General features: G+C 40.6%; 4 protein-coding genes across 7 annotated transcripts; 1 reads left to right on the forward strand and 3 right to left on the reverse strand.

The window, feature by feature from the left end:
* Positions 1–8,721: 8,721 nt before the first annotated feature.
* On the reverse strand, positions 8,722–10,467 carry NHLRC1 (NHL repeat containing E3 ubiquitin protein ligase 1). The gene has a single exon (XM_061194847.1). The coding sequence runs from the start codon at positions 10,381–10,383 to the stop codon at positions 9,028–9,030; it is 1,356 nt and encodes a 451-aa protein (XP_061050830.1). The 5' UTR covers positions 10,384–10,467; the 3' UTR covers positions 8,722–9,027.
* A 4,386-nt stretch (positions 10,468–14,853) lies between these two features.
* TPMT (thiopurine S-methyltransferase) lies at positions 14,854–37,899 on the reverse strand. Of its 2 annotated transcripts, XM_061194849.1 has the most exons (10): positions 37,818–37,899; positions 37,310–37,391; positions 32,497–32,680; positions 31,384–31,476; positions 27,190–27,322; positions 23,997–24,049; positions 23,275–23,349; positions 18,813–18,898; positions 15,678–15,722; positions 14,854–15,247 (listed from the first exon to the last, which is right to left on the reverse strand). In XM_061194849.1, exons 3-10 carry the CDS (start codon positions 32,634–32,636, stop codon positions 15,135–15,137), a joined length of 738 nt encoding a protein of 245 aa, XP_061050832.1. In that variant the 5' UTR covers positions 32,637–32,680; positions 37,310–37,391; positions 37,818–37,899; the 3' UTR covers positions 14,854–15,134. The 2 variants fall into 2 exon arrangements, with proteins under 2 accessions (XP_061050832.1, XP_061050831.1); XM_061194848.1 differs by lacking the exons at positions 14,854–15,247; positions 15,678–15,722 and adding an exon at positions 15,885–15,994.
* A 248-nt stretch (positions 37,900–38,147) lies between these two features.
* On the forward strand, positions 38,148–92,960 carry KDM1B (lysine demethylase 1B). Of its 2 annotated transcripts, XM_061194850.1 has the most exons (21): positions 38,148–38,258; positions 41,782–41,881; positions 42,732–42,859; positions 43,971–44,060; positions 44,603–44,714; positions 47,394–47,510; positions 56,813–56,851; positions 60,152–60,356; positions 62,111–62,295; positions 65,532–65,708; positions 66,082–66,156; positions 69,173–69,310; positions 70,207–70,378; positions 73,166–73,293; positions 74,310–74,441; positions 74,840–74,914; positions 84,358–84,474; positions 85,198–85,323; positions 86,233–86,355; positions 88,138–88,290; positions 92,529–92,960. In XM_061194850.1, the coding sequence occupies exons 2-21, from the start codon at positions 41,795–41,797 to the stop codon at positions 92,610–92,612; spliced, it is 2,463 nt and encodes an 820-aa protein (XP_061050833.1). In that variant the 5' UTR covers positions 38,148–38,258; positions 41,782–41,794; the 3' UTR covers positions 92,613–92,960. The 2 variants fall into 2 exon arrangements, with proteins under 2 accessions (XP_061050833.1, XP_061050834.1); XM_061194851.1 differs by lacking the exon at positions 43,971–44,060.
* A 1,911-nt stretch (positions 92,961–94,871) lies between these two features.
* DEK (DEK proto-oncogene) lies at positions 94,872–124,275 on the reverse strand. Of its 2 annotated transcripts, none has more exons than XM_061194852.1 (11): positions 124,112–124,275; positions 123,600–123,753; positions 120,211–120,312; positions 119,868–119,977; positions 118,419–118,513; positions 117,413–117,533; positions 112,951–113,139; positions 101,400–101,535; positions 100,974–101,122; positions 96,902–96,970; positions 94,872–96,432 (listed from the first exon to the last, which is right to left on the reverse strand). In XM_061194852.1, exons 2-11 carry the CDS (start codon positions 123,742–123,744, stop codon positions 96,421–96,423), a joined length of 1,128 nt encoding a protein of 375 aa, XP_061050835.1. In that variant the 5' UTR covers positions 123,745–123,753; positions 124,112–124,275; the 3' UTR covers positions 94,872–96,420. The 2 variants fall into 2 exon arrangements, with proteins under 2 accessions (XP_061050835.1, XP_061050836.1); XM_061194853.1 differs by lacking the exon at positions 124,112–124,275 and adding an exon at positions 123,856–124,003.
* Between the last annotated feature and the right edge of the window lie 19,904 nt (positions 124,276–144,179).

Genomic DNA, 144,179 nt, shown 5'->3' on the forward strand with positions numbered 1-144,179 from the left:
AAAGATGACACATGATCAGCTGCTAGCTGACAGCACTGTGTGACAAGAATCAGCCACAGGAAGGTCTGATTCAATATAAAACAGTAAAAAGGTATGTATGTCTCTAGGTAAGCCATTAAAGTAGAAAACACTAAAAGTACACTTACCATCAACATTTCAGAATCTATTTTCTGATTTACTCTTATAGATTGTATCAAAATTTGAAATGAACATTGATGAGTATAAAGTTTGTCCAAAGCTCCACCTGTCAATAATTCACACCTGGCCTTGGAAATGGACTGTTTGGCTTTGTGGTCTCCACAGTGAGGCCACAGACCTGAAACTCCTCAAAAGAGAGATTTGCATAGAATGCATCTCAGTTTCAGAATGAATGTGAAAAATGTTGGGGAAAAAACTGTGAGAAGGAGAAACGTCACGAGGTATTCATTGAATTGGATCAGCATGAATGTTGGTTCTGACATTGTTTATCCTACAGAAACTTCACGGTACTACTTGAAACTCTGCCGTGAGGTCTGTGAAGAACCTTGAAAATTAGGGGATTTTAAGTGTAAAAACTGTAAATGAAGAGAAATCATACCCATGTGTAAAATATGTTCAAAATTAATGCTAGAATTTTGTGGACACAACAAGGCAAATGTAGAAGACACAGAAGAACACTTGGGAAAGATAAAAGACAGCAACGTACTCAGTGATAATTGCTTCAGGTCTTAATCAGGGAGGCTGATTCTTCCCGTCAAAGTATAAATGCCATCCTGGACAGAGTGGTACCTTATCAGGAGAGAAAAAGCTAAATGCGGAGCTGTAACTGGCTGTTTGTGAGATATCTGATGTCTGGAGAGAGCGTCTGGATGGTTGGATAATTTGCAGAGACGTTCCGCTGCTGGCCTTGTGCCTGGAAAGACGAGGAGGATTCAGCAAGGGGGCCAGGGGCTCTCGCGGCACTTCTGGGCAAGCCCTTGAAGCTACCTGTACCAGCTGCTCCTTCCCACGAGCCCACCTGAGGGTGTGGGAATATTGAGATACAATTCAGTCAAGGCTGATCTGAGTGAGCCCAAGTTGGTCATTCTTCCTTAAACCTGCCAGAGACATTGTCTCATTATAGCTTTTTATCCCCCAGATAAAGGCCACACACAAAGAGACTGAGAAGGAGAATTAAAACCAGAAAAGCAACCAAATGTAGAAACTTGGGGGTACAGAAGGCTGGGAGGGAGCATTAGAATAGAAGGTAAGAATTAAAAACTGGAGACCCAGAAAGAAGAACAACAAAGAAAAGGGCAGAATGGATTATGGGAAAAGTCAGCTATTCAGCCTTGGAAAAAATGTGAAAATTCAGGCTTCTAATACAGCATTTCCCATAACAGCAGACCTGGGGTCAGATAAGTTTGGAAAACACTGTATCCTGTTTCTAACCATTCCCTATATTTTGCAATTTATAGCACAAAATAGCTTATTAATGGCTTTGAGATCTACTGCAATAAAGAAACCCATTTAACTCATAAATTTATTTAAATACAGAACCTCTTTTTCCATATTACCCCCATTCTAGTAACATCCTGTAGGGCTAGAATTCTACACTACATATTTGTCACATGCTTATATACATTATAGTATGATAAGTAAAAACGGTGGTTATGAGAAAAGTGTTTACTTATAGGAAGAAGCAAGATACAATGGGAAAACCAAACTAGGTTAGGAGTCAGGAGAGCTGACATCAGCTGCTGACTCTCTCCAATTCTGCATATCTCTGTAGAAAAAAATGCTGTGTGCAGCTTATGTTGCTGAAAATCCAAAATCAGAGAGAATTCAAACGGCAGCAAGGTTTAGAATTCTGGTTTTTCTCCTAAGAAGATTAATCACTTGTCCAAGTTACTTAACCTCTCCAGGCTTCAATTTACTCATTTAGAAAGTAAGGGACTTAGACATCAACATTGCTATGATCCTACCAAACTTTAAAATCTTATGTACCAAAGGAGCTCTGATAATTCAAAAAAATCCTTTCAATTGGTATCAGGCGACTCTCCTCCCACTTCTCAAAAAAATCAAACAATTTATTAGTAGTTTGACAACCCACTCAAAACTCAAGGGAGCCAAATCATTTTCTTCTATTGTGGATCTCTGAGCATAGACTGAAAACCAGCTTTGTGCTGACTTGACATAATGTGTAATGCAAAGTCCTTGTAATATGTGATGTTTTCTAGAGGCCTCTACCTTGGACTCTCTTGAGGCTCCTTTAGATGAAAGTCACAGACACCCAACTCAAACTTATTTCAGGAGAACAGGGAGCTTGTCAGCTCAGATAACCATGACATCCAGGGTTACGTCCAGCTTTGGGAACAGAAAAATTGGGGACTCAACAATGCTACATGGATGTCATCTTCCTCAGTCTCTCAGCTCTGCTTTCTTTTCTATGGGCTTCGTTGTCAGGCAGGCTCTCCCTATGTGGGAGCACAGATGGCTGCAGGTCTAAGCTTCATGATCATTAACTTCTATGCTTAAAAACAGAGGTATTGCCTTACCCCCAAATAGTTCAAGCAAAATAATGCTTCAAAATAATGCTTCAAAATAATGCTAAGAATTATTTGAATGCTTACCCTGTGTTCTGCTGCACACGTATAAACTTATGTAGGTCTCACAACTCTAGAAAGTTGGTACTATTAAAGTTGCATTCTACAGAAAGAAACTAAGGGTCAGAGAGATTAGTTTATCTACTCTCTGTGTGACCTTCAGCAAATTACTTAACCTCTCTGTGCCTCAGTTTCCTCATCTGTAAAAATGCCAACAACAACTATTTCCTAGGCTATAGTGAGAATAAGATAAGGCTACATAAGAACTGAAGGATGGTACCCAAAGTAGAGTTGCTGCATCCAGTGAGAAGCCAGTCATTCTCGGTACCATTTCCACTTGCTATTCTCTTATCCTCTGCCTCTTTCCCTGTAATGGTCCAAAAAACTTCAACCTCATACATTCCATGGTCGCTAACAGCATTAGGTAAGATAGAGAGTGTCCCAATAGGTCACAGCTAGAGATGGAGGGAAGGAAGCCTAAAACAGCAGAGCGAGGGCAAAGCTGGAACCAAGATGTAGTATCCAGGTTGGGATGATAGAGCTGAGGGTAAGAGCTAAGTCAAGGCCGCTGATTTAGCCTAGATGGGAGCCAGTAATGAGGCCTATACCCCGGATGGCAGACCCCAGGCACCAGCAGGATAACCTTTAACTAGAAGCTTCTAATACTGCTCCTGATGGGGTAGGAGCCAGCTTCAGAGTGTGCCAGCAGAAGAGCTGCAGGTGGGAGCCCGTTCTCCCCACGAGGGAGATGGTAATGATTTAACCTGGCTGGAAGAGAGAGCATGGAACCCAAATGAAGGTCACAATCTGACAGGAAGCCTTCACTGATGGTGATTACATGAAGAGATGGTGCTAAATACTATTCATAAATTATTTGGCAAGTTTCACAACAAAAATAGGATCTTATAGACAATTTAACACATGCCCTGGCAGAAAAAAAAATATTTCTGAATTCAGTTGTGAAATATCCCATCAAATCAATACATTATTTAGGGTGGTTTCCATCAGAACTGGAGAAGCTTTTCTGGATATCCTGACCAAGTGCTGGGTGCCTGGAGCCAAAACTATTCTAAGGCTCCCTATTTCTCCAACATTGTTCTCTGAAATTAGTCACTGTTTCTGATCTCTTTTAACAGACGGTTTCCGATTCATTAAAAATAGCTCCAGGTGAAAACTTGCAATGTCTTTATCTTGAATATTTTGCCTCTATCTGATCCTGTGGTTAGTGCATGGGAGCGATGCCCCCTGAGTTGCTGAAGCTGGGAGACGGGAGGACTCGAGTAATACCCTCATGCCAAGATGTCTGGCAAGGTCCTGATTTAACAACAAGCAGGTGCTGAGCATCGAGAGATGTCAAGAGCACAGGAGACAGGAGGATACCTCCAATGACAAGAATCTCTGAATTAGTGAAGTATTTGTTATGTCCATTTGACTCCTCCTCCCATAAAATCTGTGGCTGCCAGGATGATGGGAAAGGACTAAACGTGGGAGAGGATTATAAAATGTTTCACTGTGGGATGGATTTTATTGTAACAATAAATAGGCTTTGTTCAAATGGGGCACTTTTGACCCGGGCAGATATTACTAAATTTACTACTGTGGTGTTTAGCTAAATGTAAAAATATCAAAAAGTACTCCCAGATGCTCAGAAACACAGCTGTCATTTTGTCTTCTTTATATGGTCCCAGAATCCTGACTGGCTACATCTACAGAAAAGTAGACCATGATGTCGGGACCATGAAGAATCAACACAGGCTTAAATACAACTGTTTACTTTTAGTTTGTTTTGGATGAAGTGACCAGTATTTATGACATTAATCAGTCTGGAATTCTAGGGTGACATCATCTCTTCCAATATGCTGGCTCTGTTCTGGCCATCTGGGGTACTCTCCCACTTTTCCCAGGGCCTTGAGCATGTGCTTTCCAGAGCACTTACACTCTTGTGCCGTGTTCTTCTGATTAGCTTCTCCATCTCCACTCCAGACCATCTGTGCTTAGAAACCTTCATATCCTCACTGCTTCACACCTTGCTCAACACAAAATGAGCACACAGGAAATATTCAGTGAATAAATGCTTGCCAAAAAAAAATCAAAGAAATTTAAAAGTTATTTTTTAATTGATAAACTTCCTGTTCCAGTATGGCTGAGTAAACTCCAACTGGCCCGTCTTTCCACAGAAAACAACTGTAAACTCTGGACACACACACACACCCCCCTCCCAAGAAATCTCCTAGGCCACTAGATTTCACTGGTGAACTCTATCAAACATTTAAGAAGAAATGACATCAGTGTCATACAAATTCTTTCAGGAAATAAAGGAGGAAGGAACATTTCCCAACTCGTTTTACGAGGCCAGCACAACCTTAATGCTAAAACCTAAAGACATTACCAAAAAAGAAAAACAAACTCCATGAACTGATAAATCTCGTCCATGGTCAGAATGCATTTGGCTATCCTCACGTGTTTGACGTGTACAAATAGTGCTTCTAGCAAATTTATATAAAGTATTTCTTACTGATTTGTCAGAGAAGAAAAATTACTAATTTTAAGATTTGTATTTTAGGGCTTCCCTGGTGGCCCAGTGGTTAAGAATCCGCCTGCCAAAACAGGGCACACGGGTTCAAGCCCTGGTCCGGGAAGATCCCACATGCCGCAGAGCAACTAAGCCCGTGTGCCACAACTACTGAGCCTGCGCTCTAGAGCCCGTGCTCCGCAATGATAGAAGCCACCGCAATGAGAAGCCTGTGTACCTCAACGAAGAGTAGCCCCCGCTCACCGCAACTAGAGAAAGCCCGTGCACAGCAACGAAGACCCAATGGAGCCAAAAATAAATAAATAAATTTATTAAAAAAACAAAAAAAAAGATTTGTATTTTAGTGTCCACCAGACGGGCCTGTACAATTTTATGGAAATTAACTCCAAAATGTAATGGAATTGGCCTCCTGTATCACCAATTTCAGTCCATCCAGATTTATCCATCAGTGGTTTGAAAATGGAAATAGATTATATAGCACAGGGAACTATACTCAGTATTTTGTAATAACCTATAAGGGAAAAGAATCTAAAAAAGGATGTATGTATATCTGAATCACTTGGCTGTACACTTGAAACACAACAGTGTAAATCAACTGTACTTCAATTAAGAAAGAAACAGGCAACCCCCGCCTCAAAAAAAAGAATCTAATTGGATCTCCTTGCCCCTTTTTGGAAAAACATGTTCATCCCAGGCCAATTTGTAGGCCAGTTTCCTGGTCTAATTAATATATTTGATGGGACATTAATGGACAGGCTGTTCTTCAGTTGGGTGCGCACCCCTAATCCAATCAGCTATTGCTGGAGGGGGTCGGGTAGTAGGAAATATGGTGGCCGAGGGCTGGCTCATCAGCAGGGCCTGTGGGAGGGGAGGTTTTCCTTAGAAGGGGTCGTGGGCACAGCAGACAGCATCACTGCTCAGCACGGTAGCCGTGGTGAGTCGTGGCAGCCTCCTTATCGTATTTTCTACATATTCTTCAAGAAAACAGTTCATCTCCTTATTAATCATGGGACACCACCACAGTGGTCACTACTAGTGCAGCACTAGCCGCCAGTCTACATTTCTTCTTTCTGTGGCGGGTGTAGGATGATTAAATCGCTATCATCAGTGGTTCTTCCTCACTTTTCTGAGGTATATGGAATACTGCTTCTTCCTCAAAAGGCACATAATTCACTTTCAATGAGGTCTGCACTCCACTTAGCAGGAAAGGTCTAGACGAGGCACAAGCAAAATGGTGATGCTTTGGGTTCTGGGATCCGGAGTGTGTCTTGCTAAGGAAAGATTTATGACGCTGAACCAAAGTCCTTAGAAAATGCCAAGGAAAAAGACTGAGAAAATCAAGTCCAGGTGGCAAGTCCAGAGGGCAGAACAAGGTCAAAAACAGGAGACAATCCAAGGATCAGGTATCAAGCAAAACTAGAACAGACGGAAGGCGATGTGAGCACTGCTGAGTGTGCCTTTGCTTGCTTTTATGGATGCACCAGGTGGCGCAGGGTGGGTAATGCTGGCCTAAGGGCACATGATTGAGGGGGACATTCAGGAAAAGTCTGTTCCTTCTCCTTCTCCATTTACCCCTGGTTAAGTTGTTTTGTCTCCGGTCTCTGGAGAGTCATTCCAACTCTCCTCCATCACCTTGGAACGGTTTACTTTCTGCTGTGATTACTTCCTCCTGCCTACCTCAGACTCTCCAATTCCTCTAATAACCTGGAGTTCAGTGGGGCATGGTTTGAGCCCTTTAACCAGCTTGCTTTAAAGACCACAGCCCGGAAAAAAAAAAGAAAAAGAAAGAAAGAAAGAAATAAAGAACACAGCCCGGAAGGTGAATTTAGCATCTGCCTTGCGGGTTACTGAACCTGTTCCTTCAGCATGTGCATGCTTGGGGATCAAGAAGAGCGAGCTTTGTGTCCTCCCCAGGGACACCCTGCTCCTGCATCCCACTATTCCTGGACAGAGCTGCGTTCTCTGCCCACCCACTCCCGAGCCTGTTCATCTGCCAAGTAGAGGCAGCTGTTAACAAGGTCACTTGTTATCACCTCTCTGATTCGCTCCCACGTCATCTTAGGAACTCACGCCCCATTCTTCCGGTTGGGTAATCCACATGGTAACAAGTGATATCTCCACACGTGCTGCATATACCACACGTGGCCTGAAAAAGACATACGCACAGCTCTATAGGCAAATACGATGCCACTGGTAATTCCAAATAGGAGAAGGTGCCTTGATTGGCTCAACTGACCCCGAGGCCATTAAAATGTCCTTGTTCCCAAGGAAAACGTTTTTAAGGTAAATCCACGGTTGCCCTACTCACAAATGACCAAGTCTGAACCCGTATCTCCACCTGAGACAATTTTTCTTGTTACGCAACCCAGAATACCTGTGATGTCACTGACCCAAGGGCAATTTCTAAGGGTGGGGTGAGCGTGAGGGCTTGGGGCTGTTCCCAGAATCCCTATCTGGGATGCGTTTACAAATGGTGATCGGTCCAGGGTGCCTGAAATCTTATTAGCACTGCATGATGGGAGCATTGAAGCAAAATGGGCTTCTGTGGACTGGCACGGGAGCCAAGCTCACTCTTTTAGGACAAACTATAATCTTATTCATAATTTTGGGGCTATTCCTAGAATGTACATTCTATCTATTAAAATGCTTTGTAAAATAGAAGCCTATTGTTGATAAAGCATCAGCTATTACCTAAAACAAACTCTCACTTTTCAGAACCAATATTTTCTCCCTGAGAAAAAATTTTTTCTGCTGCTTCTGAGGTGTCCGTTATTTGATACTATTCCAACAGCCCTCAACTCTGAAATGTTTACACTAGCTAAACACACACAATTTACAAAGAACTGGCCACTTCACCGGGAATTTCCACCTATTCACTTAATCAATTGCAACATTGAAGCAGGCATTACCTTGGTCAAGGCTATACTTCAATTCAAGAAGTATTTAACTGTTTACCAGTGGCTAAATGCTGACTCAGGATCAAGGGAATTGTTTATTGAGTACACAGTGTTTGCAACACATGGGACAGATTTCAACTGGACAGAGAAAAACCCCATCACAAAAGTACTTCAGGTTACCACTGATCATAAAAAGGCAGGCAAAATCATTTCTGCCATGAACTGATTGTGGTGACTTCTCTCTTTATTAACATGAACAGAAATATCATCCAGCCCTCTAACACAGAGTATAGGGGTAGAGCATTCCACAGGAGTTTAGAACTTACGTCAACACAAGCCTTTCTCAACCAACCAAGTAGTATTTCCTGAGTACCTACAGCGGAGGAGATACAGGTACTAAGAGACGCATTGACCTTTTGAATAAGCAATTTCAATTGTTTTTCTTATTCAAGTAACTCAGGATCCACAGTAACTCCATCTAATGAGCCACCAAAGGAACTGCAAGTTGAACTAAACTGATGTCCACCACAAAATCCTTTTTCTCTTGAACTCTATAAAGTCTCCTTTCTCTGTGCATCTAACTAGCTTCCTGTAAATAGAGTACACATAGCAACAATATACACCCACATATATTTTTCCACATCTGTTATCTTATTTAAGAGCAAGGGGTTTTGGAGTCAGAACTGAGTTCCATTTGTGACTGTCATAGTAAGTAAATGTGACCTTGGGTAAATCACTTAAGCTCTCTGGGTCTCAGTTTTCTTATCTCTAAAATGGGATTCATAATAGAAATTGGGTAATTGTAAGGATTAAAGGAGCTAATATTAGCAAACTTCTTAGCACAGGGAGTACATAATCCATAAATCGTAGATTTAATTATTATTCTTTAATAATTGTCCCAACCTTTGTAAGTCTACCAGGCACTTATAATTATCTCTGTTGAACAGATGAGATTAAGTAATTTATCCAGGGTTCAACAATTCAGCAGTGGCAGCTCCAGGGCTTCTGATGCCAGGCCCCAAGACTCCCACCATCACCCCCACTCAACCTTATAGACTTTTATAGAATGGGCTGCACTGTCCAGCACAAGAAGAGAATTTTCCTTGGTGAAGGTCAGTGCCACAGGATGGGAAAGACCGTGGGTGATGATGGGCTTCAGTACTGGAAACTCCTCAGGTTTTCCTAAGCATAGGACAGCCTGACTAGAAGTATCGGCAACAATCACGTTCCCCTGGTGATCAAAGGTCACAGCGGAGGCGGTTATTTTGGAGGGGAAAAAGAGGCTCAGCCCAAAGGCATCCACCTGGCCAATGAGCTGCATACTTGCGCTGAACACCTTCACCGTGGTGCTGCAGGCCCCGGTCCCCACAGCCAGGGGGTGCTCTAGGACCGCAATGGCCCCGGTGAGCCAGGACACCGCCACCCCCCGGGGATGGCACAGGTGAGTTTGCAACCGTTCAGTTCTCCGGAAGACCCCTTCTGGAAAGTCGACTTCCAGGAGGTGCAGGGACCCCGCCTCCGCATCTGTTACCATGACCCCATTCTGAGGAGTGGTCTCCACACCCCAAGGCAAGGAGAACTGGCCTCCGATGACAAGCTTGATCTGGCCAAAGAAGTCAAACACTTTGATGGAGCGGTCGCCGGCGTCGGTGACAACCACATGGCAGTCGTTGGTGACGGTGACGTCAAGTGGGTACCTAATGTCCTGAGCAGCGTCCCCCTTCTCTCCAAACTGATGGGCACATCCTCCCCCAGCGTCAAAGATCTTGACACGCCTCCTGCCGTCGTGCACCACCACGACCCGCCCCGTCTTAGGACACAGCGCCAGCCCAGTGGGGTTGACCAGGGTCCCCCAGCCTCCGAAGGCGTGGTGGCAGGTGAGGACCCCGGGGGCGGAGGGGGCGGAGGGGGCGGCGCGGGGGGCGGCTGGGGCCGGGCGCAGCGCGGAGCCCAGGAGCTCCAGGAGGTGCAGCACCGGCAGGCAGTCGCTGGTGTCGCAGCCCCTGCAGGCTCGCCGGCAGAAGGGGCACTCGAGGGCCAGCGTCCGCGGGTGCGCCAGGGCGGCCACGCAGGCCAAGCAGACCACGTGGCCGCAGGGCAGGTTGCGCGGGCGCCGCTGCTGGCGGTGGCCGAACCGCTCAAAGCACACCTTGCACTCGAGCAGGCTGATCTCGGCCTCGCGCACCAGCTCCCGCAGCGCCGGTCCGCTCCCGGAGGCCTCGGCACCCATCGCGCGGCCTGAAGCGCTCACGCCGCGCCGGCAGCCTGCGGAGCTGTACGCTGTCCCCGCGCCGCCCAGGGTCACGGTCACGGGGCGGGGCGCTGGTCCTGACGTCGACGGCGGCCGGCCGCTCGGCCGAGACCTGCTGCCCCCTGGTGGGCACTGCATCCTGAGGGCCTGACAGTGGACATCGACAAGCTGTAACCACAGCGCGTGGTCAGACCTGTAATCTTCACAACAGTCATGGATGGATTATCTTCAATTTACACTTGAGGAAACATACATATTGAGGACAAGCGGGTTGCTCCCTGGTACCCAGCAGAGTGCCCTGCAGTTTCCCATCGGCAGCGATGGGTGCTGGGGCCTGGGGCTGGCCAGGCATGAAACCTGGTCTCAGAGCTCACGGTGCTTGTGATCTGACTGGGAAAACACAGACGTACAAGGGAAATTAAAATCCAAGGGGGTGAGGCAGGTGCACGTACTTCTTTTGGGTCTTCTATCACTCTCGGAGTACAGTAGATGCTTCACGACTACTTGTAAAATGAATTTATGTATGAATAAAGCAATGTTATAGGAAAATATATGCAATCCACTAGATGAATTTGTGTCAGAGGCGGGGACTGTGGCTGCGAATGTCTTCCAGAGAAATTAATATGAAAGAAGAAAGCTGTTAGTTAATAATAAACTTACTCCATGCCTGCCTTCTTTTAAGTGGTTTCCATAGGTTATCTTATTTAAACCACATGACAGTCCTACTAGGTGTGTTACTTTCATCACCCATTTTCTACCATGGTGTTTGTAGAGGTTAAGTTTCTTACCCAGGGTCACATGGCTAGGAAGTGGCCAGGCTGGGATTTGAAGCCAGGCAGTCTGACTGCAGAGCCCACACTCTTAACTATCCCAGTCTTTTCAAACTTGGTTGCACATGGTAAATACCTGGGTCTCATCCTCCAAAGATTAATTTGTCCAGGGTGTGGGCTGGGCAGCTGGGATTTTTCTAAAGCTCCCTAGGGGCTTATCATGTGCAGCCAAGTTTGAGAACCACTGTGATATGACAGTCCCACACATGACAGCAGGTTAAATTCTTTCCACCTCAATCAATATGGAAAGCACAGAGAATCTACAATATGTTCAAAGATCCTCAAACAGGAGACAGCACAATCTCTCTCAGGAATCGCTGTGGTACTACAAGCAGTCACTTTCAGGAGTCTCCCCTCAATGGATCACATGAACATTGTTTTTGGCAAAACCACTTATCAGATCACTTCTCCTCATTTAGAGATAATTACTGTGATCATTCACCCTCTTATTGGCTAGACTTCTGAGAAAACAAGGGATTTTTATCCCATTAAATCCCCTGGAGGAAGCTTTAATGTAAGACAAGAAAGAACATTTTCTTATGCAGTGTTACAAGATTCAAAGATTATATGTGTATTGGGACACAGTAACCAACTTAATATTATAATTTCAGACTACAACACATTTTCATTCCAAATAGAAATTACTTTCTGAAGTAATCCTTAAGTCAAGAAAAACATTCAGGAAATCTAAATTCCATCTAAAAATGGAATATTTTTAGAATTAGTACTAAAAGAGATATAATGAGAGCCATGTATAGAATATTAAATTTTCTAGTAGCCACATTTTAAAAAGGAAAAAGAGACTAGTAAAATGAATTTAATTGCATAATTTAATCCAAAATATCCCAAATGATATCCTTATGACATGTAATCACTGTAAAAACTATTAATGAGGGCTTCCCTGGTGGCGCAGTGGTTGAGAATCTGCCTGCCAATGCAGGGGACACGGGTTCGAGCCCTGGTCTGGGAAGATCCCACATGCCGCGGAGCGGCTGGGCCCGTGAGCCACAATTGCTGAGCCTGCGCGTCTGGAGCCTGTGCTCAGCAACAAGAGAGGCCACGACAGTGAGAGGCCCGCGCACCGCGATGAGGAGTGACCCCCGCTTGCCGCAACTAGAGAAAGTCCTCGCACAGAAACGAAGACCCAACACAGCCATGCATAGATAAATAAATAAATTTTAAAAAAATTATTAATGAGATATTTTACTTTTTTTTTTTTTTTTTAGTACTAAGTAAAGTCCAGTGTGTATTTCAAACTCACAGCACATCCTAATTCAGTTCAGTAACCACATGCAGCTGGCGGTTACTGCGGGGAACAGTTAGAGATCTAGACCAAGTCTGTGATTAATTACCTTCTCAAGATGCTTTTCATACTGATTTCACTGATGCTTGATGTGCTTCTAACTTGTCTCTGCTCCAACATTGTTTTAAAACGAATCCAAAGACCCCCAACTCATTGCTGTCACGGAGCTTCTACCCCACCCCTCAGCGACGTCTTGCCAGTGAGCGTGATTCTCAGTAGAGAGGAGCTCTGCTTGGTGAGTAGCCTGCCTTCTTCTTCTTGATCCTGTGCTGTCCCCGTGCGGCAACCAGTAGTACTGCACCAAGAGGCTGGCGGCGTTTAGCGAGGTAAACCAGACAAATCTGCAATAAATACGACTTACTTAAGAATGTTCACAGTCATCGCTCTGCCACTTGGTAGTTAGCACAGTGGTTCTGGAAAGCATTGTGGCACATACACCGACAATCCACCCTGACGATTGCTGTCAAGACTCTAATTGGTAAATTTAAAGTATGGAAATGTAACTTTGTTGGGAAAATAGCACTTGCTTATCTCTAGAGTCAATGTTGAAAGGTTTCTCAAATACCTTATATAGTGCAATTCTCGTCGCATATATACAGACACTGATTAATAAAAGAAATGCCCTGGGGACTTCACTGGTGGTCCAGTGGTAAAGAATCTGCCTTCCAATGCAGAGGACGTGGGTTCGATCCCTGGTCAGGTAACTAAGATCCCACATGCCACAGGGCAACTAAGCCCACGCGCCACAACTACTGAGCTTGTGCGCCTCAGCTGGAGAGCCCACGCGCCCTGGAGCCTGCACACCACAACTAGAGAAGAGAAAACCCGCACGCCACAACTAGAGAGAAGCCCATGCACCACAACGAAGATCCCACGTGCCGCAACTAAGACCCATCGCAGCCAAAAATAAATTAAAAAAAGAAGCGATGCCCTGAGTCTTAACTCTAACATTCTGAGTTTCCTATGAAGAATCGTCCCTCCTCCATGGCGAAGTCTCCATGGATTTCCTCTGTGCTTCCCTCCAATACTTCTTACTTAGAGGGTCCTGGAATAGCACGACCATCTCTTCCTCCTTCCACCTAGAACAAGCCCTGAGGTCTGTGGAGGCAAAGGATTTGAAGAATAGATCTTGCGGTCAGTGGCTGACTCCTGTGCAAAGGACCATGCCGCAGAGGGGGGGAAATGGAGACCCAGCTCAGGGTGGTTACAGCAGAGATGAGGGGGCGGAGGGCGACAGGCTGAGGAGTCTGGGGGAGGGAGTTAGTGCTTAGGCACATGGACTGCTGGTTTTGCCAGTGTGGGAAGACATGCCACATACATGCAGTTGAGAAGGAATCCCAGAACGAGTCCAACGACACAGTTACATCCCAGATTGTACCTGACAATGACGAGAGGAAGGAAGAGAGCAAGCCACATAGAATAGAAGCATCTCAGTCCGGGAGGAGAGGTGCAACCTTTGAACAGAGAAGGAGCAAAGACTGTAGGCGCTTTAGCATGGGCTTGTGAGCTCACAGGAGCAAAAGCTTGCTACCATTACAAACCTGAATCCCTCCTGGGTTGGTGAGTTTTGAGTTTCAGGCAGCCTCCGGGCACCTCCTTAACAGGCAGATCTCCATCACCTGTGTGGTTCCTTGGACCCAACCTGGGTTCTGGTCTCCAGCTTTGCTCTCCCCTAAGGGCACCTGGTCTTCCAGCACCCACTCTGACCACCTATCTAATTTCATAACTCGTGCCCCACGTGCTTGGCTTCAGGGGTGAGGGATTTGGTGGGGAGGGGAAAGTGGTGCAGGCTCGAAGGTTTTGAGCACACACAGAAAAATGAGCTGGAGGTGTATGGTTGAAAATGAGAAGCTGGAGATTTCAAAGTTTCTGAAATTTTCATAAACACACAATGAAATAATTTTTATAATACACGCCATCCTATTAACATGAGCTAAACAATTTAAATCATTTAAATATTAGGTAGTGCGGTAAGAGAGGAATGTCTGATTTAACAAAATGTGATTTTTAATGAAAAACTGAAAAGTTTTGAATCTAAACTTTCATAATGAACACACATGAATCCAGCCCCTAAGTACACTGCACTTCGTAAGACTTTATCATTTAAACAAGATTAAATTACGAGAAACAAAAAACTGCCAAACACAGAAAACAACTTTGAAAAATAATTTCTTTTTACAGTTTGGGAAAAATATTTTTTCCATATAGATTGGTTAATTTCATTAATTTAAAAATTTATTTCTTCATTCTGTCACATATAAAATTATGTAAGGAGAAAAAATGTGAAAAGGAGTGCTAGGATTGAGTACAGTATGAGGGTTTATAGTAAAAATTAATGTTTAATATAATGTCTTAGACCACTACCTTTTACCTTGGACCCCATTAAAGTGTTACATTTACCCAATGGTTCTAAATTTCATAAAGAATGCCAATGTTTCTGTCTATTGTATTTAAGTTATATGCATTATATTTCTCTTTTATTCTTTAATTATACAAGTAATACATGCTGATTGTAAAAAATTCTTGCAATCTGTAAGTAAGACACACAGGTATAATCTTTCGCCCCCAATCACACTCTCTTTTCCAAAGTACGTGGTTTTTTCCCTAAAAAGTTATAAGCATTTTTGAGCAAAGATCTGTGATGTGATTTGTGAAGAATTTTTTTCCAAAAGTCATCTATTATATTTTCATGCCTTAGCACAATTTTCAATTGCTCAAAAACATGTTGATATTACTTGCTTCTATTTACGTCTCATTTACTTTTCTATAAATAGATATAACTTTTCAATAAGGTAGTCAATTCCCCAACTTTTATGTCGTTCTTCAAAAGCATCAACCTTCTCCAGACAATGAATATCGCACACTGAACCTGAAACAAAAAGAAAGTGTGACAAGTTAAAACTTTATGAAGAATGCAACCAGTTCTAAAAACATATCAGATGATTTTAAAAAGAGTGTGTACTGAAGATCTTTTCTTTCTTTTTAACGAACACGGGGAAATAAATATTAAGGGTAAAATTTCTGAGCTCTGAATTGTTATTATCACTTATAACTCCTAAGAGCTAAAATAAACATACCATCTCTCTAGAAGAATTCAGATGTCTTTAACATAAGCATACCATTTAGCTAAAAAGTCCTATTACAGAGATGGGTTCCTTTTTTGGATATAATAGTCTCCAATTAAATGGCTTCTGACTTTTAAATTTTATATACTTCTAGATATTAATAGCTTGCTAATAGCTCAAAACAGTTAACTGTTGACTTTATTTCAAAAGTTACAGCACATGTCTGTAACTTACCAAACAATGTTTTAATTTCAGCATCCGGAACATAAAATGGTGGACCTAAGTAAAAGAGAAACATGGTGAAGAATAAATTCTAATAGATCTAATTGTAAAGAGAAATAAATTCTCAGGGCCCACTTCTCAGCTTATTTCCAATGACCTTGGTATACACATTCCATACATAACTCAATTATCCAAATAGGTGAGGATGTGACGGGTTCTTCTGCTTCTTCTTGTGCACATCTGATACCAAAGACTGGCTTACTGAGGGGACTGGTAATGTTAGATGCCCATCTCCAGCTTACATGAGATGGCTGAGTCAGCCTTGGAACCTGGGAACAGGAAAATCAGAGTGGAGTTCATGAACAAATTCCCTTGGGGCTTCCTGCTTCCAGGGTATAGATTTTCTACCACTCCTGTACTTACCCTCATCCTACAAACTCTGCCCACTTTGCTGTGGGCCATTTACTTTAGAAGAAACAGCTTCTGCCCCTTCCTAGAAGGGAATTCTTAGCCTCCACCCCAGACAAGGCCTGTTCTATCTTCCTCCTACAGGCCCTTCCTTAGGCCTACTGTTCAGGAAGGGAACTTACATCACATTCGCAGAGCTGACATCTGTTTCCCTTATTTTCTATTTCCATCTGATTGTCCCAGACTTAATTATGGACACTAGGTCTCATCTTTTAATGAGTTTTTAAGATCTGACTTATTCAAACAGAAAAAAATACTAACACAGATATTTATAAAACAAAGCACTTTTTTAAAAAGGCTCAATTAAAAATCAAATAGGGTATTTTTACAAATTAAAAGTCTATGTACTTGGTTTTCACTTCTTCCTGAAAAGCCACGACTTAAAGATCAGGCTTTGCAACAAAAAGAATAAAACACCTAGGATTAAACCAACCTAAGGAGACAAAAGACCTGTATGCAGAAAACTATAAGACACTGATGAAAGAAATTAAAGATGATACAAATAGATGGAGAGATATACCATGTTCTTGGATTGGAAGAATCAACATTGTGAAAATGACTCTACTACCCAAAGCAATCTACAGATTCAATGCAATCCCTATCAAACTACCACTGGCATTTTTCACAGAACTAGAACAAAAAATTTCACAATTTGTATGGAAACACAAAAGACCCCAAATAGCCAAAACAATCTTGAGAAAGAAAAACTGAGCTGGAGGAATCAGGCTCCCTGACTTCAGACTATATTACAAAGCTACAGTAATCAAGACAGTATGGTAATGGCACAAAAACAGAAATATAGATCAATGGAACAGGATAGAAAGCCCAGAGATAAACCCACGCACATATGGTCACCTTATTTTTGATAAAGGAGGCAAGAATATACAATGGAGAAAAGACAGCCTCTTCAATAAGTGGTGCTGGGAAAACTGGACAGCTACATGTAAAAGAATGAAATTAGAACACTCCCTAACACCATACACAAGAATAAACTCAAAATGGATTAAAGACCTAAATGTAAGGCCAGACACTATAAAACCCTGAGAGGAAAACATAGGCAGAACACTCTATGACATAAATCACAGCAAGATCCTTTTTGACCCACCTCCTAGAGAAATGGAAATAAAAACAAAAATCAACAAATGGGACCTAATGAAACTTAAAAGCTTTTGCACAGCAAAGGAAACCACAAACAAGACGAAAAGACAACCCTCAGTATGGGAGAAAATATTTGCAAATGAAGTAACTGACAAAGGATTAATCTCCAAAATTTACAAGCAGCTCAGGTAGCTCAATATCAAAAAAAACAAACAACTCAATCCAAAAATGGGCAGAAGACCTAAGCAGACATTTCTCCAAAGAAGATATACAGATTGCCAACAAACACATGAAAGAATGCTCCATATCATTAATCATTAGAGAACTGCAAATCAAAACCACAATGAGATATCATCTCACACCAGTCAGAATGAATGGCCATCATCAAAAAATCTACAAACAATAAATGCTGGAGAGGGTGTGGAGAAAAGGGAACCCTCTTGTACTGTTGGTGGGAATGTAAATTGATACAGCCACTATGGAGAACAGTATGGAGGTTCCTTAAAAACCTAAAAATAGAACTACCATACGATCCAGCAATCCCACTACTGGGCCTATACCCTGAGAAAACCATAATTCAAAAAGAGTCATGTACCACAATGTTCATTGCAGCTCTATTTACAATAGCTAGGACATGGAAGCAACCTAAGTGTCCATTGACAGATGAATGGATAAAGAAGATGTGGCACATATATACAATGGAATATTACTCAGCCATAAAAAGAAACGAAATTGAGTTATTTGTAGTGAGATGGATGGACCTAGAGACTGTCATACAGAGTGAAGTAAGTCAGAAAGAGAAAAACAAATACCGTGTGCTAACACATATATATGGAATATTAAAAAAAAATGGTTCTGAAGAACCTAGGGGCAGGACAGGAATAAAGACGCAGACATAGAGAATGGACTTGAGGACACAGCGAGGGGGAAGGGTAAGCTGGGACGAGGTGAGAGAGTGGCATGGACACATATACACTACCAAATGTAAAATAGATAGCTAGTGGGAAGCAGCCACATAGCACAGGGAGATCAGCTCGGTGCTTTGTGTCCACCTAGAGGGGTGGGATAGGGAGGGTGGGAGGGAGATACAAGAGGGAGGAGATATGGGGATATATGTATATGTATAGCTGATTCACTTTGTTATACAGCAGAAACTAACACACCATTGTAAAGCAATTATACTCCAATAAAGATGTTAAAAAAAAAAAAGGTCAGGCTTTAATGTTCAAACACATTTAAATGAATCCAGAAGAAAACATCCCTTTTACACATTCAAAACAAATACAGTTATTTTTAAAATGCAATAAATTATAAAGTTCCAGAAATTAAAAGCAGCAATAGTTTAGAGATTTTCCTGCACACCCCTACCTCCCCACATCCACATCTCACCCCATCCTCCTATGAGGATGTATTTGTAGGCATCAGCCCAATACATCCCATCCCCACCACCATGGATGACACAGACTGCATGTATATCAGCAGTATGCCTCACATGAGATAAATTAGGAGAAAACAATGCTATCCAAGTCATAGAATTAAATCAGAAAACAAGGCAACTGGAAAAAGAACAAGAAACTTTACCTGCATGTTTAGTTGGATCGTAAGAAAAAACAGACAAGAGGTACTGAAACCCAGTTCTTGTCAGGGACAACATTATATCTGCATAGCTGAAAAGAACATAAAAAGGCATGTGTTACATTTCTTTACAAAGAACGAGAGGCAGGGAGGGAAGCCAGCTTTTCCTTTCATCTCTATTACTGAGTTTAACTCTCCTAAAAAATCACATGAAGTAGATTCTCATTCTAAAAAGCTAGAAATGGGCTCAGCTAATGATGTTACCTGCCTAAGCTGGGAAATAGCGAAGGATGGGAATCCAAAGGAGGCCTGGTTCTGGAGCCCATCAGACCAGAAGATGTCAAATTAAGCAGAACAGAGGCTCCTTCCAATGTGATGTGGTCCCCGGAGGCCCATCAGCTTTGAACGTATATTTCCCGAAGCACTGCCAGCTTTGGGGCAGTGGTTCCCAGACCCGGCTGGTATCGAGATTACCTGGGCACCTGCTGGAAGAAGAGATGCCCGAGCTTCATTCATCCCAAGACTGAGTCAGCAGGTTTGCTGTGGGGCCTGGGATGCTGCAGTTTAACAAATATCCTGGGTGATGGGGTCGTCACCGGGGGCACGGGTAAGAGGTACAAAACACAATCCCTTTCCTCTCTTTAGTTGGAGAGAGATAAGACTAATAAACAGGCCAAAATTCAAGGTACTATGACATTACAGTTCTGCAAGGGTGGCATAAACCCTGAGTGCTACGGCAACTATCCTTTGGAGTAAGTGTTCTGAGGAGCAGGTGACGCCACTTCCCAGCCGTGTCTGATGGGTTCAAAGTGGGGACCTGCCCTAACAGGGCCCATCAGCAGACAGACCAGGAGCCAGGCCTGGGTCTGGTACAGAATGATGAGTTGGACCAATCAGATGACTCCGCTGGGAAACTGAGTTAAGAGATCCAAAGAGGAGCTGCTAGTTCGCTGTGGTCATTGGACCAAATGCTGGAGTTTCTGTGCTGGGTGGAGGCTGGAGCTGAGGAGGCTGAGGGCTGTGAGTCAGATGTCTGGGAGCAGGAGTGGGTAAGCAGAGGAAGCTGAGTGCTGATGTAGGAGGGCAGAGGAGACACGCACAGGGAGGTAAGAGGCCATGAGAGACAGACAGGCAGACAGAGGTGGACGAGCTGCACAGCTCTGAGTGAGGAGCCTTGGCTCTTTCCACAGGGCCCGGCTGTGCTGCCATCCCTGTCCAGAGCCCTGGGAGAAATCAGGGAGGCTGTCCTGCATGGGGATTAGGAGTACGGACTCTGCAAGGTCCCCGAGCTCAAAGTCCAGCCCCTCTGCTTACAGGCTATGTAAGCTTGACAAAGTCTTAACCCCTCTGTGCCTCAGTTTCCTCATCTGTAAAATGGGGATAAGACTAGTAACCAGCTCACAGGTGGTTGTGAGAATTCAATGAGTGCACACACATAAAGTGCTTAGAACACTGGTACGTGGTAAATGCTCGGGTCAGTAGCTTATTCCGTTAGCATCCTCAACATAAACTCCCTTAAAACTTGAGCTGGCTTGAGCCGGTCACTCTTCCTTGCAAGTGAAAGAACCAGACCTAAGCAAACTTCTGAGCAGAAACCTTTACTTTTTAACTTTGGATTCTTGTTCTTAAGAAAGGAGGGACTTGCTGTCCTGATGAAGCGATCAGTCAGACAGGTTTGGCAGGGTTTCAGAGGACTCACAGGCATCCTTCCTCTTGGAATGCGGACTTTCTCTCTCAACCAGTCTCAAAAAATTCAGAAAAATGAGAGGTATGATTGATGGTAGGCAAGAAACCTGAGAGTCACAGCAGAGACCACATCATTTTTCGCCCATGTGTAATCTCAGCAGGAAGACACCCTGTACTGATGGCAGGACTGGGAAAAAGCACTAAGTACCTTAAATGCTAAGATAAAGTCATTTATCTTCCTAATGGCTCAAAATAAGCAGTTATTCTGGAAACAAAGGTCAGTGTTCTCTGGCATTCTTGGGGCTGTGACAAGACACACACACACACACACACACACACACACACACGGGCCTGGAAGGGGAGGAAAGAGAATAGGGGGATCAGGAAGACAGAGTCTGTGACCAAACTAGAACTAGAGTCTCCAAGAGCTCTGGAGGGGCCTCAAGACTCTTTCTTACCATGAACTAAACAGTTCAGAGGCCACTTAGATGGCCTTTATTTCTAGGACAGAGGAGGCGATGGTGGCTGGTGGGAAACAGTGTATTTTCCTTGCTTTGAGTCAGGTTTGTTTTCACTCATTTACTCAACAAATATTTATTAAGCTCCTACTATGTGCTAAAATTTTATATACATATATATTTATATTTATAATTATGTCAGATTATATCATTATCTATAAAAATTAAGCCAGATGGTGGAGAAATAACTGAACACAAGGTGCACGGTCTGTAGAGTGAGCTTTGTGATTTCGGGTTTGCTCCCCACCGCCTTGTGGATCTGAGCGACGCAACCAAAGCCTGCAGAGAGACTAACCTCGAGGAAGAGGGAGCGGGGAACACCTACAATCTTAGACAGTCAGCAGAACTGAGTTGAGTGTATAAATGTGGTGTTTTATGGAGACGCAGAAGTCACAGGTGATACTTTTGAGTTGAAGACGGACACTGATGTCACACGGGAAATGCCGAGCAGACACCGGATATGGGATGTGGGTGTTTGGGAGAAAGAACAGAGCTGGAAATACAGAAACAATAAGGGCCAATACCATGTGCGACTTGTTCAGTTATTTCCCCAACATCATGTGTGTTTAGACATAGTAGGAACTTAATGTGTATTTGTTGAATACCAGAACGAAAGTAATAGAAGAACTGAAGCAATCTTTGAAGGAGCAAGTACAGGAGAGAGGACGGCACAGCCTCGCTGAGGATGGTCCCTCTGGGAATGATGACTTCTAGGCATGTGAGGAAGGTGAGGGTCCCAGAGAAGAGAGAAAGGAGGAATGGTGTCAGAAAGAAAAGGGGAAAAGGAGTGTGAATTATCACCAGAGGAAAATATATATTAAGAGGATGTGGGACTTCCCTGGTGGTGCACTGGTTAAGAATCCACCTGCCAATGCAGGGGACACGGGTTCGAGCCCTGGTCCAGGAAGATCCCACATGCCGGGGAGCAACTAAGCCCATGCGCCACAACTACTGAGCCCACGTGCCATAACTACTGAAGCCCGCACGTCTAGAGCCCGTGCTCCGCAACAAGAGAAGCCACCACAAGGAGAAGCCCGTGCACCACAAGGAAGAGTAGCCTCCGCTCACCGCAACTAGAGAAAGCCCTTGCGCAGCAACGAAGACCCAGTGCAGCCAAAAATATATAAAATTAAATCTTTTTCAAAAAAAAAAAAAGAGGATGTGGCAATGTCTAATTAAAATAAGATTAGGTTTGGCAACAAGCCTTACTCACCAAACAATTCTTTTTTTTTTGGCCCGCGTGCAGCATGCGGGATCGTAGTTCCCCAACCAGGTATTGAACCCCCTGCGCCCCCTGCCGTGGAAGCTCGGAGTCTTAACCACCGAACTGCCAGGGAAGTCCCAAGCAATTCATTTTTAAAAAGGGAAATTTCATTTCACTGATGTGTTGAGTCTGCCTCCATACAACTAAGTAGTTCAGTATTTATGTGTTACACCCAAGTAAGTCTGTGAATGATATTTGGGTTGGAAAGTACGCAGGAGGGGTCACATTTTACTCAGTATACTTTCTCATATTTTAATTTTATTTTCTAATAAGACCAGGTACAAAAGAATGGTCACCCAAAATATCTAGATCAAAAGCTCTAATACAATAGCAGCTAATATTTAAACAGTCATTTAGGGTCAACATGGTACTTGTTACACGTGTCATTTCTTTTCATTCCCACAACAACCGTGTGAGGGGGCCTAGTCATGGGCGTGACTTTAAAGCCAAAGTCCGTGGGTCTGAATCTCAATTCTGTCACGTACTTGCTGCCGCTCTGCTGCCACTTAACCTCTTTGACCTTAGTTTCCTCATCTGTAAAATGGGAATAATGATAGCCTAATACCTCACAGGGTTGCTTGGTGGATAAACTGTGTTCTTTCACATAAGGTATTTTAAGAAAGCCTGGCACATGGCAAGAGCTGAACAGGTATTACCTGGTACTCTCAATGGAGGTGGTGAGGGTGGTATTAGTAGAAAAATTACAGTTTTGCAGAGGAGTAAACTAAGGCGTAGAGAAGCTGAATTCTTTGACCAGGGCCACACAGCTTAGAAGTGACAGAACCACAAGCCTTGCACCCATGTCCCCGTGGCCAAATCCTATACTTTTTAGACCAAGATGCTATTGGATATAGGTCTTCTAATTCCAAATACAATAAGCTATTTCAAACTAGTAGAAGTCTAGTAATCTTCTGGAAACCAGAAAAAGTACAATATACTAAATTAAGGAGGCTAAAAAAGGGGAAAAAAACAACATAATTAAAGGAGCCAAATCACTAACCGTTTGCGATCACCTGGATTAACAGCGACTAATGCTCCTCTATCCCAAATTCTGTCAAATTTGCCAATATTTGCTCTACCAGAAAGAAAAAGATAAAAAAATTTATGTAAGAAAAATAAAATCTTTAACAAGACAGTGTTCCCCATGGCACATGTCAGAACCTCACCAGCTGTTAAGGAACTGGGATCTCACATCTGCTTTCCCTCAGAGTCTCTAGGGATGTGCTGGTGTGTGTGTGTGTGTGTGTGTGTGTGTAGCTGTCCATCTCCTCCTAGTTCTAGGAGCTGGTGGCAGCAGCTTGGACTTGGGGGCACAAAGGAGGAACAAGGGACAGTTTGAGACAACTCTCCTCCCAGCCCCTGGAACAGGTATCAGGGACTTTTAGGAGATGAGCTCTCACCTCCGTCCACACCCTGAAATGCATTTCTGTTACAGACACAGGTGTGAAGTGGAAGACACTTTCTTGCTCTCCCCTCCTTTTCCCTACCTTCCTAGGGTCATAATAATTTTTCCAGAGCTTAGCAGCTACCCAAGGGCAAAGATATCAACTGGGCAGACATATAGGCTGCAGTTAAAAATAACTGCAGAACAGAGACTCAAATCAGTGCTTCATGGGTGCTACTGCAAGGGGATGAGAGTGATAAAAAGACCCTCAGCCCACCCCAGCATTGCCTAGCAAACACTCAAGTTTTTAAAAGTGCAGAGGTAGACATCAGTCCTACCTGGGAAGATCAAAAAGACTGCAACAGTACAACGAGATGTTCCCTGAAGAACTCTGCAATGAAAAAGTCAAGAAAAAAAAAATTCCACTTCATTAGGAGGTACTTGAATGGTCAAGGGAAAAAAAAGAGGGGCAAAGCAGCGCATGGGTGGTAGAGAAAGAATGTGTAATTAAACATAAAGAACATAATTTCACAGCAAATAATTTTTTTAGACATCTTACTTTAAATTTTTATTTTTTGGGGACTTCCCTGGTGGTCCAGTGGCTAAGACTCCGCACTCCCAGTGCAGGGGGCCCGGGTTCGATCCCTGGTCAGGGAACTAGATCCCACATGCTGCAACTAAGAGTTCACATGCTGCAACTAAAGATCCTGCATGCCGCAACTAAGACCCGATGCAGCCAAATAAATAAATAACATATTTTAAAAAAACACTAATCTATAAAAAAAAATTTTTTTATTTTTTTAATTTTGAAATAAATATGGACCATGCTGCAGAGAATGTATAGAATAAAGAAAAAACCTGCATGCCACCCTCTGAACACAGTGATTTTAATCATTTTGGTGAATTCCTCTCCATCTTTCCCCCCTCACTTCCTGCACCTTGCAACCTATGCAAATATTTTTTTAACTGAAAATAAAATACAATTTTACTGAAAATAATTTTTAATGGGACTTTTTAAAATTAAAAACCTGTATGGGGTTCTTTTGGATCAACTCAAAAAGGAAAATCAGATTGGTTAATCCTGAATATCAGTTAACTATTACTCATTTTGGAGCTTGTTATATTTTAGCAATGTTTACTTTAGCAAAATCCTAATATTTTGACCCCCTAATGACAAGTATACACATCAATCAATTACCAGGCAGACTGAGAGAGAAAGGGCAGACATTTTAAGAGTTACTCATGAAAAGTGCAGTTGCATTGACTCCCCAATGTCCTCTCTTTCATCCACTGACTGATGAGCATTTATTTCCTGAGCACCTTGTAGACAGGACTAGCCCAAGTTCTAGATACTGCAGTGAATTTGACAGTCTCTGACCCCAGTGAGGACACCCCGGTGGAGCAGAGAGGTGTGGGAACAAAGAACCATCACGGTACAGAATGGTCTGTACTGTTCTGGTTGTGTGCCCAGGACTGTGGGAACAGAGCAGACAGAGCAGGGAACTCACTGCCCGAGCACCAGGAAAGGCGGGACAAAAGGTGGCCGAAGAACTGGCTGGATGCATCTGCTGACATCACGGGTGTGGGACGTGAGAAGTCTGGGAGGTGGGGGGAGGAGCAGGGTAGGAGATGTACTTCAGGATGTGAAAATGTTGGATTTTATTCTGAAATAAGGTGCAACAGAGGTGGGCGGGTCTTTGAAGACCAGTCTGGAAGCACAGTGGGGGTCAGCCCTGAGAGGAAGGGGCCTGGAGGCAGGGAGAACAGCCCGTGGAGCTTAACTTTGGCTGCAGATTGGAATCACCTAGGAGCTTTAAATAGACCTGATGCCAGGCCCCATCTCTAGAGGTTCTGACTGAATTAGCTGGAGGCAAGGCCTTGGCACTAGGAATTTTAAAAGATCCACAGATAATTTCAAATGTGCCACCAGGGCTGAGAATCACTGCTCCAAGGAGTCTGGAAGAGGACTAGCCTCTCCGGACTGAGCAAACAGGAATTCTTAGATGATCTAAGAATGGAGTGGGAGGAAGCTGTAAAATAAAGTCCTATCAAGTTTCCTAGTGACCTGAGCAATTAATTTCAATATTTAGAAAAGAGAGTGTTTTGCGAGAGACCAAATGTACAGACAGATGGTGGCCAGACCACATCTGGTAAGAGAGCTCGGACCCATAACCTCTGCAGCAACTAGCCAGGGAAGCCTAACCACAGCCTTGCAGGACGTGGTCAATGACTGCCAGTCTCCCTGATTTTTATGCCTCCCCTCCACCCCTACTCCTCTCTTCTAGCTCAAAATCAAATATGCTTCCCAAACCAATCACAAGGGATGCCTCTTCTAGTTAGCCAACAGCACCAGAAGCCTTCGCATTTCTCTCTAGAAAGCTTTCCCACCCCCCTGCCAGGCTTTGAGCCTCTGACAAATGCAATTGGCGACTCCCTCTGAATTGACAGGCCTCTGCTTGTTCTCATTTGGGTGGTTTCTGTTTATTTCCACATTATTACCCCAAGCTAGCGAAGCAGTTCCACTGGATCATTCTGGTCGCAGGAGGAGGACAACTCCCAAATCTATCATTTCCAGCCCAAATGCTTGGCGCATGCTTCAGAGACGTTTGCCAGTTACCCCTTTATCATGCCACAGGTCTCTTAAACTCATCTCCAGAACAAAACTCATTTTCTCTGCTCCTCAACTTGCTTCTCCTTTATTCTCTGCCATCCAACCAGTCATCTGAGCTGGAAATGTGAACTCACCACCCCCTGGATTCCCACTCAATTAATCACTAAATCCTCCCAGTTTGACACCCTAAACATCGTTTTAATCTATCTGTTTTTCTAAGTGCCCCATCACTCTCCTGGTGCAGCCCTTCAGGATCTCTTTCCTGGACCACTGCTCACAACCTCCTATCTGGTCTCTTTGTCAGGAGGCTACTGCCCTTCAAACTCACTTCCCTTGAGGCCACAAGGGTGGTTGGTCACAAAAGAAAATCTGGCTGTGTCACGTTCAGGTACCAGCTTTACAGGACATCTGGACTGGATGACCTGACTCTCTGCCTGTCCTAGCCCTGTCACCACACTTCAGGAAGCCCCCCCAGGCTGGGTTAGGAAACATTCCTCTCTGTTCCCTTAATACCCCGTGTCATTACACTTAGCTCCGTGTATGACAAATAGCCTCCTCTGTTTCTCTTCTCTCCTAAGCTAAGCGATTCTTTAGGGCAGGGACTGTGTTTTCATCTCTGCAGTGTCTTATGCTGGGTGTGGCACAAGACAGGTTCTCAGAAACACCTGTTTATAAATTAAAAATCAAACAAACCCAAACCAAAAACACGACAAATAAGCTTTGACCTTGGCTTTTATATATATTTGTTCACATCTAGCTACTGTCTATCTTTTTACGCTCCTTACACTATATAATATCGAGGTGAATCTGGTGATAAAGTGGGGTCATCTGACACTTGTATAGTATCCTCACTTACTCATGCTGAGAAAAACCTTCTTCTGGGGGTATGGAAATAACTATTTACCAAAATCAAAACACACCTTGAATACTTTGGCTCCAGGAATTTCCATAATTTGTTCTTCTGAGTAAGAAAGATTCTGCTCCGTAAAAAATTCCCGTATCCCAAGTTCACTGATTTCCACACCAACTACACTGTGTCCTCGGTCTGCAAACCTGCATAAAATCATATAATTACACTTAAATTTTTATTTCAAATACAGTACTAAGTAAAAGGATATATACCAATAAGCATACATTCTCCTGAATTTTAAGGGATTTATTTGAATTCAGACTCACAACGTTTCACAGAACATGTAGATACACAGAAAGTGGATCTATATATTCTCAAACCTTATGCTATGTGGAATTCTGAAAAAATGATTTATATGACCTTAGGAAAAATTTAAAAGTTTGGAAAATTATACCTTAACATGTTGATTTACTACAAATGGATTTGATTGGAAGAGTTTCTGATTTAAAAGCATCCTATGAATTAGATATGCTTTTCAAGTTCTCTAAATCAGCTATGTCCATTAAAACTTTCAGTGATGATGGAAAAGTCTATACCTGTGTTGTCCAATCCAGCAGCCACTAACCACATAGGCTATTGAGACGTGGCTCGTGTGACTTAGTTTAAACAGCCACATGGGGCTGGTAGATACCGTACTGGAGCACTTGGCTCTAGAACATTAGCATCCATTTCTATAATAATCTTATAATTTCCACTTACTTACACTAAACCCTATCCAGAAATTTATTTGATTACCATATGCAAAAGCTTACCAGTATTTTTCTGGTAAGCTTTATAATTACAGAATTCAGTCTTGGGATCTTGGACTTCAAAGGAAACAGCACTAGTGGCACAAATACCCAGGTACAGTATTGATTTTATGTTACATTAAGTAAACACATAAGTCAGTTATGCAACATGTGCATTTTTTAAAAATCACACACCATGCAAAATCATGCAGTAAAAATCATGAGGCTTATGGGGAAAATGGGGGTTGGAGTACACATTAAACAACTTTGTCCTAATGGAGTATATTCAGCCATAAACAATTGAAATCTTGCCATTTATGACAACATGGATGGACTGTGGGGGCATTATGCTAAGTGAAATGAGTCAGACACAGACAAACAGCTTATAATCTCACTTATATGTGGAATCAAAAGAAAACAAAAAACAGAAACAAGCTCATAGATACAGAGACCATATTGGTAGTTGCCAGAGGCTGTGGGTGAGCAATGGGTGAAATGGGTGAAGGAAGTCAAAAGGTACAAATTTTCAGTTATAAAATAAATAAGTCATGGGGATGTAATGTACAACATGGTGACTATAGTTAGTAGCATTGTACTGCATATTTGAAAGTTGCTAAGAGAGTAGATTTTAAAAGTTCTTATCGGGCTTCCCTGGTGGCAGAGTGGTTAGGAATCCACCTGCCAATGCAGGGGACACGGTTCGAGCCCTGGTCCCGGAAGATCCCACATGCCGCAGAGCAACTAAGTCCGTGCGCCACAACTACTGAGCCTGTGCTCTAGAGCCCGCGAGCCACAACTACTGAGCCCGTGTGCTGCAACTACTGAAGCCCGCGTGCCTAGAGCCCATGCTCCGCAACAAGAGAAGCCACTGCAATGAGAAGCCCGCACACCGCAACTAGGAGTGGCCCCCGCTCACTGCAACTAGAGAAAGCCCACATGCAGCAACAAAGACCCAACACAGCCCAAAAATAAATAAATTAAATAAATAAATTAAAAAAAAAAAAAAAGTTCTTATCACACACAACACTATGTAGTTCTGTAACTATGTATTGATTAACTAGATTCATTGGGGTGATCATTTCGCAATATATGTATATACAAATATCAAATCATTATGTTGTACACCTAAAACTAACATAATGTTGTATGTCAATTATACCTTAATTTTTAAAAAGGTTTTTTTTTGAGAAAAAGCTGCTGCACATTTGCCATAACTCATCTCTGTGAATCAGGATTTTCTCAATAATATGCAATTAAACAGTATTTAGAAATAAAATGGATTAAATAGTATTTAAGAAAAAAAAACTTAGTGCCACATTAAAAAGAAAAAAGACAAGGACCTAATAGACATGGTGGCACAGTTTTACATGTTAAATGGTTACAAAATATATAAATACTACAACATGGCACTTTACCTTGAAAGAGACCTGAAGTTTACTTGTAGACTTGTAGGCGTTGGAAGGGCTGCAGCTTTCAAGTTATTGTAAAGTAATGGAAGGGGGATTATTAGCAGTCATGGAAAGTTCCAACACTGGCTGTGGATGGGAGCAAGTGGTTCACAGCACATCGAGGTGAACTGAGGTATCTGGGAGATAGCTGAGGTTTGTGCATGGGTGCATTTTGTCTATTTATACACGGTTTAGTAGAGCTGGGTGTTGTTATCTGCTTTCACCTCATGTTTCTTGCAGACAAAATAATATAAGCACATGTGAAATTCAAACCATGCTCAAATTGTTCCTTAATGTATCAGTGGAGTTAGAATGCAATTAGCATTTTCAGAACAATTGAACAATAGCAGAACTGATGGTACCTATTCCCTACACAAGAGGACACACTTTCAATGTGGTCAGAACATGAACTGTTTATAGTTCTAAAACATACATATTAATAACTTGTCTTTCACATTTCCTGGGAAATTTGTAAGTTAACATACATGGAATATTTTTTTTTATTCTCCATACATTTGTTGAAGTTATAAAATATAATAAAAAAGTTACCCAGACCAGCTGCATGGATTTTTACTTCTACTCAACATATGGAAAAATGAACCATAGCCTACTATAGACTGGCATAGGCTGGATTATACTGGAATATATTGCCCTAAAAGAAAACCAAAACCTAAGGAAATGTCTTAAACATTTTATGTTAATGCTTTTGGGCTTCAGCTCATAGTTTATCTATTCACATCTGATATCTGTATAGACCTTAATACACAAATTTGTTACATAAGTGAAAAATCCTCTAATATAATAACTTTTATACAATTACAGTAGCTTAGTTCTGGCATTTTTATTACAAAGGACTGTAGACCCTAAATCTTCAACAATCACATTTAATTGGCTGTTTCATCATACCATTTTCTAACCTTGTCTCAAAGCCTCTGCTAGAACTAGGTTGTTATCACTTATGACACAGCAATAAGACAACCTGCTCATAGAGTTAATGTTTTTCTTGCAGGTAGTTTGCGAAGTAATTCTTTCTTCTGGTTCAGTGAGTTGGTTAAGATATAATGTTCTCAATTTCGTGGCCACCCTAGAATCTTTAGCCACAGCAGCCACTCACAAATGCTCTCAGCTACAAGTTGAGGGAGCAGGGGGCTGGCTGCAAAAATGCCACCGTCCCCGCTCAGAAATCCACTCCCAATGCACACATGTGCTGTAGTTTGCCCACCTGTATTTATGTAAGGAAGAGAGAATTTTTAAGTTACTATATTTTTCATTTACTAATCATTTTCATATATTTTATTTTTCTTTCCTGCTTGATGATCAAAGTTCTCAACATTCAAGTTTATACATTAATAGTATGTCTTGGCATGTACGATAGCGTCTGTACATTATCATTACAACAAATTCTGTATGGGAAACGATTGCCAGGTTTGTGACTTTAGAGTAACCCATAGTGGCAGTGGCTTGTGAATTAAAGTGAATTCTCTTCACAGAGAATTACTCACAAGAACTACTTCCTTTATCACTGGCTTTATTAGCAATGATTCATGAAAACAAAACCTCCTATGTGCTCGTAGAGGGACGGGAGAGTTGAGTTGAACTGTGGACTATACACGGTTTTGCCAAAAAGCTGTAATTCATTTTGAGCTTTTCTGTCCACCTCTATTTAAAATACCTAAAATTAACTTAGTTACATTCCAAAACCACCTACAAAAACTAAACCATGCACAAAGATGAAGGAAATTTAAGAGGGAAGGCTGGTCCCATCCTCCGCCTCCCCCACCACTTTGGTTGTAGACTAATTCTTTTGCTTAGAAACTCAATACAGAAAGACTAGTTCTCCCCTCTGTTTCTGCACTGTCTTCCTGTTTGAGAGCATTACCTCTACGAACCCATCAGTAACAGTCTACTAAAAATATAGAATCCCTGTGCGTTTCCTGAGAAAGGAATTTTTTAAACTTACATCCTATTATTCACCCAAAGTGTTTATCATCAAGACAAGAAAGTACGTTGATGCTTATCCGCTCATACCATTTCATCTCAACTGCTTTTCCACAAAGAGGAAAAAATACCCTCAGTTGTTTCTCGTCTTTAAGAAAAGTATCCAAATGCTTCTTTAATAGCCTGGGGAGAAAAAAAAATTGTTTTAATTAGCCCAAGACACAGAGGAAAGGACTACAATTTTACAATGCTAAGTACATTTCATGTATTACTCACTTATTATTTCCCAACAACTTTATGAAGTAGGTAACATTATTCATTAAAATCTCCAGTTTATACATGAAGAAACAGGAAGGTTAAGCAACTTGCTCAGTCAGGTAACTAGTGAGCAGTTAATGTGACTCAAACCTGGGGCTTTCCTGATTAGTAATTAAACATAAAAAATTATTTTTTCTTTGGTTGATATGTTTTGAAAATGTATACGTGTGTGTGTGTGTCTTCTAAGGCCAGCTACATGACAGAGAGAACTCATACAATGGTTCTAGGATGATACCCCAACTATTACTTAGTGTGCAAATGTAATAATAATAATGATGTCCCCTGGGCAGTCAGGGTGGCTGCCTGGAAGAAAGAACATCTGTCACGACCACTTTACTCAGCACTGACCCATCTTTATTGCTGCTGCTTCGAAGCCCACTACTACTACTACTATTACATTGCTTAGCATTCAGCTCACTTATTAATTTCTCTCAACTTCTCTTCTTCCACCATATAGCTAATACTTTAACATTTGAACACATGCTATTGGAAAGCAAAGTCAGAACACCACCACTTTTCAGTATAAAGAGATGCCAGCATTAATATAGCTTGAGCATCTGCATATGTATAAACATGTATGCCCAACAAATAAATGTTATAGGGGATTAAAAAAAAGACATATTTCATAAATCTAAGATGTCATCAACTGTAAGTCACGCCATTATTTATACTCCATGGGAAGAAATATCACTGCCAATTCAACTATGACATGCCACAGATGCATCCTGATTTCAGAGATGCTCCAATGTGAAAAACTAAAAATGTGCATCTTAAAATCAAATAATGGGTATCTATATTATTATTTCTATTTCAAAAGTCAGCTTCTGATAGAGCATTTCTGTTATAGACCAACATTTGATATAAAGAAATGTAAACATTTCTTACTGATGTCCTCGTTCTTGGTGAAATGCAATTTTGTGATTCACCCACTTTTCTTGCCATTCTTCCAGAGTTAGCACTCGGTTTTTCTGTACCTCAGTGTCGGGGTACTCTTCAACATCAAGTACTGTTCTTGTATTAGCCATGGTTTTGTAGATAGCTTTGACTCAGAAACAAATGTCTCCAATGCCTAAGTGGAAAATGTTTGCAAGGTTGTCACTTAAGTGCATTTCAATTCTATTGATGAATGAAGTAAAAACTTATTATTCTCAGCAGTACGGCTTTTATTTTATTTTTAATTAATTAATAAATTTATTTTTGGCTGTGTTGGTTCTTTGTTGCTGCTTGCGGGCTTTCTCTAGTTGCAGCAAGCGGGGGCTGCTCTTCGTTGCGGTGTGCGGGCTTCTCACTACAGTGGCTTCTCTTGTTGCGGAGCACGGGCTCTAGGCGCGAGGGCTTCAGTAGCTGTGGTTCACGGGCTCTAGAGCGCAGGCTCAGTAGTTGTGGCACACGGGCTTAGTTGCTCCGCGGCATGTGGGATCTTCCAGACCAGGGCTCGAACCCGTGTGCCCTGCATTGGCAGGCAGATTCTTAACCACCGTGCCACCCGGGAAGTCCCAGCAGTATGGCTTTTAAAAAATATTTCAATATTCACGGAAAAGCTATATAAAAAATTACTTTTCAGTGAGTCTGATGGTAGAGGCACACCTCATAATACACATTAGGAAAGATCTTTAAATAAATTGAATTACATCTTAGAGTAAAAGAATTTAAGTTTAAAAAAAAAAGAGAGAGGACAAAAAAAAAAACAGGCATTATAACTTTTGTAAGCTTAGAATCTTTCCTAGCATCTCACTCTTTAATTTTTAAAATTTCCTTTAATGTTTACTTCCTATTTTTTTAATCAATGTTATAATGCACACAATTCAAAGAGTCCAGCAGAGTGATGAAAGCAGCAGTCCCCATTTCCAATGAGAGACAAACATCTTTAACTCTTTTAGCTGAATCTTGAAATATAACTCAAATAGCATGCTTATTTTGTATCTTCTTAATTTTTTATTTCTAGGAAGCATCTAGAAAAGATAAGCATTTAGTCCTCTTTCAACTTCCCAACACACACACACACCACCTTCTCATTTTTCCTATCCTTTCCATATAGATATAGCATATTCGTGATTAAACATTTCAAGTTCACATTATTATGACTAGGTAAATACTATTCACAGGTAAGCCATATAGAATTCTATGATTACTTTTCCTTTTCTGTACAACTTTTTATTCTATAGTTAATAACTATCTGGCTTTTTCATTTATAAAATTTCCATATATTTATTACTAATTCAACTCTAAGTTCTCCCAATCTCCTGTCAATACACTCTCAATCTCTTCGGTTATCAGATATCCTATCAATGTCATTTCAGAGAAGAGCCTTCTGACCTGGATGCTGTCTTCTACTGGTACACAGCTAGCCTTCTGCGATCTTTCTTTATCACCATCCTGGAGCCTTCCTTCTTATCTTTTGATGAATCTCCTGTTTCCTTTATTGTCTATTTTCCTTTTTTTGGTTACCACCCTTATATTGGTAAAATACAACCTTCGGCAGCTTTCTGAGAAAGAGTGCGTGAGAGAAAGGGTTTTTGGCAATTTTGCGTGTATAAAATGTCTTCACACTATTATTCCCCATCCTCGATGTATAGTTTTGCTGGGTAAGAATTCTTAGTTAGAAAACATTTTCTCTCACAATTCTGAAGAAATCATTCCCTTGCCATCTAGCTTGTAGAGTTACTGCTTAAATTCAAAGACATTTGGATCTTGATATTTTCCATGTGGCCAATATTTTTCTCTCTCTCAAACCTTTTCTTTGCCCCTTAGTTTTTGCAATTTCATAATTCTATGCCTTATCTTGGGTCTACTTTCATCCATCTGGCTGACTTCTTTTAATCTGGAAGCTCATATCCTTCAATTATGGAAAAATTCTTGAATTATTCAGATGATGATTTTGGTCCTTTTTTTCTATTTCTCTTTCTTGGACCCCTTTTTATGTTTGTAGAACCTCCTGACCCAGTGCTCTAAATTTCTCATATTTTTTTCCATTTTCCAACTCTTCATCGTTTTGTCCTATTTTCTGAGAGCCCACCTTATTTTTATCTTTCTACCTTGCTATTTAGTTTTTCTTTTCTGCTCTCAAGTCTTTAATTCTCAAGAGCTCCTTTTTGTTTCTGATGTTCTCTTTTCATTTTATTTTGTTGTTATTTCATGTATAGAATGTATATAATATTTTCCCTTATTTATCTGCATGGTCTGTTACTGAGTCATTTTTTCTGTTGGTTTTGTCTTCTATCTTTCAAACTAGTGACTGTCCTCAAATTCCTAGCAATTCTTATTATCTACTCACATTTAAGAGTCAATACCAAAAAGCTGATTATAAGTTTAAGTTTGTGGATGGGGCTTATTGACTGTAAGTTCACTGTAGGATGATGTGAATAGATATTATTTGGAAACTTAGATGTCATTATCTTTATTTTCTTTGGACTCGTCAGACTTTCCATAGATGGACTTCCCAATTCCCATTGAAAGTTTGAGTCCTTGGGACCATGGTTCTATACTCACATGAGAAAAGGATAAAAGTGGGAAAGGGCCCCAGCATTCAGTTTGCCTGTGTTCAATTAATCCCCATATTTTCAGTATGGTACTCCCATCCCCAACTGTGAACTGTATCTTCCCAGTCCAAAGACTGTACCCTCTCCAGGGAATAAACCCCCCAAAGTCTGCTGGTGTGGTGAGGAAGAGATACTTGGTTGCAGGGAATTGGGAAAGGGATCTGGGGACTTAGCCTTTTAGGAACCAGAATTTCAAGCAATCCTCCTAATTTCAACCATACCCTTCCATCTCCCTGAGGTACCTGGTGCTGCTAATTCCTGAGCATTGGGGGATTCTATAGTGCAATTAGGATTGCTCATTGGCTTTCCCCATTGCTGGTTTAGAATTTAGCTTTCTTCAGTCTGCAAAATCCTTTATCACTCGTCCATCTGCTTTCTAGGTTTCAAATTTTTATTGCTTTTATCTTCTCTTCTGTCTTCCCTTTATGTCTTTAAAAATCCTGCTGTTGTTTTGGTAGAGTTTCAGGAGGAAGCAAAAGTAGATGCACGGATTCAATATCCCGTCTCTACCCCACAAGTTTGCATTTTTAAATAATTTTCTTATAGCTTTTTTTTTTTTGGTATGGGAAAATGCACACAAAGGTGTTGACCTACAGAAAAACACACAACATAAGAGTTGTGGGTTTCAATTTTATTCGGGGACCTTACTGAGGACGATAGCCTGGGAGAGAGCCTTTCAGATACCTCTGAGGAACTGCTCCAAATATATATGTTCCACATTTTTTTTTGACTAGGAAAAACATGTAGTCTAGCATACATCTTGGTAAAAGATTACTGCTAATCACAAAGAATAGATACCTCAAGTTAATGATTTTAGTGATTTCTATGTACAAGAAGATGCAAGAATCTGGGGCCATTGAAATTCTCCCTGAGGCACGCTATCTAGGGGCCATTTATCCAAAACACAGAATGCCTCACCCTTATTTTCCCTCCTGAAGTCCTAAATCGCCTGGGGTACATCACCCTCTGCAGGGGGTTGTGATTTAACCCTTTGTATAACTGGATGATGGGCAACACTCTTTGTTCCTTTTTCCCCCCCCTTTTACAAAGGGAACTGAGAAAAAAGGACATGTGAACATAACTGCAAATCTACCGGAAGGTATGAGGAAAATGTCTGTCCTTTCAACATGAAATTTGTCATGTAAGGACAATACAACACAATAGTTGTAACATATCCTTTGAGTCATGAGTGAAACTAATTTAGTTTGGACTACCAGGCTATTCTTGGTAGAGTTAATTTAAAGATTCATCCATGAATCATTATTCATGGAAAAGCAGTTATTCAAGGAAAAGTTCCCTTTATGGCAAAATTTGGCTTCAGTGTGCTTAGGATTTAAGGGGAAGGCACCTCTCTTGGAATTGGGAACACAAATTCACTTCCCAGCAAACATTTGTTAACAAATGGCTTTTGCAAGGCCCTGACGATGTCAAGAGGTGACGCTCAGGGTTTTCTGAGAGGTCAGAGGGAAGTATCTGATGTATTGGGTATAGAAAAGCAAAAGAGAGTTGCAGTTTTCCCATTTCCACTTTCAGCCAGAAACTTTGGAAGCTGAACTTGAGCCTTCAGAAACAGTTCTCTACTTAAAACAAAAGGGAAGCATAATTTTATCACTGAGCCAGGGCAGCCTGGAATTGTTCAACTCTACCCCTCTTACACAAACTTGAAATATAACTTAACATCATGCATATAACTTAATCACTTCTTAGGTGTTCTCATAGCTTCTCAACCTGTACTTAACTTGTCCACATCCTTTTCTGGAGAAATAAAAAGTTTCTTTATATGGGGGCTTCCGTGGTGGCGCAGTGGTTGAGAATCTGCCTGCCAATGCAGGGGACACGGGTTCGAGCCCTGGTCTGGGAAGATCCCACATGCCGCGGAGCAACTAGGCCCGTGAGCCACAACTACTGAGCCTGCGCGTCTGGAGCCTGTGCTCCACAACAAGAGAGGCCACGATAGTGAGAGGCCCGCGCACCGCGATGAAGAGTGGCCCCCGCTTGCTGCAACTAGAGAAAGCCCTCGCACAGAAACGAAGACCCAACACAGCCAAAAATAAATAAATAATAATAAAATTAAAAAAAAAAAAAGTTTCTTTCTATAAGCAAGATAAAAGTGCAAAATTATAAGAATCAGGAAAGGCAAATTTCACAATCATTCTTACCCATACACAGAAATAGCAGATGTGCTAGTTTGGTCGCCCCAGTTCTCCTTGGGTGGACTCCCAACACTGGTTTCCTCCTCACCTTTTCAAAAAAACATGTGTCTGCTTTAGATTTATTTTAAAATTTTGGTAAATTGAAGAATAACTTCCCTAAAGTGCACAAATTTTAAGAGTATGGCTCAGTGAATTTTTATACATGCATACACCTATGCAATTACCATGGAGCAAGACAATATTTACAGCACCCCAGTTCCCCTCACTGTCCCGGCAAGTATTTCTCTTTTCTTAAAATCAACAATACCCGACAATGCTTTGGGGTCACTTTAACCATGGACTCAGAAAAGTCATTCACTACTTGATCTCGTTATTCCCCGTTCTCACTCGGCTCCCTGAGCCCATTTCAGGGCGCGGATGGCTGGGACGCCCCGCTCCGGAACCCGATCACACACTCACACTTAGCAAACGTCCCATTGGTCATCGCACCCTCTCTGCACCCGGCGGAGCCTACCTTGTGCGCCGTTCGTCGCCTGCTGCTGGTTCTGGCGCTGCCGCGGGCCTCGCCGGCTGGGTTCCTAAGCCCCAGGCTCAGCCAGGCTATTGGGCCCGCCCCCGGACCCGCCCCTGGACCCGCCCCCGGACCCGCCCCTCCCGCGGCGCACAGGCCCCGCCCCCCTCCCCACGCTCCCCGGCTTGCTCAGCGGCGGAAATGGCCAGGGCGGGGCGAGTAGCGCGGCGAAGGCGAAGGCGGGGACCCTACTCCTCCCTCGTCCCGCCGGCTCCTCCCACCCCGGGTCACGTCGTGACAGGGGCGGAAGCAGCGGCGGCGGCGGCGGCCGAGCGGGGGCTGCGGCTCGCGGCGCGGATCCTGCTGTCTTGTGCGCTCGGCGCGCGGCTCCGGAGAGGCGCCCGCAGCCCCGGGCGGCGCGCGAGGTCTCGCCTGCGCTCTGAGGTGGGGGGCACGCGGCTTCGGGGGCGGGCGTGGGGGCGGCGGCGGATTTCGGGTGACAGCTCTGCACAAAGCAGCTTAGCCGGGGTGCAAGCTCTCCTGCCCCTGTGCAGCGCTCCTTGCCCGGGTGGGAGGCGGACCGGTGCCCTCGGGGCTATACCTCCTTCCCCGGATTGGTAGGGTGTGAGAGGTGGGGATCCCAGCCTGAGGAAAGGGAATTCCCGGGCTGGGGTGTTGCAGCGACCGGGTTCCCCGATTCATCGCGGTGCTGCGGGTTTCTCCTAACCCCCCCTCGCCGCAATATTTCCTTTCTGTACAGCGGTGCCTTCTCGCCGCGACTCCTTGCACGCCTCCAGCGCAAAGGTGAGCCCGGGGAGGCTGTTGCTTCTCCGACTTCGGAGAAGAGACGAGAAAGCTTTTCAGAAAGCGAGGCGGCTGCATCTGGCACAGGGAATGTTGGGGCTCCCTCCTGGGGGCTGTCAGTGCCCTGTCACCTGGGGAGTACCAGCTGCGGGGAATAGGGTGGGGGGACCCACAGTCCGGGAGTAGGAACTCCCTGGCCGTTCTTCCCAGCCGAGAGCGTGGCGGCGAGGAGCCGGCACGGCCTCGCAGGTGGTATTAGTTCGACTGCGGCGCCGCGACCACGCGTTGAGACGCGATCGGCATTGCCAGGTTGCTGGGGTAACTCCGCCGGGACCCGGGACCCCTAGGGGGCGGCCTGATTACGGTAGCTGTTAGTCAACAGCCTAGCAGCCGGCAGGTGAAAGAGGAAGGAATGGGCAGGCCCAGCTGTAATGAGTTGGGGTTCCGTGATCTGGAACCTAGCCAGCTGGAGGCCCAGCCCTCCTTCGGGAGAGCGTACGGGCGTCCACAGACCACTCCCTTTGGGGAGATCCGTCACTCCACCTGTGCACACACAACTCGAGGCTTTTACACTTTGGTTGGTTTTTTGGTTTGTTTTTTTTTTTTAAACCTATTTTAGTAGAAGGAAGGCGAGTGGGAGGGAAGGTTTCGTCAGGAGGTACAGGAGAAAATGACCATTAATAATTAATTATCTTCCACGCAGAGAAAGTGGTCAACAAAGCATTCGGGCAATTGAACTGGATCCATATTTCGGAAAATTTGATTATTGTGGGTAGAATTTCAGGTGGCCCAAAGGGAAACTTTTGCTCCTTTTGTCTCTGAAGAAGTTTCTAGTATTTTGTCCAGTTTTGAGAAATTATGCTAACACCACTATAAATTTTTATTCCAACCTGGAGTTCTTTAGATTCATATTTTTATGAATTCTGTGTCTTTTTAAAAAGTTTTTTTGAATAAGCTACTTCTGAAAAAATCCTGGGAATTATTAAAGTAGAAATCTAGACATTGATATATTCACTTATATATTTATGCCCCCCCAACCATTTTTTTCTTTTGTCATACTGAAAGAAAACAAAAGCTATGAATTTAAAATTAGGAAGAAACATGCCTATAAAGTCATATTGAACCTGAAACAAATTTATCATTCTTAACGTTAGGTGAGTTTATTAATTTGAAGAACCAGGTGGGAAAGCACTTCCAGTAAACTAATTTGTTTTAATGACACTTTTGATCATATTTCTAAGACTATACTTAAAAGCACAATTAACTGTAGTCCTTCCAACTTAAATTTTTTTCCTCAATTTTAAGCCCCAAGAACCCAGCAACAGTGAAAATACAGAGATTACAGTAAGTGTCAAAAAAAGGATGAATTTACATAACTGTTAATTGTATAATTAACTAAGACAAAATTACTGCCCTAAAAATCTTCAATCATATTTTTCCCAGATGACACAGATTTCTTAATGGCTTTTATAGCTAATGTTTTCATTTCCTCTTAACCATTTCTTGAATTACATCATTCTTCATTGCAATCAAATACATGTTTTTCAGTATACAGTTGGGTTAAAATGTTTGATGAAATTTCCAGAATCTATGCTTTCTTTTGGGAGAGCTTTCTTTTGAGAGTGCTTGCTTGCCCAGGTAACACTGTCAAATGTTGCATGAACCTGATTCTGTTTATGTTCCTAAACCCCACATTAGACTCAAATATTTTTGCTGCAATACTTAACGTATACTGTATACATGTTTACACATGCTTTATTCATGGTTCATTTTATGAATAATGTGGGATATATGTTTTACATAAAAAGATTGGTTAGATTGGACAAAATTTTGAAAATGTGATCCAGAAAGCCTTCTCTGGGTATAAGAATTATAGGTAGACAGTAGTACTTTTAAAATCATTAGTTCTTTATCCAACTGTATAATGAGTGCTGTGGCACTAATGGCAATTTTTTTAATGGTTAAAGAACTGTAATGCATTTCAGAATATGTATAAGGTATATTTGTTCACAACTAACATAATGGTTTTGAGAAAGTGAAGACTGAGTCAAAGAAAAACCATCCGTAACATCGGTGTCAAGATTTCTCAAAGTTGTTATAGATGGCAGACTGAAAGTCTTCACACGTGATGTTAATAATCCGTGAAAAATGCACTTATGAATGTTAGTGCAAACAATAGGATTACAGTTTATAGTGAAACAATAGGACTACAAGCCCTTTCAAGCTTTTCCCCAAGATTAAGATCATATATGTGGGATTTATATCTTAAGATAAAAACACTTTTCCACTTTCCATTTCCTTATCCATAGGTATGTCCTGTTTATTTCTCATGCTATCGTTTTGTGTGTGTATGTGTGTGTAGTAAATATGGATCAGGGAAGGAGATGTGTGATAATTGTAGGATCCATACACTATTGAGTACTTATGCTAAGCATTTTTCATTCCTTATCGAATTTAATTGAAAAAATACTAATATGATAACTTAATCATTCATGGTTTTATGCATTATTTTTCGTGTAGACTTTTGGTTCTTAATGTTTCTTTAACTGTGCTGTTATTAGACTAGTTTGAGAACTCATAACCCAGATTAGACTATCTAACCCAGATTCCTATATTCAGTAGTGCCTAGACAGTGTGCCTAAGATTTATTTGTTGGGTTTTATTGAGAAGGAATGAATGAGTGTTCTTTTTAAAGTATAATAAGAGAGCAAAATTCAGGAACTAAGAAGATGCAGTGAGATAGAGAGGAACATAACAAACAAAAATGAGATATTTTTACTCATTGAATTTTATAAACAGTAGTGTCAATTGTTTATTGGTCATTCGTGTGGTGTGTTTCTCATTTTTATATGTAAATGTACATACTACTAATGGATAACATTTGCTGAGTACTTACACCAGGCCTGGTGCTTTAAATTAGTTATTTTACTTAATCTTCACACCAATGCTAGGGTACACTCTGGCTGTGCCCATTTTATATATGAGAACACTGAGGCGTAGTCTTAGCGAGCTTAAGTAACTTGAAAGCAATAGCTTCACACTCAGGCCATCTGGCTGCGGAACATATACTCTTACCAACTAAATTACATAATAACTTGACTCCAGAGTGTTGAAAGTATTAGCAGATGCTAATATTTAATGTTTGTTTGTTTGTTTTTTGCAGATTTTCTGATACAATGGCAACCCCACGGGGGAGGACAAAGAAAAAAGCATCTTTTGATCATTCTCCAGATAGCCTTCCTTTGAGGAGCTCCGGTAGGCAGGTATCACTAATTTGTTCATTCAATGCACCTGTTTTGAACAACAGACTTACTGTGATTGGGACTGAAGAATTAGAGTTGGGGAGCCCTCAAGGGACTTGCAGTCTAGTGGAGAAATTCACCTTGGGACAATCAGTGTGATAAAGCGATAGAATGTAGGGAAAAAGTGTGTCTGGCAGCGGGAACTGCAGAGATAAAAGGTCTAGAGTGTGAATCAGCATGGGGTGTTCAGAGAATCACAGCTGTAGGGTTGCCTCCAGGATATGAGCTGGGGCCAGATCATGCTTTGCTTGGTGTCATTCATAGGAATTTGGACCTCAGCTTGTAGTTGGTTGGGTGCTGTTAGCAGGTTACTTGCTGCCGTCTTTCTTGTAGGACTTTTTTTTTTTTTTAAAGAAAAATATTGAATGATGTAATTCTTTTTCTAGAATTTGTCTAGTTTTTAAAATCTATAATACTGAGAGGATATAACTGCTCTAAGTAAAGAAAAAAATCTTAATTTGAGAGTGGCTTTTATTTTTGATGATACAGCTTTTAAAAATTTTTTTAATTTTTTAATTGAAGTATAGTTGAAACAGCTTTTTCCTAAGAGAAGCTCATATGCATTTTAGTTCTCTACTCAGAGAGCTGTTGTCAAAGTGCTAGTTCTAAATTTCTAGCAAATTAACGAGTTATTTGCACAGTGCAGTCTCAGGGAAATGGCTGTATCATCAACCCCTCCCCCACTGCCAGGATGCTGTTGATCTTCATGTTTAGAACTTCTAACATGGAAGTGATTTCAGTAGTAAACCTCCCACCGCCTTTACCTTTGGCCCTGCCGGTGTACTCTTAACCTCAGCTGGTTGTTTCTCAGGCGAAGAAAAAGGCCACAGAGACGACAGACGAGGATGAAGATGGTGGGTCAGAGAAGAAGTACAGGAAATGCGAAAAAGCCGGCTGTACAGCCGCGTGTCCCGTGTGCTTTGCAAGCGCTTCTGAAAGGTCTGTTTAGATGGCGGGTCTTGGCCTCACCTTCCTGCGGGTGAGAGCATTCATCCTCAAAGATAGTCTTCCTGAAGATACATAGAGATACTTGTTATCCAACAACAGAGACATTGCCTGTCCATTTTGTGCACAGCACGCCCAGCTCTGCCCAGAGCTCTGCTCTGCCAATCCGTGTCCTCAAGTCCCATCCACAATGGCCGTACCTCTGGTGGTAGAGGATGGCAGGGGGGACAGTTTGAGGATGGGTTGGGGGTAAGAGGTAGGGGCAGAGGAGAGAGAACCTTGACCTCCCTGGAGAGACAAGTATATGCTTATTTCCCTGTGCTGCTTTTCTCCCTCATATAACATACCTTCTCCTCCAACAGATGTATACAGGTCTCATTAAAACTGTGTAGCTAACTGTACTCTTGCCATTTTTATTAGGATGACCCAAGCATAACCTTTTACTTCCAGAGAAAAATCTTCAGTTAACATTCAGTAAAACTTGGAAAACATATCCTGGGTTTTGTTGTTGTTGTTGTTTTTGGTTTTTTGTTTTGTTTTTTAATCACAAAGAGGTGGTGGTGTTACTGTTCACAGTGGCATGATATTTAATTCTTTTACTACATGATTGGCTGTGTGGTAGGTTATATTTACTAGATTGCCTCCTGGATGGTCCCATTCCAGCTGGCCAGGTTCGTTCACTGTTCAGTATCGGGCCAGATGTTATTACTAAAGACCACACTTCGCTTCTTTGCCCACATGCAGCAAGGCCACTGGCATCCCTTCTTTCATGTCTAAAACCCTATCATCACTCCGTGGAGTCTTGATAAAACTGCTAAGTCCCAGGCCCTACCGATGGGTACCACTGATCTAAGTCCCTGTGTCCTCACCATGCATTGTTATGTATCAGTCGGCCTTTCCATTTCCCCTGTTGTAATCTGGTTGTTAGGATTCCCCTGTTATAATTCTGGTTGTTGTAATTCTGATTGTTGGAGGTAAGGCAAAATGGGCTCATAGGAGGTGCTTGATTAATTTTTTTTTTTAAAGCGATTTGATAAATGTTAAAAAAAAAAACGAGAAGAAATGTTTATTCATTACCAAAGCTACCCATTTTTGCTGTTTTCAGATGTGCCAAAAATGGCTACACATCCCGGTGGTATCACCTCTCCTGTGGGGAGCATTTCTGTAATGAATGCTTTGACCATTACTATAGAAGGTTTGTTCTGATAATTGTTTGAGGTTTCCGTGGTGGAAGGGATGGTGGCTTGGGTGGTGGAGGGGGTCAGATGGTTATGACTGAGCCCCCAGGCTTACTGAATTATTCCACTGTTTCAGCCACACCTGTGCTGACTACAGGTGGGCCAGGACTTTGATGCTGTAGTTTGCATGTGTGTACACTTACGTGTGTGCATACTCAGCACTCAAAAAGCATCTGCTGTGAGACAGTTATTCTCCTTAGTTTGCAACTTCTGAAAAATCTAGGAGCTGCTTCTTCTGTGCCAATGCATGGGGGGCAGAATGCAAAGGTTAGGGGGAGGATGCTGACAACTAGAGGGTGCTGGACAGACAGGTAACCATCCCTTCTTGATAGTTTTAAGTACTAAAACTGATAGGAATGCAACCTGTTTTATGGGTGCCATGATAACTACCCCCTCCTTATGATATGGCTGGTTAAGTCCTTTATGTAAGATTTCTGCCACCTGTTTTGAAAACCTGAATAACTTATAGCTTGATATATTTATTTTTATTCTTTTTCAGCCATAAGGATGGATATGACAAATATACTACATGGAAAAAAATATGGACTAGCAATGGAAAAACTGAACCTAGTCCCAAAGCTTTCATGGCAGACCAGCAGCTCCCCTACTGGGTAAAGAAGATAATGCTTTACTGTTCTGTAAAGGATTTGTAGAGTTAAATGCAAGAGGAATGGATGAAAATACCAATTTTTAGGAAAGTCTTCTTTAATTACATTTATTCTTTCTGTAACTATTAAAGCAAATCACATTTTTGATTTTTGTAGAAAAATCACATAATTCAACCTATAGTGTAAAGAAGAAACTAAAGACTCATTACCAGCTGGTGATAGTCAGTGCTAAGTTTGGTGCATATCTCTCTCATCTTTTTTTCTATTCATGTTTTTCTGTGTATGTTTAAACACAATTTCATGCTTTATATACAAATCCAAATTAGGTTTAAAATCATACTTTGCATGTAAGTTTTTGCTAACTGAGTTTTTTTATTAATTAACTTTATATCAATTTTCCATCTAGCCATTCTTTGAAAACATATTTTAGCAATTGCATATATAATATAAATATAGCATCATTTAATAAATGATTTGCTAATTTATTTAATATTACAGGTAATTTGAGCTCTCTGCATACTTAAACATTTTTTAATTGAAGTGAAACTCACATAACTTATTTTTTAAATTTATTTATTTTATTTATTTATTTTTGGCTGCATTGGGTCTTCGTTTCTGCAAGCGGGCTTTCTCTAGTTGCGGCGAGGGGGGGCTACTCTTCATTGCAGTGCGCATGCTTCTCGCTACGGTGGCTTCTCTTGTTGTGGAGCACGGGCTCTAGAGCGCAGGCTCAGTAGTTGTGGCACTTGGGCTCAGTAGTTGTGGCACACGGGCTTAGTTGCTCCGCGGCATGTGGGATCTTCCTGGACCAGGGCTCGAACCCGTGTCCCCTGCTTTGGCAGGCGGATTCTTAACCACTGCGCCACCAGGGAAGTCCCCGCATAACTTTCAATTCACAAAAAATTCACATAAAATTAACCATTTTAAAGTATACACCTCAGTGGCATTTAGTACATCCGCAATGTTGTGCAACCACCACCTCTGTCTAATTCCAAAACATTTTCAGCATCCACAAAGGAAACCTGTGCCCATTCAGCAGTCACCTCCCATTCCTCCCTGCCTCCAGCCCTTGGCAACCACTAATCTGCTTTCTGTCTTTATGGATTTACCATTTTGGATATTTTATATTAAGGAATCATGCAGTATGTGACCTTTCATATTTGACTTCTTTCACTTAACATAGTGCCTTTGAGAATCATCCTTGTTGTAACATGTATTAGGACCTCATTCCTTTTCATGGGGGAATAATATTCCACTCTATGGATTTGCCACATTTTACTTATCCCTTCATCTGTTGATGGACATTTGGGTCATCTCCACCTTTCAGTTACTGCAAACAGTGCTGCTGTGAATATTTGTATACAAATATTTTTGAACATCTGTTTTCAGTTCTTCTGGGTACATTCCTAGGAATGAAATTGCTGGATCATAGTAAATCTATGTTTAACTTTTCGAGGAACTGATAACTGTTTTCCATAGCTAACTGCTGCACCATCTCTCATTCCCACCAGCAATGTATGAGAGTTCAGATTTCTCCACATCCTCACCAACTCATGTTTACCATTTTTTTAAATTATAGCTGTCTTAGTGGGCGTGAAGTGGTATCTCATTGTGGTTTTAATTTCCATTTCCCTAATGACTATTAATGCATCTTTTCTTGTGCTTGCTGGCATTTGTATATCTTCTTTGGAGAAATGTCTATTCAAGTCTTTTGCCCATTTTTAAATTGGGTTTTTGTCTTTTTGTTGTTGAATTGTGAGTGTTCTTTATCTATTCTGGATACTGGGCCCTGATCAGATAAGTGATTTGCAAATATATTCTCCTAGTCTTTAGGTTGTCTTTTCACTTCTTGATAGTGTCTTGTAGTGTACAGAAGTTTTAAATTTTGATGAAGTTCAATTTATCTAGTTTTTCTTTTGATGCTTGTGCTTTTGGTGTCATATCTAAGAATCCACTGCCAAATCTGAGGTCATGAAGATTGACTGATATTTTCTTCTAAGAATTTGATCATTTTAGCTCTTTACATTAAGGTGTTTGATCCATTTTAAGTTTTGTATGTGTATTAAGTAGGGGCCCAACTTCATTCTTCTGCAGATGGATATCTGCATGCTTTTTTATTTTGGAATAATTTTAAATTTATAGAAAATTTGCAAGGATAGTACAGAGTTCCTGTATATCCTTCACCCAGTTTCTCCTACTGTTATCATCTAACACACCAGGATTATATTTTGAACTAAGAAATTAACATTGGTACAGTACTAATAAGTATATTACAGACTTATTTGGATTTCTTCAGTGTTTTCATTAGTGTCTTTTTACTGTTCCAGGATGCAATCCAGGATACCACATTGCATTTAGTGTGATACTTTTTGACTACCTGCAACTAAATTTAACTCTGTTTCCCTAGGTTAGAGCTAGAAAGCCATTCTGACAACAGTACTAAGATCCCCTTTGCACTTCTCGGGGCCTGAGCTAGTATTGAATCAGAAATTAGACTGATGGGGTAAAAGTGGATTTTATGGGTGGCGATGGCGCAAGGGGAAGAAAAGGTATTTACTTGGAAGTGCTGAACGGTTGTTGACCAAATCATGTGAAGAAGATGGCAAAGTGAGAGGTGGAAGATAGAAATGCTAGCTCAGGAGGTGCCAACTCATTGATCTTGACTTCTTACTTTCCATCTAGGTTCAATGTACAAAACCTGAGTGTAGAAAATGGAGGCAACTTACCAAGGAAATCCAGCTGACTCCACAGATAGCAAAGACGTACCGATGTGGTATGAAACCAAATACTGCTGTTAAGGTATGATCTCTGATGGTTTTCCTTTTGAATTAATTGATGTGTTAGTTTAGTTATCAGTAAATAATAATGGTGTATATTTTTCAATAACTCTGTTGATCATTGTATCAGGATTATATTGTCCTACGTATAACAGAATCTCAACTACAATGGCTTAACCAATTAAGGCTTTTATTTTTCTCTCATTATAAGCAGTTTAGAAACAGGCAGTCCAGAGTTGGTGTAGGTATCCAAGGAACTCTCCTTTTAGTTTCCAGTTCTGTCACAAGATCATTACTGCACTGTCAGCCATCATTCCAACTTCAAAGCAGAAAAGATGGGAATGGCTGGGGTATCCCAAGCCAAGTCTCTCCCTCTTTTATTGGGAAACCAGGAGCTTTCCTGGAAGTTCCAGCAGTAGATTTCTATTTATAGCTCATTGGCCAGAATAGGATCATGCAGCTACTCTGAACAGCAGTAGGGACCAAGGAAGAAAATATTTTATAACTGTTGTGTGTTTTATATTTTATAAAATATTTTATAACTGGAAGAAAATATTTTATAACAGGATCAAAATTAGGATCCTGTTAGTAAGGCGAAAAAGATATATATGTTTGGGCTGTTAGCAGTCTTCCATAGTTGGTATAGTGTGCCTGTTTTGAGATTTGATAATTACTTCGCGTTTAAAAATGTGTTAATTGCTTAAATGTGTTAAAGCATTCATCTACAAAATGTCTCTAGTTCCATCAGTACATTAAAGAATATTAGGAATCATTGTAATCTCAGAAGCAAGAGGCTTTCTTTTTTGAAAATTTTGATTTAATTCACATAGCATAAAATTCACCCTTTTAAAGTGTGTAATTCAGTGGTTTGCTGTATATTCACGAAGATATGCAGTTATCACGAGCAAAATATTTTCTTTTTAAAGAAATGATGAAAAGCTCTATAAAGTTTATGATCAAGTTTGTAAAAGCCTGGGATTTAAGATACAAATATTATTAAAGTGACTCATAATTATTGTAAATATATTTGGAAGATTTTGCAAAGTGAAATGGTGAGAAAAAGGGTATGAACATTTAGGAGTGCTGTGTTTTATTGTTTTAAATTTTACACAATTATTACATGAATATAATCTCGGGTTTAAAAAAAGTAAATTGAATATATGTATGTATGTGTAAATGTATACACACACATATAATATACAAATAAAAAATGAAAGCGCCCCTTAACCATCTCTTCCTTCCCACCCTAATAGATAAGCATTCTTAACGACTCATTTATCCTGCTAGAACTTTTTTTGTGCTTTGATTATGTATTTATGGTAGGCACTTTTTTTTTTGGCTGTGCCATGTGGCAGGTGGGATCTTAGTTCCCCCACCAGGGATCGAACCCGTGCCCCCTGCAGTGGAGGCGCGGAGCCCTAACCACTGGACCTCCAGGGTAAGCACGTTTTTTTAAGGCACTTGATGCAAACATCTAAAACTTTTTAAAGGTTTAAAGAACTATAGCTCAGAGTGATCATTTTATCAAAACCTTACCTACATTGAGTGGTGATATTTTTAATAGATGTAAAATTACGTCTTGAGGTATAATTACATATTGTAATTACATGCACAGATCTTAATTGAATTTCATTGAGTTTTGGATAATGTCCACACTATGTAGCCAGTACCCCAGTCAAGATACACGATGTTTCCACCACCCTAAAAAATTCCAGTCATTTCCTTCCCTCCCTTCAGAGGCAAACACTATTTAGATCGCCATACCCTAAACAGAGTTTTGCCTGCTCTTGAGCTTTGTAAAATGGAATCAGTCAGTATATACTTTTTAGCGTTTGGTTTCTTTCACTGAGTAAAACAGCTTTTGAGATTCATCCATGTTCTTGCATGGATCAGTAGTTTTTTCCTTTTCATTGCTGAGCAGTGTTCCATTGTATGGATGTATCACAATTTGTTTATTCTCCTGTTGAAGGGCATTTGTGTTGTTTAAAATTTTTTGCTGTTATGAGTAAAACTGTATGAACATTCTGTGCAAGTGTTTTTGTGGACTTAACGTTTTCATTTCTGAAGGGTAAATACATAGGAAATTGCTGAGTCATATGGTAAATTTATGTGTAAGAAACTACCAAATTGTTTTCCACAGTTGTTGTACCAGACTACAGCATTTGGTGGTGGTACTTTTTTTTTTTTTTTTTAATTTTAGCCATTCTAGTGGGTATGTATTGTTTTATCATTGTGGTTTTAAAATGCATTTCCCTGATGACTAGTGATGTTGAACATCTTTTCATATGCTTATTGGCCATTCATAGTTCCTCTTTGGAGAAATATCTGTCCAAGTCTCTTAAAAACTGGGTTTGTCTTGTCTTGTAGGAGTTCTTTATGTAATCTGGAAATGATATATGTTATCTTGAATATTTTTCCCTGTCTTTGTCTTGCCTTTTCATTTTCTTAATAGATCCTTTGATGAGCAGTTTTTAAATTTTGCAACCTAATTTATCCATGTTTTTTTAATGCTTAGAACTTTTTGTATCTTTTCTGCAAAATCATTGCAACTCTCAACTTGCACAGACAGTCTCCTATGTTTTCTTTGAGGAGGTTTATTATTTTAGCCTTTATATTTAGGACACTAGTCTATCTCAGGTTAATTTTTGGTTTTGATGTAAGATATAGGTCAAGATTCAATTTTTTTTCATATAAATATCTAGTTGTCCAAAAGACAATTTTTTTCCCCATTGAATTATTTTGGCAACATTATAAAAAAATCAGCTGCCCATACCTGTAGCCAATTTCTGGACTGTATTCCGTTGATCTCTTTGTTTTTCCTTAACCCAGTACCCTGCTGTCTTGATTATTGTATCTTTATAGTAAGTCAGGTAGTATAAATTCCTCCAACTTTTTTTTTTCCAAGATTGTTTAGGCTATTTTAGGTCCTTACATTTCTATAAAAATTTTGTTATCAACTTGTCAGTATTTACAAAAACTTTTGGGATTTTGATTGGAATGCATTGAATCTATAAATTATTTGAAGGAGAATTGACATCTTTACATTTTTTTGTCTTCTAATCCAGGGGTCAGCAAACTATGGCTTATGGGTCAAATCTGGCCCCCTCCACCTGTTTTTGTAAATAAAGTTTTATTGGAACACAGCCATGCTCATTCATCATGTATTGTGTATGACTGCTTTCATGCTACAATGGCAGAGTAGTTGCAACAGAGACCATGTGATCCACAGAGACTAAAATATCTACCATCTGGCCTTTTAAAGAAAAGGTTTCCCCAAATGTATGGACACAAAGCGGGGGGCGGGGGGGGGTGGTGGTGGTAGGATGAATTGGGAGATTGGGATTGACATATATACACTAATATGTATAAAATAGGTAACTAATAAGAACCTGCTGTATAAAAAAACAAAATAAAATTCAAAAAAGTAAATAAATAAAAGGTTTCTCGACCCCTGTTCTGACCCATGGGTGTGGTCTGTCTCTCCATCTTTTCAGGGTCTTTAATTTCTCCCAACAGTGTTTTCTAGTTTTCACCGAGAATGTATTCTGTTAAATTTATTTCTAGATACTTATTTTTTCTGTGATTGTAAGTAGAATTTATTTTTAACTTTTCAAGTTGTTTGTTGCAATTATATAGAAATACAATTTAATTTTGCATTATTGACTTTATACCCAGAGACTTTGTTGACTTTACTTTAAATTCCATTTATATTTTTGTAGATTTTTTTGGTGGGAGGAATTCTACAATATCAACTGTGAATAAAGACTGTTTTGCTTTTTTAAAAAACTATCCTTTTGCTCATTTTTTTCCCTTACCTTATTGCATTGGTCAGGACCACCAGTACGGTGCTGAATAGAAGTGGAAGAGCAGACCTCCTTGCCTTGTTCCTGACCTTAGGAGTGATGTGTTCAGTGTTTTATCATCATGTGTAATGTTGGCTGTGGCTTTTCACAAATGCCTTTTATCAGATTGAGGAAGTTCCTTTGTATTCCTAGTTTGCTGAGAACATTTTATTATGAAAGGATGTTAGATTTTATCAAATACTTTTTCTGTATCTTTTATGATGATCGTACAGTTTTTCTCCTTTGTTAATGTGGTGAATTACACTGATTCTGGAATGTTGCAACAACCTTGCATTCCTGGGGAAAAAAAATTCCACTTGTTCTCAATGTGTTGTCCTTTCATTGTATTTTTGGATTCAGTTTCCTAATATTTTGTTAAGGATTTTGTATCTGTGTTCATGAGGGATAGTCTCTGTCATTTTCTTTTCTTGTAATGTTCTTGTCAGGTTCTGCTGTCAGAGTTACACTGGCTTCATAAAATGAAATGAGGAGTATATCTTCCTTCTCTATTACTGAAAAGTTTGTGGATGGTTAATATTATTTCTTATTTCGTGTTTGGTACAATTCATTAGTGAAGCCATTTGGGCCAGTTTTCTTTGTGAGAAGTTTTGAAATTACAAATTCAGTTTCTATAACAGATACATAGCTACTTAGGTGGTTTATTCTATCCATTTTAGAACATTGTGTTTTTCAAGAAATTTGTCTGTTTCATCTACATTGTCAAGTTTGTTAGCTTAAAGCTGTTCGCAGTGTTCTCTTAATTCTCCTTTTAATGCCACTGGTATTTATGGTAGAATCCTTTTATTGTTGATATTGGTGATTTGGGAGTGAAGAGTGGAAAGAAAGCGTTGATCTTTCAGGGTCAGGGGTCAGGGTCCTGGAATTAACAAATCCTATTCTAAAACCTTTCAGTTTAGCCCTAAATTGATTCTTGAGCTCAACCTCCAGAGTAGAAGACCTCTCTGAGGCATAGAAGAGAAAAAAATGGGAGGGGGCTTACCCCGAGGGAATGGGTAATTGATTTTCCACACTGAGTGGGTATACCAAAGGAAACTGGGGTTTGAGTGATGAAGGTACCGTGAGCTTGTGTGGTGAAGGGGAGCATGTCCAGCTGGCAGGAACAATATGGTTGCATTGAACTTAACCAGCACCTGTGTTCCAGATTACTTCTCAAGGGAAAAGTAGACTCAGTGGCATATTATTATAATGTTTGAAGAAGAGTTCAGCCAAGGAGCAGTCAAAAATAGCGGACTGTTTTAATAGATACTAGCCTTTGGGTCATTTTCACTCAGCCTATTTCTGCGAAGTTTCTGAACAGTTCTAAAAATATATATATTGGAATATTTGCATACTAATGTTACCTTACTAAATATTAGGTGTGATTTTTATATTAACATTAAAATCATTTTGTACTGTGCTTTGACTAGCTTTGGTTTAACCACTGTTTAGAGTTATCCATAATCTCTCCTCTTTTTCACTTGCTGATAATTGAATCTAACTTTGACTTCATCTCTACTAATTGTTCAGATTATCCATGTCGCTTTTTTTGATTACGTGATTTTTCTTCAGGTATGTCATTTACAATTTCTTCAATTTATGTAGTTTTTGAAAAGTGTTTTCTTTAGAACGGGTTTGTTTTCAGGCAAATGATATTTGTTTATCATTGAAAAATTCAAGCAATATAGAAAAAAAGATGATTAAAAAAATTCATGCAGTCATCATCATGAAATAACCATTATTAAATGAGATTCATTCAAGAGAATTCATGCATGTATACAAGGAGAAGGCCTGGCAGATAGATAACTTCATATTAAGGAGGGGTACTGTATATGCTTGTTTTATGTAAAATGATTCAGTTCAATACAACATAATTTAAAGTAAGTAAAAGAAGCCAAAGTGAAATAAGAAATTGCTGGACATAGGACAGTTATTTCTTCATCTCAAGAAATAGTAGTTTCTAAAAACTCCCTAAAAGGTTAAGAAAATACATGATGAGGATAAGTTGGAATCGCTCTAGCTTTTTAACAAAATTGCATGTTTTAATTTTAGGTTGTATCAATTGACACCCTGCTAAGACAGAGGGAAAAGTAAATGACACCATACTTCAGCCCACCTCCCCTTTTTCTCTCTCCCATTTTTGTTAGGGTTTTGCTGTTTTGTGTTAGTTTAGTTTGCTCTGTTGGAATATCACTTTTTTTCTATGACCATATCCCATTCATTTTTTACTCTTGCACTTATGTGCAATTACTGCTCCCCACAATTTCTCTTACTACAGTTCCTTCTATCCCATTATTTTGATTCATCACCTGCTTGGATGTATTTTAACATCAAGTACTTTTTTCCAGGAGAGCTCTGAGGTATCAGAGTCCTTGTTTTTGAAAAACTTAAATGCCTTTCTCTTCTTCCATCCATCTTCAAGTTGAAGGCTTTATGATCTTCTTAAATCCCAGCCTCTAAGGATGGTATCACATCTTTTAAATGCCCCCCCCCGCCCAAGAAATCCTCCTTTGAGACTCTCCTGCTCCATTCCGATTGATTACCACCCATAGCCTGAACTTTTGAAATATTTATTTAAATGGTGTTTATTGACCCAGAGTCCTTTTGGTTTTCAGTTTGGTCTTCTGTCAAGGACAAAGTCTGGAAAGGTTTATTTGTAGAACAACATTAAAAAGAATTGTAGCAAACAACACACACTGTTTTGGAGCTTGCCTTTTGTCATTTAATATTTCTTAAAGATGCGTCTTAAAGATCTTTACGTATGCTTCAGTATGTAAAGATCTTTCTCTTTAAAGACTGTGTAATAAATAGTCCACTGAATGGATATGTCATGATGAATTTGGTGTGATTGAAGGGCATTTAGGTGACATTTAAACATTTACTGTTAGTGAGAGTGCTGTAATGAATAGCTTTGTATCTGTGCTATTTTTCAGTGTATTTGTAGGATCAGTTCCTAGAAATAAAATTACTGTGTCACAGTATATCCAGTTTTTTGTTTATTTGTTTTTTTTAAATATTATTTATTTATTTTTGGCTGCATTTGGGTCTTAGTTGTGGGCGCGCGGGATCTTTCATTGCAGCACGCAGGCTCTTCTTTGTGGCGTACGGGCTTCTCGGGCTTCTCTCTAGTTGTGGTGTGCGGGCTCCAGAGCGCGTGGGCTCTGTAGTTGTGGTGTGTGGGCTCAGTAGTTGCCCCACACAAGCTTAGCTGCCCTGCGGCATGTGGGATCTTGGTTCCCCGACTAGGGATCGAACCCGTGTCCCCTGAATTGGAAGGTGGATTCTTAACCACTGGACCACCAGGGAAGTCCCTATCCAGTTGTTTTTAATATGAAATAATTCTTAGACCCAAAAAAGTATTTATAACTTGTGTGTGAGGAATAAAGGATGAAGGTGAACACTCACTGTGTACCCCCCAACCTGGTTTTAGAAACAGAGCGTTACCAGTGCCTCTGCAACTCCCTGGGCTCCCCCCAGTAGTTTTCTTCCTCTGCCTCTCCTACAAGAGCAAACAGTGTTTCGAATTTTGTATTTATTTTTCCTCTGCTTTTTGTTACAGAGTTGATAAATATGTATGAAACCCTAAATAACGTGTACAGTTTTGCATATTTTTATATTGGTTGTAAATTGTATCCTATTGTGTGTATTCCTCTGCAGCTTTGTTCTCTTACTTAACGTTGAGGTTTTTCAGCTGCATCCATGTTGATGCCTGCAGGTCTGGTTCATTCATTTTCCCTGCTGTGTAGTTTTGCATTGTGTGAATCTACCCCAACATGTCTGTTCTCCTGTTCATAGGTGTGAGGGTTCTGGTTTTGGGCAGCTACACACAGTGCTCTGTGAGCGTTCTTGCACGTCTCTCCTAGTGCATGCACACATGCAAGAGTTTCTCTGGAATATATTCCAAGGGCCAGATTTCCCAGGCCATATGGTATGCCAGTCTTCAGTTTATTTAGGTAACTTTTTTTCATTGAAATATAACATAGAAGCAGAAAATGCACAACTCAAAATCCATAGCTCAGTGAACTTTCAGGGTCCCCATTTAGCCAGCTCCCAGTAAAGAAACTGAACATTTACCAACCCCTCAGAAGCCCCCTTGCACCCCCTTTCACTCACAGGGTCCATCCCTTGCCTCCCCAGAGTAACTACCTACTAACTCTTCTCCCCCATGCAAGTACTAACCAGGCCCACCTCTGCTTAGCTTCTGAGACCAGAGAGACTAGGCACATCCAGGGTGGTATGGCTGTGGATCTCTACTTACCCCTCTGACTTAACAACACTATGGCTGTTTTGCTTGCTTTTGAACTTCATGTAAATGGAGTCAGACAGTATGTATGCTCTTGGGTCTGGCTTCTTTCACTCACCATTATGTTTGTGAGGGGCATCCATGTTGTAACATGTAGCTGTAGTTTATTCTCTTGACTATAATACAGTTTACTTCTCCATTCTACTCTCGATGGACTTCTGGGTTGTGTTTAGCTTCTCTCTCTTACGAACAGTGCTCCTTTGACCATTTTCTAATCCTTCTCTTGGTGCACATGGATGAGGGTCTCTCTAGAAAATACAGGTGTGCCCTATTTTATTGTGCTTTGCTTTTTTGCGCTTCGCAGATATGCATTTTTTTAACAAATTGAAGGTTTGTGGCAACCCTGCATTGACGGTTAGCATTTTTAGCAATAAAGTATTTTTCAATTAAAGTATGTATGGTAATTTTTTTTGCTATTGCACACTTAGTAAACTACAGCATAGTGTAAACATAACTTTTATATGCACTGAGAAACCAAAAAATTCGTTTGAGTCACTTTTATTGCAATATTTGCTTTATTGCAATGGTTGATCTGGAGCTGAACCCACAATGTCTCTGAGGTATGTCTGTATAGCAAGGCTGGAATTGCTGGGCATATACAGTCATCTCTGCAGGGATGGGTTCCGGGACCCCGCAGGTACCAAAATCCAAAGATGCTCAAGTCCCTTATATAAAATGGCATAGTACTTGCATATAACCTATGCACATCCTCCCATATACTTTAATTCATCTCTAGATTATGTATAGTACCTCATACAGTGTAAATGCTATGTAAATAGTTGCTGGGGCATGGCAAATTCAGGTTTTATTTTTTGGAACTTTCTGCAATTTTTTTTGAATATTTTTAATCCAAGCCTGGCTGAATTTGTGGATGTGGAACCAATTATACTATGTACATCTTCAGTTATACAAGATAATGCCAAATTATCATGCATTTAAAAGTTTCGTATTTTGTCAAATTGTTCTCCAGAGTGGTTACATTCTTTTAGATTTCCACCCAGGACATCCTTACAAGAGAGGCTGTCTTCCCCACACCCTCACTCATGTGGTGTTTTATCACACTTTTTTTTTTTTACCAGTCTAATCAGTGAAAAGGGGTATCTTATTGAAGGTAATTGACACTTAAGACTATATTTTATAATTAAACCTAATTAATGCTTGTTTTTTGTATTGTTTTTGCAGCCTGAGACCTCAGATCATTGTTCGCTTCCAGAGGATCTAGTGAGTATTTCTGCATGTTCTAGACTAGAGTGCGTCAGGCCTTCAGTGATAAGTGCTATAAGTAAATGACAGTAACAGTTTTATGAGTATCTCTCTTTTTTTGCTTGCTGATCCAAGGGGTTTTATTCTAACAGGATAACATGATGAAAATGCTAGCAATAGTGGTATTGTGGGTGATCCTCTCCCAACTTAAAAAAAAAACAAAAAAAACTAAAATGTTATTGCTCTATGTTAAAAGGAAACAAAAAGGAAGAAACGGACACCTTGCCTTCCTGCAGGGACCAGACTTGTTATACTTGTTTTTCAAGGGCGACTTTATGACCTTCTCTCCACTTGAATCGTTCCAGGAAAAGAACAAGAGGCCCATAATTTGATGGTCTTGGCCCAGATTCAGCTGTGAGAGTGTTCTTGTGTATTGTGACCTCAGCATAACTGCTTTGTCCCATCCCTGCCCAGATGTGGAAGGGGAAGCAGCTGGCAGAGCCTCATCACATTTCATTTGTCTTAGGAAACTTTGCTACCTGAGCTGGCCAATTTTGCCACATGGCTAGATCCAATAGCTGTTTCAGAAAATGATTTTTTAAAATTCTGAGTTTCTGAGTTATTCTGCATTACAGCGATCCAAGGTAGTTTGTAGTTTTTCTAGGTGTCTGAAACCCAGGGACTGTGACTGATGTTTAGGCAAAGGGAGAATTGACACCTAGCATATCTGTTCTGTTACATAAAGGGCTGTGTGAGATGCCCGCGCGTGTGCGTGCGTGCGCGCACACACACACATTTAAAAAAAGAACAGTTGTACCGTCAAACATTTCCATAGTAAAGCAGTGGCCTAAATAATTTCTGGATCTAGGGTAGACAGGATGACATTACAGAAAGAAAGGAAAAAATAACTTTAAATACACTTACAAATACCTTAAAGAATATTTTCCCTAGTATTCAGACCATTTTGCGTGCAAGGAGTCTGAACTTTAGGACAGAGGCCATATTCTTGGGATATAAGCACTGTAAAAAGCTTGGAAGAGTCCCTGGATATTCATCTGCCCGTTATTTATTTTTGTCTTTGGTTAAGAAAGAGTCCGGAGCAGGTTTATAGCCATGTCACCGATACCTGCTACCCTTTTTCTATTCGTATGGATTCTGGGGTTACCTTTAAAGCAGTTTCTAAATTTTGAGTGCCTGTATTAGTTTCCTAGGGCTGCCGGGACAAATTGCCACCACCTGGGGGGCTTAAAGCAACAGAAGGTTATTGTCTCATAGTTCTAGAGGCTATAAATCTGAAATTAGGGTGTTAGCAGGGCCGTGTTCCCACTGAAGTCTCTAGGGGACGATTTTTCCTTGCCTTTTCCAGCTCTGGCGTTCCCAGCAATCCCTGGCATTCCTTGGCTTATAGCCACGTCACTCCAATCTCTGTTCCATCTTCACATGACCTTTTTCCTCTTGTGTGTCTCCCGGTCCCTGTGTCTCTTCTCTTCTTATAAGGACACATTAGAGTGAATTTAGGACTCACTCTACTACAGTGTGACAAATTACATCTGCAAAGACCTTGTTTCCAAATAAGGTCACATTCTGAGGTTCTGGGTAGATGTGAATTTGGGGAGACAACTTTTTAACTGAGTGTAGTGGGCATTTCATTAAATATGCTAATAGACTGACTATATCCAGCACAGTTTCTTCAGTGGTATGTGTATTAAAAGCGAGAGTGGAACATTTGATGGCATATCGACAGAATTATCGTCAGGTGTCCCGGAATGCTGAGTGTGCTAACGCCCTCGGAATAGCGAGACCACGTGTTTGTCTACTAGTCACTGAGTTTCTCCTACTCTAAGCCAGAGGCTGGTTGGCGCGCCCTCAGGTGGGCTTCCAAGGGGAAGAAAGCCTGGGGCAGGTAGCGATGGCAGGGTCTCTCTTGGGTCCTGACTTAATTTCCCAACACAGCTGCAAGGCCCAGGAAGTGGATTAGAATGGGAAGCGCTTGGGTGCGTGGTTTGTTTTTGTTTTTTCCTCTCTTTTTTCTCCCTTTTTTTTGGTTGGTTTATTTTATTTTATTTTGGGGGGTTCTTGTTTTTTTAAGGCATCTGCATTCTGCCCTCTACTTGGTCCATTTCGAGGGTCAGGATCTGAACACCCAGTTTTACTCTGTCTGAGCCAGGAAGGGGGTCCATAGAGGCAGCCCTGGTGCGTTGGAGAAGGAACTGAAGCTTTCCTTCTTTTTGGTCCAGCACAGGCTGCTCAAGGGTAGCCAAACCTAAAACAAGCCTTGAGAACAAAGATTGCAAACTGAAAAGCCTTCATGGGCCGGGCAAGTAAAATAAATGTGTGAAGCAGCTGGGAGTGACTTATGGGGGGTGTTAGGGTTTGTAGTAAGCTGAAAAATGCTTGCCCCAGATTTGGACTTTGAAGGGCAAATAAAATGCATCTTGAGTTCACAAACCCCTGCTTGATGGCAAGTGGCATTTGCGTGGAGCCTGGATAACTAACATCAGAGGGTCCCTGAGCCCAGAGTTCTCCTCTATCAGATTCCTAGAATTCCTGGAGCGTACATTCAAGATCATGTTTAGCAAAGGCTGCCTAACATAGGATATGTGGCAGTTTCACTATAGAAGCCAGGTAAATTTTATTTTTATTACAATAGTTAGTCATCACGGGGCTGCTTTGATCGAATGACTCAGTATGTTAAATCAGCTCTGGAATATGATCACATATTTTAAGACTGAAAATAGATTTTTCAATTCAGTTCTACATGGAACATTTTATTTTGATGATTGTCATGTACTTTTCCCCCTGAAGTTTTTTTAGTAGCCTCTGGCAAAAAGCAGTACTGTTTGGACTGGTACTCCAGAGAATTGTTTTTTCTGCTGAATTTTGTAATTTCAGTTATCTTTAGGTCCTCAGTTAAAAGGGGGAAGGGATGGGTGATAAATGATTACGGAACAGAAAGAAGTTTCTCATGTCGGACTTAAACAAACCTGGGCTTGCAGTATAGTCAGTGGGGGTAGCTTTAAGACTTACCTGGTGTTGGTGGGGTTTTTTGAGGGAGGGAAAGGGGGAGGCCATCGCTGAAGATCTGAAAAAACTCGGCCTAGGAAACATTCTCTCCAGGTCTCATCAGGCATTTTTTGTTTCTAAATATTCCTGTGCAGAACTCTGGCCTAGGACTATGGAGTGGGAGAAGGCAGAGTAGAAGGGTTAAGGATGAATGAGAATGAATGACACGACGAGAACCGTCTGTCCTTGGCTGACTCTGCATGTACATTTCTTGTTTGCCATTGTCCCTCTTCGTTTTGCTCTGCCCCCTTGCAGAGAGTGTCAGAAGTTTCCAACCATTGGTGGTACTCCATGCTCATCCTACCTCCTTTGCTGAAAGATAGCGTGGCAGCACCCCTGCTCTCTGCCTACTACCCCGACTGCGTTGGCATGAGCCCGTCCTGCACCAGCACACACCGCGCGGCCAGCGACACCAGTCCTGGGAAGCTGGAGCACTCCAAGGCAGTCCCCTCTGTGCTGGGTGAGAGCTGGTCCTGGCCCTCCCTGCTTTCCCTCCTCCCTCCGCCCTTGCCCTGGAAATATGTAGGTGAGCAGAACGGAAAAGATTTTTTTTTTAATGTGTGCAGCTTGCTACAAAGCACCTCATTATTTCATGGATCTGGTTTCACTGTGGATCGCTCATATCATTTGTATATATTGGACAGTTAATTTTTCCCTCAGTCAGTGGGAAAGCCTGTAACACTTGTCCAGGAATCATGCCTACGGAGTTTAATGAGCATTTCTTTGAAAGTTGGGTAGCTGCATAATTTGATGATAGTACCTACTCACTCTGACATGCTAGAAGAAAGTTTTGACTCTATGAGCCACCCTTCTTTTTTCTCCCTGAGCCTTTCTGCTTCTAATTATGCCATTGCTAATCTCAGCCAAACAACCCACTCTTGAAAAAACTTCAGGTTAAAGCAGGCAGACTGATAACCATTTACTTTAAAGGGATCTTTAAAATTCTCCATCAGAATTCTTGGCGTACAAGCAAGAATTGTAGATCATCTCCACGCTAACAAACTTCATCTTTGATGGTGCAAGTAGATTTTGACATTGTAGCCCTATCTTAAGGTTTTTAACTAATAACACTGGGCCCTCTAAAAATGCAGGTGCGGTCAAAATCAAAGCTGAAGTGATAAATCCCAGTGTTAATGAAGGAGGAATAAAACAGGCAACTCAGATACCATTAGTGTATACATTTATGAAGGACAATTTGGCAGCATGAATCAAAAACCTTAAAATAGATGTACTTTGGATGTAGGAATTTATCCTAAATAAATTATCAAAGATTATCAAAAGTGAGTCCAAAGATTTGTGTGGCATTGTTTATAATAGTGAAATAATTGGATGAAATTTAAATGCCCAGCAATAGGGGAGTGGTTAAATAATAAATAAGATAATATTATATGTCCATTGAAGTCATATTTAATGACATGGGACACTGTTCTTGAAAAGCAGGTAGGAAAAACAGCCTTTTCATTGCATTTTTTTCTGGCTTTGTAAGAAAAAATATCAGTTATATTTATATTCTCTATTCATAGAAACAGAACGAAGGTTAGACTATACTCCTAAATGTTAACACCGCTCAAGGATTATCAGTGGTTAGTGATTGTTATTTACTTCTGTGAACCTATTAATTTTATAATCAGAAAAATTCCAATGAAAGTTTCTTTTAAGATATATTTCCATGGGGACTTGGCATTCGGTTGGGTTTGGAATTTTGGTCTTGCAAGATGAAGATGTTCTGGAGCTCTGTTGGAAAACAATGTGAATATACTGAACACTACTGAATGGTAACACTCAAACATGATTAAGATGGTAAATTTTATGGCACGTGTTTTTTTTAACCACAATCAAAAATTAAAAAAAAAAAATTCCAGACTTTCCTGCTGGTCCAGTGGTTAAGACTCTGTCCTTCCATTGCAGGGGACACAGGTTTGATCCCTGGTCGGGGAACTAGATCCCACATGCTGTGTGGCGTGGCTGAAAAATTAAAAAAAAAAAAAAAATTTCCATGCCACAGAAATTGAATTTTTGAAGAAAGAATGGGAAAAACAAATTGTTTAATTCATGCCTATTTTGTCTAACTGGACAGAGGAAGTGGAAATATTTATGTAGGACAGACTGGGGAGCTTGTCTAGGCTCTCCTTTCTGGTTTCTTTTTGCTCTTCAATTTACCCAGATTTAGAATTTACAGCTTGTGAGGTTTGCCCATTCTGCGTCTTCTCTCAGTTCCAGGCATGAACCGGTACTTCCAGCCTTTCTACCAGCCCAACGAGTGCGGCAAAGCCTTGTGCGTGAGGCCAGACGTGATGGAGCTGGATGAGCTCTATGAGTTCCCAGAGTATTCCCGAGACCCCACCATGTACCTGGCTCTGAGGAACCTCATCCTCGCCCTGTGGTATACTAACTGCAAGGTGAGTGAAGGGTGCGTTAGCCAACAGCACATGGACACAGACTTCTGTTAAGGAGAGAAGTTGCTTTGTCTGTGGACAGAACCTTTGGATCCGGGTGTCTCCACCTCAGGACTCTTGACATTTGGGTGGATACTCTCTGTGTCGGGGCTGTCCTCTGCATCATAGGATGTTTAAGCAGCATCCCCGACCTCTACCCACCACATGCCATAGCACCCCCTTCCCCCAGTTGTGACAACCAAAAATGTCTCCAGATATTGCCAAATGGGGGCAAAGTCTCCCCTTCCTGAGAACCACCACTTTAGACCATATGTCTTCAGAATTCTTCACTCTCTAGTTATATGGTGCAAAATTTGGTTCAAGGAGTTCCAATGACAATACCAGGAGAAAAAAGAATAAAACATTAAAGATTGGATTATAAACCCCTCGAGGGCAGGGATTCTGACTCACCTGGTTATCCTCAAGCATCTGAGACCAGCGATTCGCTTTTTGCTGGGACTGAATAAATGTTAGGGCCCTCACACAGTGCCCACCTTGAAAGGGATGAAGGTAAATTAGAGGGTGGGCAGGGTGGGACCACGAGTTTTGTTTTTTTTTTAAAGCAGAGGCTTTCCTGACCCTAGTGTTTTTCCAGTTTATTAATTTCTTCTGCAATTATTTGAGTGACTGCTGAATGCAGAACATTTTGCAAAACTGCCAAAGAAATCTTGATTAAAGAAAGATATTCCAGTTCCACCCTGGTATTTCACTGAATTAGACTCCAGTCTGAGATGACTTGATTAAGTTATGGCTATAAATGCAGTTTATATGAATTACACCCAGGTGAGTGGGTTGGGCAAGGTAGAATTACTCATTTCCTCTCCAGCAGGCTTGAGGGAGGTATTCAATAAACATTTGCTGAACTAAACAAAACTGTGGTCAGAATTTCCTGTAAATAAGTTGTGAAGATGCACTTTTCAGAAACAGCCTTGGGTTCATTTTTCTTCCCATTTCTTTTTAGTTGACTTTGAAATTTGACTTATACAGGAGAAGAATCTTATAAAAAAAATAATCCGGGCTTCCCTGGTGGCGCAGTGGTTGAGAGTCTGCCTGCCAATGCAGGGGACACAGGTTCGAGCCCTGTTCTGGGAAGATCCCACATGCTGCAGAGCAGCTGGGCCCGTGAGCCGCAATTACTGAGCCTGCGCGTCTGGAGCCTGTGCTCGGCAACAAGAGAGGCCGCGATAGTGAGAGGCCCGCGCACCGTGATGAAGAGTGGCCCCCGCTTGCCACAACTAGAGAAAGCCCTCGCACAGAAATGAAGACCCAACACAGCCAAAAATAATTAATTAATTAATTAATTAATTAATTAAAAAAAATAATAATAATCCTCCACTTACCAGTGTGGATCTATTTTAATTTGTAATAAGAAGATAGCAAGTATCGTATTTATTTAATACTCTAGTGGGAAAACTCAAATATGGTTGCTTTAAAGGGGTCAAACTTTGAAATGATTTTTTAAATCTTTATTTATTTATTTTATTTTTATGGCTGCGTCAGGTCTTAGTTGTGGCACGCGGGATCTTTCTTTGCGGAGCGCGGGATCTTTCATCGTGATTTTTTTTTTTTTGACGTCATGAATACAAACACGTGTTTTAATCTTCTGCAGCAATCCAAGCCAATGTTGTACACGTTATTTCTTTCACATTTTGAGTATATAGTCATCTTCCTGTGTTCAGGTTCTGTTGGAGCTGGAGCTTGGGGACAAGTAGAGGAGAGGCCGGGGTAGGTGGGCCCCCTCCCCTCTCCCCCCTCCCCCCTCCGCCACCGCCCACATGGCCCAAGCCTGTTCTAACTTCATGACACTGGGCAGAGGCCACATTACTCTTGAATCTTTGAAACGGACCAAGGCCTTGCCAAAGCTGCTGGGGTGAAAAGAGAAAGGCAGTGTCTTTTTTTTTTTTTTTTTACAAGTTCCTAAGTCCATTCCCCCCATGTCTTTTTTTTTTTTTTTAATTAATTAATTAATTTATTTATTTATTTTTGGCTGTGTTGGGTCTTCGTTTCTGTGCGAGGGCTTTCTCCAGTTGTGGCGAGCGGGGGCCACTCTTCATCGCCGTGCGCAGGCCTCTCACTATCGTGGCCTCTCCCGTTGCCGAGCACAGGCTCCAGACGCGCAGGCTCAGTACTTGTGGCTCACGGGCTTAGTTGCTCCGCGGCATGTGGGATCTTCCCAGACCAGGGCTCGAACCCGTGTCCCCTGCATTGGCAGGCAGATTCTTAACCACTGCGCCACCAGGGAAGCCCCATTCCCCCCGTCTTATCAGTGATGAGTATCCAGCTTTTTCTGCTGCCAGTGCAAGCAGCATCCTGGGTTTCTGTAATGGCCTTTGTTGTGTGGCTTATTGAGTCAGTAATATATTTGTGGTATGGTCTGCCTCCCCACTCCCCGGGTCAGTCATTCTCTGTGAGGGGAAACTTAGGTGATAAAACGCAGAGTGCTGTGTGCTTCTTTTGTCCCTTTCTCCTTTTTTTCCTTCTCCAGGCAGACCTTCCTTTGGTCTTACTATATCTTAGTGGTAAATGATGGATTCCAATTACCTGGAGAAGTGATTTTTTTTTTTTAAATTGTAGTAAAACACACACAACATAAAATTTACCATTTTTACCCTTTTAACCATTGTAAAATGGATAATTCAGTGGCATTAAATACGTATACAGTATTGTGTAACCTTCAGTTCTATGTAGTTCTAGAACTTTTTCATTACCCCAAGAGGAAACTCCACACCCATTAAGCAGAGACTCCCCATTCCTCCCTTCCCCCAGCTTCTGACAACTACTAGCCTACTTTCTGTCTCTATAAGATTTGCCTGTTCTGGGTATTTCATAGAAACAGAATCATACAATACGTGGCCTTTTGTAACTAGCTTCTTCGCTTAGCATAATGTTTTCAAGGTTCATTCCTGTTGTAGCATGCATCAGCACTTCACTTCTTTTTATGACCAAATAATATTCCATGTATGGATAGACCACCTTTCCTTTATCCTTTCATCCACTGATGGACACTTGGTTGTTCTGGCAATTTGAATAGTGCTGCTGTGAATTTGTTTTGAACCTATGTTTTTAGTTCTTTCCAGTAAATACATAGGAGTGGAATTGCCGGGTCATATGGTAATTCTACGTTTCACTTTCTGAGGAACCAAGAGTTGTTTTTGGTTGGTTGGTTTGTTTTAACAGTTTGATTTTATTTCCAAACACAGGAAGCTCTTACTCCTCAGAAATGTATTCCTCACATCATCGTCCGGGGTCTCGTGCGCATCCGATGTGTTCAGGAAGTGGAGAGGATACTTTATTTTATGACGAGGAAAGGTCTCATCAACACAGGAGTTCTCACTGTCGGCACTGACCAGCATCTTCTTCCTAAAGATTATCACAACGTAGGTGACTGTAGCTCTAGCAATACTACCACCATCGGTCGTGATAAATGCTAGTACATTAATGTTCATAATACAAGTAAAACTCCCGTAAGCACTATAAAAGTTATAAGGCAAGACTTTTGTAGAATATGCATTTTTCCAAGGGAAGAGAATATCAATCACTGTTCCTCTAGACAGTAGAAAGGAGGAAGGGCTGACTCAGGACAAGTACTAATGTATTCCTTAGGGAAATAACTTGTACAGACAGGACATCAAGGAAATACAGATGAACGAACAGTTGCTTGGCAGTTAGTACCTTCTGTTATATTGTTTTCATTGCTCTAATTGGATTTTTGTTTCTTTTTCTTTTCTTTCTCTTTATTTTTTGGTAAAGAAATCAGTCATCATTATTGGGGCTGGTCCAGCAGGATTAGCAGCTGCTAGGCAACTGCATAACTTTGGAATTAAGGTAAGATTTGGGGGACATGGAGGTGGAAACGGATGGTTAACTGCTCCTTTGGTCCAAATGTTCTAAGACTTGGAAACTAGTTTCTGATTTTAGCAAAGCATGCTAAATACATTATATCTTTATATCTTTACAATAGATCCTAGAAAAGATACAAAATTTGAAATTGGTTTAATTAAAGAAAGGTAGAGGAAATAGAAACTCCAGCAGCTTTGGAGAGGATTTTAGACTATGATGGGCAAGACGCAAGAGACTCTAAGATGATATTAAAGCAGAAACTCTTGGGACTTCCCTGGCGGTCCAGTGGTTAAGACTCCGCACCCCCGCTGCAGGGGGCATGGGTTCGATCCCTGGTCAGGGAACGAAGATCCTGCATGCCACGTGGTGTGGCCAAAAAATAAAATAAAAAGTAAAATAAAAAAAGCAGAAATTCTTGACATGTCGTTATTGACACAGCAGCGAAGAAAAAGCCTTTGTTTCTGCAATAGTTTGAGACAACAAATAGCAGCTTGGAAATTCACCATTTCCTGCATAAAAGTTAATGAAATATCCAGTTACATTTTCTTATGCAAATCACACTTTGAACCTTACTCTGGAAAACAAAAATCTTTGCTTTTGGAAGCAGGATTGAATTAGTTAATCCAGGGTTAAGACAGAATTATGTGACTTTTAAAGTACTGTATATTTTTGAGGTAGCCTTCTTCCCCAAGGAGAAGGATATTATTTCATTTTATCTAGTATGTTGCCTTATTCTAGTTGTTCAAAATTAGCCAAAATAGAGACAATTACAAAAAAACAAAAATTGTGCAATTCAGTATCTAATTAAAATTAGCCAAAATAGAGACGATTACAAAAAAACAAAAATTGTGCAATTCAGTATCTAATTTCCGTTAGATTCATTCAAATCTTCCAAATTTCTGGGACTTCCTATGTCTGATTCATTTCTCCTTTTTAAAAAACTTGTTTTGCAAGGACTTTGGTTTTCCGTTAAACCAAACGTGAAAATCAATTTGGTAGAATTGAAATAGTCTTTTGCTGTACTCTCTCTGGCTGAAAGAAACAACTTCTTTTTCACAACGTTTTCCTCTGCTGGAGGAGTTTCGGCAATGAGAAAGTTTTCAATGGCTCTGCCTAAGAGGTTTTCCTTTTGGTGGAATGCAAGACTTACGTCTTGGATTCTATATATATTGCTGACAAAACAGAAGAATCTGAGTTGAATGTATAAGAAGTGTGTTTGCATTTCTAAATATTGTCTAAGTGGTATTAAGCTATGAGCTGTTTTAATTGGTCATTTATGTATTTCAGCATTAGATATTAGGGCCAAGGTTTCTTGTTCGTTTTTCACTTGGGAAACCCACTTCCTTATGTTACAAGGAAGGTTAGTCCTAGCCAAAGTCTAGGAGGGGTGCTGTCTTTAATGTTCAGCCTTCCTCTTATAGACTAAAAAGAAACTAGAAACGGATGGTTCTGAGTTCATCTGAAGTCAGAGAAAGAAGGTGGGGAGGGGAGAATCACAAGCTGTAGCCTTTCTAGTTGGATAAAATGAGAAATATAGGTCCAAGGAAGAAGAATATTCAGGGGACCTCTGTTATTCTCCCCTTTCTCTAAGGAGACCCTGGGGAGGCCACCCCTCTCCCTCGTGGTGAGGAAGTGGACTCCTCCTAACCTAAGAGATGGTTAGCTCGGGGAGCCTCCTGGAGCAATTTGAAGGAGTGCTTTTAGGGATCCAGAAATGAAAGGACTGGTTTTGCCCTGAAGAGGATTCACATTTTCAGTTACTACAACCAAGGGCAGTGAAGCTCTTTGAGCCACAGGGCTGTCCACCTGAGAGCAGCTCCCACCACCAACAGCATCAGAAATTTGGAGGAGATAAAACGGTCTGGGTGTGGGACCAACCCGCTTTGGCCAAGCCTGTGAGGCCATACTTAGATATAATGACATATGATTTTTTTTTTAATAATAGTCATAGGGAAGTTAAGGCCTGTTTACCAATGCTAAAGGAATTTTGCTACAGACATAGATATTTCATAGGACAAAACCACCTCTTTAACTTAGTTTTTAAGAGTGCCTTTTAATGTATGGAATACTATTTAATAAAAGCTTTCAATTTGCATTTCACATGCTAGTTCATCCAGTCTTATCATTTTGGGATTTGAGAGGAAACAGTTTGAGGGGCTTCTCCAGCAGACCACTCATTTACTCCTTGCTAGAGCCTGGGTTGTTTGTTTTTAACATCTACTTTGGCTACTATTCACACTGCCCTCTTTTTTTTTTAAATTTATTTTATTGAAGTAGAGTTGATTTACAGTTTGTTAATTTCTGCTGTACAGCAAAGTGATTCAGTTATACATATAGGTATGTATACATTCTTTTCCATTATGGTTTATCACAGGATATTGAATATAGTTTCCTGTGCTATACAGTAAGACCTTGTTGTTTATCCATTCTATATATAATAGTTTGCATCTGCTAATCCCAAACTCCCAATTCATCCCTCCCCCTTAGCAACCACAAGTCTGTTCTTTGTGTCTGTGAGTCTGTTTCTGTTTTGTAAATAAGTTCATTTGTGGCATATTTTAGATTCCACATATAAGTGATATCATATGGTAGTTGTCTTTCTCTTTCTGACTTACTTCGCTCAGTATGATCATCTCTGCGTCCATCCATGTTGCTGCAAATGGCATTATTTCATTCTTTTTTATGGCTAAGTAGTATTCCATTGTATATATGTACCACATCTTCTTTATCCATTCGTCGTTGGACATTTAGGTTGTTTTCATATCTAAGCTATTGTGAGTAGTGCTGCTATGAATATAGGGGTGCATGTATCTTTTTGAATTATAGTTTTGTCTGGATATATGCCCAGGAGTGGGATTGCTGGATCATATGCACACTGCCCTCTTTTTAAAGTTGTTTCTCTAATAATATACTAATACATTAACGAGATGTGAAACTCATTTAACAATGTCACTGTACATTTATACTGCATCCTATTCAGCTTCCCTGATTGTCTTTTTAGGTGACTGTCCTGGAGGCCAAAGACAGAATTGGAGGCCGAGTGTGGGATGATAAGTCTTTCACAGGCGTCACAGTGGGACGAGGAGCCCAGATTGTCAACGGCTGTATTAACAACCCAGTAGCACTCATGTGTGAACAAGTGGGTTTCTTTAAGATTTGTATTGTAGATAAAGAAAAGAAAAAATTGTCTCAGTTTGCTTGTGTGCAGTGTTAATATGCTTCTAAATAACATGTAACAACCCCAAAATGATTTCTTGCCCCCTCATGCCCTCTGAAAAGTAAACAAGAACAAGTATAGTTCTTCCTTTCTGCGAAGGTGGAACTAGAGGACTTAAAATATTCCCCCCCCCCCCCCCCGCCCCAAGGTCTTTAATTGTATTTGTGCGTTATTTGCAGGCCACTTGGTTAGGGTTGCCAGGTTAAGCAAACAAAATTACAGAATGCCCACCTAAATTTGACTTTCAGATAAACAACAATAATTTTTTTAGTATAAGTATGTCCCAAATATTACACGGGATATTTTGCATGCAATATTTGGGACATACTTATACTAAAAAAAAAGTATTCATTGTTTATCTGAGAATCAAATCTTTCATCAGGCAAACCTACCTAGTGTCTTTGAAGACCTATGGTAGGCCCAAGGATTCTTCTGAACTATTTATTGACAGTCAATTCAATTTCAACTTCTGTGAGTGTTTGTGTGTTTGTGTGCTCTTTCACATGAGATTCCCTAGAGGAAATAGGATGTCAGAGCAGGGAGAGGCGGTGCACAGCTATAGCATCCGAAACATTGATAAATATTGGCTGGAAAGCTGTGGAGGGCATGGCATAGAAGCTGTTGCTGGCACCCTTACATTCTCAGATTCCATGCTGGTTTTTCACTGCCTTACTTTGCTGCCATTCCCCAATCAGCATTTGTTTTTGAGAGGTCCTAGACCCTTTTCTCCATGAGAGCTCTGTCTGATTTCAGCTTAGAACCTGTACCTGTTTTTTCCAGGGAAAACTTTTCACCTTCTTATTCTTATTATTTTGAAGCTTGGCATCAGCATGCATAAATTTGGAGAAAGATGTGACTTAATTCAGGAAGGTGGAAGAATAACTGACCCCACTATTGACAAGCGCATGGATTTTCATTTTAATGCTCTCTTGGATGTGGTCTCTGAGTGGAGGAAGGATAAGACTCAGCTCCAAGATGTCCCTTTAGGAGGTATGGGGAGAATGGTGTTCTGATTGTTTCATCTGAGTCTCATTCTAACCTAAGCTTGATTAGCGGTAGCATCATTCATCCACAAGCCTGGATGGATGCTATAAGAATAGTCCTTAGGAGCGTTCCTTTTGAACTGACCGTTCCACAGAGGGTAGCAGAGCTGCCTCAGGGACCTTTAGATGCGTGTGTGTGTGTGTGCATGCACACACACACACACGTCTTTACACAATAGCCAATGTTTAAAAAAATTATTTAAATGTTTAATTTTCAATTTCCCAGAAGAGCTTACTTTTAAGGAAGCATGTGGTAAGCTCTATGTGAATAACAAGCCACCACATAATGACTCTTCTAGATAAGAGTTCCTGTGTGAAAGGATTTCTTTTCTTTTTTGGACAGTAGGTTAAGATTTTTTTCCAGTATATTTTGTTTAAGAATGCAAGACTCTGTAGTATGATTTAAGAATTTTAATTCAAAGTTTTTAGGCTTTGGTACTAAATGGACAATATTCACCACAACCCTTTAGAAAACCTGGCTGTAACAGCTCATTTCCCTGCGGGCGCCCGCTGAGATCTTACTATATTGCTTCTTAAATTGATATTTATTTAACCTACAATTTCATGACCTGAATGTATTCACTTGTAATTCTTGGAAGCATGTCAGAGTTTCTTACAGTATGAGCATTTGAATTCAGTTGGCAGGGTATTAATTTGCTTCAGCTATGTGTTTCTGTGCGAGGGGTCTCAAGTCTCCGTCCTGGCATACGCTCTGTCTCGGTTTGGGGTACATTTCTCAATAGCAGGGACTGTCTGTCTCCTCTTTTTATCCTCTCTCCCTGCCTGCCCCACTGCCCCACTGCCCCACGCTGCTAACCCCCCTCCCCCCCCAGCCCCGGAGGCCTCAATTCTTCGCCTCTGAGACCAACCCACATTCTAATCGCCCTTAGTAAGTGTTGACTGACAAACCATAACAGAACATTTTTAGAAACTTACTGGGGTTGACAGGGAACATTTAACCAAATGTGGTGTCCAGACCAAGTGGTGAGTTGTTGAATTTTCTGGAAATGAAGACAGCAACTAGGCGGAGTTGCAGGATGTTCTCAGAATCTGATTAGTGTTTTTGCACATGTGTGGTAGTCGCTGGGTGGGGGTTTTCTTTACGATTCTTTCAGGGCTACCAAATACAAAAGTTAATAATATTGCTTTGTCTTGGCTTTACTTAAAACAAGTTATTAAGGGGAGATCAGCAACACTTACTGTGTAAGTAGTTGTTTCATCTTATTAGTATATTTTTGGAAAAGCTTTAATAATAGTGCGCACATCTCTACATGAGGTTACAGTTAGAGCCTGCCTAGCGGTATCTCAGCTGTCTGAGCTCTCACCTTATTAGCATTTAGCTGAAAAGACAAAAATATAAATACTAAGAAGCTAGAGTGAATTTCACAAAGCAAATATACTAAAGCTTTTAAACGTTATTTACGTAGAAATCACACTAAGGCTTCTCTCAGTCTGTTTATACTGTTCTAGCAGTCTTGGTTCTTCCCACACCTCTACAAAACCTAAAGGAAAATAGAAACTACATAGCAGGAGGCAAGGGTGGGATTGCTACAAAAAGGTATTAAAAGTGGAAAAAAGCCCAGTGGTCTAGGGGCAAAAGCCTAGCACAGAGGTGCCACAGACATCCCCATACTACAGTCTAGCATAAGAATGGAACATTTTAATGAGAACCTTGAGTTGTCAAAAAAAAAAAAAGTTAACTGATACTCAGTTCTGTTTCTAGTCAAGCATGTGCACAATACTTTATAGAAGCTTTGAGACTGCAGTGTATCTGTTGGGTGGTTGTCATCACTGGGAAGGTTATAAAGAAGTAACCTGTGCTAAGATTCTTATAATTTGTCAGGCACAAGCCTTCCCCCGCCCCCCAAAAAAAGGAATCTAAGACAATCATTGGAACGATGTCACGGGGCGGTGTATATGTAGTTGAAAGTTCCAGGTGAATGGGATAGATAAGTGCTGGGGGTTGATAACCAAGGAGCGATTCCTGAGGCTGGTAGTGACCAGGTGATGCTGGTCTGTAAAGGATGGATGGGACCGGGGTGGGGAGGGCATTCCAGGGAGAGGCGTGGTAGTAGCAGACTTTGCAGGGTTGGCATTTACCAGGAAAAGACTGAGTAGCAGTGCAGCAGAGCCTGTGAGTGGACAGGTGGTGTTTGCCGTCTTTGGAAAGGCTAAAAATGTGCTAACACTGTCTGGCTGTGGGTTTTGGAATTTATTACATAGGCAATGGAGAACCATTAATTAAAGGTGTTGAGCCAGAGGGTTGGCATGATGAAAGTCCATGATGGAATATTTGGAATGTTTGGGAGAGAAGATAGCCAGTAGTCAGTCTATGATAGGTCTCTTAGTTGAAGTGAGCTGTTATAAGAACTTGACTTTAAGGTGATGGCAGTAGGACCAGAAAGGGAATGGGAATCCTCTCTCTGTCTTTATATGTGCAAGGGTTACTTTTCCTTTATCTTGAGCAAAAGAAGAAATAGTTTCTCAACTAAGCAGAAATGAAACATGGTTGAAGACATAGAACCTGCATAGTTTTGTTCCCCATTAAGATAAGCCTTTACTTCCTGAGAGAAACCAACCTTGTCAAGACAGATACTCTTTCCCCCTGAGTTTACCTGGGAAAGGTCTTCAGAAGTTTGGGGCCTTGCAGGTTGAAGGAGGTGGAACGCAAAAGATAAGGAATTCGAGAATAATGTTAAAGTTTTTTTTCTGCTTTGCTCCATTCCCATTGCAGAAAAGATAGAGGAGATCTACAAAGCTTTTATTAAGGAGTCTGGAATCCAATTCAGTGAGCTGGAGGAGCAGGTCCTTCAGTTCCATCTCAGTAACCTGGAATATGCCTGTGGCAACAACCTCCATCAGGTGGGCTTTGAAGACGCTTGTTTCTGTGTATGTGTGTGTTTTATATATTGAAATATTTAGCCTGGGATGGTCTGGATAAACGGGGAACAATGGATCTGCTGCTTAAAAGATCAAAAACCAGGACTTTAGAGTATATGAACCCCACAGTGGTTTTGAAAAAAAATTTTTTTTAAAGCAAGAGAAACCTGTCTTCAAATAATGCCTGTGAAGACACCCAGTCCGTAAACCTGAATACAGGAGGGCTGCTGGGCTGAGTCAGGGAGGAGGCAAGAGCCAGTGTCCACCGCCCTCCTTGCCTCTCCCTTGCCCTCCTTGGGGGCCCTCGAGCCATTTCTGTGCAACTGTGGGCTGAAAACACTGCTCCTAAGAAACCAGAATAGAGCATCTTCGCAATTAGGATCTGTTCATCTTGCTAAAATAAATTTAAACTTGCCTAATTCATGTCACCAACTGTGATCTCGATACTTGGATATGCTATACATTGAAGAGCGGTTCTGTGGATGACCCCTCACTTAATAATCCTCTTCGGTGGGGCGGGCAGGGACAACAATTCTTGTTTCCATTTGGTGATTCTTTGCAATTGGAATCACACTTTTCCAAAATCATGCTGCATTTCAACGTCTATGGAATTTCCACGTTGAAGACATCTAGGTGGCATATTTATATATGGAGTTGATTGAATGCAATTCTCCTCTCATGGAATTCTCCTTGTCCAGGGTTGTTGATGTATAATACACCTTCCTTTTTATGAGGGAGTGGTACCCATGCCCAAATCATGTCTACCTTTTGTTCTAAAATAAGCTTTCCTGTGCTTTATTGAGAGATCTCCTTTCCCTGGCAGCGGTATCCACCTGGGTTTATCTGTTCGCCCCCCCACCCCCACCTTTCTGTTTTGCCCTCTGCCCTCTGGCCTGAGGTGGCCTTTCCCACCCTGGGGCTCCTGTTTTTGTCCCTCAGGCGCAGGCTCCAGGGTTTACACCGCCTCTTGTTTCCCAACCTCTCCTGATGTTTCCCAGGTGTCTGCTCGCTCCTGGGACCACAATGAATTCTTTGCCCAGTTTGCCGGTGACCACACCCTCCTCACTCCCGGATACTCCGTCATCTTGGAAAAACTGGCAGAGGGACTGGACATTCGGCTCAGATCTCCAGTGAGTATCCACAGCGGTGGGAGGCTCTGGTTTGGTGGTGTTTGGAGAATGTGAAGTTTGGGGCATGTGGATTACACAGCAGACAGGTGCCTGCTTTGATGTTCAGCCAGTGTCTGCAAATACTTTTGATACAATGATCAGTCACATTATCCTTGTCGATTAGGTAGCTGCTGCTGTTTGGAAACAATAGTGGCTGAGATGCATTTTCATTAATAATCAAGGGGCTGAGTGAGAGTTCCCTGAAGTAGCAATAACTGTTGTTTAGTTCTCTGAATGCCAGGAAATGATTCCCCATAGCCTTGGAAATGTAAACTCCCATAATAAGAGAATTGGAAAGGATCCTGGATCATATGGTTCCATCCCTCATTATCTTTTTCATAACTGCTTTTCTTGAGCAGGTACAGAGTATTGATTATTCTGGAGATGAAGTGCAAGTTACCACTACAGATGGGACAGAGTGTACAGCACAAAAGGTAAGCACTGTGATTCCACTAGGTGCTGCTAGGGGCCTGGGAGTAAGGGAGACCAGTCTTTTCCACCAAGCAGTTTGCCTTTGGCAATCTGCCCAGAGCCTTGTTCGATCTCTGGAGAGCTCTGTATCTCTACTTGTTGTGTGTGGATATGCAAATCAGATTTAATTATTCAAACACTATATAGATTCATGGCAGATGGAATTCTGAATAGTGTTTCTCAGAGTGGGTTCTATGGTACATTAGTTCTGAGAGTTGACAAGAGAAGAAAACTTTGGCCAAATTAGTTTGTAAAGTATTATATACTACAATCTAAGTTTAGGGTTAAATAAGAGCACATTAAAGGCTCTGAGAAGTCCTGCATTTTAAAAACCTGTTTTACTTTGTGTAATTCAGTGGTTTCCAAGTTGGTGGTGTTTTTTGTCTTTGTACCATGGAAACTTTTTTTAAATCAGGTCAAGAACACTCTGCATTTTTATCTTGAAAGTGGCAGAAGTACTTTTATATCATTTGAATTTTTTGTAAACAGCTTTAGTAGGCGGACAGTGAAAGGTGCTGTAATGTAATATATGAAATCACACTGAGAGTTCTGTAGTGTTGGAAAATAAAGTGTTGGGGGTGGAGGGGGATTAATAAAGCCCATAGATTTTTTTTTTTTAATTTTATTTATTTATTTATTTATTTATTTATGGCTGTGTTAGGTCTTCGTTTCTGTGCGAGGGCTTTCTCTAGTTGCGGCAAGTGGGGGCCACTCTTCATCACGGTGCGTGGGCCTCTCTTGTTATGGAGCACAGGCTCCAGATGCGCAGGCTCAGTAATTGTGGCTCATGGGCCTAGGTGCTCCGCGGCATGTGGGATCTTCCCAGACCAGGGCTCGAACCCATGTCCCCTGCATTGGCAGGCAGATTCTCAACCACTGCGCCACCAGGGAAGCCCAAGCCCATAGATTTATTTAAATTTAGTTATGTCTGAAGTGATTACCAAAAAGTGTAATTGATGAACCATCATTAGTTCCTAAACTAGCTGTGTTTTATGCTTTTCAGCTAGCTAAAAAAATATTTCACAGTCCGTGATATTCATACAGAAATGAAGGATTGCATGTCAAATGGGAAAGACGGGGTAGAGTGTATGAGTCCAGGGGGATGGTTCCTCATATTATTCCTGCCATTTACTAGCTGGATAGTGAGTATTAGTCATATAGACTTTGGACTAGCAGTAGTTCTCCATCCTGGCTGCATCTTAGAATCACCTGGGAGGTGCTTAAAAAGAAAGGTTGCCAAGCCCCACCCTGCAGAGATTCTTGCTGAATCGGTCTGGTCGTGTTTTTAAAGCTTCCCAAGTGATTCCAGCATGCGCCCAGAGTTAAACCACTGGGCAACAGTGTTCTTATCTGTGAGTCCCCAGGTGAGAATCAGGCTAATATCTAATATTCTTCCTGGTGGTAAAAAAAATTTTTTAATATCACCTTATAAAATTGGAAGTCGGCTGATGGCTCAACCTCTGGTATTCTGTGACTTTGCCTCTTCTCATCTAAGACAACGTGCTAGGTGTGCTTACCCTGCTGGGTCACCCTCTGCCTGACCCTGACCAGGCATATTTGCTTTCTTTCTTTGTATTCTGGCTCTTTAGAATAACTAGAACATAGTTTCAGGCTGTGATTCAAAGCCTGCTCTGAAATGAGGAAAGCAAATATGTTTATTTTTAGTAGTCAGCACAGATCACAAAATTTCAATTGAAAGCTTCCCCAGCTTGTAAGTGAAAGATCTCCAACCCAACAGCATACACCGATAAACACTTAACAAACTGTAATTCAGTCTAGGCAGCTTCCACTGAGACCTAGCGTTAGTTCCTTACCAGGGTATGTTTATATCTTTTGCCTATTTGTTTACCTGAGTTTGTGTGTTTCTGAAAGCTTTTTTTTTTGTCATTAAGAAAACATCTAGATCTTATTTACTTACAGTCTTATATACCCAAGAGGGTAATTGTTCCTTTTTTTCTTTTTTTTTTTGTTGCATGGTAGCTATTATCTATAACCACATTGAGGAGAGAGAACATGTTTTATATTTTATAAAATTTTCACGTGGCAGAAAATAGGGACAAAATCACAGGAAGAGCTCTGAACTTCCTGTGATCCTGGAGTTGGGGTTTCAATAGACTACATCTTTGATGAAGGTAGCAATCGATATGGTCCTCGGTGTTCAGCTCCTTTCTCATCCAACTGTGTTATCCTGTACTACAGATGATGGAAAGTACACACATACACACACACATTTCCCAGGCTCCCTTGCAGCTGAGGGTCTAAATATGAATTGGGTCCAGCCAGTCAGATGTACTCGCATGAGATTTGGGAGGTGTGGTATGGCTTTTGCTTCACTTCTGCTGCCTTTGCTGCCAAGCAAAATGGTCTAGGTGTTGAGTTCTTCCACAGCCGGAACATTAGAGGTCCCAGGATCCACTCATTTACTACCTGGGAGTCAAGAGCCAGGGCATGAGGTATCCCTTTTGCTGGTGCAGCTTGTTCGATAAGTGGCATGTTTCTGGAGCTGGTAGCCGTAGTAATGGCTCCTGATTGTGACAGTGGTAACATGGTTCTGGAGCCAGAAATTTCTTTTTCTTTTTTTTTTTTCAAATTAGTTATCTGTTTTATACACATCAGTGTATACATGTCAATCCCAATCTCCCAATTCATCCCACCACCACCGCCACCCCCCGCCGCTTTCCCCCCTTGGTGTCCATACATTTGTTCTCTACATCTGTGTCTCTATTTCTGCCCTGCAAACCGGTTCATCTGTACCATTTTTCTATATTCCACATATATGCGTTACTATATGATATTTGTTTTTCTCTTTCTGACTTACTTCACTCTGTATGACAGTCTCTAGATCCATCCACATCTCTACAAATGCCCCAATGTCGTTCCTTTTTATGGCTGAGTAATATTCCATTGTATAGATGTACCACATCTTCTTTGTCCATTCGTCTGTCGATGGGCATTTAGGTTGCTTCCATGACCTGGCTATTGTAAATAGTGCTGCAATGAACATTGTGGTACATAACTCTTTTTGAATTATGGTTTTCTCAGGGTATATGCCCAGTAGTGGGATTGCTGGGTCATTTGGTAATTCTACTTTTAGTTTTTTAAGGAACCTCCATACTGTTCTCCATAGTGGCTGTATCAATTTACATTCCCACCAACGGTGCAAGAGGGTTCCCTTTTCTCCACACGCTCTCCAGCATTTGTTGTTTGTAGATTTTCTGATGATGCCCATACTAACTGGTGTGAGGTGATACCTCATTGTAGTTTTGATTTGCATGTCTCTAATAATTAATGATGTTGAGCAGCTTTTCATGTGCTTCTTTGCCATCTGTATGTGTTCTTTGGAGAAATGTCTATTTAGGTCTTCTGCCCATTTTCTGATTGGGTTGTTTGTTTTTTTAGTATTGAGCTGCATGAGCTGTTTATATATTTTGGAGATTAATCCTTTGTCTGTTAATTCGTTTGCAAACATTTTCTCCCATTTTGAGGGTTGTCTTTTCTTCTTGTTTACAGTTTCCTTTGCTGTGCAAAAGCTTTGAAGTTTCATTAGGTCCCATTTGTTTATTTTTGTTTTTATTTCCATTACTCTAGGAGGTGGATCAAAAAAGATCTTGCTGTGATTTATGTCAAAGAGTGTTCTTCCTATGTTTTCCTCTGAGAGTTTTATAGTGTCCGGTCTTACATTTAGGTCTTTAGTCCATTTTGAGTTTATTTTTATGTATGGTTTTAGGGAGTGTTCTAATTTCATTCTTTTACATGTAGCTGTCCAGTTTTCCCTGCACCACTTATTGAAGAGACTGTCTTTTCTCCACTGTATATCCTTGCCTCCTTTGTCATAGATTAGTTGACCATAGGTGTGTGGGTTTATCTCTGGGCTTTCTATCCTGTTCCATTCCATTCTATATTTCTGTTTTTGTGCCAGTACCATATTGTCTTGATTACTGTAGCTTTGTAGTATAGTCGGACGTCAAGGAGTCTGATTCCTCCAGCTGGTTTTTTTCCCTCAAGACGGCTTTGGCTATTCGGGATCTTTTGTGTCTCCTACAAATTTTAAGATTTTTTATTCTACCTCCGTAACAAATGCCATTGGTAATTTGATAGGGATTGCATTGAATCTGTAGATCGCTTTGGGTAGTATAGTCATTTTCACAATATTGATTCTTCCAATCCAAGAACATGGTATATCTCTCCATCTGTTTGTGTCATCGTTGATTTCTTTCATCAGTGTCTTATAGTTTTCTGTATACAGGTCTTTTACCTCCTTAGGTAGGTTTATTCCTAGGTATTTTATTCTTTTTGTTGCAATGGTGAATGGGATTCTATCCTTAATTTCTCTTTCTGATCTTTCATTGTTAGTGTATAGGAATGCAAGAGATTTCTGTGCATTAATTTTGCATCCTGCAACTTTACCAAATTCATTGATTAGCTCTGGTAGTTTTCTGGTAGCATCTTTAGGATTCTCTATGTATAGTATCATGTCATCTGCAAACAGTGACAGTTTTACTACTTCTTGTCCAATTTGTATTCCTTTTATTTCTTTTTCTTCTCTGATTGCCGTGGCTAGGACTTCCAAAACTATGTTGAATAGTAGTGGTGAGAGTGGACATCCTTGTCTTGTTCCTGATCTTAGAGGAAATGCTTTCAGTTTTTCACCATTGAGAATGATGTTTGCTGTGGGTTTGTCGTATATGGCCTTTATTATGTTGAGGTAGGTTCCCTCTGTGCCCACTTTCTGGAGAGTTTTTATCATAACTGGGTGTTGAATTTTGTCAAAAGCTTTTTCTGCAATCTATTGAGATGATCATATGGTTTTTATTCTTCAGTTTGTTAATATCGTGTATCACATTGATTGATTTGCGTATACTGAAGAATCCTTGCATCCTTGGGATAAATCCCACTTGATCATGGTGTATGATCCTTTTAATGTGTTGTTGGATTCTATTTGCTAGTATTTTGTTGAGGATTTTTCAATCTATATTCATCAGTGATATTGGTCTGTAATTTTCTTTTTTGGTAGTATCTTTGTCTGGTTTTGGTATCAGGGTGATGGTGGCCTCATAGAATGAGTTTGGGAGTGTTCCTTCCTCTGCAATTTTTTGGAAAGAGTTTGAGAAGGATGGGTGTTAGCTCTTCTCAGAATGTTTGATAGAATTCACCTTTGAAGCCATCTGGTCCTGGACTTTTGTTTGTTTGAAGATTTTTAATCACAGTTTCAGTTTCAGTGCTTGTGATTGGTCTGTTCATATTTTCTGTTCTTTCTGGTGCAGTCTTGGAAGGTTATACCTTCCTAAGAATTTGTCCATTTCTTCCGGGTTGTCCATTTTATTGGCATAGAGTTGCTTGTAGTAGTCTCTTATGATGCTTTGTATTTCTGCGGTGTCCGTTGTAACGTCTCCTTTTTCATTTCTAATTTTATTGATTTGAGTCCTCTCCCTCTTTTTCTCGATGAGTCTGGCTAAAGGTTTATCAATTTTGTTTATCTTCTCAAAGAACCAGCTTTTAGTTTTATTGATCTTTGCTATTGTTTTCTTTGTTTCTATTTCATTTATTTTTGATCTGATCTTTATGATTTCTTTCCTTCTACTAACTTTGGGCTTTGTTCTTCTTTCTCTAGTTCCTTTAGGTGTAAGGTTAGGTTGTTTATTTGAGATGTTTCTTGTTTCTTGAGGTAAGATTGTATTGCTATAAACTTCCCTCTTAGAACTGCTTTTGCTGCATCCCATAGGTTTTGGATCATCGTGTTTTCGTTGTCATTTGTCTCTAGGTATTTTTTGATTTCCTCTTTGATTTCTTCAGTGATCTCTTGGTTATTTAGTAACGTATTGTTTAACCTCCATGTGTTTGTGTTTTTTACATTTTTCTCCCTGTAATTGACTTCTAATCTCATAGCGTTGTGGTCAGAAAAGTTGCTTGATATGATTTCAATTTTCTTAAATTTACCGAGGCTTGATTTGTGACCCAGGATATGATCTATCCTGGAGAATGTTCTGTGTGCACTTGAGAAGAAAGTGTAATCTGCTGTTTTGGGGTGGAATGTCCTATAAATATCAATTAAATCTATCTGGTCTATTGTGTCATTTAAAGCTTGTGTTTCCTTATTAATTTTCTGTCTGGATGATCTGTGCATTGGTGTAAGTGAGGTGTTAAAGTCCCCCACTATTATTGTGTTACTGTCGATTTCCTCTCTTATAGCTGTTAGCAGTTGCCTTATGTATTGAGGTGCTCCTATGGTGGGTGCATAAATATTTACAGTTGTTATATCTTCTTCTTGGATTGATCCCTTGATCATTATGTAGTGTCCTTCTTTGTCTCTTGTAATAGTCTTTATTTTAAAGTCTATTTTGTCTGATATGAGAATTGCTACTCCAGCTTTCTTTTGATTTCCATTTGCATGGAATTCTTTTTGCGTCCTTTCACTTTCAGTCTGTATGTGTCCCTAGGTCTGAAGTGGGTCTCTTGTAGACAGCATACAGATGGGTCTTGTTTTTGTATCCATTCAGCAAACCTGTGTCTTTTGGTTGGAGCATTTAATCCATTCACATTTAAGGTAATTATCGGTATGTATGTTCCTATAACCATTTTCTTAATTGTTTTGGGTTTGTTTTTGTAGGTCCTTTTCTTCTCTTGTGTTTCCCACTTAGAGAAGTTCCTTTAGCATTTGTTGTACAGCTGGTTTGGTGGTGCTGAATTCTCTTAGCTTTTGCTTGTCTGTAAAGCTTTTGATTTCTCTGTCAAATCTGAATGAGATCCTTGCCAGGTAGAGTAATCTTGGTTGTAGGTTCTTCCCTTTCATCACTTTAAATATATCATGCCACTCTCTTCTGGCTTGTAGAGTTTCTGCTGAGAAATCAGCTGTTAACCTTATGGGAGTTCCCTTGTATGTTATTTGTCGTTTTTCCCTTGTTGCTTTCAATAATTTTTCTGTGTCTTTAATTTTTGTCTGTTTGATTACTATGTGTCTTGGCGTGTTTCTCCTTGGGTTTATCCTGCCTGGGACTCTCTGTGCTTCCTGGACTTGGGTGGCTATTTCCTTTCCCATGTTAGGGAAATTTTTGACTATAATCTCTTCAAATATTTTCTTGGGTCCTTTCTCTCTCTCTTCTCCTTCTGGGACCCCTATAATGTGAATGTTGTTGCATTTAATGTTGTCCCAGAGGCCTCTTAGGCTGTCTTCATTTCTTTTCATTCTTTTTTCTTTATTCTGTTCCATGGCTGTTTATTCCACCATTCTGTCTTCCAGGTCACTTATCCATTCTTCTGCCTCAGTTATACTGCTATTGATTCCTTCTAGTGTATTTTTCATTTCAGTTATTGTATTGTTCATCTCTGTTTGTTTGTTCTTTAATTCTTCTAGGTGTTTGTTTTTTAATTCTTCTAGGTCTTTGTTAAACATTTCTTGCATCTTCTCGATCTTTGCCTCCATTCTTTTTCCGAGGTCCTGGATCATCTTCACTGTCATTATTCTGAATTCTTTTTCTGGAAGGTTGCCTATCTCCACTTCATTTAGTTGTTTTTCTGGGGTTTTATCTTGTTCCTTCATCTGGTACATAGCCCTCTGCCTTTTCATCTTGTCTATCTTTCTGTGAATGTGGTTTTTGTTCCACAGGCTGCAGGATTGTAGTTCTTGCTTCTGCTGTCTGCCCTATGGTGGATTAGGCTATCTAAGAGGCTTGTGCAAGCTTCCTGATGGGAGGGACTGGGGGTGGGAAGAGCTGGGTGTTGCTCTGGTGAGCAGAGCTCAGTAAAACTTTAATCTGCTTGTCTGCTGATGGGTGGGGCTTGGTTCCCTCCCTGTTGGTTGTTTGGCCTGAGGCAACCTAGCACTGGAGCCTACCCGGCTCTTTGGTGGGGCTAATGGTGGACTCTGGGAGGACTCACGCCAAGGAGTACTTCCCAGAACTTCCGCTGCCAGTGTCCTTGTCCTCACAGTGAGCCACAGCCACCCCCCGTCTCTGCAGGAGACCCTCCAACACTAGCAGGTAGGTCTGGTGCAGTCTCCTATGGGGTCACTGCTCCTTCCCCTGGGTCCTGATGCACACACTACTTTGTGTGTGCCCTCCAGGAGTGGAGTCTCTGTTTCCCATAGTCCTGTTGAAGTCCTGCAGTCAAATCCCGCTACCCCTCAAAGTCTGATTCTCTAGAAATTCCTCCTCCCATTGCTGGACCCCCAGGTTGGGAAACCTGACATGGGGCTTAGAACCTTCACTCCAGTGGGTAGACTTCTGTGGTATAAGTGTTCTCCAGTTTGTGAGTCACCCACCCAGCAGTTATGGGATGTGATTTTATTGTGATTGCACCCCTCCTACCATCTCACTGCGACTTCTCCTCTGTCTTTGGGTATGGGGTATCTTTTTTGGTGAGTTCTAGTGTCTTCCTGTCGATGATTGTTCAGCATTTAGTTCACCAGAAATTTCTTGATTGTATGGAGAGACAGCAGCTCTCTTTGATGGTCTGGTTTTGTGAGTTGTTCTTGGAGGCTCTAAATGATTCTGTAAACTAGTTGAAAACCTGCCATAAATTGCTTCCTCCTTTTAAAAAATAGGTATGTGGCTTTACATGATTATAATAATCCCTAATGTTTGTGATGTGCTTTACCATTTATGAAGCATACTGATGTATATTGTAAGAGTTTTAGTTTTAAGCATTTCCCCAATCCTTTAAGGTTAGTAGGGCAGGTATTACCTTGGCCACACATTAGAAAGTGTCAAGAATGATACACAAAATCTAGTTCTCCTGCCTCTGTATTTAGGGCTATTTCCTCTTACAGCATTGCTTTTCAGGATTGAGATCTGCTGACTCTTCTTACCCAGGGTTATTAATGCATCAAAACCTTAATGCAGGGCTTCCCTGGTGGCGCAGTGGTTGAGAATCTGCCTGCCAATGCAGGGGACACGGGTTCGAGCCCTGGTCTGGGAAGATCCCACATGCCGCGGAGCAGCTAGGCCCGTGAGCCACAACTACTGAGCCTGCGCGTCTGGAGCCTGTGCTCTGCAACAAGAGAGGCCGCGATAGTGAGAGGCCCACGCACCGCGATGAAGAGTGGCCCCTGATTGCCGCAACTAGAGAAAGCCCTAGCACAGAAACGAAGACCCAACATAGCAATCAATCAATCAATCAATCAATCAATAAATCTTTAAAAAAAAAAACAAAAAAAACCTTAATGCAGATTCCTCCATATGAATGTTGCTTCTGCTCAGCCAGTCCACTCTTGTGCAGTGAACAGCCTGCACAACTGTACATGGCAGTTATTCTCCTTACCAGTGTAACAACATAAGATGTTGATAATCTCATAACTGGCAATAAAAAGGGGGGGGCAGTTCTTTAGGCATTAAGATTTTCCTGGAAATGAACCCACTGAGTATTAGATTCAGTTGCTGTTTGTATGTTAACTGTTCATTATTTCCCACAGGTGTTAGTGACTGTGCCCCTGGCCTTACTGCAGAAAGGTTCCCTTCAGTTTAATCCACCATTGTCAGACAAGAAGATGAAGGCTATCAACAGCTTAGGTGCAGGTATCATTGAAAAGGTAACTGAATTACTTAAGCCTCAGAACTAGAGAGATGAGTATCAGATGACAGGGGTTCCTTAACTTCTGATATTGGGAAGTAGCAGGTAATTTTTGAATCCAAATCAAATTCGAAGATTTCCTTTGAGTAATTGTTCATGAAGAATATAAAAGGATATTAACAAAACAAAAAGAGGAGAGCTGGCTAAGGTCTGTGAGTTTTGATTTTAGGAGAATGACTCTTGTTATTCAGAATTTGAACTGGGTATATAAATAAGCAATTCTTTTTTATTTTTCTGCTCTCCATGTCTACCCTGCACTAATTAGCCCCAGTGACGAGAGTGCTTTATACTTCCTTTGCCTTGAAAAGCTCCTTTAGCAGAATCTCTCAGTGCTACAGTAGATACCAGCAGACCTATGATTAGTAAGAATTTATCTCATGGACGGAAGGTTCAAGACCAGGTCTCGGGGATGCTCTGCGTCTTCAGATTAGCCTAGAGGTTGTCAGTGGTTCCCACCATTATCTGTGGGAGTACAGGACTGAATGGCATAAAAAGCCAGATGGTCACAAAGGGAACAAAGGAGGTAGGAGAATGGAAAGGGAGTATTTAGAAATGTTTGAGTTTTTTGAACATCTTTTTTTTTTTAATTGAAGTATTTAAGAGCTATAGGTGGCTTCTTAGAGATTGCTGTACTTTTGATTTCAAGAAGCTGTTAACCACCTTTCTCTTGCTCGCTTTCCAGATTGCCTTGCAATTTCCCTATAGATTTTGGGACAGTAAAGTTCAAGGGGCTGACTTTTTTGGTCACGTTCCTCCTAGTGCCAGCAAGCGAGGGCTTTTTGCCGTGTTCTATGACATGGATCCCCAGGTAAAATCATTGGTGGAATGTGGTTTGAATTCCGTTATTACAGTTTAGAATTTGGTTTGGTAACGACTCGTGTGTCAAGCCCAGGAACTAATGGACATTGTAGACACTCCAGATGTCTGTTTATATTCTGGGGGGACACTTGGATGGGACATTTTCCTGTAGGAAAGGAGCCCCAATATCTGCCATATTTTCTTAAAGTACTAATATTGCTCCCTGGGAAATGAATTTGTTGCTGTGGAAATGTGTTATTTCAGGCTGATGGAAGGATTCCTTTTAGGGAGAATTGGTGTCAGCACAGTAACGAGTGGTACTTGAAATGTACTCCCCAAGAGTCCGCCAGGGAGCCCTGGTGAGGGGTGGGATATGACTGGCGCAGGTGAGGGCGGGTCTGGGAGTCGGTAGATGTGATCGGTGGGGGAAGGAAGACAAGGAGAGGACATACCTGGGGCTTGCAAGTGACAGTTGTGGTGATGTCCTGCCAAAGAATCACAGTTGTTTTTCCTCCTGCCTCTTTGTTCCAAGACACTTTATCTTCAAAGGTTCCACGTGGGAGCCAAGGGCAAAATGTCCTTACTGTTTGAGGAGGTTTTTTCCCATTATTTGATCGGCAGACTTCCTTTCTCAATGTCATTCTACTTCTTCTAAAACAAGTTCTTAGAAGGAAAAAGCCAAGAGAACCCGGAATTTGATATTTACATGACTTCCGGAGTTTTTCCAGCAGGGAACAATAAAATGCGTAAATGAATAATGAGTATGTGTGGCCTGGGTGATGGAAAGGAGGCTACAGGACAGTAGGAAATGATGACATTTGATGTGAGAATGAGGTCCTTCTCTGTTTGGAACTGTGCGTCTAGAGACTTTGGTGCCCGAAGTGCAAAGTGTAAAGTGCTTTTCCCGTCACGTGTCCAGAAGCAGCACAGCGTGTTGATGTCGGTGATCGCGGGGGAGGCGGTGGCTGCCGTCAGGAGCCTGGAGGACAAGCAGGTGCTGCAACAGTGCATGGCCACCCTGCGCGAGCTCTTCAAGGAGCAGGTCAGACACCCCTCTTTGAAAAGAGAAAGACTAGCCACATAGCACAGGGAGATCAGCTCGGTGCTTTGTGACCACCTAGAGGGGTGGGATTGGGGGGTGGGAGGGAGACGCAAGAGGGAGGGGATATGGGGATATACGTATGCGTATAGCTGATTCACATTGTTATACAGCAGAAACTAACACACCATTGTAAAGCAATTATACTCCAATAAAGATGTTAAAAAAAAAAAAAAGAGAAAGACACGCTTGCTGCTAACTTCACTCTTCGGAGTGGTTTGAACCCAAAGCTAATCCATCAATACCAGAAATGAAGGGGCTTGAGGCAGTGGACCACATTCTTCTTATTTCTTTCAGTATCCAACTTTCCACTTAAGTACCTGGATTAGTTTGCTCAGGCCGCCATAACAAAATGCCACAAACTGGGTAGTTCAAGCAACAGAAATTTATTTTCTCACAATTCTGGAGGCTAGAAGTCCAAGATCAAGGTGTCGCCAGATCGAGGGGTTGGTTTCTCCTGAGGCCTCTCTCCTTGGCTCACAGATGGCTGCCTTCCCCCTGTGTCCTCACATGGGTGCAGCTCTGTCTCTTGTCTGTGTTCTAATCCTCTCTTCTTAGAAGGACACCTGTCACACTGGATTAAGGTCCACCCTAATGATCCCATTTTGACTTAATTACCTCTTCAAAGGCCCCATCTCAAATACAGTCACGTTCTGAGGTACTGGGGGTTAGGGTTTCATCATCTGAATTTGGGGGGGACACAGTGCAGCCCATAATAGTACCCCATTCCTCCTTTTACATGGTTGTCTTCCTTCCTTTTGTCTCACATCATGCACATCCCCATTCTTTCCTAAGGAGGTAAAAGCCTCAGCATTTTCCACAGATTCTGTATTTACCCAAACCCTAGCAAGCTTTGATGACAGTTTTCCAATCAAAGGGACATTGTCCAGAATTCTCTGTACCCCACAGCGAGTCTCTTCTCTCCCTTTATTCCAAGAAGCTCCAGGTACTTTCTATTTGCCAATTTACTAAATCTCACAATCTCTGGAGAGGTATAAATGGCGTGACATGTCACTTTTTCAAATAAAGGAGCAGAAGTACAAAGAAATGAAAATGCCTCAAATGTTACATACATTCAAGAGAGGGGGGCCCTCGCGGTATCGCTTATTTTACATGATGTGATTCTATCTCACAGTAGTTCTTATTAGCTTGGGGCTTTTGTTCAAAAATTTGTTTTCAAATCAGTTATTTGGAACTTAACACAGGTTCCGTAGAAATCTATTTCACAGTGGCACTTGGCAGAGGTCAGCCTAGAAAATTATTTGAAACGTAGAGTGAAACCTAACCTGTGTAGCTGTTTTGTGGAGAAGCCTGTTGAGAATTCCAGTTAGAGGCCCTAAGACCCTGCCCGTCCCTTTCCTCCCCTGGTCCAGCACGTTTCAGGCGATGGGAAGGGAAATGCCTGCACTCTTAGCCGTTGGTGATGGCCCCTGGTAGGTGGGAGAAAGCATCTCTGGCGGAAGGATAAAGTGTTAAAGTGAGGAGATGTGTGTATGCTGGGGAAGGTCAGAGAGATGGGGCAGCGATAGAGGAAAATGCACAGAGAGGGCGCCTGGGCACAGCAGCAAGGGGGCTGGAGGGTCATGCTGAGAACTGCTGGCTCAGAATGCTACAGGGATTAACTCACTTTCTAGATGGAGGAAGAACTGTAACTGTATACGTTGGGTTGCATCAAGTCTAAGTCCCTTCTTGATCCCGTTTTCCAATTCCTTTTACTTGACACAGGAAGTCCCAGATCCCACGAAGTGTTTTGTCACCCGGTGGAGCACAGACCCCTGGATCCAGATGGCATACAGCTTCGTGAAGACAGGGGGCAGTGGTGAGGCCTACGACATCCTTGCTGAGGAAATACAAGGAACCATTTTTTTTGCTGGCGAGGTGTGTACAGGGACGCCGACCCCGATTGCTTTCATTTTGATCACTTGCTTTTAATTAAAGTGATCTATGTCCAGAGTTTAAAAGCAACATCAAATACCGTCAAAAGTCTTACGGCAACAAGCAGCAGGTACCCTGACAGCATCCTCCTCAAACTCCCCGAGCAGCCATTTTTAACTCTTTCTCCTGTTTCTTCTGGAATTTACTTCATGCTTTAAGATTTTTATATTGTTGTCTTCTGATTTAAGAAGTTAGACATTATCTCTCGACTTCCTATCAGGTTAAAGGTTTAGCCCACCCTGGTTATTTCACACTTCTAACTAAATTGGTGTCAGTGCTTGTATGGTGTGGCTGCTTACTGCTGAGCCAGGAAGGAAGGCGTTCACTGATTCCTTTCTTACACAGCTGTTTTCTCTTCGGTCATAATGGCCTCTTTTTTCACTAGCTTAATTCTTTTTACACCACTCCTTAAGCCTCCCCACTCTTTTTTTTTTTTGGCCACGTTGTACACACGACTCTTAGTTCCCAGACCAGGGATGGAACCCGTGCCCCCTGCAGTGGAAGCACAGAGTCTTAACCATTGGACCGCCAGGAAATTCCAAAGCCTCCCCCCTTCTTGAGTCGTCTCTAATTCACAGTTGAATCCCTCTGGCCGGCATGTAGGTTCTGTTTCTCAAACCCCCCTTTCCTGGCATCTTCCCTCTGCTCCAGGCTGCACTGGTTGATCCCGGGGACTCCTGCAGAGCTATCCTCCCAGGACTCCTCCTTACCACTTTCCAGGGTTGGGGTTCTTATTTCCTAGATCCCTCTCTTTTTTCTTTTTTTCAATATTTATTTTTAAAATTGTGGCAAACAACACATAACAAAATTTACCACCTTAACTATCTTCAAGTGTCCAGTTAAGTGGCGTTAAATACATCCACACTGTTGCACAACCATTGCTACCATCCATCTCCAGGACATTTTTATACTGCAGAACCCAAACTGTGTACAACTCCCCCTCCCCCAGCTCCCAGCAAACACCATTCAACTTAGTGTCTCTCTCTCTGAATTTGTTCTAGGTACCTCATCATATAAGTGGAATCATAGAGTATTTGTCCTTTTGTGACTGGCTAATTTCGCTTAGCATAATGCCCTCAAGTTTCATCCATGTTGTGGCATGTGTCAGAATATCCTTCTTTTTTAAGACTAAATAATATTCCATTATATGCACCTATCACATTTAGCTTATCTGTTCATCTGTCATGGACACCTGAGTTGCTTCTGTCTTTTTTGGCTATTGTGAATAATGCTGCTATGAACCTGGGTGTACAAATATTTCTTCGAGAACCTGCTTTCAGTTATTTTGGGTGTATACCCAGAAGTGGAATTGCTGGCTCATATTTTAATTCTGTTTTTAGTTTTTTGAGGAACCACCACACTCTTTTCCACAGCAGCTGCACCACTTTACCTTCCCACCAACAGCACACAAGGGTTCCAGTTTCTCCACATCCTCATCAACACTATTTTCTATTTTTTTTATAATGGCCATCCTAATAGGTGTGAAGTCAGCCTTTCTTCTTTCTTGATTTACTTCTGTTGAGAAATGTTTTGCTGTTCTAATTCCTAATCCTTTCTGTGCCTTTTTTTTGCATTCCTTATAATCTTGGAGCTCATGTCCTTCGTCCTCTAGATTTTTTTTACTCTGCTCATTTCATTCCTACATTTTTTCTCTTATTTCTACATCTTCTATTTCATATATTGGAACTGTTGAATTGATTATCTAATCTTCTTTGCTGTTACTCTTTGCTGTTTTTTATATTCTAACCCTTGAGTCGATTTTTTTAAACTTTGGCTCCTTTACTTTATGAGCACTTTCTTGTTCTAAGATTATTCCTTTTTGGTAGCATTTTCTTCTTGCTTCGTAACTTGTTCCTTACATGGCTCCCGAGTTCCTATTTTGTTTACTTTAGCCTTTGCCTCCCATATGTCCGAATGTCCAGTCCTTGACTGTTCAGATTTGAGTGAGGCACTTTTTAAAAAGCCAACTGAAAGTTCCAGCAAGCTTGTCAACTGGAGGTTGGGGGCCCAAACATCGGGATCTATCTCTAGCTCTTTTCTCTTAGTTTCTCGTTTGCATGATAGAGGCTCACCTCCTGGCATTCTGGGAACTCGAAGCCTCACTCTTAGTTATACTTAATTGCATCTTGTTTGGCACCTCACCCCTGCCCTGTACCTCAGAACTCCTGGGGGTTGCAGTAGGGGGAGTGGGGAACCTGATGAGGGACCAAATTGCTCTTCAAAGTCTTTTTTTATTTTTTTTGGCCACGTTGCATCTTCGTTGCTGCGCATAGGCTTTCTCTAGTTGCGGCGAGCGGGGGGCTACTCTTCGTTGCAGTGCATGGGCTTCTCATTGCGGTGGCTTCTCTTGTTGTGGAGCACAGGCTCGAGAGCACAGGCTCAGTAGTTGTGGCTCAGTAGTTGTAGGCTCAGTAGTTGTTTCTTAGTTGCTCCGCAGCATGTGGGATCTTCTCGGACCAGGGATCGCACCTGTGTTCCCTGCATTGGCAGGCGGATTCTTAACCACTGCACCACCAGGGAAGTCCCACTCTTCATAGTCTTTTAAACCAATCCTCAGTTTTTCACCCTTGCCAAGCCTCTGCCTTCATGATGGCACCAATGGCTGAGATTTATAAAGGATTTTTCAGGGTGAATTGGTTTCCCTTTGCTATTTCCCATCCCCCCACACACATCCACCCAGTTTAGCAGAATAAAGTGAATTCTCAGCACTCTTTGATCTGCCTTCATACTTTGTATATTATAGTTTGGGGTTATACAGGCCTTCCTGGTTCATCTAAAATAGTGTTTTTAATTTTTTCGCTTCAGGGTTTTTGAATTTTTACAAAAGAATGTAATTTTAAAAACAGCTGTCTTTGATTCCTCCTTGGCCTGTGAAGAGCCAACTTGGTAGGAACAGAGCGTAATGGTTGCATTCCAGGCAACAGCTGTGAACTGCTTCCAAGAGATGGCCCTATTAGACTAATGGGCCAAAGGGTCATGAGCAGGGTTTGGAAGTTTTTGACTTTCCTTTGCTGCTTTGATACAGTTGTTACCTCATCTTCTTATAAAAGCCATTTCTTTGAAGTTTCTGTCACTCTGTGACTCTCTCCCCCTGTAATTGTATTCCTACTGGCCTCCTGGTCATTCCCCCATTTATTAAAGTCTTTGGCACCTGGATGTTTTCCATTCCATTCATCAGTTTAGGTGACATGGAACCTAAATTAGTTCACGTGGAACTTCATCTGTTTCTTATCCTCCCTTTTCTTTTTATTTATTTATTTATTTTTGGCTGCATTGGGTCTTCGTTGCTGTGCACGGGCTTTCTTTAGTTGCGTCGAGCGGGGGCTACTCTTCGTTGCGGTGCACGGGCATCTCATTGCGGTGGCTTCTCTTGTTGCGGAGCACGGGCTTTAGGCGCGCAGGCTTCAATAGTTGTGGCACGTGGGCTCAGTAGTTGTGGCGCACGGGCTTAGTTGCTCCGTGGCATGTGGGATCTTCCCAGACCAGGGCTCGAACCCGTATCCCCTGCATTGGCAGGCAGATTCTTAACCACTGCACCACAAGGGAAGCCCTATCCTTCCTTTTCTATGACCTACTCAACCCCCATTTCAGCTACTTTTCCCCATAACCACATCCCAGACCTTGTCTTTAATACCTAACGGTCATGAATTCAAGTTTCCTGTCCTCCTGGTTTGCTTATTCTGTTCCCACTATAACCTCCTTGAAAGTGAGTTTCTCCTGTTGACAGTCCTCACCTTTTGTCTTTTCCCTTCCTGTTGAACTGATCTATCCTTGGAGTAACCCAACTTTCTGTTATACCCATCTAGCAAAACTCCAGCCGTGGATGAACTGTGATTCACTTTTTGTGCTTGTTTTACTTATCACTGATTTTAACAACTAAGATTGTCTGATGGGACGGGACTGTGTCTTATTATCCTTAACTCCAGCACCTGGCATACATAGAAAATATCTTAATGAATGTCACACAGTACTTCACGGGAGCACTGACTATATTGTAGAATGAATTTGGTGAAACATGGTGCTATGGATGGGTGAGTAGTGTTCATGTGAGCACACAGGAGCGACAACAATCTTTATTTTAGGAGGATCAGAGAAAGTGTAAGTTTGTATTTACCTTTTGATTTTCATCTAAATTCTTTATACATGGTCTCAAATTATACAATTATTTTTTTTTTTTACAGGCAACAAACAGGCATTTTCCACAAACTGTTACAGGGGCATATTTGAGTGGTGTTCGAGAAGCAAGCAAGATTGCGGCATTTTAAACAATTTATCTGGACCCAGCTTTCTTCTCCCAAATGGGAGAGTCTGAAAAACATGTTAAACCTCACTTTGATAAAATCAAACAAACAAAAAATCCTCTCTGGGTAGCAAAACTGAAATGTTCTAAGGTGGCATGGTAATGTAAACCCATTTTACCACTCTGAAAGCACTAGCCCCAAGAATCCTTCTGTAAGCACTTATATTTAATGGCATTTTCCACAGGTCTGACTAGCGCTAAATCTTCCGGATCTCAGAATAAGGCAGAATATAACCTTAAATTAAGACCTTGGATATGATCCTTCCATGGTTGGAGATTCCCTTTAAATCTGACATTTTTTTGGCTGACCAATTTTCACACATTGAGAAACCAAGTCAATCAAGCAGGAATCATTAAAAAAAAAAAAAAAAGCCATGTACTTTTCCTCTATGACAATTTATCAGTATCTTTGCCAATGAGCCTTAAGATTTTTATATAGCTCCAATATTGAGCTTTTACTTAAAATTTAGATAGAAATCTTTCCTTTTTGAATACAGCACAAACTTCAGTCAAAGGCAAATGAAACTTCTATTTTATATTGTACATATTTCTTCCCATTGGGTGTTCAAAAGAAATTTAAATTCAGGTATCTTTTATAATAAAATATTTTAGATTTGTGCACTCATTGGCAAAAGAGCAAAATTTTCAATTCCTTCAACAGTACATGTATCACTGAGAATTGGGAAGAGATCGTGTGGTCTTCATACTTTAGACGTAGACTATGGCTATTTTTCTTAGAGTCATGTTTGGGTGGATGGCACACTTTAAATAGCCTCAATTTTGGCAACCACTAGCAGAAGGATCTTGTCAGAATAATTAAAAGCCTCTCCCCACTGCCTCTTTTTAAAATAACTGAGTACGTCTCTAGGAATATTTTTTATAGAATTACGTTTTCAGTATTCCATAGGCAGGTCCACTGGAAAACTGCAGAAAAATGTGTAATATCCTGGTAAATATTACACATTTTATAAGCCATATCTTAAAAGCCTGAGAACATGGTAAATATTTACTTTTTCCTTCTTTCACTCATGACAAAAAAAAATAAACATTGATTTCAGGGTCTTCAGGATGCCCATCTTGCCAAGAAACTTCAGTTTACAGGTTAGAAATAAGGGTAATTTATGTGCTTTTGTTTTAAAAAGTCTTTGAATAATTCTTTCAATATATTGGTCAGCTTAAAAAAGGACTCAAAATGACTTTAAAACCACTTTTCAAAATATTAGGTATTTTTAAAATTTAAAGTCAGCTTATAAGTAGAAATCGTATTTTATAGAAAGAACATAAGGTGAACTTTAGACAGAGCTGAGACACACCTCCCTCCCCAGCAAAGTATTATACAATTGAAAGAAAGCAAATAGCAGTATATTGGTTTCAAGGTTAACACAGGAAAATGTTGACATTTAGGTTATCTGATGAGACTCATTGGTACTGATTGGGAAGTATTCTGCTTTCAAGTGTTCTATGTATTAAAATGTTTAAAGAATAGCATGTGTCGAGTGATAAATGCAAAATATTTTAAGTTGAAATGGTTCACAGTACGTATTACTTTAGTTTCCGGGCACTTAAACTTGTATAGTGCTATAAGCAAACAAGGGGAAAACCTACCTAAATAAAGTATGGTAAATGTGTATTTTTTAAAAAACCCCTCATTTCCTGTCTCAAGTGACATCATCACCTAACATTTTGTTCTTTAAAGAACCACGGTACCTTTTTTTTCTTGAGTTATTTGAGTATGTTTTTCACTGCTGTCTGAAGATTTTGTAATTGAGTAGCAGTGAATATACACAATGTTTTAACTGCAGACTGTGAACAGCTGATTGTGTAAAACTGCTTAATAAAACTTGTTTTTCAAATACACTGTGCACTGTAGTGATGAATGCACTCTTAAGCAGATACATCTTCACCACAAACTTTCACATACACCAACTCAATCCCCTCAACCTCTAAACCCTCTTTAGACTTTTTAGGTCATAGGCATTACTGCATATCCCTTTCAAGTAAATGGTCACACATAATTGTTAACTTTGATCAACTTAGTTTTGTGAGAGCACTTCAAGTTTTCCCTAGTGATTTCTTTGTAATGTATTTAATTCAAAGTAAAATCGGTCGGTTACCACTGACAAGCACTCCAAATTATATAGGCTATGGGGCTAAATCCATTTAAAAATCTCTATTCTGAAATACATGTTAAAACATCAAATGCAAAGAGACAGAGGTGGTGATTTATTATTTTTATTGACAAGGTTTATAGGAACAAGTTAAATATTTAAAACCAAATGCCAATTATTAAGTCTCATTTAGTTGTTTATTCCATTCATTTGTATTAAGTATACCTTTCTCTAATGTCTTAATAACTTTATCAAGAAACAAGTCAAACCTGTGAAAACACCTGTTAACAGTCAACATATATTTTTATATATTTCTGTTCTATGATGCAAAGATATTTTAAACATTCAATGGTTTATCAAAGGCCTAATTCTTGTATAAGCAGCATGTTTTATTTTAAAATTAAGAGATTATTTAATAAACCGATTAAGACAGTTAATTTAAAAGACAAAATTAGTCTCATTCAGGAGTGGTCCATATGTTGATCACCTAGAATCCTAATTGGCCAAAATGTAAAGCCTAACACCCCTGATTCCACAAATACATTGTTTCTTTAATGTTAAAAATAAGTCTATTATCACTTTTGAGAAATACTTTGTCAGATACCCACTACTGTCTACACATTATCTTAATCTGGAATTACAACTGGTACTTTCACCATAATTATAAAGGTGGCCAGGTTTCCTGTAAATATCAGCATTTTATATGGGCAAAAGCAGTTAATAAAAATCAGTGCATTTATTATAAGCCAAATGTGCTTCTACTTAATCCAACTCTCCCAAATTTTTGAAGTTTTGATGTGTTGATTTTGGTCTATCCTCACTATAAAATGTATCTACAGACACTGTTGCAGGGTTAACACTAAAACTATAAATTGATGACACTTCCAAGGCAAAGCAGAGAACTATCTGTTCCTTCAGTATTTTCTTCACTGAATTCTGACTTTCACTGCTCCGTCATACCATCTGGCTGAACACTGACATTTCATAGTTTATAATAACTGTAAAGATACGTACTTATATGAGTTTAAAAATTGATCTGCACAAAAGAAATAAAAAAACTTTATATACAACAAATTCGTTTTTAAAAATACAAAAATAACATCTGTCACTCTTGTCATGCTGACAATTTGACATATATACACATGCAGGAGAAAAGTTCCGATTCAGTCATCTGGACGGCTGAAGCTTGTGTATTTTTAATATGATGAACACACTGCCACTGAGTTTTCACACTGACAGATGTGTATTCAAAATATTTCATATGCTAAATACTGCAATAGTCTCTGCATGTATAAATGCCAGTTATGATCGTTTCTGTTCTACGATTAAAAGTATGTCTTAAGCTAATATTGCGCGCACACTAAAAACTACAACAGTTCAAGAATCTATAGTCTTATATAAAGAAATCCAAAATGTACAAAATACAACTATAAAAGCAAGGGACAATTACTGCCATGCAAAAATTTAAACTAAAAACTGCATAGAAATGCAATTTAAAATGGCAAATGCAAATTCACCTAACACTCAAGATAAAAAGGTCAGAAGGAAGTTCTACCAACACAACGCTTGCAAAGATTTAGAAAATGAAATACATTCTCTTTGCTGGTATAATGGTATAAATCAGATCTTTAAATCCATGGGTACAGGTCATCTGTTTCTGTCCTCTTAAGAAATTAGCTGTAATGAAAGAAAAACGTTATTTCCTCACACCCAACATACAATAGTTGGAACACATAAAACCTCATTTTATTTTTTAACTTCTATTTTTACTACTGTGACCTTGGGAAATCAGCTGGGATCAATACAAGACTACAGCTACTGCTGATCTTCTCCTGCCTTTAGCTGGTGGACAGCAAGGAACATGTGCTCAAGTGGTTGTATGAACTCTGAGATGCCCAGCTACCCACGTACACGGAACCCACGTCTTCATCTGAGGCCAGGTGTTGTCACTAATGTTCAAACTTTATTTTTAAGCTCTAAAATGGGAATGAAAATAACTATCTTTCCCATTTTGAGGAAATTTGAGCATCACATGTGATACTTAGTGACATAAATATTTTGAAAAATACGCAGTATTTGATACACGTAATTTCTTTTGTCTTGTAAGTCCAAAATGATCAAAGTTCGAAAAGTTGGATATAGTTACCTCTTTAACAGTTGTTTTTATGAACTCTTTTCTTTCAGTTAAGTCATAAGCAGGATAATTTTCATATACCTATAGTGAAAAGGAAAAACAATGTTAAAAGTAGATTTAAAAATCCAATAATATTCTCTATCTTTGGATAATGAAGAAATGTGTGCTATGGACAAAGAGCTGCATGTAAGTTTGAACAGTACATTCTAACCACCAGTGGTTCACCATGTAGCATTCTACAACAAATGAGTAGTTTTAATAATACTGTATATAGAGCAGTAAATTAGCATGAAAACATTCTCAGTGTTTTATAAAGTGGGAGTTTCAGTTGAACTAACAATAAACATAGATGAGGAAAACTTCTAGATAGACCTTAGGTTAAATGGATTAAATTCTTTATATTGGTAGGTTATCTATCAGATATTTTAGGTATCCTCTTATTTTTTCTGTTACATCATCTAACACTACTTATGATTCCTGAACTTCAACTCTAATGAATTTCAGCCTCCAGACCACTGCTCAATCCCCTCCCCAAAGTTGTATCACTGAGCTCCAGTTGTATCACTGAGTCCTCCACTCCTAAATTTTTACTCTCTAAATTTTCCAACTTGATACCTGCTGCTTGGCTTCACAATGACTTCTGGTCCTGAACTGCCATATACACCAAGCTGGCTTCACTCCTATTGTCTAATTCAAGGTCAGCAAACGTTTTCTGTAGAGGGCTAGACAATAAATGATTTCAGCTTTCCAGTGACAGTTTCCGTCACAACTACTCAACTATGTCATTGTAGCATAAAAGCTACCATAGACAACACTTAAAGGGATGGGTATATGTCTGTGTTACAAAGGCCCACAGGCTGTAGTTTGCCAATCTCTGCAAATATAGTCAATCATTTACATTACTCTAATTGTTTGCCCTTTGTTCTTTCTCTGCAAAACTCCAACCCTTAATTGGTCTAACTTTTATATGGTTAAATTCTGTGCGAAAATGCAACAAATTTGAAAAGAATGGTTCCATTTTATCAACTATACTTGAATAAAGTAAGTTAAAAAAAAAAAATGGTCCCACTTGGTATTCAATGTCAAAGCCTCCCTAGCAATCCCAAGGACTTCTAATCAGGTCCCCCTTACATTCTCATCAGTGGCAATTTCATCCCCTTATTCAAGTGTCCCACACTCTTGCTCTCAGCCAAGAAGCCATTACTATGAATTCCTTCAACTTTCTGACATGCCTGTTCTCCTCCAGTTCATTTGTGTCTGGATTCATCAACAGTCCTGTTTCCTCTACCTCTGCAGGGACCCAACCGTCAATGCTCCTGTACCTTCATCTTCTCCTTTCCCAGAACTGTCCCTTAGCCTAACGCATGCTTCCACTCCCCCCGACCTTAAAAAGTATTTTATCAACTTGTATCTTCCCCCAATTTAATTACTAAATCAGAAGCTTTCACTTTCCTCACTATTAATTCTCTTCCTCACTATTCATTCTCAGTCCAAGGGACAACCCTGGCATTTACCACCCTTCAAAACTGCTATTATGTGAACAACTGTCTCTTAATTGCTGAGTCCAAAAAACCCTTAAGTTCTTCTCACCTGACCTCTCCATGTTATTAATAATCCCCTTAAAATTACAGAAATGTATTCACAAAAGTCATTCAAATGAACAGAACTAGTCTCCCTTCAATTTTCCTTCCAGTCTGCCCTTGTCCCTCTCTCCTAAAGGAAACCAGTTATCAATTTGCTGTGTATTCTTCCAGACCTTTAAAAATGAGTTTATATACAAACATATAAATATATCAATGGCAATATAGTTTTTCTGTATTTACACAAATAGGGAAATACCTCTGTTTTAAAAATTTGACAATACCTGGAAGGTTTTTCCATGTTCTTTTGAACTGCTACACAGTTCATATTCCAAAAATATGGATGTACAGTTTAAACATTTCCCTACTGATGGCCATTTAGGTTGTTTCTGACTTTTCAGTATTACAGACATGCTTAACATTACTGAAATCATTTTGTGCAGATGTGACTATGTCTTTAGGATAGAGACCTAGAAATGGAATTGCTGGGTTAAAGGGTATTTGCCATTTAAATTTTAACATACTACCTAATTATTCTCCAAAGTTATTACAACTTAAAGGATGAGAGTACGTTTCCCTATTCCATTGCCAACCTTGAAAACTGTTCATCTTTATAAAGATTTTGTTAAAGCTAGTAAGCAAAAGTATTTCCTTTTGACTTCTATCTTCCTCATTAGTAGGGAAGGTTAATGTTTTCGCGTTTACAGGTCATTTATATTTCTTTTCTGTGACCTGACTTTCCACAGCCATTGTCCACTGTCCCGTGTAAGTTAATTACCTTTTCTTAAGCAGGGAACTACCCCTCCCTGCCCCTTCTTGAAACTGTCCTCGCTTGGCTTTTACAGCGCTATTCTCTCTGGCCTTCCTTCTACTACTGACTCTACAATTTCTTACATTCTGTAGGAATTACTTCCCAACTCTTTGATCATAATGGTCTCCAGGACTCTGTCCTTTGCCTTTCTCATCCTTTACCTTCTTCTCCAGGCCACCTTATCTTCTGGTTTTAACTCCCAGCAATATCCTAGTCTAGGTTTCTCTCCTACCTTGGAGAATTACAATGTTCACAATTTCTCCCACTTGGATGTTTCAAATACCCCATCTTAAAATGTCTAGAACAAAACTCATCTTTTCCTCAAGAGGTATGCCTTTTGTTCTACTCCCTATTATGATTAATGCACCCAAGCCCTTACACCCACACAGAGCAACCTGTGATCAGGCTCTCTTGATTTCAGACTTGGATTACGGCAGCCCTGTAACTCTGATTATGATGTAAAGGTTTCTCTTGACTCTTGTCTCATTCTTCACCAGTCTGTTCTTCTTGATGTGTCTAGGATGACCCTTAAAAAATAAAAATCTTTTTTTTTTTTTTAAGAGTCATCCTAGACTGCTCCTGCCAAATACCTTTCAATAACCTACCCTGCCTCCCAATTCCTCATTAGCTTCAGGGAGAAAAATCAAACTCTGTAACAACACATATAAAATCTGCAGAACTCTTTAGTATTCTCTCCTAACTTCTGTGAAGAATTCCTTCCAACTCTAGTCTTCAGCCAAATTAAACTAATGACTATTCCTCGCAGTCATTACGTGTCATGTTTTATGTGAATGTGTTGATGTTCCTCAATTGTATGAAAGCTGACGGTCTAAGACCTCTTCTAAGATGCCTTTTCAGACTCCCCCAACCCCCATTCCCAAGCAGGTACCCTCTGTTCTGTGGTGGTGGGGCACCCTCTGTACTCTTCTAACACAGCTTTCACACACTGTACTAAGTGACTAAAACAGCTGCCTCTTTCTACCCACTAGATTACACAAGACCCCTAAGCCAAATAATGGCTTCTCCTGCTCTACCTCTAACATCTATCCCAGTGCCTGATATGTAGCAGAGGCTCAGCGAATGCTGAATAAGAAAAACACTATGTCTTAAAAAAGTAAAGAATATTCCACTTTTGGTACATTTCAAATTTTAATTTCATTTTACCATAAGAAACTAGATTTTAAAACCTTTCAATTTTGATCTACAGTGTGGAATCGCTACAGAATCATATTCAAGACTAGATCATTTCATTTCCTGAGAAGCATCAGAAGAACTTAAGAGAAGTTTGAGCCAAGAACCTAACCTGTAACATCTCATTTATCATAGTAGTATTGAAAATAAGGTGGTCCACAAGATCCTGCTTATTTAAACTAACATAATCTAGGGATGCATCAATAAAAATAGTTGCTAGATCAGGAAAAGAACATCTCCTACGGAGTTTGAAATGTATCACCTTAACTTTAGTCACTGTATACATTCAAATGTTATTTATGAAATGACTCCAATAGGGCAGAGGTTTTGACTATTTTACTGAAAGTGGTATCCCAGCACCTGTAAGAATGCCTGGCATGTGGTAGTTCAATAAATATTTGTTCAATGAATGAATGCACATAAGAATCTAGCTTTGAACTGAGGGATGGGTGAAAGAATTTTTCAAACAGAAGCAAAATGATCTCAGCATTTGTCCAATTACCTCTTTGCAAATCTGTTTCATTGTGACTTCCTCCAAGTTAGCACTGGCCAATAATTTCTTTACTGTTTCCTTTAACTCTTCATCTGTAGGAGGCTTCTTCAATTTTTTAATTAAAGGTTCATCATCTGAACTATCCTCAGATTCACTTTCTAAAAGTAAGACATTTTATGACATGAAAATAAATTTTTCTTATATAGCAAAATAAATTAATATTCAAGACAGATTAGGAAGAATTCTATAAGTATTCATCAGATCCTTGAAAAGGTATTAGATTAAAAAAATTATAAACTATAAATAACTGGTATACTACTTTCCCCCCTCAAATGTTCCTCAGAGTTTACCTATTTTCCACACATGCTTAAAAACTGTATTATAGCATATAATGTATATCTTTAGGTTGCTGAAAATGTGTCATTTCTAACATACCTTTTTTGGAACTATTTTGATTCTTCTTGGTGGTACTGCTATCTGCCTTCTTAACATTAGCACTTTTTACAGATTTTTTACTTTTAGAAGTGGCTTTCTGTTTGGGTTTTTCTCTTTTGGATGTTTTTTTTGGTGGCTGTTGGAAAGAAAAACAAAGTACATACATTGATGAGAGACTACCTGCGATCCCTCTACTCCTCCACACCCCTCAACAATATTAGAGAAAATTAATGTATTCAATATCACCAATGAAAAATTATTACTAATTATCAATTTTTGAGATGACTAATACACTCAATGAACTTAATTTTATCCCAACACGAGACTAGTCAGGTGACGTCAAAGATCAAACATTAAAATTATTAGGTGCTCACATTTATTACACACTATAGATAGAAAACTGTCTACCCCTCCCTTAACTAAGGTCTACCCCATCAGACCTTAGTTAATCTTGAAAAAAACTCTAATAAAATATAGGTACTATTAATATTCTGTTATTTATTGTCAGTCTCTCCCAACCAAAAGGTAAGTTCCATGAGGACAAGGATTTTTTTGACCTTTTTGTGTTCACTGACATATCCCTAACTCCTAAAACAGTGCATGGTGCAAAGGAGCTGCTCAAAAACTATTTATAAATATATGAGGAAATGAAGGCTCAGAGAGGTTTTGTCCAGTCACATAATAAAATAAAGAAGTGAGATTCAAATAGATCTGACTCCAGAACTTGTTTTCTTAAACACTAACTCACAGCTAATAAAATAAAAGCAAAGTATATACATACGGTTAGATTAAAATGACAAAATTATAGTTCACTGTAACTTTGTCTTAAGTAGAGTCTATGAAATTAGGAAACGTTAATTCTTCATTAACGTTCCCGAAGGTAAAAGTATCTGTATATAAGGCAAGTACCCCAAGATAACTTAAAATCTCATCTTTACACACCAAAAACACTGCAAATCACTTTTGATAGAATGTTTCTCCAAATGTTTTATACTCTGAATTTCAGATTATCATCAAAATTCAACCTTTTTTTTTTTTCTAAAGGACAGAGACATTATGTTGAACTTAAAGAAAATTAAAGTATATAGACCAACCTGTTCTAAACTTAGGTGGGCTCAGGCTATTTCTAAGTGCAGTTCATTGGATTTTAGTGCTTGTCTTTCCTTTTGCTACACTGCCATCCACTGTACATATTTACTTAAGTATAGTATCACCCTACACTACCTCAATAATACACTGTCGGCCGGGAACTAGCTAACCTATCTAGTTTAACTGTGACTAAAAAAATGGATTTAACCAGTGTCAAAGGGCCAACATGCTTCTAAAAATAAAGTCTATAAGCTTCACCTATGGATTTTTGCTATTTAGAGGCCATTTATACTTTTTTCCTAATTCTCAGAGGTGTTCCAGACATGGGGGTTGCCGGAAAGGCATCAATGGTTCATCAATTTTCTATGACTAACCTGAACTAAGTTTTAAGTTTATTAAGCATCCACTTAATTCCTAAGAACCACACGAGGCTCTGAAAGGAAATACTAAAAATTCACAAGTTCTGTTGATGCACTTAATACACAGAATAATGACTATTATATATCACTCGTTAGTCAAAGGTTAATAAAATCTGGACCTGCGGGTCATTCAAATATTTTATAATAAACTTAAGTTATTACAGAAAGCATGCAGGGGGATGAGGAAGGGAGAGCAACAATGTTATAAGCATTACCACTTGATCCCCATTCAAATCAGATAGTTAGAATCAGATAATTAAAATACTTTCAGAGCCTTTAAAGGTCAGGGTATAAGGTAAAATTTTAGAAAGAATACACACTATGGTGCCATTTTTAAACCTGCATATTGGGAGTAGTTAATAGTTTGATAAAGCATAAAACTGTGCAGTGATAAATAAAGGATAATCAAGCCATCTCCATGGGCTTCCCCGGTGGTGCAGTGGTTAAGAATCCGCCTGCCAATGCAGGGGACATGGGTTCAAGCCCTGGTCCGGGAAGATCCCACATGCTGTGGAGCAACGAAGCTCGTGTGCCACAACTACTGAGGCTGTGCTCTAGAGCCCGTGAGCCACAACTACTGAGCCCGTGTGCCGCAACTACTGAAGCCCACGCGCCTAGAGCCCGTGATCCACAATGAGAAGCCACTGCAATGAGAAGCCCGTGCACTGCAACGAAGAGTAGCCCCCGCTCGCCGCAACTAGAGAAAGCCTGCGTGCAGCAACGAAGACGCAACACAGCCAAAAATAAATAAATAAATAAATAAATAAATAAATAAATAAATAAATAAATAAATAAATAAAAAAGCCATCTCCATAAAATGTTACTACTGGACAAACAAAAAAAATTAAAGCTAAGCTTCTTTCTATATTTAAATCTTCTAAAAGGGAGAGTGTTCTACAGTTTTTTAAATGGACAACTAGCCTATTATCATCTATTAACAAAAAGGTTGCAAACATACTGTCAGAAGTACTATAGAAGATACAACCTAATAGATAAGAGTGTAGGCTCTGCAGGCAAGCTGCCTAGTTTCAAATTCCAGACCCAGTACATCTTTGGGCCCTAGTTTCCTTGTTTATAAAATGAGGGAAATAATAGTACTCAGTAGTCTTAGGGGGAGTAAGTACATTAATACACAAAAGTACTTTTAATGGTGCTGGGCACAGAGGAAACAATAAATATTAGCTATTACTACTATTATGAGTGCTTCCTTTTGTAAAGGAATTCTTTCATCATACAAATGTAATTTCCTCTAATAACTTGAAGTTTTCTTTAAAAGGCAAATACATAGAATAGATACATAGAATAGCAGTAAGACTGCCTCAGTGACACCTGTGTTAACTAACCACAATACATCATGCTTATTTCATTACATTCTGGTAGACAGAACTGGACCCACAAATAACCAAATCTCTGTAATAACAAATTATGTTATTTACACTGGAATTCGCTTATCTTTAGTAACCAGTTACAAATTACTCTGTGACAAACTTAAGGTAGGAATTCAGTAAAGTATCTTTTTCATACTGATAAGTGTTGGCATGGGGAAACAGTGAAAACTGAGTAGTAAAATAAACTCTGTAGAAACTCATACTTATGAGTTTCATCTTGAGCAGGGAGGCAATCAGATAAATAACTCACATGATGTGCTTTAGCCCTGCAGCTGCTAAGAATCATTTGAGCTGCCCTGAAGATAAGATATTATGTATAGGAAAAAAAGGTAACTTTGGAAAACAGGCATCTCAAAAGACAGACCTTGGTATTGCAACCCAACGTACAATTTTTGGCAGTTAAGGCGAACATGGCAATCTGGTATTTCGGAGGTAATGAAAAGGCGCCCTGGGAGAACTGAGAAGTAAAGTTAAAAAACATGCCTACTTAAATTTTACATGACCTTTCAAGTCTTTATTACTTTCATTCCCCCTCCTCTACTTAGGAAAACCTCACTCATGAGTCTAAACCCAACTTAGCAATCACCTCCTCCAAATCTTTCATAATACCACCAACTTGATTAACCTGTAGTCCCACAGTACTCGACCTACAATTCATTTGCCCCTTCTTTCTGGAAGGCACTGTGAAGCAGTGAATTAGAACACAGGTTTTTAGAGCCAAACTTCCTTGGTTCAAATCCTGACTCCACCAGTGACTAATTTTGCATTCTCAGGCAAGTCACTTACCCTTCTGTGTCTGATTCCGCATCTGTAAAAATGGAGGTAATAATACCAGACTTTGCTAAATTTAACACTCCCCCCTCCCACACCTTATCTCAGATACTGGGGTACACTTTGCAATCTACATTAAAATGATGCCTTACAGGCATTGCAGATTTGACGAACTATGGCCATGTTTGTAAAATTTTGTGAGGATCAAATGAGTGAATACATAAAAGGCACCATAGAAACATTTAATGTATTTATGTTTTTTAAACTGTAGGTAGTTACATGTCTCTTCTCCCACTACACTGCAAGTTTCTTAAGGGCGTTATCTGACAATCTCCACAAGAAGAGACACCTATCTAATTTAGCTCTATCTGTCCCTAACAACCACAAGAGTGTTCGCCATAAAGTAGCCATGTAAATATTTCTTGCCATGTTCACCTCTGTATATCATTTGCAGGATCTGGTTTACCTGTACTCTGAACCCAGGACGTGGTTAAAAATGTAATTAAAAGGAAAAAGAAAAAAGGCATTTATATAGCACTATTTTCACATACACGATCCATACGACCTAAAAAACAGAACAAAGCAAAAAAAAAAAAAAAAAAAAATCTAAAGACAGTTGATCTCATTATAAATGAGGAAAATTTATCTGTGTAGTTAAGTGAGCCAATGTCTTACAGCTAGTAAGAAGCAAGACGTTGATTAAAATCAGTGTGCCTCCTGCTGCATTAGTTGCTTATAGACATGACTAATGTACCTACGTATTTCTTTAAGCCAGGGGTGAAACTACTGAACTAAACCAATGCAGTAAGTCAATGATACCATAATCTATTTATCATACTGTTAAATTTAACTTTTTCTGTTACATACAAATGTTACTGATAATAACAAAGAATAAAAAATGTTGGCAGAAAATATAGAAGGGCAACAAAGGACAACCAAACTCAGTATCAGGGCTGTCTCTGGCCCTCACCTCCTAACTTTGTATGGGCTCAAGATCATTTCTCTAGAATTTTTTTTTTTGAAGCCAAGATGGGCCTTCGGTGTAATCCAGTGTTGTATAGTTTTCTCCAAATCTCTTTCTTTTGTTATGCCAACCTCTGTTTATCCTTTAAGGCTCAGATCAAATTGCTACTTCCTATGAAGTTTCCCTGTCTGGATCTTTGCTACCTACCTGCCCCTAGAAAGAGGTAGATACTCCATCTTGAGCAAACCACTTTCTTAGCTCTTAAGTTATACTTTACTGTACTTTCTCCCTCCTAATCTTTGACCTCTCCCCTCCTACCAACTAGATTGAACGGCTTAACACAGAGACTCTTATTTGTCTCTTGATCTCCACTGCAGAGCTTAGAACTGGCACACAGCAGTTGCTAAGTAATTATTTGGAAAACTGGGATGGGAGAAGATCCGTGAAGACTAGATAACCTTTAACGATCTATTCCAACCCTGAGGTTCTATTTCATTAGAATCACTCTGCTTGCTAAGACAAACATTTTTTCTATCAATAGCAGTTAGCCAAACTTCTTGATTTTTAGTATCAGTCTTCTGGCACAACTTACCTAAATAGGTTGTGCATTTAAGAGAGAGAGAAAAAAAATCAAGTGTGCGGCCTGGGGACCCATGTATTTTTTAAAAGCCCCACAGCTTACTCACCTAGCTATAAACCAAGTAAAATGAGAGAGAAATATATGGTCTAGATCTGTCACCAGGCCTTTTCTATGAAGTGCCAGACAGTAAATATTTTAGCTTTTGCTGGTTCATATATGGTCATTGTTGTACATTCATCTTTTGTTTTCTTACAAATATTAAAAAAATGGAAAAACCATTCTTAGCTTCTAGGCTGTACAAAAACTGGATCTGGCATACAGGCCATAGTCTGCCAACTCCTAGTCTAGATCATGAACTACTGGAGACATATAGGGAAAAGGCAGAGCCAGATAAAGAGATCAATAGGACCCGTTATGTCAATAGCTTTTAGTTTAAAATTTTTTCAAGCAGAAGTGGATATATGCCCATATTAACTTTCCTAAAGCTACTGCTTAAAATCAGATTTGGACATAGAGCTGAAGACGGAAGTATGACCTAAAGCTCTGGAAAGTTGGTTATTTATTATATCCTCAAAGTACAAAAATGAGGATATATCACCTTCTCTCATGGAGTCAAGACTAAATAAGAAGCAAGATGTGAAAGTACATGGCACACAGCAGATCTCAATAGTTTCCTCCTTGTTACATACCAATAAATGCTTATGGAATGAGTGGTACTTCTCCCCAGATAGACTGTCAGTTCCTGGAAGACAGAGGCCATGTCTCTTTTCCCCACTTAGCAAAATGCTCAGGTAGAATAAGACAACCATTCTGAAGGAAGGAGAATGATCAATCTACCCCCAAAGGTTGTATTACCCAGCCATGCCCAACCATGTGGGTTCTCTATAGTCTGGCTTCAAGGTACGTTGCTCTAGCTTCATCTCTAACTGCTTTACTTCTGGACAAACTACCTAACCACAAACAAGCGTGTCTGTCACAGTACTTTCCTACTCCCCATCTTTGTTCACATGTCCAACTTTCCTTTCTATCCCCAAGGTCAATTTCAATTGGTATTTCTTCCATCTCTCCCCAAAGCTTTCACTCATCAACACACAGAGAGATTCTCTTTCTTTTGAAATCCTATAAAGTGTCAATCAAATGGTATTTGGGTAGGAAAATATCTTCTGTAACCCCAACAGCACTTAGCACACTCTCAATTTATTGAACTGAGCAACTGAAAAGTGATTACATTAAAAACCAAGTACTGGCCCCCTATTTTAAGTCTTTTTAAAAATATTCTGAATATTTCAGTAATTAAACACAGTATGTGGCATTATAAAGTAAAAATGTTGGAAGTACTTATGATACTTAACACCTTTGTTATTTAATCAAATAGGAGGCAAGACTTTGAGTCTTTTAGCAAAATGTATGGGAAAAAATTAGGTGAAAAAAAAAAAGAAAAAGCTAGTCTCCAAATTCTCATGGGATTTATTTCTAAGATTCTGGCTTGCCATTTTTGAATATGCTGTGAGTAGTTCAATCAGGACCATCCAGTACTGTAGGTATTTTTTATGTGCTAAAGGGAAACAGATGAAACTGAGAGCTGCCATTAATTTCAGGTAGTACAATGTACTGTCATCTAAACTTTTTACAATGTACTGTAGTAATATAAATTTTAAAAAATTTGAAGGAGATTTTCCATGTGTCTGATAACCATGAAGGTATAGAATCAGAGGAATGACATGAGCACTTTTTGAAGGAAGGCAAAAAAAAAAATCTTGGGAGAAGGCTTACCTATCTTTTATAGGCAGCAGGGCTATTGAAGGAGGGTCTCCAAAAAAGACGCCTGTCACAGAGCCAGAATCCTGTCCTCACAGCAGAAAGGTTGTACTGGGTGAACAGATGAACAAAATAAGTATTAGCTTAAAATACACTATTCTTTTAACAACTTGGCTGAGAAAACTCGAGAGTGCCAAGAGTAAAGAATGTGCAAGCCTTGCTATATTCCACAAAAGATTATGAAAGCAAGTTTAACCCTAAACAGATTTTATTATGGTAATTATTCAATTTTGCCTTCCAACAAAAGGTTTCAATAGTTTATATAATTCTGTAATTCCTCTGATCAGATTGAGATGGGGGAATTCTTATTTTTTAGAACATATTTAAGGACTAACAAAGCTTTCACGTTCACCCTCCCACCACTACCAAATAATTCCTCAAATGGTCCAAATGTTTATCAAAACTATAACTGAAAATTTCTCTCACTTGGTAAACTTTGTAGGATGGCTCACTCAACATCACACTTTTTATCTGCCTTCCTCCTACAGACGCAGGAAAGCTAACACTCGGGTCTTACTGGCCTCCCCTACAACTAGAGGTGGCTGGGTAAAAAGTTCTGGCCAATGAGATGTACATGGAGATCTCTGGTAAAAGGTATCCCTGCCAGGGGGGAAAAAGCCAAAACATCACTAGAAGAAAAGCCCTTTGCTCTTTTTTTATCTGGAACAGGGATACAATGCCTAAAGGTAAAACAATCATCCTGAGATCATGAGGTTTAATGCCACACGTAAAGATGGTGGCTCAGGAAGAGACAGTCCCCAAATTCTTAGTACCTTTCTTGAGCCGCTCTACTAGCCCAGAATTGCCTCTCTGCGGACTTCTTGTCCTGAAAGAAAAAGGGAGCTCCTGTTTTGGACATTATCAGTAGGGCTTTTAAGTATTCAGAGCTGAAGATATTCCTGATGTATCTGGGAACATTCAGATAAATTCAATACTCACGAAGTAAATATCCATAGTTTGTTTTATACTTTCCTAGAGATAAAGAGTATTTATAAAAACACTAGGAAACAAAAACTGAAGAAGCATTAAGCTAGCTTTTAAGGGTCTAAAATAGAATTGTTTTCTCTAATGTGGAGAGCACTGCTTCTCCTTTCTTTTTTCTGTACTCTCAATAATTTCTCTGTACCTAAGGTAATACCTGTTGTGAACGGCATGCCTGAGTATGGTTTAATCTCACTGGTTCATTTCAGGAATCCTCCCCTAAAGATGTACTCCAATGTGTAAATCAGCTGATTTTCATAATAAGTTTACAGAAAATAATTAAACCTCTATTCTCTCATTCTAAAGAAACCTCATCTATCAGTTTCTTCCTGGTTCCAAATTGCTCTCCCTCTACTGCCCTAAGTAAGCAAATGTCCAAGAGCCAAGGTGATAAAGAAGTTTAGACCAGCTCTTTTATAAAGGAATTATTACCCAGGTCACACTCAGAAAGAGCACCTTCTTATTTGAATTAATTTTAAAGAAAAAGAGAATTAAAAACTGCTGTGAACCGCTCACTGCATATCATAGAAACAGAGGTATAGGTACAGAGAACCTCAAACAAAATGTCTTAGCAATTGCTGGCTAACATGCTAAATGTGACATTTCATATAAAAGACTTAAAAAAAAAAACAAAACCCTGCCAATTCTTTTTTAACTGCAGTTTTCAGTGATTTCAAACCTACATTTTAAAATAATATTTACTTATAAATTAAGTATCCTACTCTTTCACACAGCTAAATATGGAAAGTAGCAGGTGAATAATATTCAGCCTCATATAACTGGCTAATGAACAACTATAACTTGAACTGGATTTCTGCTTAAAACTTCTGACTTCAGCAATATGATATAGATTATTTGGTCCAAAGCTCTCAATTTACAGAGGAAACAAGAAACAAGTTCAGTTATTTACTCCAAGAATCTAAAACAAGAAGCTGATCTTAATAGGGAGAAGTCTTATCTATGAAGGAAAAATTCATTGCAGGAAATAAATAGTATTAACCCAGTAATTTGCCATGAAAAAAAATCTGCAAAAAAAATTCCATCTATAAGCAATCCTCAACTTTTCTAATCAACCTGCAATTCCTCTGTATAGCCTCTTAGAAAAGAGGTCCTTTCATAGTACTGACCAAAAATACCTCAGTTTATGAAGTCCCTAACAAGGCTGCCACTTAACAGACTCTTCAAAAAAATAGAATAAGGGAAAACAAAGTTACTATAGAAATACTATCCTTCCTGCCAGCACTTACCTTTCAAAGGCAATCAGAGCCTTTCACAGTAATGGAATCAGCAATAAAGTTTTTGAGGAGGATGGCCCTAAATTTGAAGGAGTCTTTAAAGAAATGAAGAATACCTATGTTTGCTAGAGGGTGATTTATCAGGAAAAAAGAAAGATTTCTCAGTCCAGATTTTATTGGCATTATATTTTATGAAGTCTGTCAATACCAGCCCAAGTAGAAAAACCAAAGCAGAAAACAGAGCATTATGATATAGCTTTTATATTGTGTGACTTTATATACTTAATGTCTGAAAGGCATTTTTGTGTTTTTTTTTCTCCATGGATTTTCATCATTTGACCTGGGTTTCTAGCAAATGATCCTCGTTTAAGGCTTTGATTTGTAGTGGGACAGTTCCATTTGTAATCATTATCCAGGAACCAATATGGTTATAAATCAGGAGTCATCTACATTCACAGATGTCAACTAACTCTATTCAGAACAAAGGGACAATAATCTGGAAAGCAAATGAGAAAACGAGTGTAAAATATCCTCACTTTTTAACCTGCACCTTAGTAATGACAAGAAGACTGGATTTATAAATCTTGCATATGGTAAAATGTCATCTTAATACTAATAGTAATAGCAGCAGCTAACACTTATATAGTACTTGTGCCAAGTACTACTCTAAGTGCTTTAAATAAAGGCACTTAATACAACACTTGGAGGCTGGTACTATCATTATCCCCATTTTAAAGATGGGAAACTGAGGTACAGAATTTATAAGTAACTTGCCCAAAGTCAAACAGTGATAATCAGAGTACAGCTGGGATTTGAACCCAGTTTCCAAAGGCCATGTTCCTAATCATCTTGCTTCTACAAAAAAAATTAGATGTTTACATTCTACGACAACTTTTCATGCTTTAAGTCTGCCTTTAAAAAGGTCTTGGGAAGTGTAGTGAATACACAATAGTAGATAACCAAAAATTTGTTGAATGAGGAAATCTATTACTGCAAAATTGCTACTATTTATATTCACATATAAATAACACGTTGTCCTCCTACATGTCCTTAAAATCTATTCCATAAAAACCCTAGTGCTCAGATTACTCATCTTCCTTCACACCAAAAATATATTAAGATACTAGTTATGAAACACCTGCTGGATCTGTAGTATCCTTTTTAAAATTATGAAGCATTCTATACTTAGCTTTATAGAAGTCTTTATAAAATCTGACATTAAAACAAGCATGGATTTTAAATACCTAAAGACAAGTATACACAAAATGCACACCTATAAAATCACAGTTCACCACATCTTTATTCTCTCTAATCCAGCAGTTATCAACTGAAGGTGATTTTGCCCTCAGGGGACATTTGGCAATGTCTAGAGACAGTTTTGGTTTTCACAGCTGGAGGCTGGGGGCAGGGATGTGCTACCGGCATCTAGTGGGCAAACACTCTGCAATGCACAAGACAGCCCTCCAACACCAAAGAATCATCTTGGTCCAAAATGTCAAGCCACATTAATCAAGCCCCTACATAAGACAAGGGGGATTACCAAATTTACAGAGCAAGTTTCGATCATTAAAGAGAGCACCAGAACAAGTTAAAATAGAGCCAGCAAAACACTGTTAACAATAACAGGAAATCATCTCCTTGTACCCTCTTCCTCATCTACTTGATTGAAAATACATATTAAGGAGAGGGTAAAGCTAACCCCTTACATGGTTCAGCAGCTCTCCTCTTCCCAAAGTTTTTCTTCGGAAACTAAATATTCTCAACATTTTATAAATACTCCCAAGTAAAAGAAAATGACGGGCATTCCTAAGTGACACAAAATTTGCCTGCCAATCAAATAAACTTCAAATGCCACTAGTCTCATTAAATAATCCCAAACTGAGATACAATGGTGGTCCTTAAACCCCTTGCTTTTTGCATAAAGCAGAATAAAATGGTACAAGTCAATCATAAAATATTAATATACTATGAAAATTTTCTTTTAAAATCTCCTTTGTGTTCCTGTCGGGATATGCACTCCTCGCCCTTCATTTACGTACTCTAGTCTTCAAGGTCCAGCTCAAACCTAGTGCACATCAACCTCATTCTTTTCCAACTCTTACACTCTGGCATGGCAATAAAACTAAAAGCTCCTTAAGGGAAAGAAGGGGTTTACACGTAATCATTTCTGTGTCTTTGGAATTAAAAACCAACATGGTACATATATAGTTCCTTCAAATCTATGCTTTCTGTCTTAATCTATTATATAGCAGGAGTATTTAACTCTCTCCATGGAAAGAAATGAGGAAAAAACCCCAACATTTTACCTCCTCTTCACTTTCTTTATCTTCATCATCTGAAGACTCTTCTTTGTTTTTCTTTTCCTCTTCATCACTGCTAGATTCATCTGACAGAATTTCAGGACATTTGGTTCGCTTAGCTTTCCTGGACATTCCAGAACTGTTCCGTTCCTTCTTGTTGCCTTTGCTAGAAGTTTTTTTAGATTTTGGCAATGGCTGCGTAAAATAAGGATAACATCAATGAGGTATTATATTTCCAAGTCAATCACCTCTTTTTGATAACTACTTCTCTTCTTGTTCCTGTCTCAAGAAATTTTATTTCCAAGCTTAGCAGCTTTACAGAGAATAATTCATCTTTAACTTCATGTGTCAAGTCAACCTTTTTGTCTGCACTACCAATACCCTTCCATTTTTTTAGAACCTTAGGTTCTAGGCAAGAGACTCTTCACATATTTGAAAGAAGTCTGTGTTCTACATTCTGATATGGGACTAGAAGCCCAAGTGCACACTGTGTTAAGTTCAGGTATTTGTTTACACTTCATCAAGACGATATTTTCAGTTAGACTTGCTATTTATTTCACTCCTACAAGCATTAAAACTATCACTGCCTTCTTGCTTTAGGGGACCCACTAATCGACCAGGAGGAATCATCCATAAAGGAAATAAAACCTCACTTTACACATCTTGAATTTATGAAACACATAGTTTATATTCATATTACCTATGGGTTCTACTTTCAATAATGCCAGGATTATATTCTCACTGATGATTTTAAATATGCAATAAGTGTTGAGTATGTTAATTATGAAACGAATTAAGAACCACAAAATAAGTGCCACTGCCATTACTTTGATATTCAATTAAACCATGTATATTTAAAAAGCAGAGATCACATGAGGAAAATAATTTGATTAACAAATTTAATTTTTAAATGCTTTATTAGGGGAGTATTTACTAACTTCTGAAATTGAAAACTATAAAATAACCTTGCATAAAGGATCTGAAAAGACAAAGACTAAGGAATTAAAATTATTTACTTCTAAAATCATGGGCATCTTTTGTCTTTATTTTTGCCTATGTTATTTTCTACAATAAGGAAAATTCTGTAACGTAACCTTAAGGTACGCAATTGTGTAAATGTTATTGGTAACTTTAAGCTATCTCTCATGAAACTAGCAGAACCACAGGTCCCTTCTCTTCCAGGAACTTTCAGTCTTAGGGGTCACTGTTACCTGTACAAAAATTAAGAAAAGGTGGCTGCTTTGTGTAATGTGGCATTTTCAGGCTATCTACAACCCACAGGACAGCCTCTAGCTTGCCCACACAACCTACCCTTCTCTAAAGACAGACTGGGAAACAGCCAATGTAGGTACCTCCAGAAAATAAGTTAGTGGACCAAAGATATTTCTCAGAGAGGTTCTCCACAAGAAACCTCCTAGAATGTATACAGATAACCTTGTTATGTGAACTACTGCCATTACCACCTATTACCAGGAACCAAATCCATCTGGAAAAATTCTTCGATATGCTTGTTTGGAGAAAAGGTAACTCACCATCCAAACTCTCACTACTCACTAAATGAAATCCAAGACATGAATATATTTGAAAAATGTGATATCCCTCACTATGTCAGCTCAGGAACCAGATGCAGGTAATAAGAATATAATCTGTATGTGAAACCAGTAAGATGAGGACTGGAATGGGTGCTGGATAAATTTATACAAGAAAATGAAAGAATGCTGCATCATTCAAGAAACCAATCAAGAAAATGCAACTTCTAAAAATAAATGAAGGGACTTTCATTTTAAAAAATTAATAATATATAAATGCCTTAGAGCTTTCCTATACTGGTTCTAAAAATAGCTGAATCTATTAATCAGAATCCAATGTCAAGAGCATCATCCCTTTTTGGAAACAAAATCTGATTAATAGTCAAGCTAGAAGTACAAAAAGATAGTAAAACAATGTTAAATCAATAATTTTAAGACTATTCTAGAGCAGAAAAAATTAGTATTAATGACTTTATAGTGTTTTCCTTAAATGATGGAAGCATATGGTAGCACAGAAAATAGCTTGAGATTGATACCATTAGATTAAGGAGTAATCATCACAGAATCAGATATGAAAAATGGATATAAGAGTAAGATTCCATAAAAAAGGATAAAACAGTGGTTCTCAAAGTCTGGTTCATGGAACCTGCGGTTTCCTGAGACCTTTCCAGAAGTCCAAAAGGTCAGAACTATTTTCATAATAATACCAAGGCATTATTTATTCGCTCTTTTCACTGCGTTGACATTTGTAGTAATTGTGCAAAAAGCAAAGGTGGGTAAACCTACTGGTACCTTATCGAGATGGAGGCAGCAAACTGTGTTTGTAGTCATTATATTCCTCACAACCACACACCGGTTCTTGATGAAACAGTAAATACTGTGTTAACTCTCAACCTTTGAGTACATGTCTTTATAACATCTGTGTAACAAAATGGGAGGTACACATAGAGTACTTTGGCTACATAAGGAAGTTCACTGATCTTCTCAAGGAAAAGCACTTGCACAACTGAGCAGTGAACTAAGCTACCTTTTTTCATGGAATATCATTTTTAAAAGAATAATTAAAAAACTATGCCTATTCAGACTTAGGTGATAGACATAGTCTCAAAAATAAATGTGAGCCTGTCACCTCAAAAAAAAACTGACAGTGTTTATTGCCCATGATAAATTTCAAAATTTCAAGTGAAAATGAAAATTTTGGAAAGTTCACATCCACTATCATGGACCTGACAGCCTCCCAATACCTAAAGATTTTTTTTTCTGATGAGACAATGGTTATATTAATGAATGTGACTTTTTGACAGTGTTCAATGAAATGCGCCAGCATTTGGAAGATATGCATAATTCAGGGAACCAACATTTTCCAAATGGAGAGTGCATATTACAAAATCATGCATAGGTAAAAGGTCCAAGTTTATTAACATGGTTTTAGATACCACATTACAACTAACATTTAAGAACCTCCCCACTGTGGAGCTTTGGTGTTATATCAAAGGAGACTATCCACAATTATCTGAAAGGGTTTTAAAAATATCCCTCCTTTTTCTAGATACACAGCTATGTGTGGCTGGATTTTCTTCACGTACTTCAAGCAAATCAATACATTGCAACAGAAGGAAATGCAGAAGCAAATGAGAATAGAGCTGTCTTCTCTTAAGCCAGACATAAACAGATTTGCAAAAACAGAATGCCATTCTTCTCATTAAAATTTTGTAAAGTATACTTATTTTTCATACAAAATATTACTTTTGTTAACATGTAGTGAGCCTGTCGTTATTTTAGAATTTTTCAGTTTTAATTTAGAATACAGTAAATATCAAAATAACCCACATAAACAAAAGCTCTTGAGGTCCTCATTGATGTTAAGAGGGTAATTGGGTCTTGAAACTAACACATTTGAAAATCACTGAGGAAACGTTGAATATAAACATATCCCTCATAACTCAGGCAACTTAGTAATTGCTCCTGGGGAAATAGTGTTCAAACTCATCTTTTAAATAAATCAACTAGAACCCCTCCTTCCCCATTACCATACGCCTTCAGTTTGTAGCTGTATGACAAAAATATCCTTAGGTATCACTATCCAGCTAATGGTCAACAGGACCAAGAGCAAATAAAAAGTCCCAGAGCTATTTTCTGGTTTCTAATCTTAATGCCCTTCTCCCCTCACTGATGGTATTCCCCTGAACTCCTAGGCCCTCTAGATCTCTTCCCAATTTCTTTCCTATCAAAATGAGAAAATATGAAAATATCTGCTAAAAGATTGAAAACAAACTGAAAATGCAAGGTCATATAATTAACACTTCAATAAACATTTCAACTCAGTGATGTCCTTTGTTACTGTTAAACAATCAGGGCAAACCTAATCCAGATTTTAGAAGAGTAGTGAAAACTGTAAGACTTTTACTTCCCTGTCCAGCTCCTGGGCTCTCTTGATGACTCTGGAAATACAGTCCAAGAAACTTCAAAGAGCCAGCTTTTTTCTGTCACTTTTTCATAACCTTATTCCAGTATCTAGTAAATATCCAGCTCTAATACACCACCTTGCCTTTCCTGATCTGATTACAGGTTGCACACTCTCCCTCACCAGCCCAACACCTCACCCTCAGCTCAACCTGTTTCTGTTCTTCAAGTGCCTTCTAGATACATAACTCTGGATACTTCCTTTGTATTTCTGTCCCATTTGACATTTAGTTAACAATTATTTTTCTTAATCTTACATCCTTTACATCTGATAAGGGAAAACACATCCGTATGCCTTCTCTGTTATTTCTATCATGAAACTGTCGCAGATATGTCAACGGAAGGCACATTCTTTGAATGTAAAAGATATTACTGAATGTTGACAGCAATGCTAATTAAAATGTTCCAGAAAAAAAGAGAATGGAGACACTACAAATAACTGATTTGTTACTGAAATAGTAAAAAGTGATCCTCACTTTGCCAGAAGGCTTTGGATGCATTAAGAAATTCAAGATCCTTTTCACCAGTTCACTATTTACACCTGATCGCTCCAAATCAAGAACCTCGCAGATGCTCTTTAACATGGCATTTCTAAATCTGAAACAGAAAATGGAAGAAACCAATGTGATTACGTAGGAAAGTTTATAAACATTCTCCACAATATAAAGATAACAGCTAACCAAACTGGCTCAGCCACAAACATTAAGAAAACAGCCAATGTTTCTCTGAATCTTAGAAGTACTCCTGATAATCGTGACTACTGCACAAAATACAACCAGATGTAATTATTAATAAATGGAAAACATCATTTACCAATTAAGTCTTAAAGGTGGTATGAAAATAAATTCACTTAGTTCACTGAAATATAACGTAAAAAGTTTTCAATACTATAAAATTCACAAACTTGTTAATTCTTCTGGCTGGTGATTAAACAATACATTTTCCCCTGAGTATTCCTACTGACAATGTCTCAAACAAGGTATAGGTAATGACCTTTAATACTTAAGAGTTTTTAAACTACAGGGGACTTAACAAACAAAAACTCTTATAAAAATATATCATCTCATTAAAAAAAATTTTTTTAAAGAATATATCATCTTGTTTGCATTAGGATGGAAATGATTTCTATCAAATTGATTAACTTCAAAATAATTTAAATGGTACCTATAAGTGGGAGAACAGAGTGGCTGACAGGGAACAGGAATGGAAGAGTTTTCACTACATTTCCTTTGGACCTCCTGAATTTTGTACTGTGTGAATGATTTACCTGTATCATTCTTCTAAGAAACAGAAATGTCTTTGAGTTTTCAATAATCTTGACAGCCGCTATTTATCGGAAACAGTTAATACTTTATGATGACATGGTCTTGGAATTTAAAGCAAAGAATCAGCAGTCCACTGAAAACGTAAGGGCAGTTATATTTAAATGTTTAAAATTAAGTTTGAAGCACATTAACTATGATATTTATAAAAATAACTTACTTTTTCAACATTTCTTCCTTCTTTTTATATTGGATACTTCCTTTTTCAAATGGAAATCCACTGAACTGACCCACATTCTTCTTTAATGAGGACACCTGAAAATGTTTCTCCTATCATTAATGCTACTTATTACCCAGTAATGCACACAAATTTCAAAGCCAACACCTTTATTTTCACACCTGTCTCCACATTATAATATTGGTGTATTCAACATTTTTTCTTCACATTGGAAAACTGTATTTGCTACTAAAATATTAACATTATAAAGTGCTCACAAACTCAGTTCTTTGAAAATAACAACTTGAATTGAAATGTATTTCATCTGGGAATTTTTACTAGTAATTATAAAACCACAACTAAATGTTATCTGACAGCACCAGGGGATGTGGAAAGTTACTAAAAAGACAGACTACTCCCTGGCGGTCCAGCGGCTAGGGCTCCGTGCTCTCACTGCCAAGGGCCCGGGTTCAGTCCCTGGTCAGGGAACTAAGATCCCACAAGCCGTGCAGTGCGGCCAAAATAAATAAATAACATTAAAAAAAAAATGACATCCTTTCCTTAAATAATACAAGTTACTAGTAATATTTCTTATTTTCCAACAGAAAGTCAGGGATTGATTCCTTAAAGAGTAAAGAACAGAGCACCTCCAAAAGTTAATACCATTTAGCAGTAATGGGACTTGTGTAGATTAGATTGTTGTCAGGGTCGAATGAGGTAACACACATGAAAATAAATTTTACCATGCTTCAGACAGTCAAACAATGTCAAACTTTACTTTGCCCACTCACAGCTCAAAGTCTCCTCACTTATATGGAATACTGAAGTTGTGTGTACAGTATAGTAATTCAGTAAATGAAACACTGATTTATTCTAACATTGGCAAAAAATTACCACCTAATTTAACAGATATTTCCTCAAAATGAGATACAATATGCTGTATCATTTATTTCTGAATGGTTAGAAACATCCAAAAAAGGGACTTCCCTCGTGGTCCAGTGGTTAAGACTTCATGCTCCCAATACGCGGGGCCTGGGTTTGATCCCTGGTCAGGGAACTAGATCTCGTGTGCCGCAACTAAGACCCAGCGCAGCCAAATAAATAAATAAATAAAAATTAGTTTTTAAAAAATCCAAAAAATAAATTTCTTCTAATACAGTTAAAATCACTAAAATCATCATAATTTTGATTTCACAATGTGAAATTTCAGTTTGCCTTAAAAACAACTACAGTATAAAGAGCCCTGGATGTTAAAATACTAATGGCTAATATCCAGCTACGTGTCCTGTGATAACTCATTCAACAATGTGTCGGCTGGCTCACTTTTGTAGGGTATGGAGATTGATCTAGTTGATTGCTTAAGTCCTTTCCAGAACTAAAATTATGCTTCTATTGTGAAGTATTTTAACACGTAAGTATACTACTAGGTAAAAGGTATAAAAAAGGTCTTACTGTGCCTGGTCTGTTGTAAAGCAGTTTATGTAGATTTCTAAGTTCATCCGTTTTCTTCTTACTCAGAAAAAAATGTATCCTTTCAATTTCACAAAGTTTCTGCCCCTTTCCTAGGAAAAAATACCACGTTAAATACCCATTATGTGTTAGAACATTTAATTTAATGAGAATTATTTTTACAGCATAATTTACATATAACTTCTGCTCTAATAGGGCAAATTAAATAGAATTACACCAGTTATATATTGCTACTTAGTAAACACTAAAAACTAATAAGCACTGCTATCCATCATTTTGTACATTTAGGCGTTTTCACTATAAAATGAAAGGAACATAAACTTACCTTGTGCAATTGTAAATGGCTCTCTTTGCAAGGAAGAGACTTGCATTGTCAACCTCTCTACTTTTTTCTTTTCCCTCTTGCCTTCCACGATGAGACTCTTTTCTAGAAATTAATTTAATACTTCTTAAATAACAAAAAGCTTAAAGAAAGTATTAACTTTATTACATAAACATAAACTCTTCTCCTGAGCATGATTTTGAGAAGCAAATGATACAACAGAGATGAAAATACTTGATAAGTTAATAGCATCACTGAAGTTTTTTAAAAGTAACACTTTACTTACCTGGCAACCCCACAGGGGAACCAGTTTTAAAAAAAAAATCAGAAAGCAAACAAACTTCTATCCCGCTACAATTATTGCTATGGAAGTCCAGTCATTTTATTTGTGAAAAATCGCCAAGGTGCTCATTAAACCTACGATTTGACTAGACATAATTCTATTTATTGGGATTCCATTTACCGTACATCAGAAAACAGCAAGTTTAGATTGAGATTATAAGAACTTCAAGAGATATTCAGGGCAAAGCAATAATTTAGTAAGCTGACAGAAGAAAAACAACAGTAAGGCAGAGCAGCCTGGAGTTACTATGGCTAGGGTAAAATTCTACAAGTTTACATTTAAGGCAATCAATTGTGAGGGCATTACTTTGTAGTTCAATAAATGATGTTCATAATAATGGTCATAAAACCCTGTAAAAAAGTTTTGCAATATTTAGTCCGGACTGTTTTTTTTTCTAAGCTAGGTAATATATATATTTTACAATTTAAACATTATGCTGGATTTTCTTTTTTTTTATTTTTGGCTGTGTTGGGTCTTCATTGCTGCGCACAGGCTCTCTCTAGCTGCAGTGTGCGGGCTTCTCATTGCGGTGGCTTCTCTTGTCGCGGAGCACGGGCTCTAGGCCCACGGGCTTCAGTAGTTGCGGCTCGCAGGCTCAGTAGTTGCGGCACACGGGCTTAGCTGCTCTGAGGCATGTGGGATCTTCCTGGACCAGGGATCGAACCCGTGTCCCCTGCATTGGCAGGCAGATTCTTAACCACTGAGCCACCAGGGTAGTCCCTAGGCTGGATTTTTCTAAAACCCATTTACTTTCTGACTGAGATAAAGTCAGATAAGTAAGAGGACACTATAGATTGTTGGAAGTCCTTCCATTCATTCACCTGCGTGCCTGTTTTGTGCCAAGTTGCACTAGATACTAAGAAGGCATCAACAGATGACTAAGAAACTGAGTATTTCTTGAAAGAGATCATGTCTACTGGGGTCCATGAGACACAAATATACTCCAAGGTAGAAGATGATAACACACTTTAAGAAAGATAAAATTGAAAGTTCTGTGAGTTGATGAAAGAGTAATTCTTTTTGGATTATGGAAAAAGGACCAAAACATTGGATCTGGCTTTGAAGGACAGGTAAGATTTGGAGATGTAAGGATCTACCCACAAGGAATTAGTAAAAAGAAAGGGATTCCAGCAGGGGTATGCTGGCAATGGAGTGCAGCATGAAGAGAAAGCACTCTAAAGCAACGTTGGTGACCACTCCGCTCCCTTTCTCTGCGTGACAGAAGCCCTTTGCTTGCTGCTGATTACCATCTATAAGCTAATGACTTTCCTGGTCCACCTCCAGCCCAGAGCCTTCTCCTGAGCTTCAGGCTGTCAAGTGAACAGCTCCACTTCATGTCCTACAGGCACCAAACTCAGTGCATCCAAAACAGAAGTCATAATCATCTCCAAACTCACTCATCTTCATGAATTCTATCTTTCAGAAAATGGCAGTATTATCCACCCAGCCGCCAAAGACAGAAACCTAGGAGTCATCTTTTACAAGGCATCTCCTACCGCCCTTCCCCTCACTCCCCAAACCACTGCCAAGCTAAGTCAATTCACCCCTTTACTTGGCACAAATTTCAGTGTCTTGTTTCTATGATGCCTCAGTAGTAGAGTTAAATTTTCAGGGCCAAGTAGGATGAAAACACCCACAATTTCAACTGCTCCACAAACACCTCAAATGAGGAAAAGGAGAACAATAATAAATTAGGACAACTATAGAACTGCCTGGGGATAATTTTTTTTTTTAATTTTCATGTTAAAAAAAAAAATTACAATTTAAACTGCCATCAATCTCCCGAGCATTACTGTACCGGTCATTTATAGAATTTTTACATGATTTCTATAATTTCTTCCTGATGTGAAGAAATTCATCATCTCGGTGGTATCCAAAACCAAAAATTGGAGGAAAAAGCGCTGAGAAAGTCTTGGACTAGTAGTGAGATACCGCGGCCAATTTTCAGTTATTATATTATGAATAATTTAAAAATAATTCATATTTTTCCTAAGCGTTTTTGTACTTAAACGTGGACATGCTTCCCCTCTTGGAGCACATACCACTTCAGACAGACAAAAGGCACACGGTGTAATCTCAACCCAGAATGTATTTATAAAAAGTGCTGACGGTGGACTGGTTTAGACTTAAAAAAAAAAAAAAAAAATTGACAGTGAAACCTGGGTTTGGGACGAAAACCTCAAACCTCTTCCCAAGTTTGGTTGAGCGGTAGTCAAATATTAAACAAACCTAGATTGGGCTAACACCACGAGAGAAGGCTAAGATCTGTGACACGGAGCTTTAAGTGGTTAGAAACATTTTAGGAAGCTGGCACACCTCAGAGGCACTGCCCCATGCATCCTGGATAAACTGACGCACCACTCAACTCTCTAAGGCTCCTCGGTTTCGTGCGTCCAAACAGGCTACTACCGCTCTCCCTCAACACCAAAACTGAGACAGCTCTGAGCTCTCATTTAACTTTCTTTCACAGTTCACTGCTTTCGTATGTAACTACTTTCTAAGGGAGCAACAGCTTTCACCGGTGTTTCCCCGTGAAAGTAACTCCCCTGAGCCTTTGAAAAGAACGTCTGCTGAAGTTCGGCAAATAAATTAAAACTATTAAAATATTTCCAAGACTCGTATTACTAACTTTTTCAAGTCTTAATATGTGCTTTCAGTTAGGACCCTACAATAACTTCAAAAGGCAAAGGACGTGTACTTAAATTAGCAAAAATAAAACATTACCTTAGTAACCCCCAAGGCTAGCAGTTTAAAAAAAAAAACAGATCTGAAACTTACAAACTTCCTGTCAAAAGATAAAATGGTATGAACTTCTCTGTTGCTGGCGAGAAGTAAACTGCACTCCAAAATAGTAACAACGGAAGGAGTAATTTTTTTAAAATTGGAATTCCCAAAGTTATTTTCTCTACAACTGCTCAACACAAAAAAACCCCTAATTCCGCAAACATTCTTACTGAAAATCACTCCGATTTAGCGTCTCTAAACGCAAAAACAGCCAGAACACCGTTTTCGGTAAAATCGATCACTAGCAACGAGACTTCCTCCCCACCTTTCTCTTCCTCTTCCTCCTCCTCCTCGTCGTCCTCGTCCTCCTCTTCACTTTCTTCTCTCGGGCCGGGCATTTCGGGCTCTTTCTCGGACGCGGGGTGGGCGGGGGCTCCCTCTCCCTCTGCAGCAGGGCCGGAGGAGGACATGCTGTGGACCTGCGGGCGGGGAGGAAGCCACACGTCTCGGTCCCCTCGCCCCCGGCTGGAAGGACGCGGCGGCCCCAGCCGGCCGCCCCCGGGAGCCGCGGGAAACCTGACCGCAAAGTTGCCTCCCAGCGTAGCCCGGTCTGCTGCTCTCACTCCCCAGGGGCGGCTTCCCTCTTGCCCCGCGGGCAGTCCGGCCGTCCTGAGGCGGGAAAGCGCGGGCGCCTAGCCGCCCCTCCCACCGCCCGGTCCGCGCCGCCGGCCGCCCCGCGTCCCCTCCCCCGCCCCAGGCCGCCGTCCAAATGGCCGCGGCGGTGCGGGCGGGCCCCGCGCGCCCTCTCGGCCTCTCCTTCGCCAACGCGGCCCTCACCACGGGTCCCGGCCGCCGCGGGCCTGGCGCGCGAGGGCACGAAGACGCTCCGGGAGGAGGCGACGGGCACCGAGGAGGACGCGCGCCGGCCGCTCGCTGGCGTGACGCTTGCGCCGCGCTCTCGGCTGCCCAGAATCAACAAGATTTTCAAAATGGCGGTTCGGGAAGGAAAGCGGGAATGCGGCGGCCAATCAGGGCCGCGGGCTGGGAGTTGGCGCGCGCGGAGTGGGGGAGGCGGGGCGGGCCGGCGCCTCTGTGGGAAGCCCCGGCGGGCTGGGGCGCGGCGGGGGCGCGAGGGTCGTCCTGGCCGCGGGCAGAGGGGCAGCGCGCTCCCGGGCCGCCCCGGCGGCGTCCCGCGTCAGGTCGGCGCTCTGCCGGGAAAGCGCCGCTTCCCGGGCGGCGGGCGGGAGCGGGCCCGGGACCGGCGAGGCGGCGCCGAGCGGAAGAACGCTAGAGGGCCTGCATGTGTATTGTCTCCGTGGCTCGTTCCCGGAAAAGAGAAGCGGCCGCGGGTCCGGGAGGGGGCGGGCGGAGGGTGGTGAAGAAGTTTACATCCCGTGAAGTCGCTGCTACAGTACTTCCCAGAGGTTGAGGGGAATAACTAAGTGAGCGCTCGCATTTGGGTACCAGAGATCACGCTGGTGATGACTCCCGAATCTGCTGTATTTCGGAGGACCCCGTCGCTTGTAAGGTGCACCGCAAGGGAAAAGCCCCTACCACGTTGAAAGTTAACAGTCACCGGAGAGAAAAAGATTTCCAGACCTGTAAATGTAGGGGGAAATCATGTGTGTTAGTTATAATAGAGGAAATACGGTATCACCCATTCCAGACTCTTCTCCCAGAGTTCTAGGCCAGCTCCGCAGAATCCTTTAAAACTCAGCGTTTAAAAAAGTGAACACATTGCTCCCATACCCTTGAGTTTCCAGGCTTGCAGGTCGAAACCCTTGCAATAAACTCATCTTTTGGCTTTGTTTAAAAAAAAAACAACAACACAGTGCTTCCCCCCGCCCAAATGCTCCCCCTTACTGTATTTGATTCCCTTCATCTTCCCCCCCCCCCCCGAAGTCCTCAACCACTGTCTGCCCAAAGGATCCTTTTACTGGACGAACTTAACAGAAATATGATCAGTTAAATTTGCCTGAATGGACTCCGGTTTGTAAGGCAGAAGTTAGACATTTTCTTTGAATCTTCTTTTTTCCTTTTGTGCCCCTATTGAAAACATAAGCAAATCCTGTCACTTATACCCTCAAATTTTAAACCGTTTTTCACTCTACTGATGTCACTCAGATCCTGTCCACTCTCTTGCTTGGATTTTGACATAGTCCCTCACTGGTCAGGTGGCTTCCACATTGCTAGCCCCACCTCCTACTAATCACGTAGCAGCCAAGGTGATTTGTTTGTATTTTTGTTTTAATGATCAGATTGGCTACTCGCTTGCTTAAGACTCTCCAATGATTCCCCATCATACTTGGAATAAAATTCAAAATATTTATGGTTGTCCACCAAAGAAAAATGCACAACCTAAAAGTTGCGAGTTACTTTTTTTTTTTTTAATAAATTTATTTTTGGCTGCGTTGGGTCTTCATTGCTGTGCCCGAGCTTTTCTCTAGTTGCGGCGAGCAGGGGCTACTCTTCGTTGGGGTGCACCGGTTTCTCATTGCGGTGGCTTCTCTTGTCGCAGAGCACAGGCTCTAGGCGTGCAGGCTTCAGTAGTTGTGGCACGCGGACTCTGGAGCGCAGGCTCAGTAGTTGTGGCACACGAGCTTAGTTGCTCCATGGCATGTGGGATCTTCCCAGACCAGGGCTCAAACCTGTGTCCCTTGCATTGGCAGGCAGATTCTCAACCACTGTGCCGCCAGGGAAACCGCGAGTTACATTTTATTCGGGGAACTTACTGAGGACTATAGCCTGGGAGACAGCCTCTCAGATAGCTCTGAGGAACTGCTCTGAATAAGTAAGGGAAGAGCCAGGATATATAGGAGTTTTTGCTGAACGAAACCCACAAAACAACAACAAAAAAACCCAAACAAAAACATGTAGTCAAACATCAAAAGATTACTGCTAATCACAAAAAAAAAGACGTCTCAAGTTCATGATTTTAGTGCTTTTCTATGAATGGGAAGATGCAAGAGATTGGGCTCATTGGAAATTATTCCTTAGAAATGCATCTCTGTTTTTTAATAAATAAATTATTTATTTATTTATTTTATTTTTGGCTGCGTTGGGTCTTTGTTACTGCATGCAGGCTTTCTCTAGTTGCAGTGAGCGAGAAATAAACTTCTGTTAAAATTGTTTAACTGCTGTTAAACTTTTGCCAAAAGAACCTGTCTCATCCTAATATACCATCGCATCGCAATAAACGAAAAATGCTCTGAATCTTCATAATAAGAGTTTATTTTGGTTTGCATGCATTTGGCAAATCCCTATTGACCACTTACTTATGCGTCAGGCCCTGCTTTAGGTGCCAAGAATACTGTGATGAACAAGACAAAGTCCCTGCAGCTACAAGGAGTTTACATTTTAGTGGGGAAGACAGACAATAAGCAACTAAAACTTTCAGGTAGTGATAAATGCAACAAAAGAAACAAAGACCTTACTTCTTTTTTTGTTGTTGTTATAAATTTATTTATTATTTATTTATTATTTTTGGCTGCATTGGGTCTTTGTGGCTGCCCGCGGGCTTTCTCTAGTTGCGGTGAGCAGGGGCTACTCTTCGTTGCGGTGCCCGGGCTTCTCATTGCGGTGGCTTCTCTTGTTGCGGAGCACGGGCTCTAGGCGCGCGGGCTTCAGTAGTTGTGGCACGCAGTCTCAGTAGTTGTGGCACACGGGCTCTAGAGCGCAGGCTCAGTAGTTGTGGTGCACAGGCTTAGTTGCTCCACAGCACGTGGGATCTTCCCGCACCAGGGCTCAAACCCGTGTCCCCTGCATTGGCAGGTGGATTCTTAACCACTGCGCCACCAGGGAAGTCCTTAGAAATGCATCTTAACTATCTAGGGCCAGTATCCTGTTTTTCTCTGTCCTGAATTCCCCTCAGGGTGCAGTGGCTGATGGCTTGATGGTGGTAACATTTGCTGTTTACTGGAATGACAGGCAACATTCTTTGTTTACTGAAATGGCAGGCAACAATTTCTTTTTGTCCACATGGTTTATAAGGTGCTACATCATCCAGTTGCTGACAATCTTGATTTCATCTCTCTGACACTCTTGGCTGTTTCAGCCACACATACCTTTGATGTTCCCCCATAAAGCCAAGCTCACCCCTACCTTTGGGCTTTCCACTTTTTTTCTGCCAGGACTGCTTTTCTCTCAGAATCTTCAAGTGATTTGCACCTTCACATCATTTAGCTCTATGCTCAGTGCTTCTCCTATCCCAATAGCATCACTATTCCCTTTCCATTCTTTTTCAGTCATTCACTTATTCATTCAAAAATATTTATTGAGCACCTACTCTCTGCCTGTCACTAGGACTAAGTCCCTGCCATCTTCAAGTTTACATTCTAGTTGAGACAGTGAACAAACAAACAAGTGAATATAGTGTATGACAAATAGCTATGAAAGTAAAGCAGGTTAAAGGAGATAGGAAGTACCAGTAGGATGGATGGGATTTTATTTTACGTATTTGATAATTAAGGAAGATCTTGTTAATAAGATGGCATTTGAAAAGAGATCTTAAGTAAATGAGAGCAGTGGAGAAAGACTAGATATATTCTAAAGAATTCTCTAGAGTACTGAATGTGGGTTATGATGACCTTGGGTTTTTGGTTCAATAACCAGAACAGAGTATGTATTTGCTGAGATGAGGAAGACCTCAGGGGTTGGGGGAGGGTGCAGGCTTTTATTAGGGGAGGGGCAAGGAGTAGTGGGGAGGGGAGTCAGTTATTTTTTAGGCCTGTTAAGTCTGAGATTCCTGCTAACATCCAAATGGAGATTCAGGCTAGGCAATTGGATACGAGAGTCTGCCATTCAGGTGAAACTCTAGCCCAGGATATAGATGTAGGAGTTGTCAACATGTAGTAGATGGTATTTAAAGCTCTGAGCCTGGAGGAGCTCACTAACAGAGTGAATATCAGCAGAGGGTCAAGATTGTACCCTGGAGCTCACCAGTGTTTAGAGGTTCAGGAGAGGAAGTGGAACCAGCAAAGGAGATGACAAGGAGCAACTGAACCCAGTGAAGTGGGAGGAAAATCAAGCGAAAATGTTGTGCTTCAGAAGCTAAGTGTTTAAGAAGTGTCTAAGCTGAGAGAGCGATCAGCTGGGTCAAAGCTACTAAAAGGTCAGGTGAGATAAGCACTCAGAATTGACCATTGGGTATAAGAATGATGAGTTATCAGCAACACTGACAAGAGCTGTTTCTCTGCAGTGGTGAGTATGAAGGTGCCAGGAGTGGGGTTAGAGAGAGACAGGTAGGCAAGGAATGGAATCAGACACTTTCCAGGAATTTTACTATTTCGGGGGAGCAGAAAAATGGAGCAGTAACTCAAAGGGAGTTTGGTTCTTTTTTTTTTTTAATAAAGTTATTTTGTTCATTTATTTTTGGATGCGTTGGGTCTTCATTGCTGCGCACGGGATTTCTCTAGTTGCAGCGAGCGGGGGCTACTCTTCGTTGTGGTGCGCGGGCTTCTCATTGCTGTGGCTTCTCTTGTTTCGGAGCATGGGTTCTAGGCACGCGGACTTCAGTAGTTGTGGCACGTGGGCTCAGTAGTTGTGGCTCGCGGGCTCTAGAGCACAGGCTCAGTAGTTGTGGCGCACGGGTTTAGTTGCTCCACGGCATGCGGGATCTTCCTGGACCAGGGCTCAAACCCGTGTTGCCTGCGTTGGCAGGCAGATTCTTAACCATTGCGCCACCAGGGAAGTCCCGGGAGTTTGGTTCTTAAGACGGGAGATATTACTGTATGTTTATGTGATGATGGGAATGAATCAGTAGGGAGGGGGAAATTGGCAATGAAAGAGAAGGAGGGGACAATAGCTGGAGCTGACCTAAAGTTGGTATGTCAAGTTGGGCTCTGTAAGCAGATGCTGAAACAGAATTTGGGGTGTCAGGTATTGATTAGGAATCAGTACCTGTGAAAGGAAGGGGGAGAAAGCAAGAGTGGGCAGAGGAAGAGGTCAAACTGTAAAGCAGAACTGGCCAAGCCTCAGCCAACCCCATGGGGAGTTCTGGAGTGAGTACAGCTCTTCAGAGCGTCCTGCGTGGCTGGGCTTTTATACCCCTGCCTTGCCCAGTCACTGCATGCAAACCGCCCCAGGAAGGGCATGACCTGGGGTGAAGTTGACCACAGATGGGGCAGCTGCTGAAGAAGCTGGCCATGGAGGCTGTCTGCTGACCGCAGGCTCTGGAGCTGAGCAACAGGTCCTTCCTTGAAGGGGGACCTATGTGACACAACTTCATGTCTCCATGGGAGATGAGAGGCAATGGAACCTAGTACACAAGTGGAGGAGCTGTCCTTAGGACAATTTCTACCTAGTAGCAGAAGGGAAGACATAGGATACAGCTATAGACAGTGGGTGGGGTTGGCAGATTTATGGGAACTTCAGAAGTTCTTATTCCTTTGAACTTCTCAGTGAAATCAGGAGCAAAATCATTGGCTGTCAGTGTGGGAGAGGACAGTTGGAGGTTTCAGGAGAGAGGAATGTGTGCTAGTCATATAGGAGAATGGGAGACGAGTGGACAAGAGAATGTAGTAGGGTTGCCAGGCAGCGGCAAGGAGGACCAATTGAGGTTAGTGGCCATGAAGTCAAAGTGAGAACAGTCAGGATTATTGTTTTTCTGCAGCCGTATTCAGCTACTAGGATTAGGTATAAAGGTGGCAAATAATTGGATTTAACCAGGTTGGCCTTTTTTCAGACAAGTATGAAGAGAGGAGAGAAGGGTGAGTTGAATATATGGGTGGGACAATGAACTTAATGATGGAGCATAGAATAGGAGTTGAGTAGGGAGGAAAGTAACAATGTGAGAGGGATGAGACATGGTGAAAATAGGGCAAGATTAAGAAGTAAGGTCTTGGACTTCCCTGGTGGCAAGTGGTTAAGAATCCACCTGCCAAGGCAGGGGATATGGGTTTGAGCCCTGGTCCAGGAAGATCCCACATGCCGCGGAGCAACTAAGCCCGTGCGCCACAACTACTGAGCCTGCGCTCTAGAGTCCGTGAGCCACAACTACTGAGCCCTCGTGCCACAACTACTGAAGCCTGTGTGCATAGAGCCTGTGCTCTGCAACAAGAGAAGCCACCACAATGAGAAGCCCGTGCACCGCAACGAAGAGTAGCCCCCGCCCGCCACAACTAGAGAAAGCCTGCGCACAGCAGCAAAGACCCAACGCAGCCAAAAATAAAAAATAAAAATAAATAAATAAATTTATAACAACAACAAAAAAAGAAGTAAGGTCTTTGTTTCTTTTGTTGCATTTATCACTACCTGAAAGTTTTAGTTGCTTATTGTCTGTCTTCCCCACTAAAATGTAAACTCCTTGTAGCTGCAGGGACTTTGTCTTGTTCATCACAGTATTCTTGGCACCTAAAGCAGGGCCTGACGCATAAGTAAGTGGTCAATAGGGATTTGCCAAATGCATGCAAACCAAAATAAACTCTTATTATGAAGATTCAGAGCATTTTTTGTTTATTGCCTTGCGATTGTATATTAGCATGAGACAGGTTCTTTCGGCAAAAGTTTAATTAACAGCAGTTAAACAATTTTGTTTAACAGAAGTTTATTTCTCACTCTATAAAACTCTTGGTCAGTTCAGGCAGCTCTGCAGGGCTTCGTTTCCTGTGATTTACTCATTGCCCTAGGCTCCTTTTGGTCTTGTGATCCACCATCAAGATATGAGCCCTTAGTGTTCACAGTGTTAGGGGAATAGAGCAAGAACTCAGACCTGCTCTTCTAGGGTTCTGCTCATTGGCTAGTGGCCAGATGGGTCATGCTACCCCACCTCACTGCAAAGAATCTAGGCAACATGGGGGCACATATGGAACAGTTGGTGAGCTTTGCTGTCTCTGCACAGAGGGGATGATAATTACAACCAAATAAGGTACAGTTGGGATCAACAGGGGACCGTGCTTAAAAATATTTGTTGGTTTAATTTTGGAAATGTTAAAACCCTGATTCTTAAATTTGTTTCATTTCTGCCTTAAGAAGTTTTTACATCCACTGCACACAGATATCTTTCTTACACACATATCTATCTTTCCCAGACTGAAAACTTCATGGGCAGGGACCACATCCATGCTTATTCTTCTCTCCCAGTCCTTGGCACAGTGCCTAACACAAATACTTCTAAAATATGTGTTTAATTGAAATGCATCCCTTTTTGGTTCTAAGACAGTGGCATGAGTCTTTTGTCTGGATGCCATTTAAAGACCTTGCAGCAATATCAGCTCTGTAAATTAACATGGCTCGAATAAGCAGATGACCAGATTCTCTTTTAAACCTGGTCATAAATATAAATATAGTGACACATTTGGGTCTTCTAAAAACAAGATATCATACTCTATTCTGGTAGAGTTAGCCAAAGTATCATACACAGGTTAGTAATTTGAGATTAGGTTTGAAAATATGTGAAGGCAATGATATCCAGTTGGTTGATAAATGGGATATTCTAGCTCGGACAATGGCCAGAGAAGACTATTCGAAGTAAGCAGTAGGAGAAGGTGAGGGATATGGTGGTAAGACCATAAAAGTTGGAGAACAAAGGATAAATGGTTACCAAATTTTCGCCCTAGAATCTAATTTTGCTCTAAATTTAGCAAATATCATTTGTAACACATTTTATTAATATATCCTTATCAACTGTTTCATGGAATGAGGCCAAAAAAATAGAGACGATAGAGCTTTGGTATTACTTCCCTTGTTTTCTGTAAAATAAAATCATCTCTGTTGAAAGGGGCCTTTCTACTTATGGACTAACATTGTTTAGATTATATTAAATGCCATCACTGTTGGTAGAATCATAACTTCAGAGGCAGAAAAGTGTATTCCACTACAAGTTGGCTAGAAATCCTCAACATTGTCACAAGATTGTCAAAACGGAGTACTATCTTAGAAAATTGACGTGAAACTCTAAAATATTCCTATGGGGGATTCCCTGGTGGTCCAGTGGTTAGGACTCTGTTCTCTCACTGCTGAGAGCCTGGGTTCAATCCCTGGTTGGGGAACTAAGATCCCACAAGCCAAATGGCCAAAAATAAATAAATAAAAATAAGTATATAAATAAATAATTCCTATTTTGAATCTATAGACTTTTATAAATAAAATATTTCTTTTTTAAACTTATTCTTCATTTAAAGGAACTAAAGAAGGTTTGGGTGGGTATCTTCCCCATAGGCAGCTTGGGTTTAAAAAATTAAATTTAGAATAAACAGATGTTTGCAAGTTAGGAAAAGAAAAAGGTTTTTCAAAGATGGTGCTGGGCTTCCCTGGTGGCGCAGTGGTTAAGAATCTGCCTGCCAGTGCAGGTGACACGGGTTCGAGCCCTGGTCCGGAAGATCCCACATGCCGCGGAGCAGCTGGGCACGTGCACCACAACTACTGAGCCTGCGCTCTAGAGCCCGTGAGCCACAACTACTGAGCCCGTGAGCCACAACTACTGAAGCCCGAGAGCCTAGAACCCGTGCTCCGCAACAAGACAAGCCACCGCAATGAGAAGCCCGCGCACCGCAACGAAGAGCAGGCACCCCTCGATGCAACTAGAGAAACACCGCGCTCAGCAACAAAGACCCAACACAGCCAAAAATAAATAAATAAAATAAATAAATTTAAAAAAAGATGATGCTGCCTCCTAATAATATTTTTTGTAAAAATACATTTGTTTTGTCTCTCCCATCCACATCTCGATCTAATGCAGTGAGTCTCAAGTGGGGGGGGGCATTATGCCCCCAGGGGACATTTGGCAATGTCTGGAGACATTTTTGGTCGTCCCAAGTAGGGAGAGGTGCTACTGGCATCTAGTGGGTAGAGGCTTGTGATGCTGCTTAAACATCCTTTAATGCACAAGACAGCCTACACAGCAAAGAATTATTTGTTTCAAAACATCAGTAGTGCTCAGATTAAGAAACCTTAATCTCATGCAATGTACAGTACCTTCTTTTCCTAGCACTCCACTAAAACTGCTCTCATAAAGACCAGTAATGATCTCCAAATAGGCAATTGAAAAGCTTCTTTTGAATACTCCTATACTTTTACTTCATTTCTATGCAGCATTAGATACTGTTTAGCATTCCCTTCTTTCAAAACCTTTTTCTCTTGACTTGCATGACATTGCTTTCTCTAGGGTCTCCTCCTTTGCTGGCTATCTTGCATCTGTTATCCTCTTAAACGTTGGTGTTCTTCAGGGATCCCCATAGGCCCTTGCTTCTTTCCTTAGACATGATTTTCTTGGGTGATCTCGTCCACACCCCTGGTATCAATGACCTCTAGATGAATAAAGTCCAAATCAATATATTTAACAACTTACTTTCTCTTTGAGCATCATACTCTTATAATTGCCTATCAGATTTCCTCGCTTAATATCCTATTAATATCTGAAATTCAACATATTAAAGCTAAACCCATTCTCTAACAAATCTCTCCTCTTTTTATTTTTATTAATTAACTGATTTATTTATTTTTGGCCATGCCGTGTGGCTTGCAGGATCTTAGTTTCCCGACCAGGGATTGAACCCGGGCCACGGCAGTGAAAGCACTGAGTCTTAACCACTGGACTGCCAGGATATTCCCTCTTATTTATTTATTTATTTATTTATTTATTGGTGAAGTAGAAAAGAATAGCTTTATTGCTTTGCCAGGCAAAGGGGGGCCACAGCCGGCTGATGCCCTCCAAACTGTGTGTCCCGACCTGGAAGGGGTAGTGAAGAGTTTTATAGTAATGGTTCAAGGAGGAGGGCAGGATCAGCTTGTGGACATTCTTCTGATTGGTTGGTGGTGAGGCAGTTGGGAGTCAGCATCATCAACCTGGTTCCAACCAGTCTGGGGTCTGTCTACGTGTTTGTGGGCAGCACATAGGTAACTTCTCCCACCTGTGGGGTTTTCGGTATCTGTCAAAGTTCAGGGGGAGATGCGAAGGTGCTGCAGAGGGGTTAAAGGCACAGCACTGCAGAGGCTTCCTGCGACATGGCCACACGGAACTTTAGAAATTGCTCCTCTGGGAGAGCCGAGGTGTGCGCAGGCGGTCAAGGTCAACCCTCAGACGTGCCCGCTGGGTCCTGCCTCAGGCCTTGGCTCAGTGTTCTGTGTGAAGCACCCCTCTAAGCGCCGTCTCCACTGAGAAGTGCTGCCACGACCACTGACAGCCTGGGCAGCTGGTGTCAGGACTTAAACTCGGGTTCTTTATGTCGTTTTGCAGGCATGTTTTTACATCATGATCCTGACACCTTGTCCTCCTTGACTGGGCATCTGACCAAGTAAGGCCAGTTAGTCCCCTCCCTGGGAATTTGGAATTGAGAGAGAGAATGAAGATAAAAGAGAATCAAGAGAAGGGAAGGAGAGAGAGTCAGGTTTGTATTCAATTCCCATTTCAGATTGCTGTCTGTATCCATATGTTTGGCTTCCAGGTGACAGCCCTGTTACCTCTTAAACACTTCCCTTCCCCCCCACCCCCAAGTTATCTTGACTGCATTTCTATTACCTGCAACCATAGAGTCCTGATTCATACATCGACTGTATGAATTCAAGGGTTAGCCCCTTGCCTTGGTCTTCTCTGTAGATCCAGCACTTACGCCAATAACAGAGTAGATTGTACTATATAGATACAAAATAGATACTGGATACAAAAATATCTGTGAATCAATTAATGAAGAAAGGAGGAAAGGGAGAAAGGAAAGAAGGAAAAAGAGAAGTGAAGAGAGAGTTTAAAAGAAAAGAGGAGGGACTTCCCTGGTGGTGCAGTGGTTAAAAATCCGCCTGCCAATGCAGGGGACATGGGTTCGAGCCCTGGTCTGGGAAGATCCCACATGCCATGGAGCAACTAAGCCTGTGCGCCACAATTACTGAGCTCTAGGGCCCGCGAGCCACAACTACTGAGCCCGTGCACCACAACTTGCGAGCCTGCGTGCCTAGAGCCCGTGCTCCGCAACAAGAGAAGCCACCGCAATGAGAAGCCCGTGCACCGCAACGAAGACCAAAATAAATAAATAAATAAATAAATAAATTTAAAACAAAAAACTTAAAAAGATTAAAAGAGGAGAGGAGAAATAGAAAAGGAAAAATATGAAGGAAAATTGAGGCTAGTAGAACTGAAATAAGAGAGAGAGAATGCAGCAAATGATCTCAAAACAATAACAGGCAAATCTAGGGGTAAAATGTTCGGCTGTCCTCCTCTGGGCTCTGGTCAGCCAGCTTTCCCCCTGGATTTTACCTCTGCCCCTGTGCTCTCAGAGTAGACGAGAAGGTCTAGCAGGGAGCCCTGGTACCTCCAAACACCTTAACGCTAGCACTTAAGCTTTCCTTTAGATCTTCTGATTACAGCCCACCATGCTTACACCATAAGGTAATTCAGCTCCCGGGGCAGCCACAGGTGTCTAAGACCTAAACCAATCTAGAGAGCGTGGCCTAGTACAAGTAGCATGAACTTTGATTTCCGACAGATGGATTGAAATCGAGGCAGGTCATAAGACGATTAGATGGCAGGAGTGAAAGATAATAGGAATAAAACAACTCTCTCAGAAGGAGAGGCGAGCTCCTTCTTTATTGGGGTAGGAGCATACCGGTTTGTTGTCACAAAGCAGGAAATTTGGAATATGTATATATCAGTGATTCCTGTGCGTCCAATTTTCCTTTAATTTATTCCACTACTCAGTTACAAATCAACATTCTTTTTATCCTTGAACTGTATGAGCTAGAGTTATGTATAAACAAAATATCTTGTAAAAAAACCCAACAAAACCCAACCCCCCAAACATACCATTCTCTATCTCTAATTTCTATTTACCTCTATTGTTTCTCACCGCTGACTCTCCTCCCTCCCCACGTCCCTTCAGGAAAAGTTCCTCTCTCCAAGGACTTGTGGTGGGGCGGATTTCACAAAGGCATGAAGATCTACATGCTGATATTTATTGACCATGTCTCCCTTCTAAAGCTCTTCTCTCCATTCCCTCTCATCCCTACCCCCCATCCTCATTTTTCTCCTGTCTGTAGACAGTAGTCTTTCTCAAGCAAAAATCTGATCTCGTCATTACCTTGCCTTAACGTTTCAATGCCTCCCCACTGTCTGTGGAATAAAGCGCAATTTTATTTTTATATTATTTTTTTATAAGATGAAGCCATTATTTTGTTTTGTTTTGTTTTTTTGGCCGTGCCATGCGGCTTGCAGGATCTTAGTTCCCCAACCAGAGATTAAACCCGGGCCCTCTGCAGTGGGAGCGCGGAGTTCTAACCACTGGACCGCCAGGGAATTCCCTAAGGTGCAACTTTAAAACAGGGCCTAGAAGACTCTACATGATCTGGCCTTTGCTTACCTCTCTAGCCTGTCTCTCCATTCTTCCTCCCAAACACTCCCACTTCCACTCTTTGGAAACAATCTTCCAGCCACAATCAATGAGCTTCTTTAAATTCTCTGAATTACCATGCTTTTCTTACCTTTGGGTTTTTCCCTGCATGCTTACCCCCTCCCCCAACTCTTTCTCCTCCTCCTCTGGGCTTCATGTGTACTGCCCTCTGTGAGTGCCATCCTCTATCAGAGCATCTACTTTCAAAAGCCTGTTTACTTGCCTATCCCCTATTCAGCTTGCTGAGGTTAGGGATGTTATCTTTCTGGTTACCTCTTCTATCCCTAGCCCTGAGCAGTGTCTCGAACTAGTAAGCATTCAATAAATATTGGCTGAACGACTAAGAAGGCCAGAGCCTTTGTGCTAACCTCCCCCTCCCGCTCTTCCTCTGTCACCTAAGGGGGTCCTTTCATTTGCAATAACTTGTTTAATGAGTTTATCTTCCAACACTAGCCTCCTGCCCAATAGAGAACCCTGACAATTCTAGTAAGCACCAATTTTTTTTTTTTTTTGTCCAGCCCTTAGATTAAAAAGTTATCTGATAAGTTTAGGAAAGATAGTGGATTAACATGGAGTTAAAACGTATTTTAACGTTTTTAAAACCTATTTGCATTTCCCAGCGCTCTGTTATAAACTGGTTGCTTCTCAATTCCTAGTACCCTTAAATTATAACATGACTATGAATAATGTTACACTCTAACCTACTCTATAAACGTATATTGATAAGTAAATGAATGAACAAATGAATGATAAATAAATGAATGAATAAAGTATATTGATAAGTAAATGAATGAACAAACATATATTGATAAATAAGTTGCCATTTAACAACTCACCTTCCACATTCCCAGTAGGGATATGCCACTCCCCAGTTCCTGCCTGTTAGTGATACAGCGCTGTTTTCACGTATCGCTTCCCATCGCTCTCATCTTTTATATTATTCAGCATGCTCTGCCTTTTGCTAGCTCCTTTGCCGTTAGAACTCTCTTTGAATACATCCACCTGCTCCTCCCCAGAACTTTGGCTTCAAAACTGCATCTCTCCTAACCCGGAACGGAGGCACGCTCAGTACTCCAAGCCAGGTGAAATTAACTGCCCTTGCCCTGACTTGGGGCCCTGACAGGTGGCAGGTATCGACAATGCTAGCAAAAGAGACTTGGCCTGTCTTCTACAGCTGAACATATCCTTCCCGGGGCCAATCGAAAGTCCTTGCCACCTAAGGGTAACTAGTGGGGACGTCTACATTTTTAAAACAATAAAATGGAAGGAGCAATTTTGGAAAAATTAGAATGACTGGTAGGAGATTCTCAGAGCACAATCTACATGAATATCAACTGTCGAGTGATGCTGTGATTAAAACAAATGAGGACGGAGATAGGGGATGAATGGAAGTGGTGTCTGCCTTGAACCTCAGTGGGCAGGTCAAAGATTTTAAAAGGGTTTTTCTGAAATTGCCCAGCCCCAGAGTTTCCAGGACCCCGTTCGCTGCCAGCTTCCTAAAGAGAGCGCGTTTCTGGGGGTGCGTGCGTGCGCGCGCTGGGGGAGGGAAGGCGCGGGAGAGGGGCCACCGCTCTCCGGAATAAACAGCAGGGGGAGAAGGGGAGCGCGCGAAGGGCGGCGGGAGGGGATGAGGCAGCAGCGGGGGCGAGGGCCGGGGGAGGGGCCACAGACGCGCGCAGGAGCTGGTAGCCAGGAGACCCGAATGCCTCCGATACCTGAAGCCGCTGCCTGGAGAGGCTGACAGCTGACGCCAGCGGGCGCACGCGCTCGCCGGAGCCCTGCCCCTCGCGGTCTCCCTGCCCCGGGCTTCGACCCCGCGCGCACGGTAAGGAGCGGCGCGGGGTGCTGCCCTCGCCCCGGCGCTGCAGGCCCGCGGTGCCAGCTCGGCCTCCCCAGGCTGTCACCTCCTGCTCCCTCCCTCGCCCCCTCCCCGTTCCCCTCGGCGCCCGGCCGAACTCCGGGCGGGCGGCCCTCAGGGACTCCGACCCTCGCGGACCCCCACCTCCTCTCCGCCCTCACCTCTCACTTTTCCCCCTTCCCCCCGGCAGCTCCGAAACCCCGCAGCCCCGGCCCCGGGCGAGAGGGCGAAGGAGGAGGCAGGAGGTCGTCCAGCGTGTCCAGGTGTGTGGCGCAAACACCGGCGCACCGTTTTCCCCCTCGAGTCTGCAATAATTTCCAAGCTGAGAAATCACAACTCCTCTCCTTCCAAAACATACCTCTTTCGCCTTTTGTTACTATCCTAACTTTGGGAGGATATTAAACCGTGGTCAAGGTAGGTGTCTTATCTTTTGTATCTGCACCAAACAGTGATGGAGGTTCTTTGGTTTTGGTTTTTGGTTTTTGTTTTCCTGAAAATTAAATAGTGTGATAAGTTTACAAGGTTTTCTGGGTCACTGCGGTGCGAGAACTTGATCACAGCTTAAAGCAATAGCTCCTACGCGGGCGCTGAGATCCTGATTAAGAAATTGGGATGTGTGTGCGTGTGCGCGCAGGCTTCTGTGAATTTAAAAAGCACTCCAGGTGATTGCGATGCGCTCTCCCCTCATAATTACTTGAAAACATCTGTAAGGTCCTTATGAGGAGAGGGGGCACCCAACTGCTGGTAAACATCCCCTGAAAATACTAGTGTGAATAGGGAATTAAAACGGAGTGAAAGCTGGTTCTCTTCAAGTTGGTGAATTTGGTGCAGTGTCATTGGTTTTAAGATGGCAATTTTGGGACGGGAGGGTTAACGTTCTTTTGAAACTCAGATATAGGATGGAGAGAAATACCCCACTTCTAACCGCCCTTGTTAAACAGTTAGTTTTTAAACATAAGCTTTTAAGATGTAAGAATTCCTTCACAAGTACTCTGGCAGTTAGAAAGGACGGGGGCCTATTCTCCTGGGAATCAGAAAAGCTTCCTTCACTGTGCTTGCATTGGCTGACTTTCTGTCAATGACCACTGGCATTTTTACATGTTGGTTATTTTAAGGCTAAAGACCCTAATGGACTATATCTCTAGGAACCCAAAGAGGAATTATATAAATTGATTTAGTTCCTGTTTACATTCCTAATTATTTGAACCAAGCTCTTCTACCCTGAATTGGTTAAGAGTGTAAATTATATTGCATTTGAGTTTGCACCAGTACTGTTTCTCCATCCGGAACTTTGTCATAGATGTACATCTGCTGCTTTTCATGTATATCTATACCTGAACCATTCTAAGCACCTAACAAACTCTGAGTGTAACTACCAGGGAAAATAAAGATTTTTGTTTATCAGTCTTTTGGAAATTTGAGGTGAAGGACTAATTTTTTAAACATACCATGAAGTAGGTATGATAGTAAATCATACAACATTTTATGAAATGAGATGCTTGTTATGAAATAGGGATAATATTTGATATTTGCTTTCAAGGATATTAAGGACAAGTAGGAGACTGTCTATAAAGCATTTTGAACTTTTAGAGTCACTGTCTAGGTATTGAGCCAATGGGATTGTTTTCCTGGCAAACTTTTTCACCTTTCTAAAATTAACTTTCCTCTAGGAAAAATAGTGCAGATACACACGATTCAGCCAACCAAGTCCAGAAACTACTGTGTTTGAATTTTAAAAGTGACCTTAATTCATTCTTACACATCTAGTGTTTGCAGCTTATGACACAAAATATGCAGAAATATTCACTATTTGCTGACATCTTCAAAGCATTGGCTTAATGAGGGGAGTTATGAACAGAGTACAATATTATGTTATACATTTTGTTGGCTTAGGGAAAACTATTATTTTCCTAAGGTTTTTGTGTATATATGTGTACACTGGGTCTGGGACTTACATAATTATGTACATATATGTAACACATGTTTTTAATAGAAATGAAAACCTGCAATATTTTTCTTTGTGACAGGACACTGTAAGCATTAGGTTTTGATTACTTTTTCATGGAAATTTTAATATGACAGAACTAAAAACTTCAAGGAAATAATTCCACCAAGAGCTATTTGGAACTGAAGGCCTTTTTTAATGAAAGATGTTTGAAGCCCCTAGTCTGTGTGCTTAGCATCCGCCGAGCGATTCTTTGTGAGCGAGTTAAGGGTGGTAGATCCAATTCTGGCAGCCTCAGTGGATGATTAGACCCTGCCACTCTTCTCCAGACCTTTAATTTGGTCTGTAACTTGATGCTTCACTGACCCCACACTCCCCCTGCCGCGCTAGCTCACAGAGGAATTGCTGGCACTCTGGATTGAATTTTTTCCACTCCCATCAATTAGGACATTTGCATTGGTTGCAGAATTCAGTTACATTTTTAGCTCAGTATTCTAAGAAATACCTTTAGCCACAAAGAGAGTAGGCATAGGGCAGCCTAGATCACAAATTGCCTTATTTAATGGTGCTGTGTTAATTTCCCAATGATTCATCTATGTAGAAATAATCGAGTCATACAGTATTAAAGTTGGAAGGCACTTTAGAAGTCATCTAGATTCTAATAACTTCTTTCTACAGATGAATGTTGATGCAATTGTAGCCATAATCCAAACTTTGAGAAGAGACATTACATTTCATATTCTTTTCATAGACATTAAATTTTATATTCTTTCCAGTTCTTGTAGTAATGAGGACTTTGCTCATTTGAAATGAATTTCTATACGAGTTCAGTGATGTGGGAATGGCAGTAAAGTAAGTTGCAAACCTCTGATTTCCAATGAAATTCAAAGTGTGATCTTAAGGGCAATGTAAGTCATTTACAAAGGTGGTAAACTACTATAAACTAGCATCCTGTGTTTTTCATTATTTTGGATGGGGACTATTTCAACCGACTGACAGAAGAAAAGGAGTACCCTAAGAAAGATGAGGGTAAAGAGAGAAGAGGAAGGTGGTGGGATGTGTGAAGAGCGTGACTTACTGAATCAGCAAATCATTCAGAAATGGTTTGCCTTCAGACCCCTCCCCAGAGATTTTAATCTGAGATAATGGAGACAATCACTGGAGTTTCTAGCCCTCATAATCCTACTTAGATGAAGCTTGGTTTTTGGAAGTTCCACTTTTTGATGTTTCTGCCTTTCAAGGTCTTCTATCTTGGGCTTCCCTGGTGGCGCAGTGGTTGAGAATCTGCCTGCTAATGCAGGGGACACGGGTTCGAGCCCTGGTCTGGGAAGATCCCACATGCCGCGGAGCAACTGGGCCCGTGAGCCACAATTACTGAGCCTGCGCGTCTGGAGCCTGTTCTCCGCAACAAGAGAGGCCGCGATAGTGAGAGGCCCGCGCACCGCGATGAGGAGCGGCCCCTGCTTGCCGCCACTAGAGGAAGCCTTTGCAGAGAAACGAGGACCCAACACAGCCAAAAATAAATAAATAACTAAATAAATAAAATGAAGGTAAACTTAAAAAAAAAAAAAATCTTCTATCTTAAAGATCTATCTTCCCAAGTTCCTAGGGTTGAGGATTTACAAAAGAATTTATCCTGATATATAGGCACTAAAAGGATTAGATCCAATCTTAAGAGACCACATGGAATCTAGGGGAGTACTCTTGCTAGTGCGGCAGCTCACCACCATTTATTTATTTAGGTACTTTACATACATTAAAAAGTATCTTCATAGTCCTAACAGATAGACATTATGGTCCCCTTTATATAGATCTGTGATTCAGAGAAGTTAAGCATCTTGACTACACACACATACCCCTTTCAACACCCCACACTGCTTCCCTAGAGTTAAGCTGTTGATTGAATCTGTAGATGATAGTATGCTAATTTTGGGATATCTGGCAAATTTCCTAATTCTGCAAAGACCTTATAAAGTCTTCATATGTTTCTGTATTTCAGTGTAGCTGTGTTCAATGTGTGGAGCTCAACATTCTTACATAGATTTAAAGACTAAAGACAATTACTACATTTAAACTCTGTGTTCCAAAGTAGAATTAATCCTCAACAATCAAGATGAGTTTTTAAAAACAAATTTATTTTTATTTTTGGCTGCGTTGGGTCTTCATTGCTGCGCGCGGGCTTTCTCTAGTTGCGGCGAGCTGGGGCTACTCTTTGTTGCAGTGCACGGGCTTCTCATTGCCGTGCTTCTCTTATTGCAGAGCACGGGCTCTAGGCGCGTGGGCTTCAGTAGCTGTGGCACATGGGCTCTAGAGCACAGGCTCAGTAGTTGTGGCGCACAGGCTTAGTTGCTCCACGGAATGTGGGATCTTCCCGGACCAGGGCTCGAACCTGTGTCCCCTGCGTTGGCAGGTGGATTCTTAACCACTGAGCCACCAGGGAAGCCCAAGGCGCCTTTAAAAATATATTTTCTTTATAATTTCATGACATTTTGGTGATTCACATCTATAATATGACTAATTGCTGCACCCTCCATTGCTCCCTACAAGTGATTCTGTATTACATGGTACCACTTCATACAAGGCTTTTTAGAAATTCTGTTTTCTAGTGTCATCCTGCCAGAGCAGTTATAAATTAAAATGTGTATTACTTAATTAAATTTACTTTCTTTTATGTCTCCTATATATTACAGTAGGATGTTATATTTGTTTAGTTTTGAAAATATGTATGTAATTAGACTATATTTTCTATGAATTTCATTTCAAGACAGTGAAGGAGTAACTTACAGAATATTTGTTATAAAAATGAGCTTTAGTTTGAGAGGGTTGAGAGTCATCGCCCTATAAGGAATATTTCTACTGAATCTGACACAAATAGAACTATTTAGCAGTAAAAGTTTTACCATTAGTTTCATAAATTTATGTTTTAATCAACTTCTTTTGGCTTTTGTTATTCTATCTGATCAACATTAAACCTTACGTAAAGAGGTGAAGAGTTGTCTCCTTAAAGTTTAACCTTGACGCTTCTACCCCAGGAGAGAGTCTTTGCACCTGTGGAAGGCGTCCTTCCTTTGCCGTTTCTTCCATATCCTCAAAGGCAGATGTTATTCTCTGCATTAGTTGGTTCATAGAAAATCTTTTTTGTAAACAGTTTAAAAGGTTCCGCTCCTAGGTCTAGTACAAACAGCAACTGTCTTGGCCATAATGTTCATATAACCCAGCTTCTGGGTCTCCAAATTGGGACTGTTTTTGCCAGCAACTCAGGCAGCATTTGCCCTGGTCCTTGCCCCCTCTTGGAAAGTGCAGAAGTGCCTCAGGAAATTTCGCTTTAAATCTTCAAACAAGTTCTTATAACTTCATACCTCTTTCCTATAGTATTTAATTAGTCCAGACATTTTTCCTTTTTAAAATAATACTCTCCTTTAGCATACTTTAGTGCCTTATCACTATTGAAATTTTTTTGGGAAACCATGTGAGCAGAAAGAGGTAAGAGTGTTTGGAGTATCATATGTAAATTTGTATATAAATATATTTAAGTTTATAAGTAGGCTTATAAAAAAGATTAAGGAGCATGTCAGACTGTTGACTAATTTTACGTCTTGGTTTTGGAAAATACAGAAGAGTATAAGGATGACTATCAGAACCACCTCTAATCCTACCATCCAGAGATAAGCACATCTAACATTTTGGCATCATTTTTCCAGTTTTATTGATAAAAGTATCTACGTGAACATATATGTGTATGAATGTTGTTACAGACTTTAGATTTTTTCTATGCATTCTTTTTATTTA

Source organism: Eubalaena glacialis, chromosome 7, assembly GCF_028564815.1.
Source record: "Eubalaena glacialis isolate mEubGla1 chromosome 7, mEubGla1.1.hap2.+ XY, whole genome shotgun sequence".
NCBI lineage: Eukaryota > Metazoa > Chordata > Mammalia > Artiodactyla > Balaenidae > Eubalaena > Eubalaena glacialis.

What these genes read in the sequence shown, in the direction of transcription:
- NHLRC1 (XM_061194847.1), bottom strand. Translation starts at nt 10,383, where the DNA reads ATGCAGTGCCCACCAGGGGGCAGCAGGTCTCGGCCGAGCGGCCGGCCG.
- TPMT (XM_061194849.1), bottom strand. Translation starts at nt 32,636, where the DNA reads ATGGCTAATACAAGAACAGTACTTGATGTTGAAGAGTACCCCGACACT. An exon ending in CACCAAGAACGAGGACATCA is followed by an intron (nt 31,477 to 32,496) that starts GTAAGAAATGTT and finishes TTTTCTCCCCAG; the next exon opens with GCTATTAAAGAAGCATTTGG. An exon ending in CGATCCAACTAAACATGCAG is followed by an intron (nt 15,723 to 18,812) that starts GTAAAGTTTCTT and finishes TCTTTTACTTAG; the next exon opens with GTCCACCATTTTATGTTCCG.
- KDM1B (XM_061194850.1), top strand. Translation starts at nt 41,795, where the DNA reads ATGGCAACCCCACGGGGGAGGACAAAGAAAAAAGCATCTTTTGATCAT. An exon ending in TGAGGAGCTCCGGTAGGCAG is followed by an intron (nt 41,882 to 42,731) that starts GTATCACTAATT and finishes GTTGTTTCTCAG; the next exon opens with GCGAAGAAAAAGGCCACAGA. An exon ending in AACCAAATACTGCTGTTAAG is followed by an intron (nt 47,511 to 56,812) that starts GTATGATCTCTG and finishes TTGTTTTTGCAG; the next exon opens with CCTGAGACCTCAGATCATTG.
- DEK (XM_061194852.1), bottom strand. Translation starts at nt 123,744, where the DNA reads ATGTCCTCCTCCGGCCCTGCTGCAGAGGGAGAGGGAGCCCCCGCCCAC. An exon ending in ATCCAAAGCCTTCTGGCAAA is followed by an intron (nt 113,140 to 117,412) that starts GTGAGGATCACT and finishes TATTTTACGCAG; the next exon opens with CCATTGCCAAAATCTAAAAA. An exon ending in TGAAACAGATTTGCAAAGAG is followed by an intron (nt 96,971 to 100,973) that starts GTAATTGGACAA and finishes TTTTCACTATAG; the next exon opens with GTATATGAAAATTATCCTGC.